This window comes from Pangasianodon hypophthalmus, chromosome 14 (genome assembly GCF_027358585.1).
Source record: "Pangasianodon hypophthalmus isolate fPanHyp1 chromosome 14, fPanHyp1.pri, whole genome shotgun sequence".
Taxonomy (NCBI): domain Eukaryota; kingdom Metazoa; phylum Chordata; class Actinopteri; order Siluriformes; family Pangasiidae; genus Pangasianodon; species Pangasianodon hypophthalmus.
This window is the reverse complement of record NC_069723.1, coordinates 5,788,950-5,933,128: the sequence shown is the minus strand read 5'-3', so window position 1 is coordinate 5,933,128 and position 144,179 is coordinate 5,788,950. Positions and strand designations below refer to the sequence as shown.

Below are 144,179 nucleotides of genomic sequence, written 5' to 3'. Positions count from 1 at the left end.
CTACTAATTTTGTCTCAGACTTCTGCGTTACTGAGTCAGTAAAAAAACTGATTTCCAAACATCACTTTTCCAACCAAAAAATGTTTCAGAAATGTTTGTATGCCAGTAAAGAAGGTAACATAGTGTGAAATAGACCATGTTTCAGGCAAGAATGAATGCTGAAAGTCTCCAGAAGAACTGTGGCAGATTCTCCAAGATGCTCAGTAAAACTTACAAGCTAGTTTCCTTATAAAACTGCACAAACTCTATCTGAGACTGCTGATGCATTTTAAAGACAAAGAGTTGTCACATCAAATATTGACTTTGTTGTTGTTTACTGCTCTTTATAGACTTTTGTAAGTGTAGAAAACGTTTAATTGCATTATTTTAAAAGGCATCTTTGCTTTACAGCATTTCTTTACATGTGCCTAAGATTGTTTGCACAGTTCTGTATGCGAGTCAGCTCTTAGGGCTTAGCTAAATGAGCCAGCTAAAAGAGCTGACTCCTTCCTGAATGACGCATCACTACCACGTAGAGAAGACATACAGAAGTTGCGGTAAGCAGTAATCTAATCTTGTATGAGAATTTGAACAGTTTCTGTAGTCATTTTTTCTGGTGTTGTGAGCAAGAAATCAGCAATATCTAATAGTTGATGTGATCGCCAAAGTCAAGCTCATCATCTAGAATCACATCAAGATTCTTAGCTGTGTTTACCAGATGGACTGTGAGGGCATCAGTGGTGATTGAGCGGTCCAACATAGAGGAGTTATACACCAGTAAGCAGATCAGATGATGGGCTTCCATCCTGGCAGATACTATGTCAAAACGGTGGATGGAGAAAAGATCTGATCTGAAAAGATCACTGAATCTATGGCAGTTTCCTTTTCATACCACAAGAGGATGATCTTGCACTGTGCAACACAACAAAGGTTTGACTACGTTGGAAAAAAACAGACAGACAACAGGAACAGGGCTGTTCTTTCATGAGGACTATAATTTCTAATCCTTCAAAGATGCGTTCGGTACAATGGGAAATTAAAGCAGACAAAAAGGTCTGCTGTCTGCTCCTCAAGCTGTAGGCAGTGAACTACCCTATAAAACATCAGGGATGACAGTGAGCTCTGGCTTGTTTCGATCAAGGATCCGCAAGCCCATCTGGACTGCAGAGATTTATTTGGGCAGACATTTACTCACAGCTACCACAAAGCATAACCTCATGGGTGCTCTCCTGATCCCCATAAAGATCAGACTTCCAACAGATTGAATCCAATAGCCCTTGCTTAAATTAAGAGCCACTTATTAAAGAGAGTCTCTTATTGGCTTAGATGTAAATTGGCTGGATTTGAATCCGCCACATCTTAGCCTTTTTACTTACTTGTCAAAATATACACTGGAAATATGTCTGCCCACCACAGTAAATTGGACCTTATATACATATGTCCACTCCTAGTTATAAAAAAACTAAGATAGTTTATTCAACTTATTTGAAACACAAAAATTCATTTCAAATACTTTTTGCTTGCTACAAATATTAGGATGAATATCACAAGGCATGGAGGATCAGTAGCTGATTCATTATTAGATGTTCTTTGTTACATGACAAAAGCAAGACTGTTTGGACCAATCAGGTGTTTCTATAAATTAAATTCATGATCTCACAATATTTTTTCCACAAAGAGGACCCAGAAAGGCTTATACCAGATGCTCTCTCTTTTCTTCCACAGCGCCCACACTGAGGTCCCAGCAGATGGGTATTGTTGCACTGGGGGGAGGGTGCTATAGAAAAGAGGTGGTGGAGCTGAAAGTGTGTAATGAGGTAATTGTGTGGCCCAAGCTCAATGTGGCACACTTTCTGCATTAAGCAGTTTATGGATCTTCCAGGCTTTGATCCTACCAAAAAAGGGCCTGAGGGGGGTTGCAGTGTCTTTCAGAGGCTCCCCAGGGTCAACATGCAGGGAGCGGGCGACAAGCTGGCGAGTCCTGAGGCAACATGGCCATTTGGATGCACACGTGTGCCTTCATGGCCGTTTTAAGTTGCCGCTTTTGTTGTAAATGTTACAACATGCAGCCTCTGCTCAGCGTGCAAATTTCATACATCACAGGGAATCATAATTCTGTGAAATATAGCAGGCAGTACTGTTTTGGATCAGATGAAGCAGGACATTGGATAGTATCAGAAAGTATCATTAAAACATTAAAACACTATATCATTGAAACACTTTGCCAGGGTGCATGGGACAAAATTCAAAGATGGTTTATGCGTATTATACAATCTGAACCATGTATGCCCTTGAAAATCTGCTCCATTAGACTCATGTGCTGTAGTGCTGCTAGATAAGCTCAGTCATGCCGTCTGATAATCACTCTGTACGTGCAGAACTAGGGAGCACAGGGGAAACTCATGGAAATGATCAGATTTCATCTTCCAGATTCCTGTAAAAATTATTGTGTTTTTCTTTTTAAAATTAACATCTAAGTTTCGCTGTACCTTTGCGGACCCTAAAAACAGTGGATATAAAAATTCTACACACCCCTGTTAAATTGGCAGGTTTTTGTGAAGTAAAAAATCATGTCAGAACTTTTACCACCCACAATTAAGTGAAAACAATCAGAAACATTTTAGGGAATAATAGGAAAAATAAAAAAACAATAACCTGGTTGCATAAGTATGCACACCCTTTTTATAATTGGGGATGTGGCTGTGTTCAGAATGAACCTATCACATGTTCAAAAGTAATTATCATACAGCTTGTCGAAAGATATCGGTCAGGACAGGGGTATAAAAGAATTTCCAAAACATTAGATGTACCATGTACATCATCAACAGTGACACTACCAAGAACAGGACCTCCCTCCAAAATTTACAAATTTACTTACCAGGGAGGCAGCCAAGAGACCTACGGAAACATTAAAGCAGCTGCAGGAATATCTGATAAGTAGTGATTACTGTCTGCATGTGACAACAATCGCTCATATTCTTCACATGTCTGGGTTATGGGGTAGGATGGCTAGATGGAAGCCTTTTCTCACAAAAAACATCCAAGCTCAACTAAATCACCCCAAACCATGTGGCAAAATGTGTTATGGTCTGATGAGACCAATTCCAACAGGTATAATAATTCCATAATTCCAAAAGATATGTTTGGTGCAAAAAAGCACATTTTTTTTAATTTAAGCTTTATTTAACCAAGAAGTCCCTTGAGATTAAATATCTTCTCCGAGGGAGACCTGGCCAAGAAGGCACACCATTACAGATTAAAACTTAAAAGTTGAACACACAAAAACAGACATAAAAATGCAGACAAAAAGAAAAATACAAAACACATAGTACAAAATCCTGCTTATGAATAGCAATTACACTCTTTTAGCAATTACACTCTCAGTTACACAGTTTTTATCAGAGCTTTAAACTCTCCCATTGTAACAAAGTGATTCAACTGTAATGTGTTCTGAAGATTATTTGATGACCAGGACACAAAATAAGCAGAAGCCTTTCTTCCGAGTTCACCAAAAGAACACCATACCGAAGGCGAAGCATGGTGGTGGCAGTATCATGCTTTAGAGCTGCTTTTCTTCAGCCAGAACTGCAGGTTTTATCAAGGTGGAGGGAATCATGAATAGCTACAAATTCCAGCCAATTGTAGTGCAAAACATTCAGGTGTCTGCTAGTAAGCTGGAGATGAAAAAGGAATTTCACTTTTCAGCACAATGATAACCCAAAGCATACATCCAAATCAACAAAGGAATGGCTTAACCAAAAGAAGATCAATGTTTCTGAATGGCCTTGCCAGAGCTCAGACCTGAACCCAACTGAAAATCTGTGGTGTGACCTGAAGCAGGCTGTGCACAGGAGACGCCCTCATGATTTGATGGATCTAGAATGTTTTTGCAAGAAAGAGTGGGAAAATATTGTCAAGTCAAGATGATGATAGACTCTTACCCAAAGACTGAGTGGTGTAATAAAATCAAAAGGTGCTTCAATGAAGTATTAATTTAGGGGCGTGCACACTTATGCAACTAGGTTACTGTAAGTTTTTATTTTTCTTTTTTTCCGTAAAAAAAAGTTTCTGATTGTTTTTCACTTTATTTGTTTACTTTGCAATTCCACATTAAAGGTGGGAAAATATCTGACATGATTTATCTTAGTGTCATGCTTTTACTTCACAAAAACCTGCCATTTTAACAGGGGTGTGTAGACTTTTTATATCCACTGTACACTGTTATATAGACTCTGTGATTACATTCTGAAATTTAAAGCAGATCACAAATTATACATGATAATATAAATCTTCTAGGCTGAATGAGAATTACACATGGAGTAAAAGTATTTATATTACATCATCACCTCTCTCCCATTCCTTTTTAATCTAAATGACCAAAATTGACCATTTTAGCAGTTATTGTAAAAGTGCTGAGTAAAAATGTCAAGGTGGTTTTGTCTGTCATTAAGGAAAATCACTGCCTTTAGCTGATCAAAAACACAGATTAAAGTCCAGATGTGCTAGTTGTGGAAGCTGTAGAGGTGTGAGTTCACCGAAGATGACAGTGGATTAGACCCCATCTACATCCAAATTGAAGTATTAGTCGTGGCAAAGCAGATCTCTGGAAAAGGTAACACTGAGTTCTGCAGTTCCATCAGAAACTTTTTACTGGTGTTTGTTCTGCCATGTCTGCAACTCCCATGATCCTCAGCCCACATGGCATCTGTTCAGGCATCTATCCCCATGTTCATAGTCACCTGATCATTAACTGAACTCACACTAATTTCTTTAAATAAGAAAATCTCTCAGTATTACTTTGTGAAATCTCACTTCAGCATTGTGCCCATGAAAATATATTTTCATATATTTGCACTTTTTCATCTTTGGTTACTTTTACAATTGCTTCTTTATATCTAATCTTCTACGCAATTCTCTGGTCCGTTTAGTATGTTACATGTCATCCATGTATGCACTTACCACAACAAATTTCTTGTATGTGTAACGTACTTGGCAAAAATAAAGACATTCTGAATCTGATTCTGATAAGTCCAAGCTTTTATCTGCCTGCCTTGATTAGTGATTTGACCATATCCTGCTTCCTGTCTACTGATTTAGTCTTGTTTAATTTATACCTGTTTGCGGATCACCTTACTATTTGCCTGCCTCATGTTTCTGAGTATTGCTTAGGCCTTTGGTTTGTCTGCCACATTTACTAAAACTATCTAATAAAACCAGAAAACGTGCTCTTGCATCCATCTGTCCTCTTCATGGCAGTATTCATTCTTCAACAGGTTGTGAATGAACAGAACTAGAAAAGAAGACACTTCTACAAGACAGTGTTTGAATGCGTAATCTCTTTTCCAGTACACAACACCAAATATTGCTCATATAACTTTCAAAGTATGATGAATCAATATTAAGCAGTGCAAAGAAGCAAAGAAGCAATTGCATCCCTTAGAAACAAAACAAATCTCCCAAAGCTTAATAAACTAACAGGGATCATTTACTAATGCTTTTAGTAAAGGCAATTAAATATCTGCACTATAACGAGTGTTTGGTTTTTTAAGAGAGGATTTGCAGTCGTGAACTTCACAAGGAAATATGTTCCCAAGGGAAACTAGGGAAAATGTAGCCATGTCATCATGCAGCTTTGAGTATGTAAATCATAGATGTATGTTTTGATTAAGAGACAGATACAGAGGCTCAAAACGTTGCTTAATGTGATGCAAGTTGTCATTTAAACAAAATTCCAAGCCCCTCCTATATTCATGTGTCTCTTGGTTTATTTATATCCACATCTAAAGATGTTTCCACTGAAAGTAAACAACACAATTGAATGTTAATATTTGTAAATGTCTGTCCTCTCCTGACCTTATGGAACACCCACACAATTCACAAGCATCGTGAGCTGGTGCCGTTAACGTGGACCAGAACATTAGTTCAACTCTCTGATGTATTCAGGAGGTCTGTTTTGTGTTGGAATTTCCTGTGTGTGTGTGTGTGTGTGTGTGTGAGAGACCTCTTCCTTCAGTGAAAATGCAGGCGTGAGGCATTAGCTTGCACACTCAGCTGAGGGGGTCAACAACAGGGTGTGGAACGCATACGTTTTCCTGTAGCACATACTGAGTACTCTCTCTCACAGCACAGGAGCTAAATGAGTAGGAGGAAGTTTGTGGATCAGTCTGACGGTCTGTGAGAGATGAGAAAAGCAGATCACCATTTTGAATAATGCTTGTTCAGTGCTTTAAATGAGCTGTTTGTAGGCGATCAAGAGAGCTCTGATTCCAGGTCGATGGGAAGGGAAGAACCAGTGAGGCACAGAAAGCACTCTGTGTATAGCTCAGTTACATAAGACTATGACACACACACACACACACACACACACAGAAACTGTGTGTGTGAAAAGAACTGTGAAAAGAACCTTAGATTATAGATTAGAGATAGATTATAGATTAAAATAAATTATTGTAGTTAAATTACCCACAATTGAAAATACGCAACTCAGATTTTGTATATATACTTCAAATGTGTTCTAGCTGGTTATAGCTGCTACTTGTGTAAAACATTTTAGGTCCACCCACTCTCAATGTATTCAAAATATGGGCGTGTCCACTTTAGATGGCACAGGGAAACCCACTCACTCACTCACTTTCAGTAACCGCTTTATCCTGGTTAGGGTCGCAGTGGACCCAGTGCCTATCCCGGGAAAATCCTGGGCATGATGCCTGAATACACCCTGGATGAGACACCGGCCATTGCAGGGCACCATGTACACACACATTCATACACTCATTCACACCTAGGGTCAATTTATCACCTACTGGCATGTTTTTGAGTGGTGGGGGGAAACCAGAAAGCCCAGAAAAAGCCCATGTGGACATGGGGAGGACAAAAATAGAAAATGTACCTGTGCAGTTTTATTTTCACATTTAGAGCACACAGGATCCTCAGCAAATCACATCATGTCACAAGCTCCGTTTCCCGTTCTTATCCTTAAAGAAATACAAGAAGTCCCCTGAAAAAGTCTCTCTCTCTCTCTCTCTATATATATATATATATATGCTGATTGTGGAAGTTGTCATTTGGGTAGCCTAATGATTGCACTTGCTAAAAACTTTGCCCAAGTCTCATTCATTGTACAGTGGACAATTTTACCTGGATATTACCTGGATACTTTAAGCTAAATCTCTACTGAAATCAGAAATGACCCTGATGCTTATCTAAATGTTAGTAGTGTGTGACCAGGCTTACCTAAACTATGTAATATGTCAATTATTGTCATCAGCCCTTTTTATTATTTGGACTAATTGTTTTTGTGTTTTTAGTGGCAAATGTTTGAATACTGCTCTAGAACCATCCACTTGGGTCACTTCAAGTATGTAATTGTTAGTTAAAGTAAGTGAGTAAGTAAGTGTTGAGTGTTAAGTAGTGAAATCTTGCAATTAAAATCAGGGACTTGTAATTGCGTGCTTTGCCAGTGTAATCGGTAATGTATAAATCTAACATGAAGTCATCCTGGACAGCACGAGGAGTATTGAGACTGTCTCAGCTGTAGTGTTGCAGGAATGCATTATCACATGCACAGACTATATGTATATGGAAGGTGATACATGAGTATATTATTTGATTATATTTTAACAGATAACAATTGAATTATACTGCTTTTACTGCACTATGACAGATCTAAATAAGGAGTGGCATAAGGAAAAAAGAAAAAGGGAGAGTATTTTTGGAAGCCACCTGCTTCTCAAAAATGAACAAGTCAGTTAAAGAGAAAGGAACAAGAGATATGAAACCTGGTGTGGGTCAAGGGAGCAATGTAACGTTATACTCTCTGTCCCTCTCACTCACACACACTATTTCCAAACTCCACCAGCTGTACGGAGTATGCCTCATTACTCATTCTCCTTCTACCAACACCATCAGACAAAGGCCCTGAACCTGCCCGACATTCTACCATACAGCAGACAGTGAGCCACTACTATTCTTTTAGTGGTTCTGTAATGATGATGAGCGCTATCTTAGCACAGTGAAGGTAAAATCTTAGCACAGTGAGGGTAAAATCTTAGCACAGTGAGGGTAAAATCTTAGCACAGTGAAGGTAGAATCTTAGCACAGTGAAGGTAGAATCTTAGCACAGTGAAGGTAAAATCTTAGCACAGTGAAGGTAAAATCTTAGCACAGTGAAGGTAGAATCTTAGCACAGTGAAGGTAGAATCTTAGCACAGTGAGGGTAAAATGGATGAGACAGCTTTCTTTTGGAGACTGAACTGATAGTATATTAGGCTGAAAAGAGTGCTATTAAGCCTCCTGCTCTGCTTACTATTTAGCAATGCAGTAGTAGTGTTTCACAGTCACAGACTGAATTCACACAATGATTTACAGCCATAAAGATCAGTGTATAAGAATTTAGAAGTTACATCAACACTGATATATAAAGAAAAAATATGATTAAAAACAAACACTGTACAGAGTAAATGAGTTACAAAAAGTCCAGAGTCTTATACTGTATGGTTGTTTACGGGGTGTAAATTTGGTGGCTGTTTCGTGTGGTGCATTAAGATATTTTGCTTAGAGATAGGGGAGAACTGGGAGGACCTCAGTGTGCAGGCATGGACTGTTGACTCAGGTCATGTTTTTGCTTTTATTTTGTAGCAATACAACTGCAACATTTATTTAAGGGTACATAAATGTTATGATGTCAGTTATTAGCAAGATAAGCGGTATTAAGTGCAAAGGTCACATGGAACTGCTAGATGGCTGGACACACAGATGCACGGGCTTCACTGGGATTGAATGGAGTGTGGGCAAGTGTGTTTTGTACAGAAGAAAGATCCCAGTGTTTATTGGACAGTGTGCTCTTTATTTGTCCCACTTCTGGATGCACGGCTTCTCTGTATGGTGACTGGTAGACCTCTCAAAGGGGCGGAACCTCGTAACCAGCTGCCAATCACTGAAATGGTAAAGAATATGACTGACATCTCAGAATTAAACATATCAGTGCCAGTCAGAATTGCTTGGAGCCTGCAGTAGTGGTCTAATCTGTAAATATTGTAAATAAACTGTAAGTATAACGTTCTGTTTGCATTCATTTCTGAATTAAGTCTGGCTAGCTAGATGTCACGCCCTTCTTCAGCTAGCAGCTTTTTTGGCATGAAATGGCAGACACTGCTAATGTTGACCTGATTTTAGAAAAGTCTTTTGATACTCATACTTATAAGAAGAGACTAAAAATTAAACAAAAAGGCAAACCAACACCCAAGATTTTAAGGGTAAAAAAGGTCCTTTTAGCTGTCTTGGTACAGTAAAATCTATTGGCTGTGTTTATTACAAAAAATATTAACAAAAGGTTCATATCAGGTTCACACACACACATACACACATTTTAATAACCGCCAGCTGCCACTGCTCAGTGTATATTTATACAGATGCTGTAATGGTATTAAAAAGGCATGGAGGCATGATGTGAAATGTTGAGATATGCATTAGCAGAGTCAATCACCTTATTTCATATGGAAATCAAAGTGCTGACTTTCACATTCTGGACAACATTTCCTGCAGGAACTAATTCAGCACATGTTTTTTGGTTCTGCAGAGTCAGTCACTTACAAGCTTAGCCGACTGAAGGAATATGAAATGTACAGAATTTTAAATATCTAAAAATATAACACAGATATAACAAACTTACACAGATATAACACAGATTGTTACAAACTTGTCCAGTAATGTAACCTGACATAAAGCTTTTTTTTTCCTATTGAGGATAGACATATAGCACACATGCCATCTTTTAATTTCTTAATAGAAATCCAGACCTTGGTCTTTCCATGGGACTGAAAATAAAATGGTCAAATTCAACAAAACTCAAAATCAGGACAGAATCTTTAAAAATGAGCTAAAACTTAATGAAAAGTAAATTCATTATGCTCTATGTGCAGTGAAGTGAGTGATTACAGTGCTCCATGCTTTTAGTGACCTTAGACTTGAAATGCTGGCGCAGAAGACTGGAGCTCCTGCCATACAATAAATTTGTTTAAAGTCAGGCAGGTAATACAGCTTTTTTTTGCCAAAGCCTAAGAGAACAAGAGGACAATCCAAAACTGCAATGCACTGTCCAATCCTCGGTTTTATAACATTTCTCTGACAACTTTATCATCTAAGAACTAATGTCACATTACTGAAGTCTTAAAAAGCTGAGCTACATTGAGAAAAATTATTAGATAAAAGAGGCTACCTATGTAGTGAGACAACTAATTCTAACAATAAAATGGCTTCTTAAAACATTTTAGTATCAGTGGCTGAACAGAAAATAGATGAATCTACAGAAGAACTGAAGCATTTGCAGTTTTTTTTTTTTTTTGGCTATTGCTAACATTCATTTGTCATGATTTCTATGCTCAACTGTAAACTTATGTTGCTTAAGTGTTTTGAAAAAGAATACAGTTTTGGATATCTTGTGGATAAATATCATATACAAAGAGCATATTGCTCTTTTAAGCAAGCTGGGCCTAATCCGTAGTTAAGAGGCTTCTGCCATGTGTGTCTCTTTAAATGTATGGGCTCATACAGATGTGCATGGTACAGATGTGACTGCATTAGATGATAAAACTTTTTGTGAGCCATTGTGTTTTGGGAAGCAGCTGGGTCAAGATTTAAGCAAGACATACCTTTTCCAGAAAGATGCTATAATTTGGCAGTAGCTACTCTGTAACCCGAATTACACTAATCACAGTCCTAATGAAATAGGATTGCTTAGCCTGACGCACGTGCATTTGTAGCTTTTTAGTCATTCAGAGCCATCAGAAACTACACTAGTGTTAATTTAAGAGAAACAAAAAAACACATGTGGCCTAGGAGTCATTTTACACAGGAGGAGTTCCTTTAGCAATATAATGCAATATTTTTTTACACACACATGGAAACACTGAGCCACTTCATTTAGAGCCACTGCAGCTGTGTGTGAAGAACAGATCTAACATTTGTCTCAGATATAATTACATCTTGATCCAGGGCCCCAAAAGGCAATGTGATACCACAGACAGACACATTTATATACAGCCTCAGCAAAGAAATCAGATTTAGAAACTCTGCCACATATACAGGGTATCTGACACAGACATGCATATTTATATCAAATACACATTAAAAAGTAAGACATGCCAGAACTAAAATGTAACTGGATAAATCTGATACAACAGCATGTGCTTTCAGTTCCTGAATTTCAATTCCATCTTTCAAAAGAATGGACAGCAATGATGGTATAAAAAACAAAACAAAACAAACAAACAAACAAAACCAACAAAAAAAAACCTAAACAAAAAAACACTCAAATAATCAGAGAAACTGTCTTTCCTCAAAAAAAAAAAAAAACTAAACTGCTGTTACTTGAAAAGAATGGCTCTTCACTGAAATGCAGTTAAATTGGTTCTAGTGATTGTCAAGTTTAAAAATCAACTATCAGACACCATCTCCAAATCCTCAATACAACAAAAATTTTGGACATGCCCAACAAAAATGGTGACAACGTACTGTATATGGATATGCGTCTGGTACCCGTTGTAAAATATGATGTTGAATCATTGATGCTTTGGGGCTGTTGCAGCTGGTGGTTCAGGGGCTCTTGTAAAGACAGGTGGCATCATGAGTTCTGCTAAGTACCAGGATATTTTGGCCCCAAACTAAAGATTAAGACTTGGTCATAGATAGACTTTTTTACCACCTACATTACTATGTATATATATCCATCAGCCCAGTTTGCAAATGTTTATTTGGAGTTTGCATATTAAATTTATAGCAGCTAGCTAAGTAAGCTATAGTATGCTGAACTAAATTAAAACTCTAAAAGGATCGGAGTTAATATTCTGGATGAGATCAGCCCAGTACAGAGCGTCGGATTTCATTTTCATGTAAAAAAACATGAAAGAAAACATGCAGATCATTTGCATGGGACAACAAGGCATTTCATTGTCCACATACTGATTTTCAGTCTACTCAGAAATGGAGCTACATTTTTCCCTTGATTATTTACTATTTACTTAACCTGAAGAAATTGGAAAGAATAGTTGTTTGTTTGTATGATTAAGTGTAGCTATAAGTTTAGCTATTAAAAGTTATTTTTTTCAGTTCTGATTAGAATTTTTGTTTTTGTGTCTAGCAATTTTGAGCTACATTCAAAAAAACTAAAGAAAAAAATGACATCATCAATATACATCACATAGTGCACATTATCATATGTCGTATCATACGATCATACGATTGCACTTTTGCAAGCAGTGGGATATGTGCGTGTGTGTGTGTGTGTGTGTGTGTGTGTGTGTGGTGGTGTACTTCTACATATTGGTGACAAAAGGAAAAACCTTTAAAGGGAAAACAGGCACCACTATGCTGTGGGGGTATTTTGCTGCCATGGTTTAGATCTACTTGTCTCCTTGACTGCAAAGTATCAGTCCCAAACCATGACCCTCCAGCAGAGCACCATTAAATCCATTATTAAAAATGGAAAGAATATGACACAATAGTGACTGTGCCTAGAGGAAGCCATCAATCAAAAGTAGGTGAGAGGTCCACAGCTCAGATGGGCGAATCTGTTCACAGGACTGTTATAGCCTGTTCACTCCACACAGTTGGGCTTTACAGAAGAATAATAAGCCCTAGGAAGTGTTTGGAGTTTGCCAAAAGTCATGTTGGAGACATGCAACAAACATGGAAAAAGGTTCTTTGGTCTGATGAGACCAAAATTTTGGCCTTTAGGGGAAACCTAACATGGCTCACCCTGAGAAAACCATCCCCACAGTGAAGCATGGTGGTGGTAGCATCATGTAGCGTGTTACCCTTGGCCTCTTGGATGCTCCTCTGTCTTATGCCCTCCTTACCAGGTCACTGACTTTTGGTGGAGTACCTGCTCTAGGCAGAGTTGTGGTTGTGCCATATTCTTTCTATGTTTTAATACTGGATTTAATGGTGTTCACAGTTTGGGATATTTTTATAACAAAACCCTGATTGAAACTCATGTAGACGTTTGTCTCAGACATTTGTTTTGATAGATCATTGGACATCATGATGCTGTTATTTTAGGTATGTTTCCTAACAATCTCTGGGGCCTTGCAGGAAGATATGTATTTATATTAAGATCATGTGACACCTTTGCACATAGTTGGACTCTACTTAACTAATTATGAGACTTCTGAAGGCAACTGGTTGCACCAGTGCCATGGACTGGTGGAGTGAATATGCCATCATCTTTTACATTTTTTATTTGTGAATAATTTTGTAAACTTTATTGATCTCTCTGCTTCAATATTATGGGTAATTTGGTGTAGATTCATGACTTACAGGATAATCCCAATTAAGGCTTTAACACAACAAAATGTAGAAAGGATCAAGCAGAGTAAACACGTCAGCTAATGTACCTTTTCTATTAGTTTCTCTGTATGATTCCTGATGAATGAGTAAAATTACCCACAATCAGATTCTATGTTTTGAATAACACAAAAACTCTGTGTTGTTTTGATTGTCTGAGCAAATCATCAATGTGATTAGAGGATCATTTTCCAAACCTTGTTTCATTTCATTACGTCTGCGTTGCCCTGATTCGACTGTTACTTGTGCATATGTTCCTATTCTTTCTCTACTTCTGGCAGTTGCCATTTGTCATTTGCCTTCTGTTTTTCATCATATGCAAGTTTATGGTTAATTTTGGGTTCCTGTTTCCCAGGAGCTACATTAAAACCTGTTTGAAGAGATACAATGATATTTTGCTATTTTATGTGGCTCTATGGTCAATTGAGTTCAGATCAGTTCACACACTAGATAAGCATGAGAAGGAAATTAGGACTATAATTCCTGCTTAATACATGCCACTAGTTGAAGAGTTAGCATGGTGGAACTACCCACTGATGCAGGAAACGTACATATCATCTTAGGCTAAAATTTACACGTCAGCGGCGTTACCCTCTTGAGGGACTCCCCACTGAGTTTAATTGAAACCATGAAGGTTTTTGTGAAAATGCCAGCACAGTGTGCAGCATTTAGAGTTGGGAATCATTGATATGTCAAAGCAAGAGAACAAAAAACTACAGGATAAACAGGTTAAAGCTCATAGAATGTGTTTTTATTTTATGATGGACTTTATGAAGTAGTTAAAGCAGGTTATTAAAATTGATGAAATAAACTTGAATATGGTGGGAAAAGTACTAAGAAATTATTCTTAAGTGAAAGTATAGATACTGTGTCAAAATCAGAAGCGGAAGTATCGAGCCAAAAAAAGTTGTTAAAATGTTTTTAACTGATGAAATTTAACAATGTCAATGTACATTAATGAAAACTGGGTATTTGCAACTGAAATGTAAATAAAATATGTGGAAGCTCATTCTGGTGAGGTATGATGTACAGTAACTGGCTAGATGAGACCTTTGATGTTTTAATGAACACTTTCTCCCCTTCTTTCTTTCAGCTGCTTCTGTTAGGAGTCGCCACAGCAGATCACTGGGCTGCATATTTGATTTGGCACAGTTTTTACCTGGATGCCCTTCCAGACACAACCCACCTTTATTAGGGTTTGGGACCAGCACTGAGAGTGCACTGTGCACTGTGGCTGGGGTTCCCTGGAGAGAGTACCGAGGCCCGACTGCTAGTCCTCCTGGGAGACAGTTTTAGTATTTTGAAGGTCTAAATAAGAATGTAAGCAGTAAAAAGTTTTTTTTTTTTCTCTGAAAATGTAATTAGGTAAATGTAATTAAATTATGTATTAAGTATGCAATTTCTAGAATACCCAAGTAAAGTATAAATATGCCAAAATAATATTTAAGTATAGTAATGAAGTACAATTACTCAATTATTTTCCACCTTGCTGTTTAATACTGTTTAGCCTCTAGCTAATGTAATTAATATTTGGTAGTTAGATGTGAAAGTTAGATTAGTTTTGTGAATGTCTTTGTAATTGGATTTTGGATTTTGGTGAAAATCAGAATATGAAGTGAGTTACAGCCACTTTAATCACGGTAGAGTTGTGTATCTCCATTGACTTGTACTAGTTACAAGTGATGTTCAAGTGATGGCTACTCCATCTTCTCTTTAAAAGAGAGTGCTAAAGAGAGCTAAATTTGTCTAGTCAGCGCTAAATAACAAAGAGTGTGTGCTAGAGTGAATGGGTGTATATTAACCCTTTATTCTGTCTCAGGTTACACTTCATCAATCACTCATTTCCTGCACTTAGTTTACACGGTGCCTGCCAAAACTTCCTGCACAACCCTCCCGATTTCAGGAAGCTACATTAGCTTCAATCAGCACACACAGATGCAATGTCCAGATATTCTCAGGTTCACATATATTCACATATCTCACACTGACCTGTCTGCCACACATCTTAGCTGCCATTCTAGTGTGCCATTATAATACTTATGGGATTATTGGGTCAGTAGGTTCACCTGTTCTGGGCTGAGGCATGTATAAGAGGAGGTACACACACATACGCTTACTTTATAATGAGGTGAAATATATACTTCCTCTGGCTGTGTTCAAACATAGACAAAATATCCATTTCTTCACTAAGCACTTAACTAAGCAAGCAATAAATCTACATGAAAACATTTGAATTATACTCTGTTTTCTTTGCTGTACTAACCCAACTCTAACAGGGTTTTAGCCTGATGATATTTTTAGAACCTTGCTAATTTGCATGTTTTTCGATACAGACCTCACAGCACTTCTCCAAGTCCCTCTGCATAAGGGTGTCTGCCAAATGCTGTAAATGTAAAATGGAAATGTTTGGTAATTTACGTTAAGTGTAACTGAGAATTCATGATGGAAAACACATTGAAAAGTAAAAAAGCAGGAAAGAACAGTGTCAGCACCATTAATGACTTTTATCAGGGTGAATTAAGGCTAGGAAAAGCCTTGAAGCAACAACTCATGGGGCCAGAAATGTATTTATTTTTTTTGGTAATGTAGAGATTTTATATAAATTGTATAAAAGATGGTTAATCTAATAAATCTAATCTAATAAATGTATGAATCAGATAAAATTCATACTACAATCATTCTATACATACAATATAATTTATTATAACATAATAGTAAATTATAATGATGATTGACAGATCAGTTAGGTGCAGTTATGAGGTTTGTGAAAAATCTAGTATGGATAAGCAAAACAGGTGGCATGATGGAGCAGTGGGTAATGTGTAGACCTCCAGGGTACCTGTCTCAATCTTGAGCCTGGGTTACTGTCTGTGTGGAGTTTCGCCTGTTCTCCTTGTGTCTCAAAAACACGCCTGTAGGTGGATTGGCTACTCTGAATTCCGTATTGGATGTTCATGTAGCCTTGGGATTGTCTGACGTCTCATTCAGGGTATTCCTGCCTCATGCCCAGTGTTTGCAGTATAGACTCAACAGCAATGCTAACCAGGATAAAGCAGTTACTGAAGATGAATGATTAAATAAAAGAGCTGGAAGGAATAGCATCAGCACCATTCATGACCTTCATGAAGGTGCATTAAGGAAAGGAGAAGGGAGTTGAAGCAACAGCTTATATTTGGTAGCACATAGAATATATTTAGATGGACAGAAGTCTTATTTGGGACTCCCAGACAGACTTGGCAAAGTCACAGAATTTGATATGAAATCACAGTTACCTGATGCTCCTCCAAATGCCTTTGCGGTAAGTAATACCTATTGTTATCGACCTACTCCACTCACTTGGGTTAGAGTTCAGTCACCTATAGTGCAGGTAAAAGGTACCTGTAAAGCAGTACCTGAAAGCAGTAGGTACAAATCTACAGCATGCAGGTGAGAGTATCCACTGACGCAGTAGCAAGACTTGGGCCTAAACTGTTTTTGGAAAGTGCAATATTTACCATCCACAACAGCAGAAGGTGAGTCACAAGTGAGATAAGCTCCAAGTAGAGCATCAGGATGAATCAGGCAGTCACAGAGAGGAGCCACAGCAGGAGAAGTGTGTCAGGATTAGGCACCAGCCTCACATCAGAAAACAAGAGTTTGCATTACTTACTATTATGTTTGTTAAGGTGTACTGAACATTATTAGGACATCCATCTAAGTTCATAATTACTGTATCTACACTGCTCTTAATATAGTATTTACTGAGGCCATGTAAGTATATTCTTGACCACTTTCTGCTGGCTCAGGAATTCAATAATTGTGCATAACCTTGAGGAAAAAAGAGCCTCAATTCTTTCAACTCATAAAAACATTACTGCTGGCATCATTCTCAGACAAAACCAAATCAAATCTGCCAGAAATTGCATGTATTATAGTTTCTACTTTAGGAAGCTTGCCGCAGACCACTTATCAACCTGTTCAAGATCGGCCTGTCTACAATTTATGATTTTAAGCAAGCTTAGACAACCTCATCACCATATAGTAAAAAGTAAATCAAGGTGAACATACATTTAGTTCCACTCCCTTGTATTATCTCTGAGATCATAGCTTTCTCTCCTCCTGGTTTCTCTGAGTGCTGAGGCATTCCAACACATTGTGTCTGGAGCTCAGCCAAGGTCTCTGAGTATCTGTCTGTCACACACATAAAGGCATAGGGAGTATAGGGAGGAAAGAAAAGGATAGAATGTGTGGAAAATAGCTGATATGTGGACATCTTGGAGAGTGCTGAGGCTGCAGTTTAGGTCAGGTGTTTTAAATGGAGTCCTAGTGTATGTGGCAAGTTTCAGAGTAATAGATACTGCAGATGTAGACACAACGCCAGCACAAAGAGCCAAACAAAGAGCTTTAAACACAGAACTGTTTTAATGCAGTACATATTTCTGGACTTTGTCAATACTGTTTGGTCAGTTCCCATGAAAGTTCAGTTACTGTGTTTTTCACTCAATGGAAAAATGTCGTGAGCACAGCACTTTCTGAAGTACAATGTAATGCAACTACACAGCAACACTGAAGCTTCATTTGTCTTGAAGTAACGAGGGAATGGATCGCACCTGGTCAGTTAACTTCTTGTCAGTCAATTGCTCAAACACCTTTGAGCCCCTGAAAATGGAAGTACTTTGCTTAAAATGGCTGTTTTAGCATGCCATATTTTTGTGGAACCTCTTAAAATAAAGCTGAAAGTCTACACTTCGATCATATCTTGATTGTATTATTTCAAATCCATTGTGGTGGTGAATAAAGGCAAAATCACAAAAACTCCGTCATTGTCCAAATACTTCCGGACCTGACTGTATAACACATACTGTATATGCTGTTTAAATTCCAGCACCCCCTGGGTGATCCTGGGTGTATTCCTGCCTCATGCCTAGCATTCCTAGGATAGGCTTTGAATCCACTGCAACCCTGACCAGGACAAAGCAGTTACTGAAAATAAATAATTAAATGAAATAAATAAAATTGAAGAAAAGAATTTCATGTTATTAAGCTGATAGTAAGTAATCTGTGATTACAGTGTAACCCATTTGCACATTTGAACTCAGATGTCATCAACACACCAGCAGAGAATTAATTAATGAAGCAGAAGAGAGGGTAAAACCATCCAATTCATATTATGTAGATTTAATCTGTACTCAACACTTTGAGTTAATACCAGGGACCTGATACTGGCTGCAGATCAGGCAATATTACACTCGGAGACTATCCTGGTAACTCTGGGCGGGAGATGGGAGAATTCACCCCTGACTGGACGCCAGTTCGTCGCAGGGCACCATTCACACATACATTCACACACTCATTCAAATGGGAAAATTAGCATAACTAATCCACTTGCCTGTATGCGTTTGGACAGTGGGAAGAAACCAGAAAACTCAGAGGAAACCCACACAAACACAGGGAGAACAGACAGTAACCTGAGTTCAAACCGGGGACCCAGGACCCATAGTTCTTCCACAGCAATTTGCCAGTGATTACAATTTTAATTCATTATTGGATGACATTGTGCTGTTTATATTTACATTTAACATTATGGGAACATAGTTCCTGTTATCGCCTACATTATAAACAGTTGTCCCTTCACCAACATCTCCTGTTTTCTCTCTCCTGACGTTGACTTATTAACTAATGTTAATAAGTTATTAACTAATGTTAATAAGTTAGTTAATAAGTTAATCTCTTGAACAAAAATGTAGCTTGTCATCTATCCACTGATAGATTACATTACTATGACATAATTTCAGTATGCCATTATGTCAGTTTATACCACTGCACTGCTGAATTCTGAATCTGATTGGTATTGATTCATTTTCTATAAGAGCAGCTCTGACTGTAGCACCAAAGGCAAATCACAGACTTGTTTTAATGCATTAACACAAGTATTCTAATAAGTCTTCTAATATGTATTCTAAAACATTTTTTATATAGTAACAACTCATTTACCAAAACTTGTATGGTGAATACTCCACATAATCTATACCTAATAATTAACAAATTAAAAAATGTCTTATTTCACAAGGAAAAATGAATAGTTGTTGATATGGTGAAACTTTCTGTATGGACATATTTATTTAACATTTTTGGAAGTTGTCTTTAGTGACAGCACTTTATAAGTTCTTCACCATGGTAGAGTCCTCAGGACAGAAGACTTGGTGCTTGGTGTTTCTCTGTAACATGACAAGTTGCCATTTTTGTTTTATTATGTTTAAAAGAGAGAAATAAAAGGCTGGTCTTTATATCTGCTGCAAAGTAATTGACAGGATCTATCTTATTTTATGGTCCAACATTAAATGTAACTATAAACAGATGTGTTGTTCCTGAATAAATAAAAAATTGTAATAATCATTTTCCTATATTTTCCTATATTTCTAATCATTTTTATTCCTTACATACAAATTGATAATGTTATTGTGTTTCATAAAAGCTCTAACATTCTTAACTGAAAGTTTTAACCAAAAAGCAACCAAAAATTGTTGCCTAAGTACAGCCTTGACACTGGTATTTATTTGTGATAACACTGTTTGTGATATAACTGATTGGTACATGTTGTTAGGGCAGTGTGACTGTGTGAGTGTGTGTAAGCAGCAGCAGAGCAGTAACAGCAGGAGGCCTCCCAGACTGGGGTGAAGGGTCATTGGTTCCTGTCAGAGTGGAAGACCTTTTATTGATGTAGAACCTCGTCCATCTGCAGGCTGAAACCAATCTACCTCAGAAGCAGCTCGAGTTTCAGTGGCTGTAGGTCTGTGTGTTCACTGTGAGAACTTTGTGTGTGGTAAGTTTTCCGGGCCACACTTTGCTCACTACTACATCACTAAAGAGAATGGTAAGTACGGAAGACAGAGTGTATATTGAAATCTTATTAGCAGGTTCTGTGAGATCATCTGAGTGTGTGGGAGTGTATATAAGGTGTTCATGTAAATGCAAATGGCACATCCAGTGCAACGTCGAAGTGACATGGTTCAGACGTCATATTAACACTTTCAACTGACTTCTGAATTTTTTCGTGCACTTTTATGGTAAAGACCAATCAACTTGCAAATGCAATATACAAACATGCAAATAGGTTACAAATAAAAAGCTGAAAGCTCAAGTACTCTGAAATAACAAGAGAAAATGTTTATTTACACGAGAATCTGTTTTGCCATGGCAGGACCATTTAAACTATTATTTTAACAGTTTATTTACACTGTAATCTTTTTAAACACGAATCAAGAATTTCATAAACCTAATCCTTTCCATCTTCAACAGAATCACATTTTCTTTATGTTTTTAAATAATCATCCCAACCTTAAGCTGGACTTTCGTATGAGTAAAACATAAAACATTCTGCAGATTATACGCTTATATCAGATTTAAATTCAACTGGCACCAAGCAGAAAATATGTACTGTTTCTTAGATAATCCTCAGTGGCTTGTCTGGATATACATTTATTTGTTTTGACCAGGCTGGGATCAGAACTAAAAGCACAATGGAAATGCTATGAGTTAAACATGACTGCTCTGAATTGGCAGCACTAATTCATATTTACAGCAGTTTGGCCTTGTTAACTAATAAGTTGTTATGGGCAGTACATGTCCATAGGAGGCAGTAAAACCGCACAGTGAGTCACCCAAGTAAGACAATGCCCAAGTTACTGTTCACTACAGTATCACTTTCAGCAGACAGAACTGTCTGCAAAATAATGACCTTAACAAATGTGTGAAAATCTGGCATGGAGACTTACTTTCCAACACAAACATATCCAAGCCTCATAGGTTTCCTTAGGCTGTGTTAAATCAGTGCCAGAAATTTAAAGATCCTGTTCAACATCTTCATTGTTCGGCAATCTACTGTTTCCAGCCTCAGAAAAGTGAGAATAGTATGATCTCATCCACAATGTGCTGCCCCACGCTGGTTTAATATCTAAAGGTACAGCACCAATGAAAGGTCAGTTGTTTTAGTCACACTACACACAAAGAGCTGCATTCAGCCACTTCACCTTCTTAGCTAGTACTGCTCTTCTAAGATAAGATTTATATCTTGAGAAGAGTCTAATAGTGAAATTAGAAAGCAGCCTAATAGGAAAACAGCCACATAGGAAAATGTGAAATTCACCAAGAATACACCACTTCCTAGTCTTTCCTATGTCTAAAGGTCTGAAAACCTAGAAGTCTAAAATTAGACACCTTTGCATATTTTGGTAACACTTTACATTAAGGTTCCTTTATGTAACATTGTTTACTACATTACTTTTTATATTATTCGTGGAATTTAAACCAGTTAACACATGTATTAATTGACGTTTATTTAAATGTTAACTAAATACAATTGCACTGACTAATGTTTATTCAAATCCAAATAAATTAGCACAAAGTAAATTACTGCATGTTCCTACATGTTGACAATTTACTGAATATTCATTTGTTCAACTTCATTTACCACTTCCTGGTCTCGGTCACCGAATCCTATCCTGAGAACACTGGGTGTGAGGTAGGAATACACCCTAGGTCAGACGCCATTCCGTCACAGGGCTTCACATATTCATTCACACCCAGGAGCAATTTATCTTAGCTAATCTTCCAGCATGTTTTGGGGAGATGGAGGAAACCAGAGAACCCAGAGAATAATGCAAAAACACTTCTGTTCTTCTCTATGTGGAGTTTGAGGCATGTTGATATCTCAATCATTTGTAAGGAGGGTTAAAGAACGCAAAAATCACACATTAATCTCTGTGTGTCAGTGGAAGCTTAGCGATCGAGGCTCTGTGCTAATCCCCAGAAGGGTTGGAGTTAAAATTCTAGGACTTAACTTTAGAGAACGCCCCTAATCACCAACTGATCAGTTAAATCTGCAATTCAATTTTATGTGTATAGCAGTTTAGCAATACATATTGACACAAAGAAGCTTTACAGAAATCTGGATGTAGGGAGCTTTTTGGTCTTAAGTGAATCATTGCATATCCTGTTATTGCTGATTTTGACCACAATTACACACTGACCAAAAGCATGAGCAGGAGTATAATCTTCAAAAAAAAAAAAGTTTTTTTAGTTTTGCAGTGTTCTATCACTCTCCCTGCTGTATTAAATGTAGCATCAGGATTTTTTTTTTGCCTTGCTGCATTCATTACTCTGTTTGTTCCCACAGGCTGTATGGCATCAAACTCACCACTGATTATAGCATGCAGCTGCACACCCAGAAATGCATTCTGCATTTCAAGCCATGGAAGAAGTGCAGTGAGTGTCTGCCCACACCCTCACACCTCCCACAGTGCTCAGGGCACAAGAACAGGTTCTATGCAGCCTGAAATAAAAGCGAAAACTGACTACATTATAGACTATGTGTATGTATTTCTGGGCCAAGAGATCACTAGGAGATTTAAACGACCTTCAGTGATTTCATTTTTCTCAGGATCATGATAGTTTAAACTTCCACTTTTGTTCCTTGAGTTAAGGTTTCTCCAGAACACAAATACTTGATATGAAATTGCATATGTGCACATAAACAACACAAGTAGTTTGCACTGCAATTATGTGGTGCATACACATTGTAATTATACAAGATGTATGTTTACAAAAAAGAAACTACATCAATGCTTAACCTTAAACTATACAAACACTACATGTGTGTAATTACTGTGTTAGTACAGATTCCTTTCTTTAAATGTCCCCCTCAGTAATTGCTTTACTAAGCATTTTAGGAGCATGGAGCTATCTTAAAAATTCCTCTGGAATTCCAAAGTACAGGCTTTCAAACCAGTTTGAACATATGCAAATTAGTTTAACTATCTCGTTTTAACCTTGGAAAAAAAATAAATTTTTTTGCTGTGACATTATAATGACATACCACCGCGCTGATGAAATCTCTAAACTATTTAGTCAGAAGGTGTTTACATTTCTATAAAAGCAGCTGTGACAGTAGTTTTGAGCTACAAGGCAAATCACATTTATACTAATGAATGTGTTCAAATAAATTATAGTTTCTATTACCTTACTCAGGGACTTGTATGGCAACCGATTCACATAAACAGATGTGAGTAAGCATTGATATGGTGACGTTTTCTGAGACATTTGTTTAACATTTTTTGGAAGGAGTCTCCAGTGTGAGTGAAATTTTTAGAAGGAAAGCTGTTCCTTTAAGTTTTCAGACACTGGGAAGTCTTCAGGACAGAGGTCCAGGGTGGAAAATAACAAACTACTGTACTGTACTCTCATTACAGTACCTGGGTCACTATAATGAAACTTTTTTGAGTATGATTAAATCATCATACTTTTACTTCAGTTGTTTAAAAATAAAATGTTCAACTTCATTACATTTATTTTGATCACTGTTACAGAGTAAAAAATGAATAATGCATTTAAGCCTTGAAGACTGTAAGACAATTAAAAGTGCGTAAAACAATTATGTGCATAAGACAATTATGTGCATTTTGAGATCTAATCAAATAAAGCAGTTTACTGCTGAAAGTCTACACAGGCGCCAAATGCTTCGTCAGCAGCAGCAATGTCTGAGACAGTGGAGACAATTTAACATCTCTGGCCCAATTTACCAGGAAACTTCAGTTTTAAATGCTTCAGAGGAAACAACGTGATTATGATCTGCAAATTATGGGAGCCAAAACCCAAGGAGAACCCAGAGGTGATTGCCTGTTGAGTTAAACATATATAAGTGCTGCTACATACAGTATAAATCACTAACTATGTAGCTAGAAACATGAGTGAATTAACATGAGCTAGCTAGCTGACAAACCTGACAAGCTTACCAGCAAACATTACCTTTATTTATACACTGTTGATAAAGGAGGTGGTGTTCATTACAATATACCTCATTTAGTTGATATGAGAGCAGAATAGGAACTAGAACATCTTCGGATAAGTTGTGTCAGTTGTAGACATATAAGAAATTAATTTTTAAAAAAATTCCTCAAGTAGTTTTTCACCACATGACTTTACTCTTGCTTGAGTAATTTTCTTGATCACTACTTTTACTTAAGTGGTTTATTACTACAGTAATAGTACTTTTACTCAAGTCAGAGTGTTTTGTTCTCTTTCCGCCACTGCAGAGGGCTTTGTGGACAATCTTTTCCCCTGATGTGGGAATGACTGTCTGTAGCTGCTATAACATAAGTGATAAGAGTAAGTAACTTGTTTTGCGGATATTCCATAACATTAAATGTGACCGTAATGGATAAAAGCTACAACATTCTTTAATAAATAGAACATTGTTAGCATTGAAACATTGCTATGATATAAGAGGAATAAAACACTTAACAGTAACTCCACTTCATGTCAATGTTCATCACACCTCCCCATCATTGATTATTGTCCCAGTTGTGTTGTATTCTTTCTCTATTACCCAATACTGAATTTTACACAACTGTTGCATAATATGACACTGAGCAAGTCATAAATCAGTGTTTTTCATTCTCAGTGGTGAGAAAGCTGATTTTTCAGGAAGGCTGCATGGTGGCAGTTCAGCAGTTCAGGGTCTGTGCTAGTGATTAGAAGGTTGTGAGTTGGTTGTCCAAAAGCACAAAATTAGCCAATAGCCAAAAACATGTCTAGCGTTTTTCTCAACATTTCTCAACATTAGTCTCATGGCTCAAATACAAGTCTAAATAACTATTTAGATTGTCTAGTTAATTACATTTAGGCTGTAGAGAAACCTTGTAAGTTTAATTTTCCATTTGAACACAGTGTTACAACCAACACCCAATGATGATGAAAAGAAAATATGTTTTAATTTTATTTTATTTTTCAGCGTGCCTAAAAGTATACACAGTGGAAATGGAAGACAGACAGAGGTGTGCCTGCAGACATCTTGAAAACAGTCAGACAGGGGAAATCAGACAGATCTGTGTCCAAGGCCCATTCTGTCTTCCATGTTACTTTTTTATTCTACATTTTTAGGTCATTTGCAGTGGAGTATACCCTTAAACTTGATTGGTCCTGACTGGTTCTCAGGCATCCCAACCTGGCCATGGGAAGCGAGGATGCACCAAGTCTGGAGCGAGCTGCAAGCTTTAACCATTTAAATGTGGAGAGATTTTTCAAGGGCCTTGGGGAGGTAATTGAGAGGCATAGCTGGTAGTGATATAAAGAAAATGAAGAGACTTACACAAACAACCAGTAAAATGATTTTTACTGATAAATATTATAATTAATAATATTATCGCCCTATGCATATACATAAAGAACATTGTTTATTATGGACTGTAGTTATTCACTTTTTTGTGTCAAACCTTTAAAGCACAAGGTTCATCTGCTAAGTAAATGTGTTTGTCTTTTGTGTTGGAGAGAAGAAGCAAATTGGCTTAGACTGATTTAAAAAAAAAAAAAAAAAGATCAAAGAGCACGTCAAGACAGTGAAGCCAAAGAGACCATTCGGCATGCATGCAGTGATTCTAAAGGCTTCTGCCCAGGCATCAATATTTGATGCATCGGAAGTGAGAAGTGATTTCATAGTCAAACACACACACACACACACACACATACACACACACATATATTGATTGACAGTCACAGTTGTTCTTTCATTTCATAACTTCTTTAAGGTTTTTCTAATGCAAACTGTATAGTGTGGGCTAAATTTTTGCTTCTTGTCCATTATTATCAGTGGAACTCCTTGTATCTGACATCAGTTCATGAAGACTGAGATATTATAACAGAGTTTGGAATGACTGCTATTTGTAGTAGACAAATGTGGGAGCTTTGTATCTAAATTTGAGAGAGCTAACACAAAAAGTGTTACAGGTGCTGAGACAAAACTTGTTACAATCATCCCCATTTTCCCCTATTTGTATATTTAAATAATGTTGCTATTAAATTGCAATTTTAATACATAACATACTTTTTTTCCCAGCAAATATTATAATAATTAATATTATTGTGGTGGCTTGTAGCATCACTGCTATAACACAAATAAACAGTCTTTAGTAGTAATATTAGTAACATAAGTAACATAGTAGTAACATAAATCTGTTGACTAAATTAATTGCATGTCATGGATAAAGCTTTGTCCTTTCCTGCCACACAAGCTACTGAATTTATTCCCTCTTTGCACAGAAAACAACACAAAGCCACTAAGACAAAAAAAAAAAAAGCTTGGTGGGACATTGAGTTTGGGTGTGTTTTTGTCAGTGTGGAGGATAATGTGCTCCATATGGTGAAACTTGACACTGTATACACCGAGCCCCAGCAGGAAGTGAGAGACATTCTGGTGATGGCTGAACCCCAGCCCCCAACCCAGCATGCATTGCTGAAGCTCCTATGCAGTGATAGTCAGCCAGTAAATGCTGGGAGCAGGGGATCAGCAGTAATTTAAAGCTCCTCATAGATGGGGCATTTCTGTTTTCTCATGACCCCTTTGTGCTGTGTTTATCCTGAGAGACTGTTTGAAAAGATATATTTGTTGTTCTTTTGCATTTTATTTCTTTGAAAATGGAAGATGTCTGAAAATCCTTTTCAGTGAGATCCTTAAACCTCAACTGCTTATTTAGAAGCTTGGATTGGATTCTTCCTCACTTGTATGTTGCTTTGGCTAAAACATTTGTCAAATTCGTATAAAATGTTTTGCCGACTTCCTTCTTGCCCCTACCACCTTTTTCTTGGTTTGCTTCTTTACGGGCTCTTATTCAAAGCCTCTTGGATTTCTGCTGGAAGCTGTTTCAGTTCCAGTCATCAGATTTATGTCAGATCAAAGCCGCCATTGACAGACCAAAAGTAACATCAGCTTCTTGTCTTTTGTCCCAAAATAGAAATCAGTGTCCAATTTTCTTGGCAGTAATTATTACTCTTCTCAAAATGGCACCTCGCCTGTACAGCAAATCAAATCTGTAATTATGGATCCAAAATTATTTGGGAAAGATTTGGGCTTGTCACTCAAAACAATGGTGTGAGCTTGGCTGTATTCAAAACACATGTTCATATAGCTATGAATGCAAGTTCAATTGAAACAGTCTAACTCGACTTGCTCCCAAACATGAGTTAAAATTGTGTAGAAAAGTTGTGAACAGTTCACATGTTCTTGGGACAGAAAAGAGATCGAGTTCACTTATTCCACAGAAAACCTCTACTATAGATCTGAAGGACTTACTTTGCAAAGGGCCTTTTCGTATTGTTGTATGCAACATGTGTTACTAATGTAGAAAGACTACAATGCTTTCTGATCATTTCCACTTGTTTATTGTAACCACATTGTTTATTGAAATATATGGACATGTTCCAAGGAGAATCTCCTAAACACAAGGTCTTTTATAGATAATGGGTAAAAGAGACTTAATAGACACACAGGCTACATTCTGGATTTAGTGCCACCAGACAACCTTATTCTTTGTGTGTGTGTGTGTGTGTGTGTGTGTGTGTGTGTGTGTGTGTGTGTGTGTGTGTAAGGGAATGACGCCTGTCTGTGCTCTGTGGCTACAGTTCCAGATGTGCTCTGTCTTTCAGTGAGATTTACACACACACACAAACACACACACACACACTGTGAGAAAGAGTCAAGGCTGGGATATGACCTGCTGTCCCTTCTCCACATTCACATCATCCACGTCTCCCAGGGAGAAACATGATTCCCACACATGAGCTATCCTAAATCGAACCATTCATATTATCTCATATTACTCTACCAAATACTTCAGTCTCTTTTTGTGTAGCGCTTTCATCACATTCAGGCCAAACAAGAAAACTTCATCAATAACTCAGTAGTCAAGAGTCTGTGTGTGTTCAAATGACATGGCTGCTCTGGATCAACAAGTACCGAAGAATCTACCCCATAGATTTTATTTACTGTATTCACAGGCAGCTTTCTGATTATGTAGAAACTATGGCTGGCCTTTCAGTTACACCATGTACACCAGTAAAATACCATATCAATACAACACCAGGAAGGCATTTAGACCTGAGCATTTATGCAGTTATCCAATCAACCAATCATGTGGCAGCAGCACAATGCATAAAATCTTGCAGATACAGGTCAAGAGCTTCAGTTAATATTCACATTAAACATCAGAATGGAGAAAAAGTGTGATTGCTGTGACTTTAACTGTGGCATGGTTGTTGGTGCCAGATGGGCTGGTTTGAGTATTTCAGAAACAGCTGATCTCCTGGGATTTTCACACACAACAGTCTCTAGAGTTTACACAGAATGGAACACAGAAAAAAACAAAAAACATTGAGTCAGCGACAGTTCTGTGGGTGGAAATGCCTTGTTGATCAGAGAGGTTAGAAGAAAATGATGTTTGATAAATGAGCAGGTGTACAGGTCTTCCTATTAAAGTGGACAGTGAGTGTACATTCTTTAATACCTAGTGCCTCCAAGTTCCTTAGTTGTTGTCTTAGGGTTCTTATAAAAGCACCTTTTGGACCAATGTTCGTTCATCCCTGGGAGTTCATTTGTGCCCCTTTCCTGAATGATGCGATGTCTGTGTGGTCCCAAGGTTTTTAAATTAGCATACAACTATTTATACAGATATTTGAGGAACCACACTAGTTGAAGTCCACATTTTTTCTGAGGTCTTGGCTGAGTTGCTAGGATTTTGCCATGGTATCAAGGGCAAAAAGGCATTGGCTCTAAAGGTAGGCCCTTTTCCAGGTGTACTCCAGTTAACTCCTAATTATGACAATCGGCCAATCAGAAGCCTCTAAAAGTAATTACCTCAATTTCTGGAATCTTCCAGACTGTTTAAAGAGACAGTCAACTTGGTGTATGTATGGTTTTGACCCAATAGAATTCTGATATAGTGAATTAAAGCTGAAAGAAATGTTTTAAAATGACCCAGATGTGAACAAAGTAAATGCCCTAATTGACTTGCCAAAAGAAATGTATGGTAACATGAAATGCTTTTAGCCTGGGGATATGTAAACTTTAGGCCTCAACTGTACATGTTGTAAAAGAATAAACAATCCAAACTAGCTGCAGGAGTGTTAACAACAGTGAGTATTATAATATGTGTAGAAGTTTTCACAAATTTTAACACCATTCCAGTACAGACTTGGCGACTGTGTCGATACGATCAAATTAAGTACAGACTCTCCTGCATTAATAGGACTTTCTCTTTCAATGAGCATGACATCAGGCCAGCAGATTAGCCTAATTGCAATCCTGTGATTGTGACATTAATTCTGCTGCCTAATTATAGTCTGTGACACTGTGGGTTTATGTGGGTTGTTAGCACTGTAATGGGAGGTTGTGTCTCCCCAGGACTGTTATTGTCGGGGCCTGGTAGCCTAATGCAATTAATATCCAGTGTCCTCCCTGCAACTCACATTCAATTACTCACAGACTGTATGTACTGTATCTGACACTTATGGAAGTTATACAGGGAACAACAAAGCTATCTAACATTATTGTATTGATGTATTATGTATTATGATATATTACTTTATTGAAAATAAAGTTTATATACAGTATACATATATACTGTATATATGTGTGTGTGTGTGTGTGTGTGTGTGCGTTTATGTATGTATGTATGTGTGTATATATATATATATATATATATATATATATATATATATATATATACACACACACATACATACATACATAAACTGGAAGTTATTTTGACTCATGACTACACCATTAAAAATATTATTTACCAGTGTAACAGCACCTGAAATAGCTAAAATCTGGAGACAAATTACAGAAAAGGTGAATTAGGTGTGAATTATTTTGGTGAAAGGAGAATGATTTGACATAAAAAACAACAAAAACAAAAAAGATATCCACACTGTACTCAGGCGATCATGGTCAACAAGCACATCACACAGAAACTTTTTTTTAAGTGTCTCAATGACTGTCTGTCAGAATTCTCTCACACCAATGTGCTCTTCTGCCTCTCGTGCACTTTGCCCACTCACGCACCAATGCACCAGTGGCAGCTGGTGATTATTAAAATAGAGGAAGCACAAACACATTTAACAAGAACAGTAGGTTTATATAAATGTGCTCGTTCTCACTTTATTGGTTTTACAGTAATTCACAGAGAGTTATATGGTGGATACTCTACATAATCTAAGACTAATAACAAACACATCCAATCGATTTTATTGTACCAAGACAGCTAAAAGGACAGCTTTTTCGCTCCCTGAGTTTTGAATTATAATATTGGTCTGCCTTTTTGTCAATTTTCCTCATAAGTATGAGCATCAAAAGACTTGTGTCTGCCATTTCATCCCAAGAAGTCGCTAAGCTGCTAGCTGAAGAAGGAAGTGACAGCTAGCTAGCCAGACTTATAAAAAAACTTTCAGAAATGAATGCAAATAATCAAACAGAACTTTATACTTACAGTTTATTTACAATATTTTCAGAATAGACCACTACTGCAGGCTCCAAGCAATTCTGACTGGGGCAGATATGTTTAAGTTTGAGATGTGAGTCATGTTCTTTACTGTTTCAGTGACTCGCAGTTGGTTACAGGGTCCTCCCCTCAGGATGTGCCCCTCTACCCTGCAGAGGATGCTATTAGGGCTCGCAGCTACGCTATAGGTGTCACTCCATCTCCCTGCTCCACTTCAGACATTACTCCGCCTCCTTGCTCCGCTGAGGACATTGCTCCGCTGAGGATGTCGCTCCCCCTCTGGCTTCACAGAGAACATTGCTCCCCCCTCTGGCTTCATGGAGAACGTCGCTCCCCCCCTCTGGCTTTGCGGAGGACGTCGCTCCCCCCTCTGGCTTTGCGGAGGACGTCGCTCCCCCCTCTGGCTTTGCGGAGGACGTCGCTCCCCCCTCTGGCTTCGCTCACCCCGCATGCTTTGTGGTGGCTGTTGCTCTGCTCTCAGTGGCTGTTGCTCTGCTCTGCATCCTCCTCACTGTTCAGCAGGGGACTTCACATCTGCTCCCTGCTCCACTAAGGGTAGTACTCCCTAAGGACCTCATCAGCCTAAGGGTCCCCACCAGCAGAAGGGACATTTCACCTGGTTGTCCAGGACCCCTCATGTTATGCGGTTCGGGAGCCAGATTTTAAGGGGGGGGGTTCTGTTATGGTGCCACCGAACTACACTATCTATGAGCCCCTGCATGTGGTGGTGGCTGAATAGGGCAGTGGTGGCTGAATGGTTACTGATCAGAAGGTCGGGGGTTCAAGCCCCAGCACTGTCAAGCTGCTGCTGTTGGGCACCTGAGCAAGGCCCTTAACCACATCTGCTCCGGGACGCCATATCACTGCTGACCCCGCGCTCTGACCCTAGCTTCCTAGCAAGCTGTGATATGCGAAAAATTGCATTTCATTGGCTCTATACTTGCACTCTGTACAATGAAAATAAAGTTGAATCTAATCTAGTCATCCCCTGCATGTCACATGATCTGGTCACATGTTATCTAATCACTCTCACCTGTCTTGTTATACGATGTTAAATAGTTACCACTATTTAAGTTCTAGTTTTTCTGTGTCTCACTGTTGTAGCTGTTGCTTGTTATTGAATGTGCCACGGTCTCACTTATAGTCTGTATGTTTCTCACCTTGTATCCATAGTTAATGTTAATGATTCTTGTTTTTGCTGTTTGGTTTGTTTTGGCTGAACTTTCCACAATAAATTATCTGCACTTGCATCCGCCTCCACTACTAGTTGCAGTAGCAAACAGAGCATATTTATAAGCCAGTTTTCATTATCCCAAAGAAAAACACACCAGTCTTTAAATATTCACATCCTCCTAAATGTGTTGTACGTTAAATCTTCCAGTAGCCTAATGCCAGTCGAGCCATTGCACAGACCAGCCCGTCCTCTTTCTATATTGCTGCATATGTTTTATATGGCTGCATTTAAATTTGTCTTAATTCATCGATTTGTCATGTTTTGTTTTCTTTAATTTTTTAAATTTTTTTTATTATTTAATCTTTCTTTAATTAATGCCATTAATAAGAAGTGACTGGGCTAAATAAGCTATTTAAATTTGCAACATAATCCATATTTAAAATTTAAAATTTTGTTGGGGCAGAACATGAATAATGACATATAAAGGGATATAGACTACTACCTAGTTGATTTTTTTACCCCATAATAGGCAGTTGAGAGTTGACAACATATAGTAATCCAGCATAGTCTATCAGCCCATTCTGAGCAGTTTTAGACATATCTTTTTTCAACTGTGTTCAACAGAGCAGGTGCGTTTCTGATGTTTGGACATCTACTCCATAATCCCCCTTTCCTTCTCCCAATCTTTGCAATGTACCATACATTAGAAATTATTCTGCACAATATGGACACACTATCTGCACATACATTTTGCTTTGTTTGCAGAAATGTAAGCTATGTAAAATTTAATTCTGATTATTTGCTATAAGACAAGATCTTGGCAGCTGCTGAGTTTTTTAAACATAAAAAGGTGTCCCTGGCAAACCTGTCACTAACTGTCCTATTTGCATGGCACAGCATGATTCATGTCCCAATGGGCCTCTATCAGAGCTTGTTGCAGTGCCCATTTTTGACCACTAGGTGCAACACTCTGGAAGTGATGTGGGGCAGTGTGTGTGCTGCCCCACCATTGCGCAGCATCTAGAAAGACAAGAAAATCAATGGAAAATTGTCGTGTATCTGTCAAATAGCAACTTTTTTTCAATCATTTTTACAAGAGGTAATTAACAGAATTTCAATTGTATCGCGTTCTGAACGAAGACATCATGAAGATTAAAAAAATTTTTTTAGAACAGCTGATATATATGGTGGGTTCTGCCCCATCTGCCCTTATGGAGGAGCAGCCACTGCTCTTTATATGTAAATTTACACAATCTCAGGAGCTCTTTTAGTATAAGAACATGTTTCTGAATACCAAATGTCTTGTGTAAATGCTCCTATGGGCAATTTATGAATAAATTAAATTGTATCCATCGTGTTAAGTGAGGCCAAATGTCGGTTTGTTTCTCAGAAACACAGCAGACCCAGGGTAAGATTGCATGTGAGCTTTTTATTTAGGCTTATGCCTGTGGCTCAGTAGACAGGCAGTAACATAAAACTTTTCAAAACAACTAACTTGACAGCTTTCCAGCTCACTCACCACTTTTTGCTTTTTGCTAAGGGGGAAAAAAGAAAAAAAGAGAAATCATCACATTTTAGATTTAGTAGACAAAAAGCTGATGTATTTGCCATTGTGTCTTAGAAATGTACCAGGCAAACGAGGTGGTACTATAACTGTCCACCCCTAACCCCTAACCCTGACTTTAACCTTAACCCTACATTCATTCATTCATCTTCAGTAACTGCTCTATCCTGGTCATGGGTGTGGTGGATCTGGAGCCTACCCACCTACACGCATAGTTTTCGGAAGGTGGGAGGAAACCAGAGAATCCAGCAGAAGCCCATGCAGACACGGGGGGAGCGTGTAACCTGACAGCACAGACAGTAACCTGACTCAAGATCAAGAGCCTTACATGCTGTATCAACTGCACTCTATATGATCCACAAATTTGAATACTAATAATTTCCTGGTTAGCTGTACAGTAGTTAGTGAACAATTCATGGTAGTTACTGAATTATAATGTTCATCTAAACAATAATAAGGACTCTTAAGGGTTTAAGACAGAGGAAGTGACACGTAAACCTACTTTATGATAGAACTGAAAACAGCCAAAACATGCATACAGCACAAATGCAAAGGTAAATGGGTTAAAATGTATTGGAGAAAAAAAGCTGTGGAAAAAAACTGTAGTGTGCAAAGTGATTTTTCACCTTTTTAAAAAGGTACTTTTTTTATAGGAGGGACATGAAATGGAAAGTCTTTCTGTAGCCTAACTTTTAAAAAAAATGAATCTTGTAAAATGCATTGTTTGTTGTAATTGAGTTAAACCCAGTACTAGTTATAGTCACTGAAGTAATTGTGTGGCATTAAACAGTCTTAAATCAAAGGAGTACTTTATTAATGTTTTACTTCTTAGAACCGAGTGGGTTTATAATGTGGCTTCCATCCAATAAAATATGCAGTCTATATTGACACACTTACTTCTATGTGGTTGTAGTGACGCATGTGAATAAGGCTATGTGCTTTTCATGAGCAGAAGGGCCTAAATTTAGATTTCATCATTTGGGTTTATTTCTTTGTTCTTTATGAATCTCAATCAAGCCTGAACCCTGTGTTTTTATACTGATCTGCTGCAGGCTAGAGACATTTATAGAGACACAGTTAAACAAGCACTAACAATAACACAAACTCTTTAAAGAAAAGCCTAAATATTCTTACTAATCCATATCAAAGCTAAACCAGGTCTATCAGAGGGATAAGAATAGCACACTCATATGCAGAATGGAGGCTCCAGAGCCTGTCTGATTTTTACCTACAGAGATAACTAGTGAACCCCCCTGCTTTTGCTTTTACTGAAGTCAGTCTCGTGACGCAACAGCTCGGTAACAAAACACTAATTGTTTTCAATTGGCGGAATTCCGTTCCCTCAGCGTGGAATCGACCAATCAGGGCCGAGCAAAATGGAACCGCGCGTCCTCATCCTAGCAACCGCTCCTACCCGCTTTTCCCTGTTGGCTAGTTTTCATGTCAGACCGCGCTGATTGGCTGAGCCGCGGGGCAGAAACTCTGTGACTCAGCACACCTGAAAGTCAAGGTGGGAACCGGGGCATGTTACCAAACCGCATACTAGCGCACTACATAGTCTGGTGTGCCACAGTGGGTGTGTTTAGTGCCTGTCTCCATTATAATGACCATCAATGGGCATAACCCATTATCTCAACCTACTGTTAGCAGTACTGGGTTGGAATAGTGTGTGTGTGTGTGTGTGTGTTTTCCTTTGATGTGATGAGGGGAATGAATTTCTCTCCTTACTTTGTTCTTTGTAATAAGCTTTACTTTTGTCACCCTTGACTTCCTAACTCCTTCCCCACAGGTGCTCCGGCACTGCTCACTGCACTGCTCACTGCACTGCTCACTGCACTGCTCACTGCACAGCACAGCAGCTGAGGATTATGCAAAGCTCTGGTGCCAGTGGCAGATGTTTGAGGAGGAAGAAGTGATATTTAAGCCTTTCTGCAGATGTGGGAAAACCAGACTGCACTGGCAGTGGGTGGTGCTGAGCATCCCCCACCACAAACACACACGCGCACACACACACACACACACACACACACACACTCACACATCTCTTCCCCTGACATAATTATTAATGTAGCTAATTAATGCTATGCCCAGACCTACATTTAATGCTAATCTCAGCTACAGGAATCAAATGGAAATCTTCTGGCACTTTTAGTCTCTTTTTTTTCCCTCATGGGGAATAGCCAAATGTTCCCACAAGGTCAAAACTGTCAGATATACTTTTCTTGTGGCAGAGCACACTTTACTCTTTACTCCATCTCCTTTGTTACCTGCCTCTTCCGCTTGCTAAAGTGTCACAGAGAAAAATTATGTATAAATTTAAATATGTAATATAACCAAATGACACTTGAGGAAATTCACTTAGGAGTTGCTTAAGTAAAAAAAAACAGCATGTGGCTTTCTGAGGGAGACAAATCTCATTACACATCACCCCCCATGTGTCTAGCAGACACACAACCTACTGATCTGCATTGCTTTACAGACTACCCGTATTTAAAAGCGTGCAAGATAGTTGCCTCTGATTTGCTCATTAGGGATAAATTTATAAATGAATAAGTTTAAAATTTATATCCTGAATTTACATATTTCTGTAAATCTGCTTTGTGACAAAGACTATTGTTAAAAGAACTAAACAAATAAAATTGAATTGAATTGAATAGTGGTATAATGCAACTCCACTATGTGAATCTGTTTAATGCTTCAAATATTCAGAATAAAATACTCTGTATTCGAATTTAAACTAAAAGTGAGCGTGGTCTAAGGGGGTTCTTTCTTTCTTTGTTTCTTTCCTCCCTTCGTGTCTTTTTTTTTTTTTTTTTTTTTTGATTGCCACGACTGTGCCCCCTGAAACACTGGAGGGCACTGGGGGAAAAATACAGAGGTAGAAACAGCAGCACTGTCAGCATGGGCTCTGACCGGAAAGATCATACGATTGTACAAGTAAAGACCACTGTAACTATTTTACTGAAATGGTATATACAGCAAGCTGTGAGAAATTCTCTCTCTGGTGCCCATGACATCAGTGTTAGTCCATAAAATCTAGTTATACAATGAGTATGGAAAAAAAGAGCCCGAGTGCTATTATTTAATCTAGACAGTTTAGATTAAATAACAGGTAACTGCCCATCAGTAATATGCAGCTTGATGCAATTTTCATGGTTGTCACATGGCAGTCAACTAGAGGGTTACGCATCTAGTTGGACTTTGGTGGAGTATGTCTCTGTGTCCTTGTGAAAGTTTCTGATGCATACCCCTTTTCACCTCATCACGACTGATTACAAGCCTCTCTGTCTCAGTAGCCATGCAGTCACTCCATAGCTGAAGCCAGAGCACTGGGAGTTAAAATATTAACTCCATAAATATGAACAATACAAGCCAACACTGGAGAATTAAGATTCAGTTGTGCTAAAAGGCGAGACCTCTAGGTTTTGTTATGAAACATAACTAAGGACCACCTACTTTCAGAAAAAAGAGGCCAAATGATTGACGTTGAAAATGACCAACCATGCTGATACTGATTAGTTTCCTGCTAACCATTTCAATCAAATCTCTTTAAAAACTTTTAAAGATTGGAACTTTTCCTTTTTTAAAACTATATTTTAAATATCTTAAAATAGATGTAAGTCTGTAAACATGGAAGTGTAAACATGGAAGATTGCAACCTTCAAAATCCTGAGAGCTGTGGCTAGAAAAGTGTACGAAAAAATACTGAAACTGAGACTAAGAGGCAGAACTAAAAGCTAACTACAGGACTACATTTAACAAATTCCTTCGTTATCAGTGTCAACCCTTTAAATTTAGACTTTTTATATGAAACTTTAATGTTTAATAAAAATATAACTACATTTATTATTTATTTATTTATACATTTATTAAGGCAGTTATTTTTTAATCATTATAATACATATACATTGCAATACCACTGCCTGTGTGCACGGCTGATTCATTTTATACAGCGCACAAAAGCTGGGACAAACCCAGCCACAAAAGCAAACAGGAATGTGATGTGAGCCATGGAGGCCAGCCACACTATTTCTGTTTACTCTGAATATAGCTCCATTTTTCATCTCTGCATTGGGCCATAATTCACTGCTCAAAGGGCAAAAACTGTCCTTGCTGACCTCACACGTGCACTGAGCCACACTTTCCTGGCTTGAGAAAAATGGCTTTCTGTTCAGTATGGAAAGGCACGTTCATCAGTGCTACAGCGACGCAAGAGTGAGAGTGCATTTTACAGGCAATAGCGTTCACTCAGTGGAGAGCACAGCAAGGTGGCTGCAGAAAAGCTGAACTAAATTATCTGGGACATCATATTATCTATAACTAGTGTTCCATCATTACAACGAAAGCATTACCTAAAAATATTTCCTGCTAACTTGATGTTATTGATGTTATAGTGGATACCTGGTGATTGTCTACTGCCTTGAAACAGTGGTGTTCTTGGTTTCTTGGTCTGATGTTTGGTGACTCATAAACTGGTGGGAACTCTCACAGGCATGCTAACTACAGGCTGTCCAAGCAAGTGAGTCAAAGAAGGGGAGGAGGAGGAATGTGGAAAATCATTCAGAAGACAGGTAGCTTTCCATCTCAGAATGCCAATGTACGTGGATCATTTTAAACTACTCTCAACATTAGCATCTTAGCATTCCATTTAAAACACCAGCACATAATACATCTTAAGTTAAGGTTATGTGTTAGTGATGTTAAGATTAGACTTGTATTAATAAAAACTTGGCTTGTGTTTATCCCAGGACTCTTACTCACAATATGCTTATACTCAACACACTGTACTTATCCTTTATCCTTTCCGCAAGTGTATACTGTAATGATTTTTAATCTGGGTGTCACCCAGAAGAGGATGAGTTCCTTTTTGAGTTAGGTTTCTTCCTCATGTCGTCTCAGGGAGTTTTTATTTGCCACTGTCACCTCTGGCTTTAGGGATCTAAATCTACATTCAGATTTCTAAGAAGCTGCGTTGTGACATTGTCTACTGTTAAAAGTGCTATACAAATAAAATTGAAATGAAGGTTTTAAGAAGGTGCATAATTTGCAAATCAATATGAGAGGAGTTCCAATGAGTAAGCAGGGAGGGAAATATATGTGGTTTGGAGCACAATGCTCCAAATGTCTCACATAATGCAAAAGTTCAGTGCTGTCACATAGACCTAAAGCTAGGGTCTATAGTTTTAGCATGATAACTGTGATACACTGTGAGACATTGCTGCAATAATGTATTACTAGCAGGGAGTGCTAATAAAAACAATCTGACCATTCATTATTGGTAAGAAAAGTCTTTAAAGAACATTTTATTAGTGCTGGACATTTGCCTTTGATAAGGTTTTCAGTAATCTGTGGGAGAGAAGAGCGAGTCAGCAGATCTCTCTCTGTCCCTGATCCCAGTGTATGCTTTGTTTAACTTCAGACGTGACCGACAGCAGCATGGCACCACTACAAATACACACAGCTTTTGAAGCGAGTATGAAGAAACAAAGTCCGCTGTGCTGGCTGTCCAACACACTTCCCTCAGATCCCTCAGATCGTTGGGAAAATTCCTATTTGCCAGGGTTTTCCTCACATACCCTTACCTATGAGGAACAAAGAGGGAGTGTGAGGGAGTGTTGGTGACTTACTGATTAAAATTAATTAATTAATGAACTACATAGAGTGTAGAAGCCCATATTTCATACCATATGTGATGAATGTACACAGGGAGTAGGGAGCTGCCTGGGTTCAGCCAATGAATGTAAGGCTGAAACAGGAGCCACATATGATTCCTCCACTCCCACTGGGAAACACATATGAGCTAATGTGTAATTAGAGGTTACTATTTTTTCTGCCGCAGAGGAGCACAAAGCCACCATGCCAGGAAACTTTGCTCTGTCTTTGGATTATAACACGTAGCTTTAAATAACCATGCAACTTTTTAAGGCTGCCTCTGCAAACTGAGACAGCTCAGGGAGAGGCTTACTAACATGAATGACTCTCAGAGTCATCATTCTCTTGTAAACATGAATTTGCAGTTAATTCATAGCTGTTTCTCAGAAGTTTCAGCATACTCTTCAAAGGCTGTGCTTTAGTTAAGCCCAAAAAGTCTGCTTTGGACACTTTAAGCAGAGCAACGGCTTTTCTCCTGGGGGGAAATCTGAGGAAGTATTTCCTCCCCCTTTTCTACAAACCCCCACGCTCATGGTGCCGAAAAAAAAAAACCACTGGAACAACATCAAAGTGGAACACGTGTCTGCCTCATTTCCTCTCCCTCCATCTCTCTGGGTTTTTAAAGCAGAGAAGGAGGGAAGTTTGGGGATGAAGAAATTGTAGCGCGTGGTGCTACTTTGCTAGTTATTGTTGTGAGGAAAAGCCATGCAGACTTGGCGTGCACACACTCATGAGTGCCTGGCACAGGTGGGTATGAAATAAAGTGAGAATGAGAAATCTCATGCAGGGGAACTGTGAAAACGCAGCCACTGCTGCAAAATGCTGACAAGCAGAATTTCAGTACAAGCAAAGAGTCAATACAACTGAATGGGCTTACTGTAGTTTTTATTTTTTTTAGTAAAACACAGTAAGGTCATTATGAATAGGATAGGAGACAAATGTTGCTTCAAGAAATTCCTTGTATTCAAAGTTATTGTGTTGTCCTCTGCTGCAGGTATGCACTCTGTGTTTACTGTGTAGCCGAAACCAAGTAGGAAGTGATGGATGTGAACAGTAAATATTTGTGATAGGCAGGCATATAAATAGTGGGCCATCAAATTCCCACGTGACAGAAACTTGTACAGCACCAACCACAGAAAAGTATTTTCTGTAAATTATTCCAAGGGCAGAGATCGCACAGTAACACACAAAGCAACCCAAGCAAACACAGTTGCTACAGTCATCATTTTATTTCAAGGGGAAAATGACAAGCAATCATTAATTAACATATAAAAACATCTGCACCAGTGTGCATATCGAGCCTATGCAATGGCTTAAAATAAATACTTTTTAAGAACTTTTAGTACAGACAGAATACACAACAAAAAAATCCAATGCAGACCAAAACAATGGAGCAAATTTCAGAGAGACTGAAACTAAGAAAGGGTCAAAAAATGTCCAAGAACAGCTCCCTTTTTGTCACTCCAAAAGTGTTGTATAAAATGTTTTGATATACATTGTAAAATACAGAATCTTGAAAAACTTTTCCCCACATTTTCGTAATGTTATTTTGACAACATTAGCTGGTATAACAGTGTGGTGTAATCAGGACTTTTCATGAAGAGTAGGAACATGAGAAAGCGAACGTACAAATATGCATCCGTATGTCTCTCATTAGTATTCACATATTATGGACTGAGCCTTCCTGGTCTGCAGTCTGAGAACTGGCTGCCATATTGCACAAAGCTCGTCTTCCTCAGACATTTGGAGATGCACTTCTTCAAATCTGCAAGCTGCAAAGGCAAAATGGAGCACCTGTCCATTTGAGGAACAACATACTTTGGAGTCCCTTGTAGTCTCTCTCAGTTGCCAGTGACCAGCAGAGTAAGACAAAGAGAAGGGTAGAAAGTCTGGAGGTCCCATCTCCAGGTTTAGAACACATACGCAACCAGGTTTTCCCCACATTTCATTCACACAAAGAATTTTGTTTCCACATGATAGTCTGCCCTCTGCAAAAACCACTCAATCAAAAGAGGTTTCGTAAGTGCAGGTTACAGTACATAGTATGTGGTATGCAATGTTAAGTATTCACTGCTAGCTTCTAGTACACGGCCCCCTCTTCCAACACTTATAGACCTATAGCATGTAAACAAGTTCTTCCATCACTGCATTGTCCTTACACTCAAGAAGACAGGGTGCTTATCACAATTCCAGAGCATTCTTTTAACAGTAAAATTCAACCTGACACTCTGGCACGATGTACTAAACTAAAAGCTGAGTCTGGAAAGACCTCAAATGACAGGAGGTGACTAAGTGAGGCATGTTCACTTCACAGCTGCTGTTAGTTAACTTCAAACTAAGCAAATGAGAAAAGTGTGTGCCACTGACCCTGCTGCTGAGTTTCTGTTGAAGGACCATCACTGGGAGAGAGTGTGTAAACAAAAGGCAAGCTCGAGTGTGTACACTGAATTCCTAGCCCAGACCCCACAAGTTTTGTCACCTGCTGTGTATTTAGAACAGTGGTGCCTTGTTCCCCACATAGCATTCAAACATTCTCAAAGTGCAAAGGCTACATATAACCTTTTACACCCCACTATAAGGTGTCTTAAATCACTTTTTTTTTTAAATGAAACTTTAACTGAAAATTTCTAGGCACTGTTGAAAGTTCAGAGGCTTGTGTTGCAAGGAAAAAGCACTGGAAAACCAAACCTATAAAAACAAACGTAACATGCTGGTTTTGTGGAGCAAAACATTAACTTTCCTATGCTTCACCATGGGCTAGCCAGCAGATCAGACAGATGAACTCTAAATCTTTTTTTCCTGGAGTTCCTGAAGGTTCTTCCTTCAGCATACTTCAGGTGGAGGAACAATGGATCTACACATGAAGTCAATAATGTGTTGGTCCAAGATTTCAAGCTTTCAAGCTCTCAAGCCATGATCTTTTGTGGGATCTCAATGGAGGCCTTGAGGAAGATAGCATTGTCACGGATGTAGTTCCTCTTGCGGATCTCCTCATGTGAGACAAACTTGGGGTAGCCAAAGCCTAGTGCGCTTTCGTCCAGTGAGCTGCGGCTGCTGCTGGGTTTTTGGAAGTTCTTCCAGTTTGGGTCTGGGTTGAATGTCTCAGTGATGTGCTGTGGTTTGGAGAGTGATGGATCACTCTGGTCCAGAATGGAGAAGGTAACCTTGTAGGAAAAGGGCCACTCAAGAAGGTTGTCATATTCACCAGGCAGCACACGGATGTATACGGAGAGATGCGAACCTTCGCCGCTACCATTGCCATTGAGGAAAGCGGATGCCTGCAGCTTGTAGCCATAGCGGTGTGTGTAGAAAGGTGGACTGAAGAACTCATGGTTGCTGTGCATTTTGGCTTCCTGTAACTTGCGTGAGTAGTCGCTCAGCTTCCAGATGAGTACACCATCATGGCTGACTGACAGCTCCTCTAGATCCCGCCGCAGCTCGGCGATCTCCTGCCGTTGGCGGCCTACCAGGTTGCACATCATGGTCAGGTGGGACTTGGTGGTTTCCTCCAGGTGTCGGCCAATCACCAGCTTTGGGCACTGCAAGTGAGACAGCATTCGTCAGTGGACAGGGGTAATAGAATATGAATAGTAAAAAGTATTGCACAGCACTTTTTTGGGCTATATTCAGAGCCAATGAGATAAGTGCAAGAGTTACTTTAATATGCAGGCACGAAAGGTATTCACACTCTGGTTACACCGATGCTTAATTCGATTTTCGAGGTGAACAATTCAGTTTATGCAAATAACCTGTATGTAGTCAAAAATGAAGTGCAAAGAGTGCATCTAGTATCCAAATAAAAAGCCACAGGTGCACTGGAAAGGGGAGAAAACCAAGCCAGCAAAAACAAGAAAGAATTGGCTCATCCCACTGTTGTCAGACTAAAGATTCCAAAACCAGGCACTCATGTGGACTGTTTGCAGTTAAAAAGCCTGAAAAAATGTAAAACGTTTTTTAGTGTCTAGAATAAACTGTATTTCTAGTGAGTTGACATTTAACTGTATGCACAAATGAATTTAATTCACTATTATGAGTTGTCAAATTAAGAAAATAATGCAACTGTTTTTATTAATTGAAAGTTTACTCTCTTTACTCTCCAGTAAAGAAAACATAGAACATCGTTACCACTTGATTTTTGACAATGGAGATATAATTTATAGTACATAAACACATAAAAAGTATTTGGATATAGTACTATAGTATGATCCAATTCGTAAAATTATTTCCCATAAATTGCCTTCATATATCACCCGTCTTACACTGGAATGCCAGTGCCTACAACGTCAGCACTTAATCATGCTCAGTGTATGTTAATGGTATGTTAAGGTTAATTCTGAGCAGGGAAATGCAGCCCTTACAGCCACGCATGGAATAAACTTCAGAGAGGTTTCCAACTACATTCTGAAATTGCACAGGGGCATTTTGAGTTTATAATAATGAACCTAGCTATGTATGACTTTAAATGTTTTACCTAAAGTAACTGCACCACTGCTTATTAAACACAAACACCACTGCTTGTCCTTAATAAGCTTTGTGGGATTTGATAAATGAAAATAAATAAATTAAATTTAGAATTAGAATTTGGACAGGATGGCATGGCAGTACAGCTGAACAGTACAGGTAGAGGGAAAATCTGGGCATGAACAGCATTATGAACAATTTAATGTGACTAGCTTCAGAACTAAGGATTACACTTTTGTGAACCATCTATATAAATCTGTGTACATTTGTGTATAATTGTCCTTGGGTGTTTTCCCTTCAGTGCTGGGAAGGTAATGCTGAGTCACTTTAACTGCATTGCTCTGTGTTCAGCCTTCTCAACTCATACTGTAAAAACTGAGTTGAGCTGTAAAGGTAAAGCCCTAATTCTTTCAGGGCCTTGTGGCTCTTTTTTCTTAACAAGATTTACATCCAGTTTAAAAATAGACCAAAATGTGCTGTCAGTTACAGAGCTAGGAGACAGCTCTCATAATTGTTGTTCTTCTGTTTTTTAATCATCTAGGCAAAATCCCAAAATGTTAATTGTAGTGTCCCAAGTGGACTAAAACTTAACTGTAGTGTAGTGGACTAAAAAGTTCATTAAGGGAAGTGAGACTCACTCGATGCTTGCATCCAGCTTCTTTAAAGGGACAGAGCACTAACGCACTGCCGCAGCTTTCCTTCACATGGGTTGCGAGATCTTCACGGGCGATGTTGGGGGCACCGCACTGGTTCGGGCATTGAACTGGGAAACGTGGGCAGTGGTACTGATGATTCTATGAAAAAGAAGGCACAGCACCTGACCTTTACATTGAGTCTCAATTTTAGCATTCATTAAGCAATAGTTCCCTTAAGCAAGGGTGTGGAAGTAAAACAAGCAAGGTTTCTTTAAAAGTTTAATAGTCACCGATATTCTGGAGTGTGACTTGCTAAACATGATGTTATTTACAACTTCACTCCTATATAGCAAATACAGAGGACAAAACTGATCCATGGATTTGAAGAAAAAGTATTAAATGGAAATCTGATCTAACTATTTATGCAAGGAATAAAACACAAAGAGTCTGAAGTGCTTTGTTCCTTTTATACCACAGCAAATTTCCAAAAATTACATTTTATTTATTAAAGAATGACATGTCATACTTTTAATCTATTTGTAGTCACACCTAATGTTGTGGAATGTCCGTGAAACAAGTTAGTTTCTATTATCACTTTACATTATAGCAGCTATAAACACTGACAGGTTTCTCCTTTTTTCACTCTCTTCAAATAAATAAGACAAAATCAGCTTGTCATGGAAAGCACAAAGTCCTCCTTCACGGAGATTTTCAGGTGTCAGAAATCTTACTGAATGGTACAAAAACACTAACACTGGAAACTCTTTCCATAAATGTTAAACAAAACTCTCCTTTCAGAATTATACATTATTATCTGTTAATGATATTTTAACCTTAAAATATGTGGATGGTCCTTCATACAAGTCACTGTGAATTAGATGTTACTATAGAAATGATCATTGAACAAGCGCACTGATATAAACCTGTGATTCACCTTGCAGCCTGAACAACTGTCAGAGCTGCTGTTATAGAAAAGTCTCAGAAAATCAACAGCTTCTGACCAATCTGAATGAAGAGTTCATCAGTGATATGGTATAATATAGATGAATGCACCAGAAAGCACCAGAAAGTTATTGCGTGAACCTCTGTGAGGGTAGTGTGTGTAAACAGAGGAATGTGTGTGATGCAGGTGTCAGGCATAGAGACTGGGCCAGCTCAAGCTGTGACTCACTGGCACCAAACTCAGCTCTACCATGAATGCCCCTGTTCATCCAGGCACAAGCCTCCTGCCATCCCACTCTTTGGAGCCTTTGCCCCTATTCATACACCACTGAGACACCACTGTTCCATTCCATTAACTAACACACAAACATATATACACCACTTACACTGCACCACCTCGCCATTGTAAACACCTGAGAATTGTCTTGTATGAGAGTATGACATGGCGGTATGGCTCACTGAAGGCAGCTACTCACAGAAATAAAAAGAAAAGTTATCTCAGATTAGAGACGTGACAATTTGGAGTGGTTCATGGTTGCAGCATGAAACTGACCTGAATGGTGTCATAGACAAACTCTTTGCCACAGTACTTGCATGGCTGTGTGCGTTTGGGACACTCGGCCATGGTGTGCTGGGCCAGGAGTCTCCTCATCATCCTCGCTCCACACTTGTTCTCACAGTACACACTCTCCTGGGGACAAATGCCCTGGTGATTCTGAAAGAGAAACACATAAAAGGCATGAGAAAGAGTCAAAAAGGGACAAAGTAAAAGAAAAAACCCTTCACAGATGCTTCATCTGGTTTTAATTGAAGCTTTGAACTATGAACCCAACCAGTGAAGGTTTTTCCTGAACTTGCCCTCCAGCCTGTTTACATTGAAACTTTGATTAATATAAAAGCACCTGAAAATAGGAGTGTAACCATGCATCGTGATGCAAAAATGTGACGACATGCATCGTGGAAATGTGCAATTCACATCATGGAAATCAGCATTCTATTAATTATGCATCAAATGCAATTGTGCTGTTTGAACCCATAGAGTTAAAATACATAGAGAGCACGCTGGTCACTTGATAGCATTCTTTCATAGAGAGCCTGCACCATTACCGGGAATCATCTGCACTTGTGAAGTGACTGATACCCCGATAGCTCCGGATCACAATGACTGACACGCATTATAGGTTATATGGTTACACAACTATGTTAAAACCGTTAAAAAAGAGCTCTTCAGTAGCTTCCAAAAGACACCAGCCCCATGCCTCTGCAATCTACAGTGCCTGACAACGAGGTCACAGGGCATTTTAGCCGACTTTGGAGCTCTATTTAAAATGACACCTCAGACACTGCTACGGAGCTCATTATGTTTCAATCATTCATTTTCCCCAGGTCAGAGACTTTTTATTCAATCAAATTTTTGCGTCAACTTATATATTTATTTACTTATTTTTAAAATATGGTGAACCTGTAGTACATTTTGTTTATAATATCAAACATCTGTTCATAGCAATTTTTAATTTATTTTGTTTTATACAGACATCAGTCATCATTTTTCTTCATTAAAATTTTGTTCAAAATATACTTTGAATCGAAACAAATTGAGAAGCCAGTATTGTAAATCAAATCAAATCGTGACTGGAGTGTATCCTTACACCCCATTTGTGAATTCCCACCTACTAGCTACCTTTCCCTTATCACATGGGAAGGGCGAAGGCTAGCACATGCTTCCTCTGAGACACATGAAGTGCTTATGTGTTGTGCTGGTCACACTGAGGGTTGTTTTCCTCTGCAGTTCATGCAGATGTATATTGAGAAGACAGAATACTTTAGTTGTTAAAGCAAGTACCCATAATTTAAGGTCAACAGTAATTTTCAACATGGAGCTATTTTAGAGTTATATTTTTGATCACTGGTATGATAAAATATCCATTAAAGTGTATTTCAGCAAATTGCACACGCATTAATGTGCTCTAGAAATAAACAATTTTGTTCTGTGGTGAGAAGAGGTCTTAACACAATGAGTCATATGCTGTCATATTTCTCATTCTCTTTGCTCATAGGTAGCAACAGATTCCATGCTCTGTTTGTCATTATAGTTGAAAAGATGAAAAGATGGTTGAAAAGCAAGCTTTACCACAGTGATACAGGTGCCCTTTCATGTCGTTTTGTTGTGGACCATTGTAAAACTGTGTAACCACCTGGATGAGTACCAAGACCCCCAGTGTTTTTCAGACCAGTTGGTTTAGTTTTTCTGTGAGCACCAGAGTACTGGTGGAGTGTGAAGAAAGGTGTCAAAACGGACCAAAACAAAGAACAATTTTCATCAGTCCACACTAAACAAGGTAAGGCAGATGTAAAGGCATCCTGAGAAAAAGGCTTAGTGGATTAAAAGGCCGAGTGATTAGTAAGCCAAATTGCCTGTCTTGACCCAAAAGGTAAGCACTACCACTGCACATTTCCCAAAGCCAAGACAACAGCAATCACTTTTTCTTAACTGTTCTAAAGTGAGTACCTCGAAGGCCTCGCCGGTGAACTCGCTGCCGCAGAACTCACACTTGACCTTGCGCTTGGGGCAGTCGTGCTGCAGGTGCTCGGGCAGGTCGCGACGTGTCAGCTTGACGTTGCAGCGGTTAGGGCATGGGATCACATTGAATGCACAGGTAGAAAAATGGCTCTGTGGGAGGAAGCAAAGCATAGGCAGGTTCAATACACATTACATTTGATCTACTTCAGTCTCATAAAACACTGGTGCTCATAGTTACTGTCAAATGGAGCACTATTACAGTTGCAAATGCAACTGAGAGACAAGTAGAGGTCAAGGAAGAACAGGAGCAGAAACAGACAGAAGAGGTCAACATAAATAATATTATTCAAGAATACATTAATGGAAGAACTATTACAATATTGCCGCAATTGTATTAGGTTTTTATAAATATAAAGTGAACTGAATCAACACAGTTCTTGGTAGTGGGCAAAAATTCATAGATAGCAGCATAGATCAAATCCCAGGAAAAAGGAAGAAAAGAAGGAAAAAAAACAAAAGAGGAATACACAAGAGTGATGATGTAAACTGACCTGCAGCTGCTTCATTTGGCCGGTCCAGCGGCAGCCTTCCTCACTGTGGATGCAGCGGATAGCTAGAGCCAGGATCTGCTGCTCCAGCTCGGGGTCAGGGTAGATCTGCAGAACACAACCAGAGTAAATGAAACAGAGAGAAAGATTAGAGCTCTGCACATGTACACTACTACTTACATGCGCGAGAACAACATGAAAAGTGAATTATACAGCAAAAGGCATGTGTGTTTGCATATACAGCGTATACAGAAGGAATAAATGAATTAGAGATTTGAGGGAAGAGTGATCAACTACTTCTATTTCCAACAGCTGCCTAGTTGTTTTTTTTTTTTAAATCATATTTTGTTTTTGTATCTGATAGTAAACTCCAGAATTATTGGCACCCTTTGCAAAAACATTCCATTTATATCTATATAATAAATATGCACATGGTTATTTTGAGATTAAACATATGGGGATGGTATTTTATATACTAGATTCTAAACAGCACTGCAGTTTCACTGCCTAACATGTATTCAATAGGGTTCAAGTCTTTAAATTTGTGACCTCATATACATGTAAGTGTGACAACCTCATGTCAGATCTGACCCAACAGCTGTGGCTTTAAATTTTTTTAAAGATATTATTTTAGGCTTTCCAGGGCGACTCACAGTAGTGTAAGAACATCATGTTTTAGCTACAGGCTGAATAATGCTACTTCTTTCATTTTTTTTTCTTTTTTTTTTTTTGCCAAAAACAGTTACATAAACAGTTACATAATATGACATTATAACAGTGCTATTATGTATTTTGTAAGGAATAAAGCACAACAGAGTGGTGTGATGTATTACCACCCTGAAGCTGATTGTTATATATAACAGCACATCCCAAAGTGTTTTATTTCTCTTATACCACAACAACTTGCTAACAATAACCCTTTTTTTAAGTAATTAAACAAAATCAGTTTTTAGTTCCATTTAATGTTGTGGAACATCAGGGAAACAAGTTCGTTCATGTTATCACTAAATTTCCTCACCAGCCTTACTCTCTCAAAATCTTCTTATTCTCTCAAAGTTATTAAGAGAAAAAATGGAAAATACAAAGCCCTCCATCCTGAAAAACTGGAAGCTAGTTGTTGCTGTGCTGTTACAGAAAATGAATCAACACTTTTGACTTTCACCCAATAAGAATTGAGAATCAAGAACAGTGCTGTGGTATGATTGATAAATTCACACATTTACAATTTATTTTGATTTAATTTAATCTGAATGTATTTATTTCTGTAAAGCTGCTTTGTGACAATGTCCATTGTTAAAAGCGCTATACAAATAAAACTGCATTGAATTGAATATTCACTACATAACATGTTATGCCCTTCTAAATAAGCTACAACGATCAGTAAGCTAAGACCAGTCCACTGAAGATGTCACAAAAAAGGAAGACCTGTGTGGGTAGACTGCAAAATAACAAGTCAAGTCTGAGTTTTTATTGTCATTCCTCTATATAGCTTGTATATACTGGAACAAAATGTCATTTCTTCAGGACCATGGTGAAACACAGAAGAGTATGCAAGACCACAAAGTGCAAATACAAAACAGTATCAGACGAGTGCAAGACAATAAATAAACAGAACAGGACAATAAATATACAGAACATGGACTGTAAACTGTAAACTATTGTGTGATGTAGCAGCACAAGTGTAGCAGCAAAAATGAGTTCCACAATATAAAAGTGTCTGATGCAGCTTTGTAAAGTGCGGTGTGCAGTGGTACTGAGTCATACTGGGTTAGGTGTTTGACTAGCCCAGGTGAGCTCTGGGAGGCAGCAGGGTGTTGAGTAATCTGACTGCTGTAGGGTCTCGTGGGAGGAGACTGTGCAGTTCCTGTACCACACGGTGAGACAGCTGGTCAGAACGCTCTCTATCATCCCTCTGTAGAAGGAGGTGAGGATAGGAGGGAGGAGTTTGGCTCTCTTCAGCCTCCTCAGGACGTGGAGGCGCTGCTGGGCCTTCTTGGCTACGCAGGTGGTGTTGAGAGTCCAGGAAAGGTCCTCCGTCATATCAACACCAAGAAACCTGGAGCTTTTGACTCTCTCCACAGTTGTTCCATTTGCAGTGGTGAGTGGTCCACTCCTCCTGAAGTTGACAATCATCTCTTTAGTCTTATCAACATTTAGAGATAGATTGTTGTCTCTACACCATTCTACGAGCTGGTTCACCTCCTCTCTGTATGCTGACTCATCATTGTTGCTGATGAGGCCCATGACTGTAGTGTCATCAGCAAACTTGATGATGTGATTAGAACTGAACTTTGCAGCACAGTCATGAGTCAGCAGTGTGGACAGCAGTGGACTGAGCACACAGCCCTGGGGAGCAGTGGTGTTCAGCGTGGTGGTGCTGGAGGTGAAGTTGCCGATCCTGACGGACTGTCAGAAAGTCCAGGATCCAGCAGAGGGAGGTGGTCAGACCCAGCAGGATCAGCTTCGTTATCAGTTGTTGTGGGATGACTGTGTTGAATGCTGAACTGAAGTCTATGAACAGTATCCTTACATAGTTGTCCTTTTTGTCCAGATGGGTCAGAGAAAGGTGGACAGTAGCAGATATGGCATCCTCTGTTGAGCGGTTGGGACAGTAGGTGTACTGAAATGGATCCAGTGTGGTGGGAACACTGCTCTGTATGTTTCATGACTAGCAGTTCGAAGCACTTCATAATGATAGGTGTGAGTGTAACAGGCTGGTAGACATTTAGGCAGGACACAGATGATTTCTTTGGCACAGGGATGATTAACATACATACATACGTACATTGTACATAACCTTGTGCTAACCTTGTAATAACCTTGTACAATGCAATGTTTCGATGATTACAAAGGCCTATCTATTAACTTTGTGTTTCGTTCTATTATTTATTATGGCAAACTTACATATAAATAATATTCACTTTTAAAACACTATTATAACTGTCATAGATACAACACTGTGCTGCAAGCAAAGTTCCACTTGTGCATAATTCATTAAATTTTTTTTTGTGGTGATGAGGTCTTTGGTGCCATAAAAGGTTATAGTTATTTATTTAACAGGCCAGTTATTTAAAGGACTGTGTTGAGTCCATATATCACTAAGAAGCATGTTAGACTGGTTTTGGGTGATCTTAAGCCTGCTTAATTATGCAGAGCTTAAGAGGGCTTACTTGAGACTGAAACATCCTTCAGACAAGATATCAGCTAGTCAAATATGCACATTTACAGCATTCCTAAACTGAATATTGTTTTAGAGTGTACTATCAAGACCGAGGTCAAGACTGTGTGTGTGTGTGTGTGTGTGTGTGCATGACTTGGTGTTTTTGCTATGCTCACTGCATTCTCTTCTTGTCTATTTTTAAGCATGAAGAAGGATGAGGAAATGCTCCATCCAATCAGCTCAAACCCCCAACCCCACAACTTAACATTACACAGAGTAGATGCCAATCCCAGCAAGCAATCTGCTATAAACTAATTTAAAAGTAGAGATGGGAGACTTTACACTGTTCACAGTGTGGGCTCCCATGTTGATTTTACGTCTTGGGGAAGGAACTGGTAGTTGAGAAGACTATTCCAAGTTGATGAGTTGAAATTCCAAGTTGAGGGGGCGTTTTCGGTGGCTTTTACTGGCTGGAGGCGGGGGATTATGAGTTGCAACTTCACCTCGAACGCTGCATAAGGCTTTAACTGAGAACGTGTCTGACATTGTGACATCAATTCTGAATATTGGTTTCTTGATTTGTTATATTAAATGGTGAAATAAAGTAACAAAAGAATAACTTGCATTTTAAATTTTAAGGGCCATTTGTTGTCCACAATGGTCCGGTCCGATTAAATGCTTAAAATGAAGGGCTATGAAACAAGCCAAAACTCTAATTAAAGACATCGGGGTGTAGTGCAAGATGATCCAGAAACGCAGGTTGTAATTTTCTCCCATAAATAGATTGGAGAAAGTATTACTTTTGGGAAACCTACTGTGAGGAAAGTCTTTAGATAAATCTCCCAGAAATAGCATGTGCTTTTTTTTCTTTTTTCTTTTTTCCTCTTACCACAATCATCTGCACAACCATATCTAGAGCTCATTAATGTTCTTGTCTTGACATCACGACCACGTTGAACAAACAAAGAGCTAGCTTTAAATCATCCTCGAAATTCAGACTTATTCATCTCGAGTGCCACGCAGTGACATTTGCCGTGCCATCCGGGAGACAGCGAGCTTTGTTTTAGCAGAGGCAAATCAGACTGGAGAATAACTGAGATGATTCATCCTGTATTCTCTCTCTAAACATCTCCACATCCTACATCTGCCCTCCTACTTCCACATCTGATATTCCCAGGTTAACTTGTGGGTTAGTATCATTTGCAGACATTTGCAGACTGTCTCTGAGACTGTCACTTCCTGAAATGACAAAATACAGCCTGCGTTTGCTGTGTCTACAAGCCTGTAGTGTTCCCTCTCTTACCTTGGGTCATAATCTGACTGGATCGGAGGAAGGGGCCACAATGTGGTCCTAGTTGGCTTTTCGTTCATCCTAAGAGAGCACAAGCTAGTGCTTCAGAATGGCATGAAAGTGTAGTGCAGAGTGGGGAAGGGTTTAATGGTTTACCTTGGCATAGTCCAGGGGGAGCTGGTCCTCTGGGCACTTGAACACCCCCTCACTACAAACAGAAGAAGAAATGCACACATTAATGTCTTCCTGACTGTGTGGCAGCACATGTATCATTTGTGCACAGACAACTACATCATCACTCTACAAAAAGACTGGGCTAAAATGTATTTATTGTTTGTTTTAAAACACAAATCTGTATGAAGGTTTGTCAAATCAACATGAAGGCTGAGTAATTTAATGAGCTGTGTAATGAAACAAATGGCCCTATTCCCAGCATGCCTCACTCATGACCATTCAGGCAACTACACAAACACATGTAGATTATATTCTCTAAACAGTTGACTTCAATAGTTGACTGCTATAATTTAATATTATACTTATCTATAATTTAATATTATATGTATTTATAACTTATCAGAGGCTCCACTCTCACTTACTATGGCTCTTATTCCTTTTTTCCCAAACAGAAATAGTGTTGTATCTGAAAAATACTGCAAGGCATCTCAGTCCTGCTGCTATGTGTTGCAAGCTGGAGTGTGTGCTTTGCGCCTTTCCTCCATAGGGAAATCATTACATGGGGAGGGTCAGGCTGGACTGGAAAGTGAATGTTTTCTTGCTGAAGCTCTTTTTTGACAGTGAGAGAGAGAGAGAGAGAGAGGTGTGTGTGAGATTTAAGGTCAGCTTAGATGTGTGGAACAGCTCATTAGTGAGGATCCTCTTGCAGTGTAGCCTGTTCAGGGCACGGAAATATGCACGATGGCAAATACTGGACGTGATAGCAGATTTAAGTAGTGGTAGAGGTGTGTGTATGTGTGTGTGCGTGCGTGCAGCATGTCAAAAACCTGTTCAGTCCTGTCAAATCCTAACTGCCTCTCTGTGGAATTGATTTATAATGTTTAAAACTTTTTCAAGTGACTAATATCTGACACTTACATTTCCCAAAGCATGAATAGCAGGCAGAAACTGCCAGCAAGAGCTGGGCAAAGCATGAAGCAGCAACAATATTTAACTATGATGAAAAGAGACAATCACTACATTGTGAGTACGTCTGAAAGGGGAAAGAGTGACAATGAACTAAGCTTTTCAGTGCAGGGAGTAAATGAGATTCTAATGGGCTGGAGGCTACATGTTTCAGGCTCACGAGTCTTCACAAGGAGGTGCTGTCTATGAACTGTCTGTGTCTAATGAATGGAATTTTCTGACATCCTTGCCACCCTTTAATGCCATAAATAGACAAAAAACAATGGAATCAGCAGCTTGAGATCTAACGAGCACGAAGAAGCCTACAATGCTCCCATTGAGTCTCAAGTGTCCTTAATCTGCTGCAACTGAAATGTCACCTGATGAGGGCTAACACAGACACACAACAAGCCTCCAGCTTCATTGGCCTGCTGGTGAAAGCTTACTGCATGCTGTCATCCTGCTCCATTAAGGTCACTGTGTCACAAGGGCACTGGGTGAACAATTAATACCCACAGTGGGGTCTACAAAATGACCAATCAGTGGTTTAGCTCACTTAATGGATGTGCTGCTGAATAAAGCAGTTTATTACTGGTTCACTGGACTCGCCTGTTCAGGCAGGTCTTGTTGAGGTTAGGCGTAATTTACAGCTGGGGCCAAGGCCCCTGCTGATGTGCACCCATACAGGAAGAGAGCCGACGATGTAGAAAAATGAGTGTCCCAACAGCTTAGAGCCAACACAAAAATAATCACAAGGAGGTTGTCTTGTCGCTGCTTTGTGACTTGCATTAAGATTAGGACAAAAAGGACAAAAATGAACAACAGCCCCTTACCATGCCCATGACGAGCTGTGTGATTCTAAAAGGTTAGAAACCCCTTGTAGGATGCAAAGTATAGATACTGTGTAAGTCTTACACAAGAGATCCTTGGTGAGCATCTACTACTCAAAGAGTAGACAAATTAGTAGCCTGGGTGCCTGGGACAAGAAGATTACATGTCTGGATTATTAGTTTTTTAATTCACAGTTGCCTGGTGAACAAGCAGGCTCACCAGTGGTTTTCTTTGTTTTTTCTTTCGTCTTTCTCTCTTTTTCAACAATCACTTGCTATTGATCTGCAAAGCAAAAGATTTTATTTGATTGTATGTTTAATAAAATTAGCTTCACAGTGCCGCAGTGCTCCTCACTGCTGTAAGTATAGCATGTACGACTCGATCTGAATCCCACCATCTGCTGCACTACATAAATTGATGGATTAATTAGCTTGTATTGATCACATACAGCCAGAAACATTAATCTGGAATTTGGAAACACTAACAAACCCAAGCAAAACAAGTTCATCATATATAACTCTCCCGCTACAAGACACATTCACCTTACAGTTAACCACATAGAGAAAAAAATACTGACGCTTACCAGATGCCAATAATATCTTTTACGTGCGATGAGAAGAGAAACACGCCGCTCATAGCCAAATGGTGGCCAACGACTTGCTCATTTTTTGCCAAGGACACAAACACAACCTCAGAACTGTACTTCTTTTTTTTTTTTTTTTACACAGTAATTTATATACTAGCTCACCATACTTTACTATATTATGTTAGCTGCCACTTTTTAGCCTATGCAATTAACCAAAACATGGGACTGGGTAAGCACACTGGAGCTTTTACTAGTCAATGGGCTAGCTAATGGATTTATGATTTGTACATCCCTGTGCTTCAGCTAAACCTGCAGATGCTTACATCTGGAGTGACAAAATCAAGTTTTTAGAAGAGTGTGGTACACCAGAAAAAGACAAGAATATTTTAACGCTCTTTAAGCAGTTACTCAGAACTGAAATAAGTAATGAGTAAGTTAAATGGATCTTTTTTCAGGGGGCGAACCTATGTGACTACTGTGGCTACATTAAATATTCAGATGTCATGCTGGTCTCCTCTAATACACAGGCAGACATGACAGCTGCTCTGATGCATCAGGGACCCGCAAAGGGACAGGACAGAGGAGGACACCTGCAGGGTAACGTCTCTCTCCCAGCACCCAACCCTTCTTAATGAATGATGAAAAATTACTGCAGATGGCTGCAACACTAACACCTAAGAGTATTTTATTCAAACAACAGGCATACGGATCAGAACAAACACAAGTGAGGTTTGTGGGCAGCCAAAGTAGCAAAAGTGTAGCGTCTTTAAGGGCACCTGTGCTGTGGACATAGTTTTTAAATATCTGCGTTTAATCCTCCCACCCCGTTGTGGTCTCTCTTATTGTGGTGCCTGAAATTCTCTGCTGTGCCCTGAAGCGGACATTAGAGAATCCTCCATTTCGCTGCTGCTATAGATGTGGACAGCCATCACAACACTGCACAAAGACTCATTACACTGCTTTTGACAGATGGGCTAACAGAGAAGTGGCCAATCATGACAAAGCATTCTCAATAAAAGAAAGCCTTGGCAAATGGTAAAGTAAATTCTTACTGAGTTCTTCAATTCTGTTTGCTCTTTTGCTGACACATTCTGGCTAATTACAATGCAAACGGAGTAATTCAAGGAAGTGGATCGTGAGTTAATTAAGGACACTGACTCATCCAAAATGCCAGTTCTTCCTGAACTGCACTATAGTGTGCATTTATTATGCGTGTATTTGCCAAGTGGTTTAATGATCATACCATCATCTTTTTGGAATCTGCAGGTTATATTTCACATACAAACAAAACCTTAAATAGCCACTGTTTATCCTGTTTCAGCCTATCTGGACACTGTATCTGAGTATATGTCTCTGTCAGTTTCATGAAAGAGAAAGGTTACAATTCTGCTGGAGATCTCTTAATACCTCAAACACAGCAGTATTCTGTACATGTAAGTGCATGTGTGTATTAATGAGAGAGATATGATCCTTCACCTTCTTGTTGTTAAATAAAATATTAAATATGACCTTTTTTTGTTTTAAATTGGCTGTTAATTATAAACACCGGTACTCCCAAAATTGTTTACCCTGGATGTACACAGACACTTCATGGTATTTAACTGAGACTCTAGTGAGGTGTTATTGACATGGGAAAGATGGAATCTCTAGTTTTCAGTAGTTTTGTGTATGTGTGTGTGTGTCTGTCGAACCTGAAGCAGACTGAAAAGACTGAAAAGCTCTCAGTATTGGGCATATTACATCATCTCACACTTCTATCTGTAGTGACAATAGCAAGAGTGGAGATTTTTAACTCCTGATTTAAAAGGAAGCGTGTGTCAGCAGAAACATGTGTTTGTACCATGTGTTCACACTAGCAAGTGACAAGTCGCTGATGTCGCTCCATGTTTGTCTCTTGTGGGCGTTCGCTGTCCAGTTCCAATAAAAAATGCTACAAGTCTGAATGTACACTGCCTGTTGTATGTTATTTTTGTTTAAAATGTTTTGAATGTTGTGATAAAAATATTTTTCCAATAAAAACTGACAAATTACATGCAAGCCCAGGAACTGATTTGGGACAGTATAAATTAGCGGGCCAACTCACTGTTAGATTGGTCCAAGAAATTCACTACAGACAATCATCTGGAGTTAACTCTTCACAGTTTCATAAATAACTGGCATTACCATTAAAGAAATCTCAATGTAAATGTTGTTTGTTGCTGTAACCGCAACTCTGCGTCAAGAACTGCCTGTCACTTTGTCCTTTAGTACCATGTGAACACATGCTTAGACAACATAAATCTTGCTTTTAGCCTGTATAGCGTCCACTCATTTGACATTTGTGGTAATTGCCACATTACATTTTGAGGCACAGATAATTAGAAGTATTTTTCCGTATGTGTAGTATCTGTCATTGACTCTATTTGACTTGGGGTCTGAGGCCTCTCAGTACGGCAAGTACTGCTGTCTTAAAACTATTTTAGGAACCCAAGACTTTTTTTAGGAAGGCAAAAAGTTTAGGTGTGTTTCCACCAAAGAAACTTCAACTGCTTTTAGTTCCTGTGCCATAGTTTCCAGGAACCTTTTTAATGTCTGCTCCAGAGTAGTTTCGGTACTGGTACTGAGGACCAGAAACAGTGGGAATTCAAAACAAGAACTTGTGGTTCTCCAGGAAGTTGTGGTTTCTCATTCAGGTTTCTAGTCTTTCAAATGGTAAATACTAGGATTTAATACTTCCTCTGGTCATTGTGTTAAGCTCAAATCTGGCAATTACTGCAATTTCCATCTAAGTACTGCTATTAAAAAGAAAAGGAACAGGAAATAAAAGGGCAGATGGAAACTATCAGCCAGGAAATAATATTAAACCATGTACCTGCATTGGAAACTGACCCGACATCAGACATCTAAATGGTAGCAACACATAAGCAACATGTATTTTATACTCTTTTGGCAGCACTTACCACACATGAGATTTTGGCTGCAGAAAATGGGGTTGTAGCTTGATAATGAGTAAAGATTTTAAGCGATACAGCATTTCGATTCTTCTGGTGAGAGAAGAAGAAGCTGATTACTCTCAGTGCAAGTTTCTGTCAAAACACTGTGACGCGTAATGCACTTGCCATTTGAAATTCAAAGGGAGCTCAATCACTCGCTTTGACACAAGTGACACCACAGGTCGCACAGGTTCACGCTTACGCCATAGCCCTCTGCTCCTTGCACTTCTCTGAGCACTCTCTGTGCTGACATTTGAGAGAGTAATCACCATCTGTGATCTAATTCACACCCGTCCATGCGAAAAGGTTAGCAAAATATCAACTTTTTCTTTTTCTTCAAATGTCAGTTTTCTTTAACATTAGTGATGTAGAATGTTTTTGAGATCGTTAAGGCTCAGATGTGGTGATGCACCTGGAAAACACACCACACCGACAGTGCTCCCATGACAATACAATACCATAATCATCCTACTGGGTAGTGTAAAAAAACCACACTGTTCAACACTGTTTAATGCATTAAACCTGAATTGTAAATTAAAATACTTTTCAGTATCACAGAACTGAGTGGAGTAGTCACTGAAACATTAAAGAAGGTGATATCAATCTTGCATTATGGACCCAAGTGCTGACATTGCACTGGATGACCATAACGCAACACCTTCAGCAATAAAACACTTCGAGCACTGCAACTCAACTTTTACGACCTGGGCAAGGCTAAAAGTGTGTCTGAGCTAAAGAGTAGGGGTGGACAATGTGAAATAAATATCATGTTGCAATAGTTTAAAACATTTCTACAATATATGATAAGTATCACAATATATCAATAATTTAGAACTATAAGAAATTAAAAGGAAAAATAAAATAAATAATAAAAAGTTACAAGTTTGTAATGGCTATTTAGAAAAAAAGATAGAAAAAACATCTCATGATACTTGCAATATCTAAGAAAAAGTCTATTTTGACATAAATTATCACACCCAAAATATTATATAGTGATGTTGCTCAGCCCTAGATCAGTTCAGTTATTTTCTTTTTCCTAGCGCAAAAGCCTAAAAGAATATTCAAATCACGGTTCAACGGAAAGCATGCACCTCAAACACTCAGCTTATTCTAGGTCAGGAACAATGGCAGTGTGCTGCATTGGAGAAGGAGAGAAATCAATTCCATCATTCATTTCATTAGTTCCTGCTGTATTTGCTGAACCAATCTTCCTGATGGAGCTGGAGCACTTCATGCATGGCTGAATACCTCAGTTCAGCCTTACTGCTGACCATCAACACCAGAATTACAGCCTGGGACAAAACAGGATTCCTTTCATGCAGTAAATCTTTGGGAAGATAGGAGGTAGAAAAGGCTTTTAGTTAAGGAGACATTTATGCTTTAGATGCTAGTCTCTTTGTAGGTGTGAAATGCTCCCACCAAGTGAAGACAAGCGTGAAACCTCACAGCTTCTACTTTCATGGCCACCTTCTCTCCCTTACTCCTTCCCTTTGACCCATGTCTTTTATCCCCCCACCGACCCCCTTCACATGTGACCTAACACACATACACAAGAAAACGTAGGGAAATGTTAAATAATTTGGTTTAGACAGGATCATTTTTTTCCTCATTTAATAGGGTTAGTAGAGAGGCCTCTGTAGAAAAGCGCTAAAGGTGTGAGGGCAAGCAGCGCATCAGTGATCCCGGAGAAGGCCAGCACACGGCTGAAGAGCTTACAGAAAACAAGACTGCCCATATGAACATGGCACTTCAAAGGTGTCAGTGATCCCTTCTTAAACAGCAACAAAAGGAGTCTCAGCCTTCAGGAGCCTAATTCAGACTGAGAGGCAGCACATGGGAGTCTCAGAAGGGATTTCAGAAAGATTTGAGCCCTAAATATAAGACTGCAGCTATTAAAGCCATTTCTAAGTGCTGTTTAGGTATTCAGAAGCAGGATGTCCTGTTTATCTCAAACACAGCACTGTTTATGGACAATTCTCCAGGACTGAAGAGACCAGAAGGGGTTATATTTGGGGTTATATTTGCACAGGGTAAATGCTGGTATGGTAAACTGGTGTCTTAGGTCACTGAAATGCATTTTGCTTATATAATTCAACATCAACAGAGATCTTTCATTTCCTGAAACGTTCAGAATTTCTGATATGCAAACATTTACATCTGCCATAAACGTAACAAAAAAAAAAAAACCTGTGGGAATTTTTCATGCAAATAAAATTCTATAAGTATGGCCATGGATGTTTGATAGTCCATGTGTAGCAGTTAGCGCAGTGCTGTTATTCTCTAGACAATTGCACGCACCTACACACATTCTACACTAAGTAGAAGCATTCAATTTGATTATGGATGGATAAAATAATTTCCCACTGCAATTTGTTTGATTAAAATATAATAGTGAACTGGTTATGTGAAAAGAGAAAAAAGTAGTGTAGTGCAACAAAAGCTACTTAGCTGTTACTGGGAAAGCTGCATTGCATTACATTTAAACACAGCGCAGTAACATCACTACATCTCTGATATGAGTATGATAATATGTTCTGTGTAAATTCATTCCATGCAGTGAAGTACATACTTTCAAAATGAGTAATATTGCTCACTGCTTCCCCAGCTCTTCCAGCAGTTTGTAAAACAATACTGATGTCTCGACTCTCAGTGAGAGCGCCATCGGAGAGCAAGAGGGCATTCAGATAATCCCTTTACCCATTACCAGAGTTTCTGGCACGCTTTTCACATACAGTCAGGTCCATAAATATCTGGTTGACAAAGCTTTTGTAAGTTTTGCTGTCTACCACAGTATATTGGATTTGAAATTGAATAAAGAATATAAACTCAAATAATAAGGGAATAACACACACCTTGTCATAACTTTCGGTCCCTCAAAAAAAAAAAAATTTAGGGGTGGGGGGGGAACAAGTATTAAAAGTATGGTGAACAGTGTAGGAATTACCACTACATACATATTTTTTATTTTTAATTATTTAAACGAACACACTGCTTCTGTATTTCAGCCGGTAAACAAGGTATAGTTGTGTTGTGCTCTTTCTCGCAAGGATCCAGTGAATCAGTGTTTTTCCTTTTTACAGCATGACCCAGCATGTGCTAGTTGGAATAAAAGACTGTTCCTAGGTCCTAACACATGCTTTCATGTTAAATACCTGTTCACTGAGGGCTTTATTTTCTAAAGCACTGTGAGAACTGAAAGAAGAAAGAAATGCCATCGCCCTAAAAGCATGAAATGAAAAAGTATAAAACTGTTTTAACACAGCCACAAGTCACTGGTTTAACTCCCAGAACGGCATGAAGTGGAGGTCCATTAGCATATCAAGGATGATGAATAACAGCATGTTATTGATGAATATAGGTAATAGGTGAATTTCCCTCTGCGATCAATAAAGTGATCTATCTATCTATCTATCTATCTATCGATCTTTGTTCAGGAGCATTTTATTCTTTTTATACCACGGTAAGTCGCCGAGGCTAACCATTTTTTTATTTATTAAAGAATGACACGTATGTCATATGCTTTATAGCCATGTTTAATGTTGTGCAATATTCACTAATCAAGTTAGTTCCTGTAATTACTTATGTTATAACAGCTATAAACAGTCATTCCCTCACCAGCTGCTCTTCTGATTTCTCTTGTATTAATAAGACAAACATGCAGCTTGTCACGTTACCAAGAGACCACAAAGCAGTCCACCCTGAAGACATTCTTGTGCCAGAAAACCTGAAAGTGTTCACACTGGAGACTCTATCCATAAATGCGAAATGAACGTCTCCTTAAAAAAAACGTAAAACTGCATAACAAACTGCATCAAGGAATGTTGTGGTATAAATTTGCTTATTTTTATCTCAATATTAGACTGATTTGTATAATGCTGCAATAGGCAAATAAGCCATCTAACTGTTTTAACCTTAACACTAACCCAGCATCCTCAGTGTTTCTGTTGGTGATTTAATACATCCAGACATTTACTTCAACCAGCAATAACCGTGCTGTTACCGTGAAGAGGATAATTGGAAATGTAATATAAAATCACAACATAACTGCAAATGTGAAATAAGGGCTCTGCGGCTCATTTTGTAAAGAACGGCTGTGAAGAACTGCTCATCCAGGTGCTTGGTGGAGGCTTTACTTAATCGCACTTGAGCAGTTATGGGAAAAAAAAAAAAAAAAAAAAAAAAAAAAAAATCAACCACACCCTTATAATGCTGCCTTCATGTCAAATTATTGTTTTGCATTTCCTCATCTGTTTAGAAAAAAAGAAAATTCAAATCACAGATCGAAGTGAGCGTGCTTTTGAACTGCCGAACTTTTGAACTGAAAAACTTTACTGTGAGTCAGTTAGTTAAAAGTTGTTCAAAAGTATAGAGCGTTTCAGAGGAAGTTAACGATTTTGCTCGTTATCTTCAGCTGAGTAACTGGTGGGCTGAGTCACAGGGTGCTGGTGGATGGCACAGGAACACTGCCACGCACATAATCTGTTATGAGTCATTTCCACCATCCTGAAACTCCCGCCCCAAAACTTTCCTCCTTTGCTACTGCTTCCTACTCTAGTAAACTGGTTTCTCAATTTATCAAACTACTTTCTTCAAAGCAGAAAGTGGACAAGTGCTGAATAATCTACATGCAAGTCTTGCTTCAGCTGCCAAGGCCATGGAGCCAGAGAGGAAGAGAAGAAAAATGACACGTTGATCATTTATCTGTTAATACACTCAGCCCAGCCGCTGAATGGCTGCAAGCGCAGCTTTAGTGGCCATGGTAACCAGGGAAGGTGAGGTCCTTTGTGTTAGAGAAAGAAGGGTGTACAAGTTTGTCTGCTTGCACAGACCTACCTCTGAAAAAATCATGACAAAGCTCCCACCTTTCCATCAGAGATACCCAAACAGGTAACAATTGCACAGAAGGGTGTGCTGAGCAAAACACCTTCCACCAAGCAATGGCTCAAAACCACCAATATGTACCAACTAAAAGTCATCATCCCATAGACAAAACTCAGATGTACATGCTTCTCTAACAGAAGTTTTGCCCATGCAGTGCAGTATGGCACGGTGTATTAACACATCCACAATCACATATTATATTGTTAAACCTATTGACAGAGGAAGTATCATCAGTGCTGAATTTGGTTTCTCAGGGACATACAGGTGGAGCTAGAAAGAGTGAACACCATTGACTCGGGCTAGAATGGTTTTTTTGGTATATTGGTATACTATGACATATATATATATTGGTATACTATGACAAAGTTTGCGTTAAATGTAGCTCTGTTGCTACTAAGATCGGACTAAGTATTGGATTGCTTCCTGACATTACAGCAAACCCTTTGTGTTTCATGGTTGAATATAGTTTATCCTGGGAGATAAACAAGCAGAAGCCTGATGCATTAAATAACATTAAATAAGTTATGTGCCTGTTTTTAAATTGATTTGCAAATTTTGACTCCAAAACTATAGGAGTGTACGTCTATCTTCAAAGGTATTGGGAAACAAGTCGTGTTGTCCAGTGAAAAAGTGCTGTGGCAATTTTGGCAATTACAGTTTTCAGAAGAGTGCCTGTAAATAGTGCACAGATTTGCTTTGGAAAATCACATAATGAAATGCCACTCTGAAGTTTTTCTTTGGCTGCAAAGTGTTCAATCAGGAAAGCAGGAAATTCATCAGCTAATGAATTAGCTGGAACAGTTTACTTGGGGAAGTAATTTTCTTCTTTGCTCTCAATGGCCTGGCTGTGTCACCTGAGGACAGGCGCTCAGACTGTCATTTTGACAAATCTGAAAGCTGGCAGTGAGACAGACGATTGCCATATACACACTGCTGTGCTTGACTGGGCTGCTAACAGGCCCACCTTGCTTAACAGAATAGATCCGTTGTGCTTGGATGGGAAGGAAGCCACCACAGATGCTCTTTTCTCTGAGGAACAGGAATGGAGGCGCTGACCTTAGCCGGACGTGCTGGCAATAATGGTGAATGAGTGCACGCTTTAACTGAGCTCCTCTGCCAGCACCTGTTGCAGCCTAAAAGAGGACCTTTCACAGAACAGGTGCCCCCTGAGCTGCAGATGCACCCGTTCCCACTCAGCGCTCCTCCAGCTGCTCCCTCTTCCTGAATCTGCACATAGATTCCTGTCATGCTTGTCATTCAACTATGCAACACAAGCCTTTTCACATCACTCATCACTCGGAGAGCGTAGTCTAGCCCCTCCCTTCCTCTTCAGTGCAAACCCACACTACTGCCTTCTGTCAAGATGTTTGTTAGCATGTAAAATATGACATGGGAAGGTAACTGCAAAGTGAAAATGCCACTAGAGCAGAATGGCTGGTACGGGTGTGGGAAGGTGGGCGTGGAGATCAGCTTGGAACAGCACACATGAGCCAGAGCCCTGACCTGTGCAGATGGACTGTGGGAGAAATGAGGGCAACAGCTCTGTGCAGGTGTGACAAAACAGAGGAGAACAATTCTGCTAGACCACCTGATCCCACGCACTGCCAGTGATCATATGAATAAACTTTACTTACTTGTCTGGCTGGGAGATATAATAAAATAATATAGATATTCTGATAAATCACATCCTAACAATCTATTTTTGCCATTGTTACTATTCATTAACTCCACTGTAGCAGGTTACTGATTGGACAGTAACATATCTAATTTTCCTCCTGGATATTTTTCTATGGTTTGTACACATTACATAATGTAAATGTTATGTTGATATTAAGCAAGCCATTTTAAGACATTTCAGAACATTTTCACAGTGCACAAAATACTGTATATCATGGTACATTTGCTAATAGAATGGCAGAATACTGTGTTTAAGGAACCTATGTAAAATCATGGGTTCCTTAAGCACAGTATTCTGCCATTCTATTAGCAAATGTACCATATTAATATCACTTAATATCAACTATCAGCTTAATATTGCTGATAATGCTTAATATCAGCTAAAAGACAAATCTATGCTTACATAAACTTACTATCTCACAATAACTGCTTCTTCAACCAAGTTCACTCACACAGAATCTGAGCATGGACAATGAATAAGATTTAGGCATCTACTAGTTTTATTTTTAGTGGGTAAAATATAATAGAACATTTTAAAAAATCCATCCACGTTTGACTGGCAGTGTACAGCAGGATAAGCTGTATAATAAATATAATCAAGCCTAATTGTCTGCTACGCATTTCTCCCTAACTGTTCTCAAATCCATTCAGGTTTCCCACAAACTGGAAAACACAGCTTTGTCCCACACTAAAAATTATAAGGCACCAAATCTGATATATTTCATTTAGACTGTGGTTCCATTTGCTTGCGTACTGATTGATAACACCACATGCTGAGTAGTGCAGGGGAAAGTTAGGGAGCTATCACCACAGAGACTTGGACCGTGGATTGTTGTACTAAGAACAATGTCCACTGACTGTTATGAACGTATTCATGCAGACAGCAGCAACAAAAACTGAGTTGCTTTTTAAACAAAAGAAATAGATCGCATCATTGTTGCTCTAGCTCCAAGTACTGACCTCCCTTTACCTGCATTCATGATAGTTTTTGTCTGTGATATTGTCCTCCTGCCTAAGTAGGATGTCCCAGCAAATCGGATTGGAGTTGAATGTCTGAGCACAGTCCTAGAGCATCCTTTCCTTTTATAGATGAGTGCTTCTTCTACTATAGTGCATGCACTCATAAGGATTAATAATAATGTGATGAAACAGATGTGCAATTCATGGTTAGAAGTACAATTCTAAACCACTCTAAACGTGAAGAACATGCTGCACTTGCCAGAGAAATTAGCACTAAATGCACACATAATCTTCCTAACAAGTCTGTCAATAGTTCAACATGCAAATCTGCACATGCACAGTTCAGTTAAACACCTGAAATAAACCCCTGTTCAACTGTTAAACACTCTGAGAGAGGGCTGGGTTAAAAGACATTCTGGTCCCATCATGCTCAATATGTAGAGTAAGGGTACTTTAGCGCATAGCTCAAATAACTCACTTTGTATTGCTCTCAGTAAGAGGGAGGAAGGTTTGTACCTCTGGGCCTGTTCCAAATCTCCACAAAGAGCTTCATATCTGTAAACCCCTTTAACAGCTGTTTATACAAAAACCCAGCAGTTGTGAGGGTGAAAACTGGTGGTCATTAATGAAAGGACGACAATGATAATGGCTTATGCTTGGCTAGAATTCACCGCGGTCTGATTTATAAGAATAATATGCTTGTAATTAACAGCACCACTTTAAGACGGGTAACACTTACAGACCTAGAAAACTGTGGACAATTTTCAAAACTTCCAAATGAAATATGTTTGCAATAACATTCTCACACTGCACATGGCTCTCTCGTTAGCTTGCAGCTGTGTGAAACAAATGTCCAACTTTCACAGCTGGACCTGGAGTTTCACTTTCCTTCCTCTACTCGTATGACTACTTTACTCAAGTGCTTATCCAATGACACTACCCTCTCAAATCCAAACAAAGGGAGTCTTTGGAGGAAACACAAGCACATGCGCAGGATGTTCTTTGCATTTTCTTGTGCACTTTGCTCTGGACAATAAAGCAGGCAGGGCCAGGCGAAGGTTTCTGCAGAGATATTGTAATGATTGATTGGGACTGTAGCAGATGTGAAACAGCTGGTTTAAACTCTAAGCACTACTGGGCTTTTGCATAGAAAGAGGCCAAAATTCCACAAATTCATAAATCAATTTCAAGAAATTCTTATATTTTAAAACAACATGGAATTTATTTAAATTTATTTGACAAGAGAGCTGATCTTTTACAGGTGTATTTCTCTGTGAACTGAACTGGAACCAGACTGACCTGTTCAAATATTTTTATGCTTCAAGGTTGTAAGGCATCTTGAGATCTATATGTTGAATCAGCATCAAAAGCTATATAAAACAGGGGTTTAACTCTGCTTATGAAATTGATTCTTATATCACTGCACTGTTAGATTCTTAATTCTGATTTTCGTACTGAAGGTGTTGTTTAATTTTCCGTGACAATAGCTGTGACAGTAGTTCAGCTGCAAATCACAGTAAATAAGTGAGTAAATTTGATTCAAAAAGAAGATTCAAAACAATGTCCGTTGACCAAAGTGCTGTACAAAAGTGCTATATAGATAAACAAGTATTTTACAACAGTTACTGCTCTCAGCTGCTTTAGACAATAACATATGCAGACATACATACACATATAAATATACATTTAACCCCAAAGGCTATGGAATAAAAGTAGGTTTTGATTTTGGTTTAAAACTGGACACAAAAGAAGCATGTGAGATGTCTACCAGTAGATTGTTCCAGAGCCTTGGTGCAGCGAAAGCAAATGCACGACCACCTTTCTCCTCTAGCCAAGATCAAAGAACAGGTTAATATTAATGCGCTGGTACAAATACGTTATTGTTTCTATAGTAACAAGTTTCACAGGGACTTCTACAGCAAAAATATATAAATGACATGGTGCAGGCTTTCTGTAAGGTAATGCTATTTAATTTAACATTTATGGCAGGAGTCTCACACATAAGACAAGCTGTGATTTTGTCTTACTAACTTCAAGAGAGAGAGAAAAAAAAACAGAGGCTGGTGAGGGAACAACTGTTTATAATGCAAGTGATAACAGGAACTATCTTGTTTCATGGATGCTCCATAATATTAAACGTAAACAGATAAAAAGCACACCGTACCTTTCATTATTAAATAAAAAAATTGTTAGTATTGCCAAACTGCTCTGGTATAAGAGGAATAAAACACCCCACCCTGCTGTCATTAAGGATTTTCTTCCACCCCATTGTCATTAAGTATTTTATATAAGGTTGAAGATGTCTATCAAAAATGTGCTCCATTCATCTAGACCTTGCATTATGAACATGCTAGCATTCACAAAATGCTGTACATGTAAACAGAGCCATTCAGGCTTTTCAGAGACTCCTGCAACGCTCGACGCCAGGTGGCCAAGTGGTGGCAGTGGAAGAAGTAGGACAGGATGCAGTCACCCTTTCAGCAGCCTCAGTCACACATTTCCTGATATGAGACATCCCAGCTGGCAAACCCCACTCATTTGGCTCAGCCAGGGCAAAAAGGGCACTTCCACAACCTATTCATTCCTCAACAGAGCCACTAGCCATCTGAGTGGAAGAGACCATTTTACTGCCCTCAGTAGAAAAGGTCTAAACAGACAGAGGTCAATTCATATGGAGTTTAATAGAGAGTGATGCTGTTCTTACAGATGGCCCTTCTTAAGGAAAGGAGAAAATTAAACCTTTCTTTTCCAGTTTGCTTGTCATCAATTATGCCTTTCTGTCCCGATTAAACTCATCCTTCCTCTATACTTGCTTTTGTGTGCACTTGCTACAAGTCATCATTTCTTTAAAAAGAAGGAAAAAAGGAGCAGATGGAATAAATAATCTGTGCCTAGCTTGACTTGTTGGTTTTGATATCCACTTGGATAACATGGCCCTTGGTTGCTTTGCCTTGATTGGTGACAAAACAGACATCTGATATACAGTAAGGGGTATTAAGTATTTGCACACTTTTCGTTTTTGATTTAACATACAGTCAGATCCATCAGTATTTGGACAGTGACACAATTTTCATAACTTTGCCTCTGTACACCACCACAAAGGATCTGAAATGTGTAGACGTTCAGATTTAATTCAAGTGGTTTAACAAAAATATTGCATTAACTGTGTAGGTATTACAGCCATTTTTTACAGAGTCCCTCCATTTTCACAGGCTCAAAAGTAATTGGACAATTGACTGATAAGCAGCTTAATGGCCAGGTGTGGCCTGTTTCCTTGTTATTTCATGACAAATTAAGAAGATAAAAGGTCTGGAGTTGATTCCAAATGTTGAATTTGCAACTGCAACTGTTAATGGGAACTCTCACTATGCAGTCCAAAGAGGTGTTGATGCAAATGAAGGAGGCCATCATGAAAAAACAAAACAGACCTATCAGAGAGATAGAAGAAACTGATGAAAGGAACACACTGACAAGCTCAGCAACACCAAAAGTACTGGAAGACCACGGAAAACAACTAAAGTGGATGAATGCAGAATTCTTTCCTTGTTAAAAAAAAAAAAAAAACTCAAACAAAAGAAAAAAAAACAGCATGTAGCCAAGTCAAGAACACTCTGGAGGAGGTAGGCATATAAACTCTTTAGGTGGAGGCAGTGTTATGGCGTGGCCATGTATGGCTGCCAATGGAACTGGGTCACTGGTGTATATTGATGATGTGACTGCTGATAGAAGTAGCAGGATGAATTCTGACGCGTATAGAGCTAAGCTTTCTGCTCAGATTCAGTCAAATGCTGCAAAACTGAGCTCTAGAGTAAGAAGTAATTATCTTTCTGCAGTGATCAATTTTGGACCATTCCTCTTGGCAAATCGTTTTCAATTCCCCAAGGTTAGAAGGATCCATTTAATGGAACTGCAACAGCAACTTCAAAATCCTCCATAAATTTTCAATGTGAATCAAGTCAGGAGTTGAGTTATTTTGGCTGTTTGGAGTTGTTGATGTGTTGTCATGTCCATCATCTCCCTAGGTTCAGTTTCTTGCCTGATGAGATTGAATTCTCCCCTAAACTGTCCTGGAACATAGCTCCATTCATGTTTCCTTCAAGGATGTAGTAACCCAGTACTGTTTGCAGAGAAGGAGCTCCATATCATGCTCCCACCTCCGTACTTCACTGTGATTATGATGTTCTTCAATCATACACACAACTCTTCTTTCTCCAAACATGACGAGCTGAAATATTGCCAGAGAGTTCTATTTTGGTCACGTCTGACCAGAGTATATTGTTCCAAAAGAGGTTTTTTTTCAGCGGAGCAGTTCTGTGTAAGGTGTAGGAATGGAGATTATTGTGGTGCAGTTCATTGCTTATTATTCTCTGTGTAACTGAGGTTCTTGTTCCTTTCAGGTCATCTTGCAAATCCTTTTGAATGACAGCTGGATTCTCTTTTAACTTATCATTAATGTGCGAGCATGATGTGAAATCTTGCGTGGCACACATGTCAGGGGACGATTAGTTGTGGTTCCATGAACTTTCTACCTGCATTTTATCGAGGCAGTTGTACTGACAGGGACATTTATGGTCTTTGCTATGGATCTGTAGCCTTTTTCATTCAAGTGTTGTTTAATAATGTTGTTCCTGAGAACTTTAGGAAGCTCCTTCATGTTCACCATGATTGCTACTTTTTATACTTGCTAACGTCTTTTATAATAAAACCATTTGCAACTTGCATGAGAACATTTTTGCAGCATTTATATCTAGAATGTGATTAATTTTTTTGTAACCTTTACACACACACACACACACACATTATATATATATATATATATATATATATATATATATATATATATATATGTATATATTCTGCATAGTATCTGAATATTTTTTTCACTAACAAGTTTGACTTTTAAACATATTTGTTTATGTTTATACATACATACTTTTTTGTTCATACATTATTTACAAAGTACAAAGTCAGAAGACATTGGGTGTGTGAAGATGAAGTGGATATATGCACCAGCAGCATATTAAACAACAACAAAAAAAATCCAAATATTAATTTCCCCTCACAGTAAACACAGGACCATGTAAAATTCTGAGATTTGGGGGTGACTATTTCACTATTTTGGACTTAGACCTAAATAATAAAATAAAAACATATTGGGGAATTTGACTTGTACTGTCAGAATATTACAGTGATTGTTCTTCTTTTAGTGAACACTCGTCTTGGCACCCTACACCTTCTTGTCAGTAAGATGAAGTGGGTTTGCTAGTTACACAGGACTAATAATTTGACTAATACTGTCAAATCTAAAATCACTAATCAGAGAATGCCACGACATCTTTTCCAAACCAGTCGGTTATTGAATGTTAACAAGTGCCACAAATCTACTTCACACAGACTGCGGAGCTGATTGACAAAAATCTGTACTCTAACAAATAAACAGGAAATAAACATGTGATGCTCCTATGCATCATATCATATATTGGTTGGACGGGGTCTAATGTTTGCTTGTAGTTTGTCCATTTTCTCTACTATGGGATGGTTGCATTTATAGCAGTGATTTAAACATCTGCAGTAAGTTTAAGCTGATGCAATTCAGCACACTGTTTACTGTGCTCCAAAATTGGGTAGGTTCAGCAATAGTGTTTTTTTTTTTTTTTTTTAAACATTTTCTGATGTTTAACATTTATAATCACACTATCTGGTATCACTAACAGAGAGTGGGCTCCATTTTGCGGTTTCTTCCCGAACGTCGTCTCAGGGAGGTTTTCCTTGCCACCATCTCCTCTGGCTTGCTCATTAGGGATCTCCTAAATCTATCTCCAAATTTCTCTAAAGCTGCTTTGTGACAGTGTCTGTTATTAAAATGATTTGAATCGATTTGAACATTAACACAACTGCAAACTTGCCTCAGGACCTTCGGGGATTCTTGATGTAAAATTATTCTTCTCTTGGCATGGGTGTGTCTTTAGGGATGACAAATGTTGCTCATCAAAGCACAGTAACAGTTAACAATTGCAACAGTACTAAATATACTAATAATGTAAATTAGTGAAAAAGTAAAGATGTAATCCGTTTAAGTTTTGTTAAAATGTCATTAAACATATAATATCTCACATTTTAAATGACAAATGATAAAACTTAAAATACTAATTACATTAAAAAAAAAAAAAAAAAGAATTAAAATCAGAATTCGGAAAACAGACTACATTGGATCTTACCTCCATCCACATACAATTCAGCAAATACCGGAAACTAAATCACAGAGAGCAGAAATGCAAAAGACTGAAGGACACAGGACACTACAGTATTCTACACTGAAAGTGCCTGTTATATATCTGTGAGTTCAGAATGATTAACCCTCATCATGAGGAATTCCTCTGTGATGAAGCTGTGGTTTAATTGCCTTTACTTCAGAGTTTACCCAATCAGCGAACATGGCGTGGGCATGTGACTGACTCATGGCTGATTGTAGGAGCGATAAACCAGGACCATGGGCCTCTCCTGCCTCTCCCAGGAATCACACAGCCTCCTGATATGCTGCTTTTATTTACACATTCCTTCTTCAATGGAAACATGGACCATTTACAACACCGCCAAACCAATGGCAGGCCGTGACGTATACTAGAACCTTGCATCAGCATTTCAAATCTGACAATGATCAGAATCTGAGCTATTCATAACAAGAGAGAAATGTGGGAACATGATGTGATAAGCAGCTCCAGAATTTTCTATTGTAAATTTTATACCTGAGTGACTCACACACAAGGTGTAACTTCTTTACATTTTTGTTGAGCATGAATATCATTCCTGGAGCAAAGGGCAAAACATTTCCTCAATGTAAGGCTAGGCTGACATGTCCAGACTGATAGCTGGCTGCCTGGAAGAATTATGGGTGGCTGCACACTGTCATTACTCACAAACAATATTTTAAAAAAAATATGATCCAAAACAACATTGGTAAAAAATTGTGACGTACAAGGAATGATCTGAATGTTTTTAAGTGAAGGCCAGAAGATTGACTAACATAGTAGTATCTCCTTTATATCAGTATCTAAAATGGTGTCAGCCTTGTTTCAAAAGAAATATGATTCATCATTTTCCCTCAAGGACACTCTCATGATTCACCTTCTGCTGATGGGCTTTATTCAAACAAGTCTCTAACTTTCATATTTCTTCTCTCAACAAATCAATATATTTACTCGCACCGTGGCATGAATCGCACCTGGACCACAGTAAGGCTACACGCTTAATGTGTGTGAGACAACATTCAAGCTGTAAATGACAATGTGAGGCAGAGATGTAGCACATTCCCGGAAAAAAGAAAAAAAACAACAAAAAAAATTGCACATTTTATGATACTATGCCTTTCATGGGAGCACAACTTTTCCAAGCTGCTAGCAAAGAGGTATCTGAGCAGACAGCCTGAACTGGAGGTCGACATCACACCTGTCACAGAACACCTAATATCTCTACAGCGAAACATTCACAGCAGCCGTGCTTTCCCTGTACAGCAGGCAGGAAAACAGGCCCCAGTCATTTGAATATGTGGGGAGAGCAAGATAAAGAGCTTCTATTTTTAAATTCCAAATAGTGCACTTCCTAGTTCTCTGGTGACACAATGTACAACACAGTAAACACACACTAACCCATTAAACATAAACATGATCTTTAGAATAACTGTTAAATGGTAAACATGCATGTAGGCTGACGTCTGAACTCCACAGTATGGCACTACCAGAAGGTACTGTGGAAATCTTCTATGATAGGTATGCACAGAGAAGTAGTGCATGCCTCTGTATGTGTACACATAATCACTGAAGCACAAATAAGTTGTGAGCGAAAGGTCCGTCAGTCTTTCAGCACACAGGATCCCTAAATCCAATAAAGAATCCCTCGCTAATCCCACGTCTGAGGCTGCTCGACTCTATTAACTCCTATCCGCCCCCATCCTCCCAGTGAACTGCCTCAGGGTACAATGACAGACAGGGCCAGAGCTTAGGCTATCCACTGCCTGATTACACACACGCACACACATATACAGTACATACATCCCACAAATCCATGCAAGCAAACAAAAGGGCCATGTTCGTTCATGCAAAGCTGGTATGATCTTTTGTTCCTGGCTGATTAATCAAATGTTGGTGACTTCAGTGACCAGAAATTAAAGCATTTACTGTAATAATTGAAACAACCTTTGCAGCCAAAGACTGAGATGAATAATCACACAAACACAGGCTACTGTGCCAGTGTTGGCAGACCTACCCTGACAGTACTGCACATTAAGAAATGGGAAACTGCATGCACAAAGGCTTTTGGGTGTCATTGCAGAGTCAGTGAAGCCCTGATGCTATTACAAAGCGTTTGGTGATGTAGTCAGCACACAGGCAGCTGGTAGGAACAGCTCTCAGCTCAGTGTCACACACTACAAGAGCTGGATGTGTACAGATGCTGAAGCCACACTGTGTGTCATGTGAAACCACTCTACATGACCTTTCATCCACCTTCATCTCCACATCTTCTGCAAAATGTCTGTGTACAGTGGTGTGAATTGTGTCCATAATAAGGCCTCGTACCTGAGGAACTCCTGGAGGCAGGTGTCGCAGAATCTGTGGCCGCAGGTGGAGACCTGCACCGGCTCCCTCATGGCTTTACTGCACAGCGGGCACTGAAAGCGCCTCTTCGGCTTCTCCAGGAACTTGTAGTCGTAGCCGGGCATGGCGACTTCGGACCAACCAAAGCGGATAAAGGGCGGAAAGCGGATCCTGCTTCTATTAACAAGGTGCGCTGACGGCTAACCTCCAGCCTGCAGCCACCCGACAGATTACCGCTATTGTCCTCTTGTCCAGATCGTCTCGTGTCTCTAGCAACAAGGTCGCGCCTCCACACGGCCGAGAGCTCCGGCTGGGAACCGTGTCAGCTCCCTCCAGTAAACACCTGCTACTGCTGCTGTGTCTTTAAGGTGAAAACAATGAGCTTGGCGAGCTAACAGGCGAGACGCGTCCACTTTCTGCCTCCGTGTACACTGACAGTCTTGTGTGGACAAAAGCTCCTGCTCCCGTCTGTTTAGGTCGGATAAGCCACGCCCACTGCCCCCAAATGGGCGGGGTCTGATTACGTCACCACCCTTCTCAAGTCACTCAGTGTCTGCCTGCTTTTTACTGTAATCTTATCGCACGCGCCCTACGAGGTTGTTTCTACATCTTTATATCCTATATAATCTGCCAGAGTATGCTTAAATGCATAAACAGACTAAACTTTATTTAGGATTTAAAATAATATAAGTGCATAACTGCAAAAAAAAAAAAAAAAATCCACTTAAATGTTTTAAAATATGTTCAAAAACAATAATTTTGTCTTTTATAAGAATTGTGTAGCTGTTCATTGCTCACAGATGCTGCACTTCAGTTTACAAGTAGCATTATGCTGAAAATCATCAAAAAGCTTTCTGTTAAGGAAAGATCTCCCTCTATTGGTGGATGTGCATCGTCAAAAATACACCAACAATGAGACAGTCCAGTGTAAGCAAGTTAAACACTATTAAAGAATATGTATTACCGAGCAATTAATAACCATTCAGTAAGTGTGGCTTCAGTAGGATGGAAACAAAAAGAAAAAAAAAACTCTTTTAGCTGATGTAGATGCCTCCAGTGTGGACAGAAACTCTTTTTTAGTCGTTGTATGTACTCAAAAGCATTTATTTAAAATCTCTGTACCTCAGAAGTCTTTTGGTGTAAAAAAGATTACAAAAAAAGATTATTCTTTTAGTCTTTTGGTGTATAAAATGATTATTATAAATCACAGAAAGCATGCTGCATTCTTTAAAGAAGGAACAAAGACAGTAACAACTTTCTAATTTTCTTTGGCAGCCAGCTGTGTTAAATGAGAGTTCTGTCATGCATTGTGTTATAATAATCCTACAGGACCTGTCTGACTTCCTGTGAGTGTCTTACATAATTACTTTGTGATTGTATAGCAGCAAAATGACAATCCTAGAGCTGAAGCATTCACAAACAGCATTCATAAAAGATATTGCCTTCAAGCAAAAACCATACTATACATTATGATTTCAGTTGGATACATAAATCTATAAACCTTCATAATCCATGTAATCGTACCTCAGACGTTATTGCACTTTAATTATCATAATGCACTGAAATTCTTCAGCAGTCCACTTCCTGCCAGGTCTTTAAAAGTCATAGTCATTAACTGCTCTGAATGTTTATGAAAGTTTTTCGGAGGAAGTTGTTTGTCTGTCCTCTCGCAGATACCGCTGAGATTTAAGGGTCACTTAGGGACAGGATCTTCAAAAAAAGCTGTAAAAGAGAGTGACATTATCAGTAAGAGTATCAGTGTATATGTGATTAAAAATATATATTCCACACTTTAAAAACATACTTAATATAACAGAATTCTAAAAGTGGAATTAAATCAGCAAAAATAGTTATATCTTTTATAAAGTACAAAATAATAAGTTATTCCTCCTGTTTACAATTTACACATTGTACATTTTAAAAGCCCCTGACTCCAGCAAGATAGTGAGCTAAACATGCTAAACTGTTTTCATTGTATTTCTGGGAACAAAGCACAACTGAAGTCAATTTGGTGCATTTAGTAAGAAGCCCTTGGCTACTGAAGCCTAAAGGGACCTAAACAAAGTGTGACTTGTGTTACGCTGCTACTATTGTGAACTGAGCACAACAGACAAAAAACCCTTTTAGCCCTGAATCAGTGATCATTAACAGTCTGAGGCCCTGATGCAAAGGTTCAGAACCTACAAACCATACACAAACTGCTAGTGCATTACTGCTCAGAGGTTTGGGATCCACAGCGTTTTCAATAATACACAACCAGCTGTGTTGCAGATACATATACAGAGTGACTCTTGGAAGTTGTGGTGCTAGTTCTATACAACTTCCAAGGTTATAATAATATGTAGGAAATAAATGTCTTTAGAAGGATTAACAGGGCTATAGATGATTTCAAAACAAACAACATAGGTTTCATAAAATATGCAGATATTTGCAAAGTATATGCCTCAACATAAAATTACTAACAAACAAGAAAATATATAATTATAGTATATTATTTATCATATCATCTGAAATAATGAATAAAACATAGACTTTTATTTATTTAAAAATATGTAAAATATATGTAATATACTTTGTTATCTGGTTTACATTATTTTAATCTGCTGCAGAAAAGTGAAAGATCCCACATTTCTGGAGCTGTACTGTATGGACTGATGTTATTCATAGGCCTGGATGATTCCACAGTTTTCTAATGGAATGTCAAAAGACATATTATGCTACATTACGTTTTACAGCCAAGAGTGTGTTGCCATGGCAACAAGCCACTGATGTAACTGTGAATGGGTGACTCTCATCAAGCTGCACTGCCTTCGGTATCCCAGAATCCTCTTCTTTCCTTCCAAGGCGCCCACGGGCTCCTTTCCCCCAGGTATACACCTCACCATCTAAAGGACAAAAAACACACCAATAAGACATCACATAGTACTAACAGCTTAGTAACTGATGTCTGTAACCGCAGTCTTGAGCTGGATACTAATAAACTGATAATACTACTTGTGTAAAGTATTATCTTCTTCTGCCTTTAAGAGGAAGACTATAATATGAGGCTGCTTAACGAACCTGACTAAATCATTAAGCACATTCAGAAAATGGATCTAATGCTGAAACTGGAATTTGTTAATGATTGTGATGTACCAAAAGAGCAAACAGAACTCTTTAATAAATAAATAAATAATAAAAAAGCCAACAGGGACATATGTCATATAAGCACTCTGTATTGATGCTTTGTAATGATATTAAGACACAAAAGACAAAACAATGTTTTCAGATACTTTAAGCCTGACACAACAGCCGCTGTTAAGCGATTATGATGGAGGTTTGATTTTAGTACCTGCACCAATAGCCAGAGTGAACGCGTCTCCGCACGCTACCATGGTGATGCCCTGCAGCCCTGGCACCCGGAAGGGCACTCTGCTGTTGCGGCGAGAGCTGCAGCCAAGCTGCCCATGCTGGTTACTGCCAAATGTGAAACACTGACCTTTCTCTGGGTTTTAGGGAACATTTTCAACAGAAACCTAGATGAAATATCTCATGCTGGATTTGTGATAACTGTACAAAAGGATAAAAAGATCAGTAGTCAGAAGGATCCTTGTCTCACCCGTGACTGAGGCAGAGTGGGCCGTTCCGATGTCAATGTACAGAATTTTCTCGATGTTCAGTGGGGACGACTGAACAGGTTGGAATGTGTGGACCTCTTCTACTTGACAACAGGAGGCGGGTTCCTCTGTCTTGCTGACTGTATCCAGGCCTAGCTTGTTAAACCTGTAAATGGATACATATCACTGTCCTTTGTAGAATAAAATGTCATTTTAAAATTTGATCTGCTCATATTGGTTAGAAGCAAACATGAGTCCCATTAATTAAACATACAATTATGGCTTTTTATGTATTTATTTGACAACATTGAATGTAATAATCGTCCATATGTACCAGTCAGTAAAGATGATGTGGCTAAATATGGCAGTCTAGGGCAAGGTAATTTCCCTGTGATCAGGCTTCTTTTGATGCATTTCACAGTGACACAGCAAACATAACAGCAATCAACAATCAGAACAAGTTGGTCAAGGAAATACTGCAAGATATGATACTGGGACACTGCCTCAGGTGTTTAAGCTCATGCATTGCAAAAAGGTTTTTGTCGTATGATGTTGCCAATGTGTGAATGGTCAAGATGGCTATCTTTTTTAGTATAATTAAGCTTAACTTAAAGGTTAATGAAGTTTCCCAATGGAAACTAAGTCTAATCTAAAGCTGTGTCTCAAATGGCATACTACTAAATTTATACTGAAAAATATACTGTGAAAATGTAATACCTAATATATGGTCAGCAATAACGTCTCAAATCAATCAATCACATCTTGCGCTAAATGGAAATGACAAGCTACTGTGCAGCAGCTCATGTCATTAAATCGCACCAAAACAGCCTCCACAGGAGCAGGGCAATTTTAAAACCCCAATTTTTTGCCTACGTTTTTGCTCGTCATTTGCACTTGCATTGTAGCAGCATTCTCACTCTGTGCAACAGCCTTTCAGTGGCTGGCTGCTTTATGTTCCAGGGCGCCTTCATGTCTGTGTTACCTTCTGGTTCTCCCGTTTAGTTTTGCTGACATAGCTAGTCTTGCTGGAGCCCCTGCTTGCACTCTGTGCACAATGTGCATCTTCTTAAACCATTACAGTGCAAGAGAATACCTAATAATCTCTGTTATTTCTCTCTCTCTCTCTGTTGAGCTTCTGTGGAGTTACTCCTGAGACACCAGTGATCTAGGCTTCCATCCTGTTGGACCTACTTCTGCTTCAAGCCTCGCTCACCTGGAAATCACTCACTGCTGCTGAAGATGGCCCCACATGGATAGCCTACAGATCACCATGGGTTTACTGTGGATGGTACCACACACACACCCTAAAGATGGCTGTGGATGTTCGTTCTTGGATAGCCTTAAGACAACAATTGCTAACAACAGTTTACAGTCAAATCTCCATCAGTGAACAGTTAATAAGTCTAATGCTTATAATCAAGTTCCTTTTAACACACTTAGCACTGCTTGACTTTACAGTATACAGTTATAGAAGTGGAATGATTTATAATCACACTGTCCGGTGTCACCCTCATGAGGTTCCCTTTTGAGTCTGGTTCCTCTCAAGGTTTCTTCCTCTTGTCGCCGCAGGGAATTTTTCCTTGCCACAGTCACCTCTGGCTTGCTCATTAGAGATCAATTTAAATTAAAAATCTTATATCCAGATTTCTGTAAAGCTGTTTTTTGACAATGTCCATTATTAAAAGCGGTATACAAATAAAACTGATTTGAATTGAAGCCTTTCAGCAAACTATAAACTGTAGCACCCTCTTGTGGCTCCGCACTTCACGCTACATACAGCATCCTGTGTCTACTTAGTGCAGAAAGTGTCCAACTGTCCACGCTTCAGTTTAGCAGGTTTTTCATACATCATCCAGTAATTAATAGTGCACTACACGTCAGTGAGTTGCCCAGTGTGAACACACTATTCGCATTAGTGCACCACTTGAGATGCAGCTTGATTGTTCATCACTTCTTTTATATTACAGTATATCAAGTCAAAATTATAGCTCTGTGAGAATGAACAAATAATTTTAAAAACATATAAAATATCTTCCTAAACCATATTAATAAAGGTGTTAATATTAATAAAGGTGCTGCTGAAGTGTCGTACCTGTTGCTGCCACACGCCAGGATCTGGTGTTGAGTGCTCATGATCATGGAGCAGTCGACCCCACACAACACTCGCTGGGCCTCGAAATCTACAGGGATATTCACCTGCTGCGGGGCATTGTGGGTATCCTGGGTGCCCAGTCCCAGCCGACCTGCCAAAGGGAGGAAAGGGGGGGGTTGGAGGGGAGGTTTAGAAAGATTTCTAAATATCGTACAAGATGCTTCTAAATAATAGACAGACTATACAAATATACAAACACTAGACAAAATGATTAGGCCAAGTCACTGCTCATGTTAATGTACCATTGTCTCCTCTTCCCCAGGAGAAGACCTCCCTCTCATTGGTCACAGCCAGCACATGGGAGGCACCACAGGACACCTGAACCAGCTCATAGCCCAGGAGAGCCTCCACTATTTTGGGCTACACAGAGACAAAGACAAGAGGAGAAGAAGCAACATGAAGATTTGATCTGTTCTATAAACGTGTGGAAAAAGAAAGTAAATCTCTCTGTATAAGGGTTCCAGAAACAGTGACTGAGAATAACCGTTAAAAGCTTCATCAGCAGAGCTTTAGGACATGACGTCTACTGTTAAACAAGAGCACTTACGTTAACATTTACAGTGTTTAGCAGATGCCCTTATTCAGAGCGACTTACAGAAGGGCTTTGTAGCCTCTATCAAAAACTTTGTTGAACTGACTTGTTTAACTCACTACAGTTAAACAGATTACTAAATGTTACAAGCCCACATTTGCAGTGCCAATACCCTAATATACAATACTTGTAAGAAAAAATATCTATTTAGGCATTCTGAAGCTAGAAAAATATATAAAACAGTCTTTGTGTTGTATTGCTTCCTCATTCTGCACATGCATTTCACAAAGTGTTGCCTTGCCTTCTTTACAGTTAAGTTACAATATTTTTGTGTATTTATCCATGCACAGTAGAGTCTGATAACACCCCTACTCATATTTCAGTCTTAATTATTCTAAGATTAAATCCAGATCCCTCAGCCAGTGTGTTAGGAGAATTTAAATGTAGCCATTTGGCAGACACCTTTATCCAAAGCAGATAAAGGAAACAGTCAATCAGCAAACAGTTCAGCATTTGAGGGCTAGAGGTCTTGTCCAGGGTTCCAGCGCTGGCTCTCTGGCAGTCCTTCGATTTAAACTCACACGCTTCTCAAATACTTACTCTGAAACTTAGCACTGACTATAAGTCATAGGAAACACTCACCTGTGTTATGTCGTTGTAATTTCCATGTCCAAGACACCCATTGCTTCCACTTCCAAATGTCATAATTATGCCTCTGTCTGTAAGCAAAAGGAGAAGACTAGAGAATTAACAGCTCCTGACAAAGAACTGGGATTAGGATTAAACGAAAACAGTATAATCCTAAGCAAGGCATTAAATATTAATCTGCCATCTGCAATAAAGTGTAAGGGAAAAGCAATGAACTGTGAAAGTGTTGTGTTGTGCTGCTGGATTAATGGTTTGTTATTTGTTTCAGTCTTTTAGCTACTCTTTAAAGGCTCAGCAAAAAAGATTTCACGTTGTAGTGAGGAAAAACAGTGCATCATCTATGAGCAGTAGGTCAAGGTGACCGGACTTGTGTTCTAATATCGAAGACATTTCCCAATTTAAACCAAGGGGTTTAATGTAATGGTGGGAAAATTCTTTCTTTAGCATTTTTACACTAAACCTTGCTTTTTGCTGTGTTTATGTGTACCTGTCAGGCAGGTTGTAAAGAGGTCTCCACAGGAGACAGATTTGATGGTGACACCAGACTGCCCCTCTAGGAACCGAGAGATAAACTGGGGCTGCATTTGCTCCAGAGCACCAGGTAGAGAAGCCTCGCCGCAGCCCACAGTGGGAGCCTGTCACAGTATCACATCAAACCATAAACAGGTCATTCTGTATCAGACCACCTCAAGAAAAGATATTTCAACAACAGACTTCATCAAAAGAGTTCGTTTTATTTTATTTTTTTAATGATTTTAAATGTTTACTGGATTTAAATATGTTGTGTAAGATGAACTGGTAGCTGAGTGTAAAGAGGAATACTGTTAGTGAGCAGGTTAGTGTTTAATACTTTTGGAAGGCATCAGCTACCCTCTGACGTGTTTTACACCCAGTGCTAACTGCAACTCCATCTAAAAACGTATTCGGCACAACACACTTAATGGACACACAACACACTTACACAATACAGACAATACACACAGTCCACTCAGTACACACAAAGAAAACTTGAATAGTTGAAATTTTATGAATTTTTTTTTAAAAACCTTTTGGAAACCTTTTATTTTCTACCAAATATTAATTAGTCCACTTATACTGAAAGAAATCAAGCATTCATCCAGTTGTTTTCTAAATCCTGCACATTGTGAACCTTCAAAATATATGCTTAATGATGCATTTTTAAGGATTTTAGGTCTGTCTGATCTGCATAAAGTCTGTTTGAAGGTTTTGGGATTCTGTGCACAGCCAGGAGTTAAATAAGAGATGGAGAGACGAGGACAAGGACTGTTAGACTTTCTTCCACATTAATTTCCATTTTTAACATTTCACCTGAACACTTTCACCTTCCAACTCTCAGATCACTCTAATAACTCTAGAGGGGTATCTATTCTGTTAATACTGGATTCAAAGCTGGGTTTTGACCAACTAACCTCCCAGGTGATGAGGCGTCCTGATTTGGTGACACCCATCTTTTGTGTGCGGCCCAACGAAACCTGCAGCACCTCGGTGTTGAGCATAGGCAGCCGGAGTGGCGTGGAGATGCCACTACCCCACGTATATACTGACGACAAGGGCAGAGAGTGCATCATCTTGGTTGAAATTAAGCTTGACAACCCACCTGAAAAAAAGTGCCACCGAAAATTACTCCTTATGTTCACGCTATTTTCAGCTATATTATAATTGGTGTTATTATTATTATTTTTATTATTATTATTATTACTACTACTACTACTACTACTAATAATAATAATAAAACAAGGACACAAGGTGCTTTACAGTGTTTAAAACTGAAAACATTAAAATAATCTAATACTTAAATATGTTTATATTCAGTAAAAGAGCAATGATATTTAGGTAAAATTCCAGTCTTTTTATTATCTGATAAAATTATGCTAAGTATTCCATAAATATCCTATCAAATATTACCCTATAAAATAATACCATGACTCCTAAACAATAGATGACGTGGACACATGAAATCTGACCCCTTGTTCTGGTTCCAGTCACACGGCTTCCTGGTCTGCCATGAGGACCTGTCTGCATGGTGGGCAGTGGCTTTTCAATTCTGTTGGAAACAGGTTATCTAGTAAACATATTTATCAAAAGTCAGATTTCAGTATGTTAATCAGCGGCTGTTATAGATCATCCAGGTGTCCAACCTGCGCATTCTGACATTGCCGATGTCAGTGTAGAGGTTCAGCAGGGGCCGGATGCAGATGGGATTGGCCATGATCTCATTGAGCTGTGGCCGCTTGGACGGGTCCAGGTTAAGCATGTTGAGGATGAGCTGTCGCAGTTCTGGGCTGTAGCGGTCGGAAATCGGGGCGAAAGTGCCACTCATGATTTTTAGGACTAAGGCCGGTAGGTTCTGAGAACAGAAAACAACTCCTCTCAGATTTTCACCATACAGGTTCAGGCAGAAGTGATCTGAGAAAAATCAAGTGAACATATTTCTTACAGCTGCCTCAAAGGCTCTTTTGAGGCTGGCGAGTTCATAGAGCACACAACCCAGAGCCCAGATATCACTCTTCTGATTGTACGGTTTTCCTTCACACAGTTCAGGAGAGATGTAACAAGGTGTCCCAACCACCTGCCATTACAAGCAAGAACATCTGATTACAGCACAAATATGCTTAATGGCTACGAGTGAAACTGGACTATATCACATGGCACTTACAGTGTAAGCTTTGCTCTTGCTAACTAGAATTTTGGAGATCCCAAAGTCACCTATTTTGACTATCATCTGGTGCTTGTCCAGTAGAATGTTTTGGGTTTTAAGGTCTCGATGAAGAATAAGTTTGTTGTGCACATGATAGAGGGCCAGTAAGATCTGCACAAAGAAATGCAGTATGGTGTCTTCATCCAGGAGGGAATTGCATCGCTTCTGGATGTAATCAGCAAGAGTTCCACCTAAAACATACACGACAGATAATGATGATGACAGATCACAAAACTCTGTTCTACTCTGAACAGCAATAAATAAAGGCATTTACAGGTATTTATAAAGGAATCTACAGGTATTTAAATCAGTGAATTTTGTGCAACATTTTGTACAACAGAAATTTTAATGAATGGGCCACATGTACATTTTGGCTTGCTGTCCTAAGCTGCAGATTTCTCGCTACTCAGTGGCTCTAATCTGGCTATGACAGAATAAACTTCATTTCATTTCTCTAAATAGTCATTTTCTCCAAAGGCCAAAGTTTCTCTACTTTTGAATGAGATGTAAAAGGTCTTATGTAATAAAAACTAGGAAATGTGCTACCTGGTGCATATTCCATTGCGATCATGAGCGCCTTGTCCTCCAGGAAATTTTCGTAATACTCGATTATGTTGGGGTGGTTGAGTAACTTGAGAACTTGGCACTCATTCTGCGCGGCAAGACGCTCGTCCCGGGTCATCTGCTCCACTGGGATTTCCTTTAGAATTACCAAAGCACCATCAGTTCTTCGACGGCAAAGGTGCACTATCCTGTCCCAAAGAAAAAGACAAGCTTATGGTCAAGGTGAAGACTAGAGTCTGATGTGTTTATCACTGGAATCAGATCACTGAACTATGTACTGCACTAAAGAGGTGGTGTCTCTAATACATTAGTCAAAAAAAATTCTTCAGAGACTATTATACACCTGTATATCCACCTTTCATGGGTTAGATGGCCTCTTTCTAAAGAAGTAAAGAAGCCACAGAGGCATGGATTATTCTGCACTGAGAGCTGAGCAGGATGGACTTACACAGTCCTCAAGCATGCGTGTGATAACCTGCATATTACCATCTAATAAATCAAACGTGATCAAACATAGGAATATGAGTATCAGGACAATTCTCTGAACAGCCAGTATTCCGCTTTGAGGTTGCAGTTGTTTTGTGGTGGAAAAACCGTTAACTACCCAAGAATAAGGCTCGCGCGCGAACAGTCAAACCTTCAGGCTAAAATAAAACAGTGCGTATAAAAACCTTTGCAAGCTGTCGATTGGACTTATTTGGAAAAGACAACATTTTTAACAGAGCGGTTTTAACGCGTTTATCTTTGCATTACCCGAATGCTCCTCTCCCGACCACTTTGATTTTCTCGTACTTCTCCATCTTGGTTGGATTCTGCCAAAGTGTAGCTAGTTACACCAGTGTCTGCGACGTCTCCCGTCTCTAAGCAACGCTTCCTGTATCCCTACGGAACGCAAGAAGGGACAAAGGAAAGGTGAACGTGGAAAATTCCCCGCGTTTGAGAAAAAAAGGCACTATGGAGCAAACATAGTTATTAAAGACAATTACGAACAAAGTAATTGCTTAAAATATAATGAATCATAGTCATGCTAAATGTTTGTGAAAAAGATAAGGCAGTACGCTTTTAATCGTTTTTGTTGGTTTAATAATTTAAAAAAAAAAAGAGACCAGCCTGGTTTGTTTTGAGGAATGCAAGATCACAGACGTAAATATGTATGAAAATAATAATAATAATAATAATAATAATAATAATAATAATAATAATAATAAAAGCACCACACACTCTTCATGCAAACATTCATTTATTTTCGAGACAAGACCCAACACCATCCCTACTGAAAAATTCAGCTGGTCTGAGCAGCTACCGCTTACCAAAACACAGGCCCAGCTGCTAACTTCTACCAAATGCTAGATCTTAGATAAGATATCACTCATTGACTTTCAAGAACTGCTTTATCCGCTTTTAGGATCCGAAGGCCTATCCCGGGAATGCTAGGTGTGAAGGAGGAAAACAGCGTGGATGGGATGCCAGGCCATCACAGGACACCATGCACACACACATTCACACCCAGGGCAGTTTATCTCAGCCAGTTCTCTTCCTGACAGAGGAAACCCATGTGGACACCAGGAGAACATGCTCAAGCACAGGATCAAACCTGGGTTAGGGTTAGAGTTAGGGTTAGGGATAATAACGTACCAGCTGGTACAGTGTTGTTTTGTTTTGTTTTTCAGACCATTATTCAGCAGGGATGTTATACTCAATGCAATCTAAGGCATTATAACCCTGCTGATGAGTCAGAGACTGATAATTGTTGATTGGATACAATCTATAGACTTGAGAGACTGTACAGAAAATGAGGCTTAATGGAAACATTTTTAATTTTGTGTTTATTGGGGTGAATAGTAGCAGTGTATAATAAGTTTGCAACAAAGATGGTCATATTTATAAGGGACGCATAAAACACGTAAACAGTAAGGACTGAGAGAGGTGAAGATTCAGATTAGAATGTCATTTCATAAGTGCTTTTGGTGAGCTGTTTCGGTGATACTGCTCCACTGCATGCTTTAGTTCACTGGAGTTCTCAGTTTCGGTAAGAACAACAGCTCTGTGCATTCCTTGCCAATGACTGAGGCATACAGCCACCACACAAGAGTGGAAATATGCAACCAGACCGTCTTAAGGTGTGAAAGGTCATCTCAAACTTTCACACAAAGAAATTCAAATTGGCAACAAATATTACTTCTTAATGCTCCTAATATTCTGAGACCTAATTCAGCTTATTACACAAATAATGTTTATTTGAATATTAATTAATATTGATTAATTGTTATTATTTGAATATACTAATCATTATTATTAAATATTCTGATTAGTAGTATTCTTTATACAGGATATAGATCAGTCATTCCTCATTGCATGTGATGGAAAATGCTTTGTGAACAAGCTCTGGGGGCATAGCACATTCCTCCTCTATGAGTTCATGACATTTTTGTGTGTAAAGAAAGAGTTTTTTATGATATTATGATCATGTTTATGTTTTATTGAGCTGAATTAATTATGGATGTTATGATTTATTATTAAGTACTGTAGGTCATTGCAAGGAGCCTGGTTCTGAAACATTACAGTGTGCTCCTACACACCACATGCTAAACACAGCAGATTTGCCCAGTCACAGATTTCCTAGTTTTAGCAGGATAATATTCATTTTTAATCTGCATTGTTTAGAGAGTCAAATCCTGACAACATCACAGAAATATCTGCACAGCTGTCGAGTGGTAGTTGCAGGCAATATCACTTTAACCAGTGAATCACAATTACACACACACACACACACACACACAAAGAACATGATTGCTTGAGGCATTAATGAATGTGTTCTAAATTTGTCAGATGTAACACGGAGAGGGAAAATCTATTATTCTATCCCACTTAATCAGATAATACGAACCATTATTTCACAGTATTTCATAGCACATTTCTGTAATTCATATTACAGAATATAATGGTTATAAATACACTAGTGTCCTTCTGAAAATGAATGTGTAAGACATTAATCAAAGTCTGGAGGATGTGAGTTTTCCCCCACACATTCCAGAGCACTGATCACACAATGTTTCCCTGCATTAAAATGAATGAAAACCAGCTCAGTGGCAGACATTCTCATGTACTGATGCTCACAATGACCGCAACTGATTAGTCCTCAGCAGCCTTGAGGTTATTCTAGGTTTTCTATGAAAGAGAGAGAGAGCGAGAGTCAATTCAACTACACAAGGCATAGAGACCAAAGTTTTTCTAAGATTAAGGAGTCACTACTGGGCCCTTGTATTTAATTTTGCCTCTTATCTGCCAGATAAATCATTTAAAAAAGTTCAAACAAGGCCACTCATACAGCTTTCCCTTGCCACACGTGCAAATCTCATCTGAAATATACCACAAGGAGCTCACAGATCAATCCTAATTTAATCAGATGAGTATGGAAAAAAAAAAAACCTTTTATGATTGGCTGGCTTTATGGCTAAGCTGAACTCAATTTTGCTTACTTTGGCTATAACAAATGTACTTTGCATTGAGGAAATGATTCAAACACACCTTGTTTACATACAGATGATTAATAACATTATAACATTAATAGTCTGATTACTGAAGAGAGCAATACATCCTCATGTGTGTTTGTGCTGCCCTCTTGTGTCCATTTTTATTCCAACTCATAATATTCATGTGCTCCAGACCATTGATTCATTGGATTTCCTGTAATTTATCCTCCTCTGATTTATTTTGATTACTTTAGGGAAGTATGAAAAATTCATAGTATGATAATGGCTACAATATTATGGTACAATATCATGGCTTTTTGTGGCATCTGCTTACAACTACACATTTTCATGAAGCACATTTCTTAAAACTGATTTAAATGTATGATTTCCCCCATTTCTCTCCAGTTTGGTCACCTGCCAAATCCCACCCACCAGACAGCTCTCCCCTATCATACCACAGCTGACAGCTACCAAACTGGGAGGTTGAAGGCTAACACGTGCTTCCTCTGAGACTTGTGAAGACATTTTTTTCAAACTGCTGCTCATGCTGCATCACAGGGCAGTGTGCACAGAGTTCCCAAATGGGAATTGTGTGCATTTGTGAAGTGCCCAGTAGCCTGATAGCTCCAGATCGCAATGACTGACACATGCCAGGAGCTCTTCAGTAGCTTTCAAAGAAGACCAAAGAAGACAAGAAGATCCCCCAGAAAGAGGCCACGGATTTCAGGCATTTGAATAGACTTTAGAGCTCTATTTCCAGCTAAAAAGATACCTCAGGCACTGCTACAGAGCTCATTATGTTTCAATTGATCATTTCAAAGTCCCCAGTTCATAGACTTAGATTTTCAAATTTTTGGATAGCGGGATTGCAGGGAGTCCAGCATGGTCTCGGCTGGCGTCTTGCTTCTCCTTCATTATAAACAAATGCTTGTGGACCAGTACTCAGCAGTAGCTACCAGTACTAGTGTTAATTCGAAGCTGTTAGAATGTATAAAATAGGACAAAAAAATACGGAGAAAAGCGCTATCAACCCTCTTCCACATACATGAGCTCACAGATCTCCACAACTAGCTAGTGTCTCTGTGATTGACAGGGAGAGAGTATGGTCTCTCACCCAGAGAGCATGGCCAAGTTTTACTCCCTTGGATGGCTGTGACATCACTGGGATTCAAACGGGCAACAACAGGGCAAACAGTTTTTCAGTAAAATACATTTTTACATATTTTATAATATTTTTTAAAGAACGCAATCTATCCTTTGATTTGATTTTTACAAAATCTTTTAGTGTATGTGAAGACAAAAGGCACTGTGATTTACTTTATTTAATTCTTTATTTTCCAAAATGTAATAAATGCATATTTTAGATAAATATAATTTTTTTGAGCTTTCTTTTTACAATTTTGTAAATGCAAATTTGCACTAATATGAAGGAGACTAATTTCAGTTCCATCCATTCATTTTCTGTACTGCTTATCCTACACAGGGTTGCGGGGAGCCTGGAGTGTATCCCAGGGTATTCGGAGCACAAGAAGGGGGACACCCTGGACGGGGTGCCAATCCATCACAGGGCACAATATCACACACACTCACACACCCATTCACTCACTATGGACAGTTTAGAGATGCCACTCAACCTACAGTGCATGTCTTTGGACTGGGGGAGGAAACCAGAGTACCCAGAGGAAACCCCCGAAGCACGGGGAGAACATGCAAACTCCACGCACACAGGGCAGAGACGGGATTCCAATCCCCAACCCTGGCGGTGCGAGGCAAATGTGCTAACCACTAAGCCACTGTGCCCCCCACTACTTTCAGTAATTCAATTCAATTCAATTTTATTTATATAGCACTTTTAACAATGGATATTGTCGCAAAGCTGCTTTACAGAAATCTGGATATAGGTGTGATTGCTGTCCCTGCTTGTTATACTTGACCATCTTAAATCTTAAATGTTAATAATAACAGCAACACCAGCTTTATTATTATTATTATTATTATTATTATTATTATTATTATTATTAAATTAATTAATTTGTTTCCTTATTTTTAATTTTACTTTTTTTTTAAGCTGGTTGTTCTTGCTCAGCCCGTGCTCAGTGTTTAGATACTGCTCGTTCATCATGCATGACGTATGACTATTCTCACCACCCTTCCCCCACTGAAAGGGAGTGGGGACTGGGGAGAAATAGTGGTTTCTCTCACACACACACATCCCACACATAGACACACTTGCTATATGTCTGTCTCTCTTTAATACGTGGGTGTTAGATTTAAGTGACAAAATGTACGTAGTGCTTGTTTAAGCTCATTTCTACAGCACTTCATTGGAATTCACCACTGACAGCAGCAAATAAATGGTGAACTGCGTGTCTCGTGACAATGCCTGCAATTTGTCCACAACAAACACATAAACAACACATTGTTGGGTGGGAACAATCAGCCATTTTGTCTTGCCGTTTCAGCGCTTTGAAAAATGTGATGGCTTCTGGCTCAGACATCCCTGTTATGATTTCATGAAATAATGCGACGTAGCTCCTCCTCAGTGCCTGGCCATTTTTGAGCTCACACCCCTCCCTTTTCTCCTCTCCTGTCTTCTCCTCGCTCTTCTCCACTCCCCCTCTTTTTCCATCACCCCTCTCACACCACTCAGCCTGCAGGAGCTGCAGCAGCACAAGTCTTCTCAGCACAAGGGAGGGGAATAATGCACAGAATTAAGACTCCCTCACTGCCTCAGGGAGCTGAGAAATGCAAGACAATGTGTGACGGCTAATAAAGAATACAAAGAGGGGCAAGAAAGACCAAACAGTGAAGGGATAGCCTTAGGAAGCCCAGAGCACACCACAGGGGACGTTACGAAGGAAGGCGGGAGAAGATGGATGGAATATTTTTAATGGTGGATCAGAACCCTGTTTTCTCTGTGTTGTTGTTCTCACTCGTGTTCAGGGTGGTCCATCACCTCCTGAGGAAGCTGCCCCTGCCTAAAGTAGTAGAGCATGATGAGCTTCGCTCCTGGAAGTGGAGAAACCTCAGTGTGTCTCTGGTCCATTCACTGCTCACCGGCCCATGGGCCATCACCTGGTAAGTGACAACGATTCTGCTTGTGTAGAATTCATTTAGATGATGGCGTGGAAAAGCTAGTGGGTGTGTGAAAATTTGAGATTGATAAGGTGTAGTTCCAGGTGAAGATGTTTTAGTGCTGATTTGGTTTCTTCATAAACTATGAGAAAAGTATTAAATGGCTTACAATAGCAAGCGTTTTATTTCAATGTTTGACAAGTATATGCTATATTCGCACGTATGCCCTCTTAGAAAAAAATGTTTTCAAATAGGTTCTTTGGACAGTTAAGATGTTCAGACTCCTAAATTGTTCTACTTGGAACCTAGGGCTCTCTGGTAGAGAAGCACTCTGTTCTAGGGTCCTACATCAAATCTTTAAGGGTCCTAGATTTTACGTATAATGTATGTATGAAACTGTTTGAGAATGAAGACATAGAAGTCTAAAGCTGAAGAATATCTCAGGGAAAGTTGGAAACCTAACATAAAGGTCAGCTTATGATAATCAAAGGTTTATCATCCTGATTTCGTGAATTTTTCAGTTAATAAAATAAAAATTTCAGTGTTTTAAGAACCATTACCTGGTGGAAATATTTTGCAACATTCTGCAAATTACCATGTAACATACTTACCAATATTTGTTATTGTATGCATGTTTTCCCCTATGTTCATTCATTCATTCATTCATTCATTCATCTATAGTAACTACTTTATCTTAGTCAATGTGAGTACACACACTCATACATTCATTTAAACCTAGGGCTAATTTGAAGCCAATCTGCCTACCAGCATGTTTTTTTTTTTTTTTTTTTTTGGGAAGTGGGAGATTCTTTCGGAAATATGAGAATCTGGAGGAAACATGCAAAACTCCACACAAGCAGTAACCTGAGCTCAGGATCTAATTTTCCCAGTGTACCTAATGACCATGGGGCATGTTGTTACAGGAAAACAATCAGTGCTGAAGTTGATTATTTTTAGTTTTCCAATAACAGCATGTCCTGAAGTGTGTTATTACTCTTACATCATGGCAATTTGCCAGTGTTAACTTAAACTGCAAAGTGCAAAGCCCTCCATCCTGAAGACTTTCCTGTGTCAGAAAACTTAAAGGACTGTTACAAAGCGCTGACACTGGAGAATCCTTCCATAAATGTTAAACAAATGTCTCCTTAAAGAGAACTTCAACATATAAACCATTACACACATTTTTAAAATCTGTTTATTTGGAGTGTCTGTTATACAAGTCCCTGTGTGAGTTGTTACTATAGCAACAATCACTTATTAGAAGAAGTGCATTAATGTAAACCTGTGATTTGCCTTGTAGCTGCTCTTACAGAAAATTAATGTATATATTATGACCAAATTATATTCAAGAATTCAACAGCGCCGTGGTATAAATACATATTAAATTAATAGAAAGATTGTCAAATATTCGTTTTGTGTAGTTCAGTGACATGTAGTTGAAGTGAAGAAATCATTTGTGTCCACTTGAAAGGAATTTATCTGTGATTTTCACTCTGCAGTGTGAGCCTATGGCCAGAGACGCTGAGGAACATGCACTCTTTCTCCACACCAGTCTGCTACCTGCTTGTGAGTGTTTCAGCAGGTCAGTAAAGATCCCATATCCACTTCAGCTTGGTTTATAAGACACAATATTATGCCACTGGTTTGTGAACTGATTACTCTCCATTAACAATGCCTTTCCCCCCATTACTATTAATGTGAGAACCAGCCTGAGGAAATATTGAGCAATGAAATTTGGATTTTTGTGTAAATTTTAAAAAGAAAATACTAGTTTTATCTAAAGATTACAAAGTAGTGCTATATGGAATACATGACAAATTTAAATTAATTTCAGCAATAGTGTCTAGTTTTGATTAACCTCCCATGGGTTATTTTAATGCTGTGGAAATATATCTGCAATAGTATAAATATTTTAAAATAAATAATAAATAATATATAAATGAATAAATATCACACCATATGTAGTTTATCCAGAATAGTCATTGTTATTTCTACCCACATTGGAACACTGTGATGCAAAACATAAACCTAACCTAATCCTGGGCCTTTGCTGTCACAGGTTACTTTGTGCAAGATGCCGGTGACATCATATTTTCAGGCCATGCCCTAGGATCATGGGAGTTCCTGCTCCATCACTTCTTGGTGAGTTGCATTTGTGAAACACAGAGCAATGAAAAACTCAATATGAGCGACGATGCCAATGCTCCGTCTGTAACTCCTTCACTAAAGGTCACAAAAGATCACACTGTGGGTGCAGTGTATAATCTACACAAACATTTCTGTGTCTTTTCCTAGCATTAGGAAACAACAGAACCTTTATGTAAACAGCAATAAGTACAGCAGTAGTAAGTTTAGCATTATATTATGTTATGGTGTACCACTGTCTGAGGGGGAAGCACCAGTGACTATACACTTCTATAAACCTACAGTTACTTCTTCATGTGAGTAAAGTATGGTTATAATTGTGAGTAAATAAATACGTTACATTGAAGCAGTGTATGAAACAAATGTGCACAGAGTCAAACAGTAAGTAACATTCACAGTGAGAATGACGGCTTGGATAAGATACTAGAGTTGCCAGGACAAGACAGTAAGTCTGGTTTATTTATGTAATGTGTGTGATTAGTGACAAATGAGTGCAATCAGAAGTCCAGTGATGCAGAGTGGGTGAATGAGTTAGGTCACCAAGTGTCAGTCATGTTGTTGGGACAAAATTGACTATGTCATAACAAGACGTGACAAATATTTAAATTGTATTTTAACTTGCTTGCTAAGAATAATGCACTTATTTTAGTTTATATCTCATTTATATAGTTTATATTTAAAAAACAAACAAGTAAAAACAGAAAGAACAATGTAATCTTTCAACTCTGTACAGGTCCAGACATACATTCCTCACTCTCCTAACTATACACATTTTTCTATTAGCTTCACTGTAGATCCTGAATAGCTGAATAATATGCTTAAAAATTAATAACTGATTAATAACCCAAAGCTTTGAGCTAACGTTGTGGTGACTAGACTCAAGCACACTAATGGAAGTAGAGCTCTTTATTAATCAATGTAACTTGCACTTATAGTAGTCTTTATAAAGACTGCTGAGCTGGCAGAACTCAACAAGACAATCTAACACAGACACACACACACACACACACACACACACCAACAGGATGAACTAAGAAATTTATATCAGTATCTGGTAATCCAGAATATGTAGTAACACAATAACCTGAGGCCGTAAAGCTAACACAATATCGAAAGCATTACAAAAAAAAAAAAAAAAACCCTCCATAATGCTCAACAACAAATCAAAAGCCACACCCCCCATGATTACAATGGCATTATCCCTACATAGGACAAAAACATTCTTCATTGCATCCTTGCATTCCTTCCTGTATCTGTAACCCACAGGTGTTGTGGTGCTTCCTGTACAATCTGTACACCCAGCGCTATGTGGCTGGAGCAGTGGTTGCCCTCCTGGTGGAGGTCAACAGCATGACCCTGCATGCACGGCTGCTGCTGAAACTGGCAGGAGCCCAGGGGTCACGGCTCTACCATGCCAACAAGTTCCTCAACCTTTTCACGTATGTCACCTTCCGTCTAGGTGCCCAGTTTTACATAACCTATTATATCATCATCAACTTCTCCTTGCTGCAACATGGCAGCTACTTCCTGCTCACCGTGCTCCTCATGGATACCATGATCCTCATCTACTTCTACCGATTGCTCAGGGCTGACTTTTGCCCCAGAGGGAAGGGCCACGTCATACAGAATGGCGCTCACCGCAGCAGCTCCTCTCAGCTCTTTGATGACTGATCAGACCTTGGAGGATGAACAAAAATCCGACTGTCTACTTCATTACCCTCAGTTTAAGACTGTGTTTTCACCTGGTCATTTCAGTGTCTTGTATCTGGGCCGTATCCTGATAAGAATCGTATGAATTTATACCTGTAGTAAAGGCGTCTTGACATGCATTAGCCAGGCTGAAATCTGATTTCAGTATTACACATACTATGAATTAATCAGCTCATTACATTCTACTTCCTGTAGTATTCCTTGTTTTTAGTTCTTTTATGCAAAAGAGGGTTACTGCATCAAAAATCAAGATGTGTGCATTCAAACATTTGGCTTGGGGAGATGAATACATTTACACTTATATAACAGGTAGCTAAAACATGTTTCATACATCCTTTTGATGTGGTTTGAGTAATTAGATATAAATCAATTTTAAAAGTGTCCTGAGTGCAATTACACATGCATTTTTTTGTGGATAATCTCCATCCAGATATAATCCTCATATTCAAGACGCATGAAACAACCAAGTGTAATAAAAGTCTTAATTTAATGGTTTTGTGTAGCCCAGTTCACTGGGACATGTGTTTACCCTGAAAATCTATGACTGCCTCTCTCTGCCTTCTCTCAAGAGCTCCTCAAGAATCTCACTGCCTCCTGTGTTTGTGCAATTGTGATTAATGTCTAATGGGGTGTGGGTAAGCTATATGGCCTTCACTGTCAGGCCTTGTGGACCAACTTCATGGTTGTAAACAAAACAAGCAATAATGTAGCATTGAATGGCAGACACTTTTAAAGAATCTTGTTATACCGTAGATAATGTTCACCTTTTTGAGATGGAAGTTTGTAATTCATATTTACAGTCATAATAGACATAACAGTACATGTCTGCTAATCTCCAGGCTGGAAATCTAAACTGTCTATGTGTCATTTGATTACTTTGGCTGTGCTTTAAAAATACACTTCACATAGAAAAAGTGACATTTTTATATGAAGCAGCCCCCATGTCCTAGCTTTTTGACAACTGATTGATTAAACTCCTCAAACACAATCAAATAACAAAGCGAATTAATTCAAACTGGTAAATAGTGGTGAATGAAAATTTCTTTTATGAGAGAAGCTGTGGCTTTGTTGATATAATTGAAGAGCTAGATACAGTTAGACAGCTAATAGCTAGACTGGACAACTAAAGTAGCTAGATATCCATGGGCCATTTGTGAGTGCTACCATTTTAAATAACACGCTGACGGTCCTCAAACAACAAAGCCTGTCCAAACAATGTTTTCTTATATTCAAGTATTAAAAGCACATAGGCTGTGTAGTCAGTAGAGCTGCAAAGTATTACAAACTGAAGGAATGATGCAGTGGTGTGCTGTGTTGCAGTGTTCTGGTTTTTTTGCATGTACAAAAGCACAAAAAGATGATTTTGAAAGATTACCATGTACATATACCTTACTCATTCCTTACCTTATTTATTGCAGCTTGTGGAAGTATTTCTTCCAGGCTATGGGGGTCTGTGAATTCATTAAGTCACCATTTGAAGATCTGCACTGAGAAGTTATTCTTTTTTTTTCTTCTTTACTGCAGATCGGAACTGTGACTTAAACATAAAGGGTTAGAGTCAAATGAGCCTTATGATGAGTGAAGACTTTGAACAGGCCTTTAGACTTCAGAGTGTGAACCTGACATTATTTATTGTGTTTGCATAAAATTATTGTGAATAAACTTGTGCTCAAATAATTTCAGACACATTTCTTTGCATACAAGTGGGGAAAACTGCATGTCACTCACAGATGACTAACTGTAACTGACACAGAACATGATACAGTATAACATACAGTATAAGAGCAATAAAAAAGATTCATTTCATGTTCATGTTCATACTGAAACCCAGATAGTTTTACAGTATGGCTATTATAAAATATATCTGCAAACAATAATTAACTCATGAAGTGTTATATATGGATGTTTTTCTATGAGTATTGCTATACATCGAGTGAAATGGAATGTATTTGTATAGCTGAATAGTTTTATTCCATTCTGTATACAAAAAATGGATGACTGAAATACTTAGTATCAAAAAAATCAGTGCTCACAGAAATCATTTTTACTTGCCACCTCTTGCTCTCTCTCTCTTTATATATATATATATATATATATATATATATATATATATATATATATATATATATATATATATATATACTAATGTGAACACCTACTCATTCATGCAGTCAACAAGTCAGTCAGTTCTTTGGGCAGAAATGTGTATGTGATGAAAAGCATTACACTTTTTTCACATGTGAGATGCAGCTGTGTGCTAAAAAATGTTTGAAAGTACAAAAGTACAAGTTTCAGAATATCCTAACCTTTTTCTTATCCCATACCCTCTGCCACAGGTTCCCAGCCCTGGTCCTGGAGAATCCCCTGTCCTACACATTTTAATGTCCCAGCTCTAACACTAACTCAGTTAATAATAATAGAAAGCACAGTTAATTAGCTGAGTAGTTGAATCAGTGTGCAGGGAAAACACTACAATATGCAGGACAGGAGGTTCTCCAGGACCAGGGCAGGGATCCTGGGCCCTGTGTGACCCCATGGCTGCGCCTGGTTTTTGCAAGAATAACGAGCACTAGAGGGCAGCAGAGAGCATCATCAGTCTGCTGCCGCTCTGGTTTTTTTTTTTTTTTTTTTGGGAAGACAGAGGGATGTTCTGGAAAAGCCGCTCGGAATGAATGTGCATGCCACTTCCGTAGCCTGGAGCTCACAAAAAAGTTTTCCTCTTAATGGTGCGACCAAACATAAGGACTAAATAGGACTAAAGTGAATTTAAAACACAACTGTTTGGCGATAGCGACGCTTTTAAAAAGAGCAAATCACATCTGTGCTGAGGTAAGTGCAGAAGACCGCGTCCCAAACCGCGAACACACTAACTAGCGCACTAAGCAGAGTGCTAAAGCTCGCCGCCGGCGGCCAGACAGCAGCGCGCGCACTGTGTAGTGCGCTAGTGTGCCTGAGGTCAGGAATTCTCCAGCTGTGTAAACTAGGGTCTGCTTTGTTCCCAGGTACTTTTATTTCCCTCTTTAGGACTGTATTAAGCTAGAGGAAAAGTTATACCTTGGCTGAAAGGCCACATATAGACTTTTACACTGTCCCAAGCCTTTTTTTAAACTCTGTACTGTATTTTGTCTGTATTTAAGAAGCACACTGTTGTGGTGTGATTAGCATGCTAAACGTTAAAATGAGGTCTGATTTGAGAAAAGGAGGAAACATATGGCGGTTTGGATGCACATTAGCTGGTTCAGTTGTCTTTGTCTTCAGATTTGCAGGATTAGCATGGCAGATTAGTCAGACATCATCATGGCCACATTCTTTACTGAATGGCTGCTTACAGATCAGCAGAGTCTGTAACGGGACCTGCAGCAGGCCTGGTGGAGGCGAGGCGACGGTATGAGCAGCGTTTAACTCGGTATCACTGTGTGCAGTGCAGCTCGGTATCTGCTCCTGACCTCCCATCCCCAAACAGATCAACCAGAGTGAAGGTGTGTTACATTAACCAGAAGCGGTGAGGGTGTGTTACATTAACCAGAAGCGGTGAAGGTGAGGGTGTGTTACATTAACCAGAAGCGGTGAAAGTGTGTTACATTAACCAGAAGCGGTGAAAGTGTGTTACATTAACCTGAAGCGGTGAAAGTGTGTTACATTAACCAGAAGCGGTGAAGGTGAGGGTGTGTTACATTAACCAGAAGCGGTGAAAGTGTGTTACATTAACCAGAAGCAGTGAAGGTGCGTTACATTAATCAGAAGCGGTGAAGGTGTGTTACATTAATCAGAAGCAGTGAAGGTGCGTTACATTAATCAGAAGCGGTGAAGGTGTGTTACATTAATCAGAAGCGGTGAAGGTGTGTTACATTAACCAGAAGCAGTGAAGGTGTGTTACATTAACCAGAAGCGGTAAAAGTACTGAATCTTAGTACTTGATTTTACTCAATCAAGATTACTATCTAATAAATACTTCAGTAAAAGTTGAAAGAAAACTAAAAGAACCAGTAAAAGAAACTCTTACAATTTATTTAAAGTATAAAAGGAAATTTAAAAAAAGATTCGCAAAGGAATAAGCGGTCTTCTCAGATCACACACTGACTTCAGTTAATGATGGAAAATTTGTGCCTCTTCACCAAGGAATGTGGAAAAGCTTTAGCTAAGGCTAACTGACAACAGCTTTATTCCTAATCTCTCAAATATTAGCTAGCATGATATATCATAACTCTGAGCATGCAAACTAGCTGAATGCTAATAGCTACCTGTCACAATACAAGCCATGATAAGTGTAGATAGCAACAGATAGACTACAGTGGTAGACTTATTCTGTTAAAGTTTAGATTGGTTAGGAATTTAGATCAACTCCTAGAGGCTGTCTGATGCTGTCTGATGGTTGTAGAGAATTATACAACAGTTACTTCTAGTCCACTAATCTGATTGGACGAATGTCTAATAGTGTCTCAATTCATTATTTAGTATAGATGTACTGATTTCTCTCATTTCGTTTTCAATTTAATAATTTAAAAAGTATGCTACCCAGCTTTAATTTGATTCCACTGTATAAACAAACAGCCAGAGACAGAGACATTATATTTATGCAAAGTCTGAAAGTTCATAAAGAACAGCAGTGATTATTCAGTGTACTTGCTCTGAGATGTGTTACCTGTTATACTGTGGGGTGTGATTCATACCCTTGTGTTTCTCCCACAGGGCCTTCATCATGAGCGTCCTACCTCCTGTGCGCAAGGACCGCGTCATTAGCCAGCTTCCTAAGGTAATACATCACTCATCGCAACAAACTCTGCCTGACTTCACATGGCTGAATCAATCAGCTATTTATTCACTGCATGTTATGGCTCAGTAACCACATCTTTAGTTTTGAAGGTAGGGGTTCGGGCAAAGGTTTCCTGGGAAAAAAACAATGTTTTAAAAGTGTTGTCAAAGTAAGTGCTAATATTTAGTGGAGGTTTTTAGTGTTTATTCTAGTTTGTAAGGTTTTAGTACACAATACAGTCTCTATTGAAAATATCAAGATCTAGAACTAGCTTGTGAAAATGGCAGAGAAGTACATGTTTCTTGAAAAACAGGACATTTTAGACAGAATTATTTCATCAGCTGTGCAAACAAAGTGAAGAAGCTGCATCATCTGTGCACAGTTTGAAGTTGTTACTGTACTGGGAACTGGGAAATTTCTCTCTGCCTATAATGTCAGTGTAGCTCTATAAAAATCAGTGTTAGTGGTTCTGGTAATATTTTTGTCTTATTTTTCTGCTGTAATTTCTCTCTTATTTAACATGACCAAGTATCCTTATCTCATTTGCTGTAGTGCTTCAGTAAAGGGGCCACTTTACACACAGAAGATGGATTTAATGCCAAGGTGAAGACAGCTTGCCAGGAGCAGAGAACTGGCACTGTGGGGTGAGTCTACAGCTTTAATGCCTTTTTAAAGGCTTCTCAATCCCAGTGCTTCTCAGTCCCAGTGCTTGTTTTTTCCTGCTCTAAGATACTTCGTCCACAACATCAGCCAAATATCAACTTCTTCCTTACACTGAAAACACAAACATTTACACTGTAATGCACTGTCTCAGGACTGAATTGAAACAAATTTTTCTTGATTTGCTATCACTGTTCTCTTAACCATCAGCTATTTTCTTAACTGAGTTAATATGCTGTATTTATAGTTATTTTAATGCATCAGAGGAAATCGTAAGCAAAACTTTCATCTATAACCCTGTCCTTCATTCTAATCTTTGTTTGATTGTGTAAATTACAATTTGTTACTAATTTACAACAGCATTTGCTAGTTAACAAAATCTTACTATTACTAATCTATTTACTATTTTACTGTTTCTCTCTCTCTCATTTTTACAACAGGTTTAAAATCTCCAAGGTTATTGTAGTTGGAGACTTGGCTGTAGGGAAAACCTGTCTGATTAATAGGTAAGCATTACTTTTCTTGGGTGAAAATGTGAAGAAGCCACTGTTTAAATGTAATATGTAAGAAAAGTTAATATGTAAAATACAGTGAAGTAAAATATTAAGGGTTATGGGTTAATTTAACAGTGTTTTAACTTTTTTCATCTGTTTTGAAAGATTTTGCAAAGATGTCTTTGACAAAAATTACAAAGCTACCATTGGTGTAGACTTTGAGATGGAGAGGTTTGAGGTGCTTGGGGTTCCATTCAGCCTCCAGCTGTAAGTACTGAGCATAGTTTAGCACATGTCCCTCAATCCTACAAACCACAGAATAGTTAATGGTTTGTTCTTTCTTGTAGGTGGGACACTGCAGGTCAGGAAAGGTTCAAATGCATCGCTTCCACATACTACAGAGGAGCTCAGGGTTAGTACATTTGTTCATATACAGAGTTACTGTGTATATGGTCAGAGCGGCCACCAGGAACCAAATGCCAATTTTGAAAGACCAACAGGATTTTATGGCCAACAGAGGAAAATGTTCATCACACATCGTAGATTTTGCACATATTTGGCCCATGTGGGAGGGTGGCAAGAAGAAAGCCATTTCTCAGAAAGAGCCATCTGGAATCCAGTTTGAAGCTTGCACAAAGACACCTTGAAGGATCCTGCAACAAACTGGCAGAATTTTTTGTGTTCATATGAAGCCAAAGTAGAACATTTTGGCATGAATACAACACAGCCCATTACCGAAACAATAAAACGAATTCACTGCATCCATATGGTATGCTGTGTTATTTTGATCAGGGAAAACAAGTACTACTCAAGTCCATGAAATTTACACCTTTACACTTATTTATTCATGCAATTATCACACACATCCTGATGCCCTACTTCTGGTTGGAGTTCTCATCACTTGGAAACCACTCGCAGCTGCTGAGGATGGCCCCATACGGACAGCCTAAAGATACATGAGATTACTGTGGATGGTACCACTTAGAAACCATGAAGATGGCTTTGGAATTGATATGAACAGTTTTGCTGTGATGGCTTAAGAATACAATTGCTTTGATAGCTTTAGGACTGCAATTCCCACGAACAGTTTTGCACTCAAGTCTCCATCATTGAACAGTTGATAACTTCAACAAAATAGATTCCATGTGTAAACTATAATGAACTTTGTGGTTACACAGTTGCACTTTTTGACCATATAGTATGCAGTTATGGAAGTGATTTATTTATTATTGCACTATCTGGTGTCACCCAGATGAGGATGGATTCTCTTTTGAGTCTTGTTCCTCTCAAGGTTTCTTCCTCATCGTCTCAGGGAGCTTTTCCTCTCCACTGTCACCTCTAGCCTGCTCATTAGGGATAAATTCATACATTTAAAATTTATATCCTGAATTTATATATTTCTGTAAAGCTCCTTTGTGACAATGTCCATCGTTAAAAGCGCTATACAAATAAAACTGAATTGAATAATCAGCCAATCATATGGCAGCAGTGCATTGCATAAAATCATGGAGATACAGGTTAAGAGCTTCAGGTAATATTCACATCAAACATCAGAATGGGGAAAATCTCTGATCTTAGTGACTGGCTGGTTTGAGTATTTCAGAAACTGATCTCCTGGGATTTTCGCAGAAAAGAGTTTTAGGCAGAATGGTGCCAAAAAATGGAAGTTCTGTGGGCAGAAATGAGAGAGGTCAGAGGAGAATGGACCCTGAGCCGCTGAAGATGAAAACACTCACGAAAGGGATACACCTGGGAGTGGGTTCCCATCGGAGACAGGTGGTCAACACGGACACCTCCCTCTTCAGATTGGGAGCAGTGTGCTTGTCACAGGGGGCATATGAACCATTGCTAGAATTGAGGGTGAACCGTCCGACCCTCAGGTTCTTCCTCTCTGCTGTCTGAAGCACTGGGTGCTTTACTTCACAATCTGCTGTTAGCTAAAGTCACTGAAGCTCAAATATTTTTGAATCTTCCGTTCTCCAATATACTGAGTAGATTCTCATATCTGCAGCTATGAACCTCCCAGTCATCACACTGATTTCTTAACTCTGGATGGAATCAGCTGGAAAAGGCTGCCTGTGTGTGTGCATTATTTGCACTCTAGCTTGTATTCTAGAGTATTACCTTGAAAACAGCATGCTCTAAGTGTGTATGACAATCTACTTTATTATTGTTGAATGTACTGTTCAAAATGCAGACATACCGAACAATTCTCACTTTCACTTTGCGAAAGCACCTGATTGCCTATCATCCGTTCACACTAATTAATGCACCTAATAAAAACCCTTCTACCATCCACGATCTATGCGCCTCAGATTCTAAATGAGAAGCTTGTGCTGTAGAGCTTCGAGGAGCATCACACCACCTTCAAGCATGTTAAGTTTGAAATGTAGTTACATGCCAGTTGAAATCTTTTGTTTGTTGAAAGTCAATAAACAGTACTGCTTTTCTGCCATTGTTATTGATCTATACACTTCATCTTTTTCAGCCATAATAATTGTTTTTGATTTGACTGATGTGGCCTCGCTACACCATACCAGGTAAAGTATATAATTTTTAACATTTGTAAAGAAAACTAACTTTTACAGAAGTAAAAATACACAATATACATCACACCCATATGTGGTTCTTCCCCAATCTGTTGCCACAACGTTGGAAACACACAATTTTTTAGATTATCTTTGTATGCTGTAGCATTACAATCTCCCTTCACTTGAACTAAGAGGCCTAAACGTGCTCCAGCATTACAATGCCCCTGTGCACTAAGCGAGCTCCATGAAGACATGGTTTGCCAAGGTTGATGTGGAAGAACTGGAGTGGCCTGCACAGAGCCCTGACCTCAACCCCACTGAACACCTTTGGGATGAACTGGAACATTGATTGCACCCCAGGCCTCGTCACCCAAAAATCAGCACCTGACCTCACTAATGCTCTTGTGGCTTAATGGCATTTGGCAGATGCCCTTATCCAGAGCAACTTACAGATAAGTCCGTATCTCTATCAATACATCCTATCAATAAATACATCCTGATATTGGTTCGCTAGGTCACGGACTACCACCAGTCTAAAACTAGGGAGGTAATATAGTAAGAGAAGCATACACACAACATAATTTTTTAAATGCTAATTTAAGTACTTCAGGAAGAAGTAGGTCTTTAGATGTCAGAAGACTGCCAGTGACTCAGCTGTTCGGACATCTAGGGGAAGTTCATTCCACCACCTAGGTGCCACAACAGAGAAGAGTCTTGAAATCCCCACAGCCACGCTCCAAAATCTAGTGGAAATCCTTACCAGAAGAGTGGAGGATTTTAAAGTAACAATGGGGGACTAACTCAGGAATGGGGAGATATGGGTGTGATTGGTCATGTGTCCCCATACTTTTGGCCACATAGTGTAGATTAAAAGTGCTTAGAAATGCATTTTAGACAACATATTGTCTCCTTTAAAAGGCAATGGCTGGAGGATGCTATGAAAGAGAACGACCCCACCAGTGTGTTACTCTTCTTGGTGGGCACAAAGAAAGATCTCATTGTAAGTGTTTCTTTTTTTTATTGTAAAGTTTAATGTATTTTTAAAACTGCTGCAACAAATTGTTTACCCCACTGTTGTGTTCCTGTAGTCCCCGGCACAGTATTCTTTTAATGAACAGGATGCCATTAAAGTGGCCCAAGAGATGAAAGCGGAGTACTGGGCTGTGTCTGCTTTGTCTGGTAAGACCTTGCCTCTGAATAGTAATAAAAAAAAAAAAAACCTAAACTTTAGTGAGGAGTGTGATGATGCTAAGTATGGTGGGATACTGTAAATAGCCAATCTAAATAATTACTCTAATCTGTTATTCTATACTAATATAGAGTTTTTCGTGACCTCACAAAAAAGTTAGGGTCAAGGTCAAAACAACCCTGACTAACAGTTTGGTCAAGGTTGGGAGCAATGTGTAGACTGGTGAGAGAAGGGAAAGGAAGCGCTTGTGTCTCGGTGCTCACAGAGCTGAAGTGCTCTCACACATGACAGTTTTCCTACATGCTTGCTTCACTGCTCCACACTCGTTATACTTTTATATATATTTTATACTCGTTATATATTTTTTGCATGCAATTGATGTGCCCTTAAACACGTATGGGGTAAGGGCTCATTAATGAAATTGGTGGAATAGCCCAGCAACTCTCACATGGATTGATGTACCGTGAAATGGATTAGGTACTAGTCATGTGGGCTGGAGGATCCAACGGTAATTTTGCCAAGGCTGCTTTGACAGTGTGTGTACTCATACTTCTCACTCTGATCTTCAGTCTGCTGCAAAACTTTGAGCTACCAGTACTCTCTGCCGAAATGGGCCTCAAGTCCAGAGAATGAAAAGCAGTCACTAAGCACATCAGGGTCTGTCTCTGTATGCGAGGTGCTTGTACTTTCCTTGAGCTCTGTACTTCACTGCGCTATTATAAGCGTGACATAGCAGGACCATTTATAGACTGCACATGTGAGGTTGCTATTAGTACCAAAAAAAAAAACCCTTCACTATTTGAGAAAGAAACTGCCAAGGTGTCTGGAAAAAGGAAATAGCTCTACATGTTTAGGGAAACAATTTCATTTTGATTGTACCAAAGCGCTGCCCTCCTTGAGCCATTTCATGGGTTTTGATGGGATTTAGATCTAGGTTCTGACTGGACCATTTCAAAATATTGATCATCTTCTGAAGCTATTCCTTTGTTGACCTGGATTTGGTTGCTATAATCGCATTAAAGGTGGGAAGATCTGACCTGATTTTATCTCAGTTTCATTTTTTTCACCATTTTTATATCCAGTGTACTTGAAAAATACAGATAGTCCAGTCCGATCAAACTTTTCACTTCACACTGATTATTCTGAATAATTAAATCACTTGTTCCTTCATGATGTTATACTTTTTAATATAAGTTATAAATAATTGTTTAAACAGATATTGTGCTGCTTTCAGGGGAAAATGTGAGGGAGTTTTTCTTCCGTCTGGCATCACTAACATTTGAGGCCAACGTGTTGGCAGAGCTGGAAAAAAGCAGCTCCAGGCGCATTGGGGATGTTATCAGTAAGTACAGAATGAATGACTAAATAACTAGATAGATAATACCTTCTACATATTATATGATTGCTACATTATGAACAAAATTGCTATACAGTTACTTCTGTCTTGGCCCAGTGTGAAATTTATTTTAAGCCTTCATGAAATTGCTACCTGCAACATTGGTGACATACTGACCTTCATAAATTTTATACTGAAATGTATGCTGAGTATGCAATTTCCCCATTGCGGGACAAATAAAAGAATATCTTACTCTTATCTTACCATGACATTTCATGATACCAGTTCTTAGCTCCACCGTTGAAATATACACTCACCGTCCACTTTAATAGGAACACCTGTACACCTGCTCGTTTATGCAGTTATCCAATCAGCCAATCATGTGGCAGAAACACAACTCATAAAATCATGCAGATACAGGTCAAGAGCTTCAGTTAATGTTCTGTGACATTAACTGTGGAATGGTTGTTGGTGCCAGATGGGCTGGTTTGATTATTTCAGAAACTGCTGATCTCCTGGGAATTTCACACACAAGTCTCTAGAGTTTACACAGAATTATGGGGAAGAAAAAAAAAATAAATAAAAATCAAGTGAGCGACAGTTGTGTGGGTGGAAATGCCTTGTTGATGAGAGAGGTCAAAGAAAATGGACAGATTGGTTCAAGCTGCCAGAAAGGATATATATGTATATATATAAATATATAAAACATCCTGTGATATGATTGTCCATAACAGTTTTTTAAGGCAACTTAGTATTTATGCAACATGTTCTGCTAATTTTTCTTTTTTCTTCACAGAAATCAGCAACACCACCAGTAACTTGTATGCAACGTCTAAAAAGAAACAGTCGAACTGCTGTCAGTAAAGGGATTGAACAATTTGAGAAATTTGCACTGAATTAAATGATGGTACCAAAGCAGAAACTATAGGTACAGATGAACAAGGGAGACTATAAAGTGTTTTAAAAAGATTTTTTTTTTTAAGAATATGTGGTTAGGACAGGCTGGAGTAAACATTCCTTGGTAGTATTTTTTCTCTTTTTCATTTCTGTGATTAAATTTTTTTTGGTCGTATCTATGCACAAAAATTGTGCTGCCTTCCTTTCTGTGTTTGATGTTTATGAATGATTTGGTACTATGGCATAAATCATAACAGTGTCAGGAAATTTATGAATTCTTAAGTTTACATTAAACAGTTTATTAAGGTCATACTGAATTGCACAATTAACTGACAGTTATTGTATTTTAATATTAAATGCAGTTGCAATAAAAAAAGTAGTATTAACTACACTAACAGAAATTTTATACACATTTAATACACACTTAAGACTTTTGTACTGTTTTACACAGTAACATGCTGAACAATTTATAGATTGTGTTTTTTGTGCTACATCATATTATACATTTTCTTGTTTAAATATTGTATACAATGTTGTTAAATTAGTTTAATTAAAATCTCCTGAAGTATTTTCCACGGCCTGTTGCTTAAGAATTTTTTTTAAAGCATGCTGTACAGCCTACTTTAACATGCCATCAAGTTTCCTGTTTAAAAAAATGTGAGCCACATACCATTTCAATAATCCTATATTATGAACTACTTCATGTTCTTAGGTTAAGTCAATAATAAAAGTCAGTGTTGTAAGTTAACTTTTGAGGAAGAAGAATAGATTAGATTAGTTTCACTTAGCATTTTCTCTTTCAGTCCATTGTGAGGATGCACTCATCTTCAGACAGACAAGAAAACAGCAGAACAATGTATATATGTGGCTTATGGTATATGGCAGAACAAAGCACAGAATTGTTTTCTTCTTCTAGTACCACTATCCTCATAGATACCTACTCTGTAACGTCTCTGTAACTGTTGAAGTTCTTGAAAGATTCCAGATACTGCCTGTCTATTTGAGACTGAAGTTTCTTAGGGATGCAGTGTGAGTGCTTGTAGTTTTCCTTTATCCACTTTCCACCCTCGCTGTTCTCAATGGCCACAGCAGCAACACCTACAAAGAGTGAAACATCAGAGACAGATGACAAATTAAAGGAATACCAACAGAAATTGTGTTAGGAAGGTGACAGGCCTGGTGCTGCAGCTATGGTGACTGTGAAGACCATAATATATGATTTACAAAATTTTCATATTCCTCAAACCATCCAGTGACCCTCATGCCCTGTGAATGGTGACATTCTCATTCTGAAAAAGGGTACTCGTAGGATAGAAATGTTTCATCATAGGGTAAAGCTGATCAGTCAGAATAACATTTGACCCTTCCCTCTAAGGGAATAAGTGCACCTAAACTACACTGACCACAGAGCATAACAAATCTATCCCCTGGTGTTGTGTGAGTGGGGATAAGAGCAAAAAAAAAAAAAAAAAAAAGAAGAAGAGTTGGGAAAAGAGCTTTTGGGGGTCCTGAAGACTGGTTTGAAAACCACTTTTTTTGATCTGCCTGTAGATGTAGAGCTGTATTTCAATCAATATTTCAGCATATTAAAGTTTTATTATGCTTATTCCCACTTTTCCTTGATCAACTACTGCCTTCAATTAAATGCATTTCAATTCTACATGCATTCATTTTGTTTGAAGACAGATGCAGGCTCACCTACAACAGACGCTCCCTGTTTTTCTACCAGTTTGATGGCAGCCTTCATTGTACCTCCAGTCTCAATCCACTGGTCAACTATGAGAACACGCAGACCTGAGAAAACGCATCATGATATAAAACACTACTGAATGGCCAGAAGAGAGGTCATAACTGCAACAGAATAAATGTATTATCAGAATATGATTAGCAAGTTAGTAAGAACTTGTTCAGGTTTTCCCACCTGTGTATTTACTCTGACATCATGTGACATGAGACTGACTACGCTATAAGGCAGAAGGCTTGAAAGGTATAGTGGTGTTCTGTAATTTAAGTTAGTGTTATTACAGCCCAGATCTAAAAGAGACATTAGGGTGCAGGATGCGCTGCACAATTTGTAGTGCAGAGAAGGAATACACTGATCTGTAGAAGAACTGATCCATTATCATCTACAGTAAGTGCTTTATGCTGGTCAGGATTGTAGTGGCTCCAAAGCTTATCCCGGGAACACATGCACATTCGCGCACACTCAAACCTACTGGAAAGTTTTGGGGAAGTGGGAAGAAACCAGAGACACTAGCCAATCATGGGCATCTGTGAGCTCGTGTGTGGAAGAGAGCAGAAAGCACTTTCCTCCAAGTGTGTTACTCTGCCCTATGACACAGCATGAGCCACAGTTTGAAAAAGTGCCTTTGGCTGGCTTCACATGTCTCTGAAGAAGCTTTCACCCTCCCCAGCTGGTAGCTTTCATACGATAGGGGAGAACTGGCTGGTGGGTGGGAACTGGAAAGTGAAAAAACTAGGGAGAAAAATTGGGGGAGGGGGAAAACCCTCAGAAGACAAGTTAGATTTATAATTTCATGGAACTGAGTTAAACAGATTCTTTAAGCAGAAATCAGGTGACTGAGTGAGAAACTTCGAAGCAGCAATCTGCAGTGGAGCACAAAAAAAAAATTTGTGGATCAATGTATTTAAATTAAGGGCAGAATTATTTCCACTTTCCACTAAAATATGTAGCTTTTACATATTGATATTATGTCCATGTTACTATAATAAATTAAGTTCATAATTGTACATAGTTGTATTTAATAAGTTTGACAAAATCTGCCATTTTTATACATTGATCCTTGAGGTATTTTTTCGGTGCATCTGCCTCCTGTTGAACTTCACAGTGCAGGACAACAAGATGTTCTGATTCACAGCACAGACAGGGTTATTACTGATCATTTACCAAGCACAATGAGTTACTCAGAGTGAAATGCCCAACACTGCAGGAGGTTAGGATGCCAGATCTTTGTTTTCCTCTATCAAGCCAAACAAAATTAGATACTAGGCTATGGAAGTTTCTAGCATGTCTGTTAGTGATAAACCTGTCTAAAACCTGTTGGTTTCGACTCAGTTGTGTGCTGGATTTCAGTACCTGGTTTTAACACATCAACTCGCACTTCCATTAGCTTGTCTCTGCCTGAGTAGTCGGTATATTCCTGCGTCTGAGTCTCTACACACAGGTGTCCTGCTTTTCGGATGGCCAGAAAGCCTTTTCCCAGAGTGGTGGCCACAGCTGAACCTGAAAGCATAGAATTTAAGTACTACTATATTTGAGTTATATTTACACAAACACCACAAAATGTATGCATCAATTATACAGTGAGGCAATAATGAAATTATTATGCAAGTACATTTTTGCATCTAGAAATATAAGTTTGAAAGCTCTGTCCATATGAAAATAGCATTACTGCAAAATATTGCTTTAGAAATAGGTGTAATATATACTGCAGAAGGTTGTACCATGTAGTCCAAAGAGAGAAATAATTTAATTTGAATCATGCTTTCTTCATTTAAATGCATAGAAGGGTATGGTAACTACACAGGAGACCCTACACATGCAGTTCTGTGGTTGGTGCACAGCCCAGTTTATATTTACAGCCCTACCAACATGTGGAATGAGCTATAAATAAAATGGGAGTCATCCCTGTCTTAGAGACACATTGCCTTCAGCAACATGACAAAGTGCAGAGTACCGAGGATAAAGCCCATTGCGTCTATTCCAGCCACCAGGTCAACCGAGTCACTTTGGAATGGTTTGAGAAGATCTGTCACACAGTCTGATAAGGCCTGATTGAGGAACAGATGAAAACACGAACAGGTGTCGAGAAAGAATGATAATAAGGAAAGCCTGCAGTCAAGCACATGATATATTCCAGGACAGTTTTATTAAGTGCACTTGCCATACCTGGGAGTTGCAGTAAAGTCTGGAGGGATCAAGCCATGCAAACTTTCGGCCCTTTGTGTTAGGTGCCATAAGTGACAGATACCAGCCTTCATCTCTCTTCTGAGGAACAGCCAACTCACTCATACTGCCGAGGAGCAGCTCTTCTCCTGGAACCTCACAAACTTCGCACAGCACAAACTTCGCCCTGGGGCTGAGAGTGGAGGAGCTCCCTGTTAGCACTGACGCTAGGGGGCGTGGGAGGACTGCAGGGTTGCCAGGTCGCTTCACTTCTTTCCAGTCCAACCATTCTGCAAAAAAAAGGCATTCGCTAAATTCCAGGGGTTTCATTACCACGACGTAAAATGGGCGTTTCTGGAGGTGTTGGGAAAACGCCCCCTTTCCAAAAAAAAGAGGTCACCGATCATGCGCAGAATACTGCTTTTCTCCGCGCGCATTTCCAATCCCAGGATCAGCTCAGATGGATAATGAAGGAGAAAACAGTCATACATGTGATTTATGTTTTATAATCTTACATTTAAACGATTTTCGAAAACAAACACCCAGAAGAAATGTGTAGTAACCGTCGATAGCGTAATTACGTTTCTCTGTAAGTTGTAGCCAGTCTCCTTACGAAAATTAACCATGGTTTTCAACAACAACAACAACAACAACAACACCCCAGGGTTTCTGTACTCTCATGGTAACCACAAAATAACAATGGTTGTGGTAAACACTGTGTTATTTGTAGTAAAACTGGTTATACAAATAGTAATCAATCCGGTTAAAACACACACACACACAAAAAAACCCCCAAACAAACATGGTTACCACACTTTTACTATAAACCATAGTTAATTTTAGTACTGACCCAATCTTAATTAATTAATTAATTGGTATATATTATTATTATTATTATTATTATTATTATTATTATTATTATTTTCTAATAAATATCTTTCCACAATTATACTGAGTGAATATAAAGAATAAAAAGATCATGTGGACGAAAGTATGAACCTCTTCAAATGAATATACTTTGTTTGTATCAGACTGGCTCCCATCAAATTTCAAAATATGTAAATCATCAAAAGAATACATCACAATATAAAAGGTATTTGACACGAAACCCCTGTGATCAGGACAGGTATCTGAAGTTACTGTGTATATAAAAGGTATTTGACACGAAACCCCTGTGATCAGGACAGGTATCTGAAGTTACTGTGTATATAAAAGGTATTTGACACGAAACCCCCGTGATCAGGACAGGTATCTGAAGTTACTGTGTATATAAAAGGTATTTGACACGAAACCCCTGTGATCAGGACAGGTATCTGAAGTTACTGTGTATATAAAAGGTATTTGACACGAAACCCCCGTGATCAGGACAGGTATCTGAAGTTACTGTGTATATAAAAGGTATTTGACACGAAACCCCCGTGATCAGGACAGGTATCTGAAGTTACTGTGTATATAAAAGGTATTTGACACGAAACCCCCGTGATCAGGACAGGTATCTGAAGTTACTGTGTATATAAAAGGTATTTGACACGAAACCCCTGTGATCAGGACAGGTATCTGAAGTTACTGTGTATATAAAAGGTATTTGACACGAAACCCCCGTGATCAGGACAGGTATCTGAAGTTACTGTGTATATAAAAGGTATTTGACACGAAACCCCTGTGATCAGGACAGGTATCTGAAGTTACTGTGTATATAAAAGGTATTTGACACGAAACCCCTGTGATCAGGACAGGTATCTGAAGTCAATGGCTTTTGATTTGAGTCCCTCTGACCTTTTTAAGTGTATTTTATCTATTGGGTCACCTAAATCTATTTTTAAAAGCTTTTCGTATTAATTGAAATGTTTTCTTTAATAAGGTTTGAAAACATGACATACATTTTATCTTTATATTAGTAATTATCTTGTTTACACCTATTTTAACACCTATTTAGTGTATCATGTCCCTCATGGCCTTCTATGAAAGTGTACTTGGGATATGAATAATTAAATTAGAAAAAAAGTCCATACATTTTGCCATTCTCATAAATATCTATATGCTTTTTTGCTGGTAATGATTTTTTTCTAAGTAAATTCATGATTATTCATTAAAATCATATTATATAGTTCTGTACCTCAGTAACCCCTCAGTAACCCCGTTACACAAATCATTCTCCCCAATAAAAATAATGAACTGATCCTTATGCGACATCATTAACAGGAAGTGACATCATATAAGTCTTCTGAACAACATTGTGAGCAGACACAGGCAAGTTACCACCTTCCTTTATAACTATAACTTAATATTGTGATATTATGGTTGTCAAGCTTAACGACTCAACCCCGTTGCATCAAATAAAGATAGAAAACTATTACTTGTGAAAATGCTCTTTGTTATTTTAACAATATACATGATTTCTTAATATCATACATGCCATGTGCTCTGCTGTTATTCACTACATTTAGAACAGTGGCCATTTTCAGCAAAAAATCACAACCCCGTCACACTCAAGCCCGTTACTTATTTGATCATAACAGGGTTGTGTTTTTAACACTTTAGTTCTAGTTTAGTTCTTATCCAGTAATTTAAATGAATTATTACATTTGATCAAGAGTCTTATACCACATGCATATGTTGAATGTAGTAATGTCCATGTTAAAGCACACGGGAGAACCTCACTGAGCTGTTCCACACCTACCTACAGTGGTTCAAACAGCATCACTTCAACATCAAGTAGCAGCATGCCTTCTGCCGCAAGCTGAAGAAGAACATGTCAGGGGAAGAGGCCTTGATACATATTGACTTTTCAGAAAATTACAGCTGCAAATACAGCTCCCAGATCCAAGCAGTCCACTTTGGGGCTTCACACCACCAGGCCACTCTGCATACAAGGGTGTTGTATGTTGGTGGAAAACCAGAGCCTGCATGCTTCAGCACCATCTCCCCCTGCAGACATAAAGGCCCTCCAGCAGTATGGCAACACCTCAGTCCAGTGCTGGATTACCTTCAGGCCACACATCCACAAGTGTCTTAGAAAACAGTGAAACTGTTCTTTGTGAAGAGTGAGGATATTGAGAGTGCAATGGAGAAAATGCCAAAGCAAATACCAGCAGTCCCGGGAACAATGAGAATCCACCAGGTGATTACTCTGGCTACAGGAGAACTGATACACCGTGATGTCAGCTGCATGTGCGCAACACAGCAGCAGTTTAACTGCAAGTGCTTCAACACACAGTGTTTCAGTTTTGGCCAGAAGGTACCAACTGCTGTGCCACAGCCAGCCAGTGAAGGGAATCCACAGCCAGCCAGTGAAGGGAATCCACAGCCAACCAGTGAAGGGAATCCACAGCCAGACAGTGAAGGAAATCCACAGCCAGCCAGTGAAGGGAATCCACAGCCAGCCAGTGAAGGGAATCCACAGCCAGCCAGTGAAGGGAATCCACAGCCAGCCAGTGAAGGGAATCCACAGCCAGCCAGTGAAGGGAATCCACAGCCAGCCAGTGAAGGGAATCCACAGCCAGCCAGTGAAGGGAATCCACAGCCAGCCAGTGAAGGGAATCCACAGCCAGCCAGTGAAGGGAATCCACAGCCAGCCAGTGAAGGGAATCCACAGCCAACCAGTGAAGGGAATCCACAGCCAACCAGTGAAGGGAATCCACAGCCAACCAGTGAAGGGAATCCAGTGGGGAAGTCCAGAGCTGGTTGGTCAGTGGTGCATGCTCAGATATGATCAAGAGCTGTATCCAGGCATCATCCTTAGCACAGATGAAACGCATGTGCAAGTGAAATGTATGCATCGTGTTGGGCCAAACCGATTCTTCTGGCCGGTTCGGGATGATATCCTCTGGTACCCGTTTGAGGATGTACTTGAAATCATTCCACCACCAAAGCCTGTGACAAAGCACCATGTTGAGATCTTGGAAGAGGTGTGGGCCAGATATCGAATGCCACGAAGCGGCCACACAAGTTATATGTTTTATTTTGATGACCTATTCATTCAGTTTATAATGTTCAAATGTATACTATGTTATTGTTGTTTTTCCTGCGGTCGGGTTAATAAAACTCAGTTCATTTGCAATTTATATCTGTTGTCTTTCTTGGTTACATAATGAAATACAGGGTTTATAGAAAATCTTAGAAAATCTTACAGTGAATTTGAGTAAAAAACAACTAATTATATTAAAAGCTGTATTTGTCTCTTCAACCCCGTTACCATCTTCAACCCCATTACCCTAGTCTCAACCCCGTCACACCTACATTTTTATTAATTATTTTTTTAAGTTTATGAAAAAGTAATTTTATGTTTGTTGGACTCAGTCTGAAATGTTCAAAGCAATCATAAGAATACTGATTTTAGTTCAAATTCTGAAGTTAAGCCACTTATTTGATCAAAAATGACGAGGTTGCTGTCACAAAAAGTTCCATTTCAGGCTTTAGTATAGCAAAAGTGTGAGATTTTATGTAACTTTTATATTTGCAAATACTGAATTAGTGTGAGGGACATCTGATTAATAGGAAAATGTTGTTTCATTACAAATACATTTTATAATCATATTCAGAGAGCTCCCATAGAGTCCATAACGGGGTTGAAGACTAATAGTGCCCATATCTTAAAATAATGACCAATAATAATAGGGATTTGATGCCTGAGGTGGGAAAATATGGTTTTCTGGAAGTTAAATATGTCATTAATATTGTGGGGTGTTCAGAAAAGTAATACATTTTGGTAAAAAATCTAAAAATGTGTAAGTCCATATCGTACCGGTTTCATGGAATGACTCTACCACATACAATCCAACAAATACCAGATAACGGGTTAAAACTCCCAATCTGGCAACACTCATTACTGTTCAGAAATCCCCGAAAGACAGTGTCATTAAGTGAGCTCGTACTGCCCCTGAAAAAAAGAGAAAAACCTCTTTTTCACGGAGAAGGCAACTGGGCAGTTCATATGCTTAGACTGTGTAGCTATTGAATATTAATCACACATGAACATGGTCGCAGTGAATGGAGCTACATTACACACCTAGCCTAGATATTTCTAGGACAGAAAGAAAAAACACAAAGATTTAAACTTCATGATGCTGAGAGAGAGAGAGAGAGGATTTATTTACATACTGTCCTATGTAAATAAATCCTTTATGGAAAATTATAAAAGATATGCTATTTATAATCTCTATTAAATTATACATACATATATACATATATACATATATACATACACTCACTGAGCACTTTATTAGGAACACCTGTACACCTACTCATTCATGCAATTAACTAATAGGCCAATCATGTGGCAACAGTGCAGTGCATAAAATCATGCAGATAATCAGGTAATGTTCACATCAACCATCAGAATGAAAAAAATGTGGTGATTCAGTGATTTTGACCGTGGCATGATTATTGGTGCCAGACGGGCTGGTATGAGTATTTCTATAACTGCTGATCTCCTGGGATTTTCATGCACAACAATCTCTAGAGTTTACACAGAATGATCCAGTTCTGAGGACTGAAACATCTTTTTGTTGAGAGAGATCAACGGAGAATGGCCAGACTGGTTCGAGCTGACAGAAAGGCTACAGGAACTCAGATAACCACTCTTTACAATTGTGGTGAACAGAAAAGCATCTCAGAATGCACAACACGTCGAAGCTTGAGGCAGATGGGCTACAACAGCAGAAGACCATGTCGAGTTCCACTTCTGTCATCCAAGATCAGAAAGCTGAGGCTGCAGTGGGCACAGGCTCACTACAACTGGACAGATGAAGACTGGAAAAATGTAAGCCTGGTCTGATGAATCTCGATTTCTGCTGAGGCTCACAGTAGATTGGGTCAGAATTTGGTGCCAAAAGCATGAATCCATGAATCCAAGCTGCCTTGTGTTAACAGTCCAGGCTGGTACAGGTGGTGTAATGGTGTGGTGACTGTTTTATTGCCACACTTTGGGCCCCTTAATACCATTCAATCATTGCCTGAATGCCACAGCCTATTTGAGTATCGTTTCTGACCATGTCCATCCCGTCATGGCCAAAATTTACCCATCTTCTAATGGCTACTTCCAGCATGATAATGCACCAGGTCACAAAGCAAAAGTCATCATCCAACTGGTTTTATGAACATGACAATGTGTTCAAAGTTCTTCAGTGGCCTTCTCAGTCACGGGACCTGAAACCAATAGAGCACCTTTGGGATGTGGTAGAATGGGAGATTCGCAGCATGAAAGAGCACCTGAAAAATCTGCAGGAATTGCGTGATGCAATCATGTCAACATGGACCAGGAATGTTTCCAACATGCCACGAAGAATTGTTTCGAATTCTATTTTGAGAGCAAAGGGAGGCCCTACCCAGTATTAGTATAGTGTTCCTAATAAAGTGCTCTGTGAGTGTACATATATACACAGAGTGAACTGGTATACTGGTATATACTGGTATAGGTATATTGGGACAGTTTATGCACAGGGTTGGCATCATCAGGTTTTACTGGCTAATGAAAGATGTTATATTGTAGACACACAAAAATGTCATAGGTCTGATGAACCAAAACCCATGACCTCAAACCTGGTTTTCAGTCAGTCTTGTCAAAGGGTAAGCCAAGTTTCTTTAGAATATGATATAAACATTTTCCTTCACTAGTCAACACCATGAGGATTTCAGCAATATGTCATGAACGCTTAGGCAATTCAAAAATTGTCCCAATATATCCAAATTCACCCAAAGTGCATAATTTACATTATCCCGCTAGTGCAGCAAACTTTAGCTTACAGATATCACAGTTGCTGTCCTATCTAAGTGCAGATTTTCTCTCTTTTGGTTTTCTTTTTTGGTATTAAATATTTTCAATTTGTTACAACAAGAGTAACAAGACAAACCAGATATTCTCAGAATTTTTGTTGCCATGGTCCCCGTTAACTGTAAAATAGCCCTGGACCCACTCAGTACAGATTTATTTAATGAACATTAATTAATTAATTAGATTTTGTCTATTAATTAGAGCCATCGAGCTTTTTATTCCAGAACTTTTCACTTACAAAACACATCAGGTCCAAGTTGGCATTATTTATAAGTCTGTCTCTTTTTGAGTTATTAAGGTTGGTATTAAACCCACTCAAAGAATGGGTTTATAAAGAACAGTCAAATAGGATAATAACTATATAATAAATATAAACATTTTGATAAGACAAGTAAAAGTACAAGTACATGCATTACCTAAGAAGAGGATTCTTAGTTAGAATTGCACAGATTTTTTTCTAAACCTGCAGAATAAAGCATGTGCCTTTATATGTTCTGAAAATTAAAGCTTCACAATGCACAGCATGCTTTTAGTGAATCTAATAGTTTTATTATAGGCATACAACTGGATTAACTTGCTTGGGTAGTAAGTCCAGCAGTTTCATATAAACGTATTAGCAAGCATTAAATAAGCCTATGATAATGCAGGGGGTTTGCCGAGAGTATGGCCTGTTTGCCTCTGCTGATATTTCATCATTTGTGTCTGCCTCCCAAATTCCATTGTGCACTAGCCAATTGCCCACAATGCGCCTTACACAAGTTCTTAGAGAGCAGAAAACACTGAGTCTGTCAGAGGCACTTATTTTACACTTTAATATGGATCTAGCTGTGGGAAATGCAAGAACAATTTGCATCAGACCACAGTATTTCTGCAAAGTTTAACATGCTGAATTGTAACTATCCAGCTAAATTTCATCTTATATGTCACAAGATTACTCAGATATTCTGGACCATATAATCTGACACTAGCTTCTGGTAGCACAGCATAATGGTCTTTTATGAACAGCTACTGTAGGCAGAGAAATTTTCAAAGTGGTCTTGGGGGTTGTGTAAAACACTTAGCAAAGTATAATATATTTCTATCAATTTCCAAAATTCTACATGACATTTAAACTATTGATATTTTGTAAAATAACAATCACATTATTTCATTTCTTGCTTTTTCTAAAGCAAATTCCAAGTGAGGCATAATTCAGTCCAAGCAGTTGGGGGTTAAGAGCCTCGCTTGAGGGCATTATACTGCAGAGGCTTAACCCTTCAGCTTCTACTGTCCTCATTTTTATTAATTTTTAAAATAAGCTATATGTAAATAAACTGCATGCCAGTTTTAAATTTCCTATTATGCTAAATGCAAAGAAATCCCATTCTTTCTTGACTTACAGTACTTGTAGTCATAGAGACTTACAGTGCCTTGCATTAAGCTTCAGCTCCTGAACTTTTCCACGTTATGTACTGTTACAACCTGGAACTGAAATGGACTTATCAGGGTCTATAGGTCTTGAATCTACACAAAATATCCCATATTGCAATGGCGGGGGATCAATATAATTTGCCTAATTATTTACAAATAAAAAATTCAAAAATTGGGAAAAAATACAAAAATTGGTGCAATCAGAAGTCACATAATTAGTTAAATGGTGTCTACCTGTGTGCAGTTAGTGTGTCACATATTCTCAACGTACATACACCTATAGAAACAGCATCATGATGACCAAAGATATCAGAACAATTCTGAGATAAAGTACTGGAAAAGTATCAATCGTGGTTTGGGTAAAAAAATATCCTGAACTTGATATTAAGAATTAATAGGAATAGGTGAAATTGGCACCTGTCAATGGTTGGGATAGAACAGTCAGTTCTGGAAGCTGATGTGTTGGAAGCAGGAAAAATGGGCAAGTGTAAGGATCTGAGTGACTTTGACAGGGGCCAAATTGTGATGGCTAGACGATGGCATTTTGGGATGTTCCCAGTATGTAGTGGTTAGTACCTACCAAAAGTGGTCCAAGGAAGGACAAGCGGTGAACCAGTGACAGGGTCATGGGCTCCCAAGGCTCACTGATGTGCTAGGGGAGCAAAGACTTTGTTCAGCTGGGAAACCTTGGGTCCTGGCATTCATGTGGATGTTACTTTGACACGTACCACCTACTTAAACATTGTTGCAGACCAAGTACACCTCTTCATGGCAACGGTATTCTCTAATGGCAGTGGCCTCTTTCAGCAGGATAATGCACCCTACTACACTGCAAAAATTGTTCAGGAATGGTTTGAGGAACACGACAAAGAGTTCAAGGTATTGACTTGGCCTCCAAATTCCCCAGATCTCAATCCGATGGAGCATCTGTGGGATGTGCTGGACAAACATGTCCGATCCATGGAGGCCCCACCATGTAACTTACAGGTCTTATAGGATCTGCTGCTAACGTCTTGGTGCCAGATGCCACAGCACACCTTCAGAGGTCTTGTGGAGTCCATGCCTCAACGAGTCAGAGTTGTATTGGCGGCACAAGGGGGACCTACACAATATTAGGCAGGTGGTTTTAATGTTATGGCTGATCAGTATATATGCAAATGTGAGAAATGCTCAAGTGAGTTTTCCTGCAGCCTTAGAAGCACTCTGCTTACACATTTGAAGAAGAACGTTTGTCCAAAATGTTTCACATATACACATTATTATGATTTTATGCATTGCACTGCTGCCACAGAATTGTCTGATTGGATAATCACATGAATAAGCAGGGCTACATGTGTTCCTTTTAAAGTGGCTGGTTAGGGGTGTGTGTGTGAATACTTATGCAAGGCTGCGATGCACTGTATAGTCATATAAAATGTACTCTATAGCCTACTAAATGTTTTGCAAGTGGATCACCTTTAATAACATATCTAGTATTAAAGATAGTTTATGGTTCTCCAGAGCCCCCTTATATCAAATTAAGGGTCTGGAGTATCTGTAGGCCAGAATATAGCCTACTGGACCATAAAAACAACTTCTACAGTTCAGCTGCTTGCTACATCCTAGACATAACAACAATTTGAATGCTGTGCACAGACTATTTGCATATGAACAAATGTACCTTCATCCTTGCAGTTGACCTTTCTGAGATTTAATTGCATTTTTCGTTGCATTAAAGTCCTAATGTTTAAAATGATGGTTAAAGGGATAGGAACACAAGTTTCCAGATTTGTTTGATGGTTTCTATTTAACCATTGTTCAAAGATATAAAACACCGACAAAAATAGGCCTATTATATGTCAAAAGAACAGCTGAAAGAGGGTGTGGCAGTGTGTATCACCTTTCATCAAAAAGGAATCAAATTTATTTCACTCAATGCTTGAATATATATATATATACTGCCATAGATGTCCACTCAAATCATGGCAAACCAGCTCAAATTTATTTTTTTTCAAAAAGTAAGTGTAAATTGATCTTACAGCACTACTTGATGGGCTAGAAAAAAATCATAAAAAATAAACAAGGAAAAAGAAAATGAGTACTTTGGAGTTTGTACATAAGTTTTAATGTTTTAATGAATGGCCCTGCACTCACAGAGCGGTATAAAATAATTGTCAGTAGGTATTGATGTAAGCAGAGCTTTGTGATGTGGGTTAAACCACTGGTTTACTCTGGTAGTTAGTCTGTGCCCATGTTTAGTCCCTCGAGTAAAAAAAAAGTCAGTGTGGCTCCAGTCCAAATCAGGTCACTGTTGCATTGTGGAGTGTGAAGCTCAATCTCGTTGGGCCCTAGGAATCACCCCATCTCTTGTTGCTGTGGAGACGGTGAAAGGCCCCGCCCCTCGCCGCGCCAACGGAGTAAATCTCGCGCTTGTGAAGAATGAGGGGTAACTTTCGGTCAGAGTGCTATTTCTCAGTTCATTCTCCGAGTGTGAACTCCCCCAGCCCTAGGAAACCACATGCCAGCCACATTAATTCATGCGTACATAACTTCATTAAAATATGACGCTGGTTTGCAAACGAATAGGCTACTCGTGCATTGATAATCTCCCAATCATAGGTGACAATATTATCTTCCTTAATGATATACCTGCAGACAGGCATTAGATTGGGCTCTGCTACAGCAACTAATTTTATTTTAATTAGGCGTTGTTGCACTGTGCTGCAAGCAGGATAGGCTAAATAACTTTACTGCATGCTCTGCTGTGATTTGCACAGATTTGCAGATTTGCAGATTTGCACAGGCTAAAGAGCTCGTCTCATGGTGGGAAGATGTTAATTAAGTGTGAGACCCCTCCCATGATCAGGAGTCTATTAAAACCCGCTCACTCGAGCAGGTCTGGTGCTGTCTCACGAGCCGTGGTGCTGAAAGTGCACAGCTGTCATGTGGTCCGTCTTTTTCCTGTTCCTGTCTTACTCAGACGGAGACTTTGCTAAAGGCGACCTTTCCGCTTTAGACGCGGAGAAAGAGAGCCAGGTTTCATACTTTCTGCTCAGTGCGACTTCGTGTGCGGACACTTCGGCGTGCCATGCGGGGCTGAGCCCTCAGAGAGCCGGCGACGGGGAACCAAAGCGTGGAAGACAAGAGGCTGCAGACAGGAAACCCGCTGCAGGCGACATCCTCCCTCTGCGCAGATCCAAGCGGGGCTTCACTTACCCCGGGACCCTGTGGTGCGGAGCAGGAAACATCGCCGACAGCTACGATCAGCTGGGTGACGATCATTATGCTGTTTGTTCGTTTGTTTTTGTTAAGTTTATCTTCTACCTAGATTTAGGTTTATTCATTTGGTCGAAACTTTTGAGACATGATGCAATTTGTATACAAGTGCATTGTGAAGTTATAGCTCTTAAACTTGTCCATCTATTAAAACCTAATCATTCAGTAAATCTTTCATCAGAAGTGTATATATATATATATATATATATATATATATATATATATATATATATATATATATACACATACTTCTGATGAAAGATACTGTGTCTATATATATATATGTACACACACAGTACTGTGCAAAAGTCTTAGGCGCATGCAAAGAAATGCTGTAGAGATAGAGCAGAGAGCAGAGATGCCTTCAAAAATAATGAAATTAAATGTTTCTACATTTAAATACTATAAAGAGCAGTAAACAGTAATAAATGAAATAAAGTCAATATTTGGTGTGATGATCCTTCACTTTAAAAAAAGTAGTAGTCTCAGGTGCAGTGTGTGCAGTTTTATAAGGAAATGAGCTGTAAGTGTTACTGAGCATCTTGCAGAAGCAGCCACAGTTCTTCTGGACACTTTGATTGTCACACTTGCTTCTTATTTTTGCAGCAAAACCCAGCAGCCTTCATTATGTTTTTTTTGTCTGAAAAGTGTCTCTTATGTAATCTGCTGCTTTTCTCTTTTCTTTTTTCTGACATACAAACATTTTTCTGTAACATTTAATTTTGTGCTGGAAAACTGATGTTTGGGAATCTAAAATGTTTTTGTACTGAATCAATAATGTAGAAGTCATAAAATAAAAATTTATAACAACGTTTGTACTAAAAATAAGGTGCCTAAGACTTTTGCACAGTACTATATATATATATATATTATACTTGTAAACACCTGGATTTTTTTGGATCTCATTTAAATTTTCTTTTTTTACCTTATTTGAATTGTTCATGTCTCCAGGAGAGTTTGCTGAGACTGATAAATGCTGCCGTACACATGACCACTGTCCCCATATCATTCACGCATTTTCTTCAAAATATGGCTTCACCAACTTTAAGTGGCATTCCATTTCACACTGTGACTGCGACAATGCGTGAGTAACCCAGTGCTCACCACATATAGTCCTGCAAGCCACCTTACAAACTTTCATGAGTCATATAATTAGATGATTATCAAGATTTTCATGAGTCAAATCAGATGTTTTAGAGTAGGGAAAAAGTCAAACCATTTAGAAGTAAATATTCTTCATTAGACTAAAGGATAAAAATGAAACTGATATAATGCTCATGTCCAAGAGTTTACAATCCTCTGCTTATTCCATACTATAATAATTACTGTAATAATTACAATAAGTTCTGTAATAATTAAATTTAGCCTTATTTGTTACAAATACCAAGTTTAAGTCACATTGGTTCTGTACTTGTGAAAAAATGACAAATCAAGAAAAATCTTGTCGTCCTGCAGAATGAAGCAGTGTCTGAGGGCGGTTAATGACACTTCATCACGGGTGGTTGGCCAGGCTTTCTTTAACGTGATTGAAGTTCCATGTTTTGAATTCTCACTTGAGGAGCAATGTGTTGAACGGCACTGGTATGGAGTGTAAGTAAAACATCCTATAGGTTTCACGTCAAACATGAATCAGATTCATGAGTCGGATCCACAGATACTATATGATGTATTTCTTTTATTATTTAGGTGTAAGAGATACGACAAAGTGCCTGTTGCTGTGATTAGAGAGTCAGTGCCCTATGATTTTGGGGGCATTGAAGTTATTGATGTGTTGACTCTAGCACCTCCTAAGAAAAAATTGTCTGAGATAGATGAAGGCAAGCAAGAAGAAATGCACAGGTCGGAAAGCACGACAGAGTCGAGCACCTCGAGATCCAAAAACCCTGCACCAGAAGAGCCTTCACTTACAAATGTTGTCACAGCAGCTGAGGACTTCATCAAAGTACTTGCTACAGTTTCCACTTCACAAAGCTCATCTACTGATGGTGGAAACACAGGTGAAACACAAACCTCAGACAAGAAGAGGAAGAAGAATGCAGGCAAAAAGAAAAAAAACTCAAAGAAGAGAAGAGGAGAGGGGAAGGGGAAAAAGAGAAAGCAGAACACAGACAGGGTTCCAAAAGCCAATGTCACTGGGGCTCCGTCTGCCAACAGAGCAGAGGATGTCATCAACAAGAACAATTTTGTGGAAGACTCTGGGAATTTTGACTGGGTCAGTAAGAATGACAACTTTATGAACAGCCAGTTCAGTTCTGTGGGAGACATTGTGCATTCCAATAAGATGATGAGGGATGAGCACCAGAGGACATCTGAGAGTGTAGTAGACACCACCACTGCACCAGATGCAAAGCAAGAGGCCGAAATGTTAGAGCCACAAAAGCAAATCAAGGATATGGAATTTGTGCAACTCTTCTACACAGTGCCATTGACTATCACCAGCAAACCTACAACTGCTACACCAAGACCACGAGTGGCAAAAAAGAAGAAGAGATATCCAACTCCAAATTTCATTCCTGTAAAAGGCACCCTAAACAATATGATGGCAGATAACACCGCAGTGAGAACAAATGAAGGCACCAGCTTAGCAGGTCTGACAACACACACTCCCATCAGTCTACCAGGGGAGGAGGCACCACACAACGTTGAGTCCCAGCGTGAAAAGGGATCTGCGTTTAATGCCACCGCACAGAATACACCCATTGTTGGAATCAAAAGGCTGAGGTCAAAGCAGAAAGGGGGGAGGAGGAAAAGTCGGAAGCTGTATAGCCCTTCCTCCCCCACAGACACTTTAACAACAGAAGAACCAAAAGTTCTCCAAACTGCCACAACTCAGGAGCTGACTGTTGGCCCACTTCCTGAACCACAGACTGCATCACAGAGACTGCTGTCTAATGGACCAAAGAATATGGTAGAAAAACCTACAACAGGTGTGTCTGGTGAAATTCGACTTAAACCATTAAAGGACACTGGGGTCAGAAAGAGAGCTCGACGACCCAAGTCCAATTCATCCATAATGGAAGACGCTATCAAGGCAAGGCAAGAAGCCACAGGGATCATGGTTACCAGTACCTCAATGGGTTCAGCTATAACTGATCTGGCTACTCAGGCAAAGGATGCTGAGGCAAGCACTGGGCAGCTTTTCTCTTCTAGACTACAGACTATCACTCCATCCATGCTGCCTCTCAAAACCAGAACATCCAAGAGAAGAAGATCAAAGGAGAGGATAACAAGAGTAGAAGAAAAAACAAAGGCACAAAAACCTAGGTTTAAATACCTGAAACAAAATCAGTAGAATGGTTTCTTAGTAGTTAGCCTGTGTCTTGATCAGAGTCATTAGTACAATAAGAAAGACATGATTTAAAGTATACTGTTTTGTAAAACTCAGTGATGGTAGACAGCATGGTTGCCTATATTCAACACTGTCACTAAATAAAGTAAGTTGAAAAATCACTTTGTCTATATAATGAAGTTACAATATCCTTTGAGTTTGAGCTTTGGTCTTCTCAGACCTTTGCCAGGAGAGTAAAAGGATTAAGTGGGAAAAGGTTACATTCTTTGCAAAATGATAATCTGAGTTTGGTGCCTTCTACCAGCCCTCCAACTCAGTGACTATGTGAGTAGCCAGCACAGCAAATCCAATCTCCTATCAGCTGACCCTCACATGTTCAAGGAAAAAACTAGACATATGTAGAGTGTAGAAAAATGCACATAAAATATAAACTACACTGGCTGGTTGAAAAAAAGAGTCAGAACTGTGTGTAGAAATTTAGGGATTTTGTATTTGTAAGGGATCCAAAGATCAAGCAAAATAGAACAAAAGAATGCTATGCATCCTCTTAAGTCCATATTAAAACACCTTTCTTTGCACAGACGGACGGGTAAGAAGTAGGGAATACCAGTCATACGATTATTCAAATTATGGTGTGATGTGAAAACTACACCCATTCCCACTCAAGACTCCTCCCTCAAAGCCATTGGGACTTTTCACTTTTTACGGTGGGAGCTATGAAACAATGTGCACCCTTATTCAGATAGTACCAAAAAAGCATAATAGCATATTGTAACTGTTTATACTACAAACCTGCATTGTATTATATAGAATAAAATTGGCCCAGTTGAAAAAAGGCAGAACTAGTTGGAAAGCTGAAGACTCTGCTGTGCAATTGTACATTAACCATGTTCTTGACCTTGTTCTTTTTCATATTCTAATACTAAGTTGCTTCAAAGGCAGAAACACAAAACCACTGACTAAACATGATCTGTATGAGAGAATAACAACCTCTTATAAAATTAGCAAAATAAAAAAAAAACATGTAATGAGAGAATGGCAGAAAAGTAGCAAATACAGTTTCACATGCTGGTAGATTAGGAACATACAAAGCAAGATCTTGTAGGATTTTGTGGCCTTTTCTGACCCTCATGGTTCTATCTGGCATGCAGCTAGAGTGAAACAATGAGCATTTCATTTTCTTCTCTCTGCTCTGACACATTAACAGTACATATTGTTCCACACATATAGATATGGATAAAACAACAGAAACAATTATACTGATAACGAATTGAATACTGGTACTTAAGTGGGGCATGCAGTGATTCATGTGATTCATGAACTATCCTGAGCTGTGTGTGATGGCATATTTTCATCCATTTTCATACTTTGAGGGATAAAGAAGGCAAACTATATATTTTGTGCTCCAAAACTTGAGGTAGATCCATTAGTTAAGGATGGAGGTGATTTCACTCTGGTGTTATTCAAGGATTCTTCATGGCACTGATCACATTTGTGGTACTTTTTGAGGCTGCTGTTTTGTGATGTTTATACATATTTATGTTCCATGATTAGTTATCCCTGTCTGCAAGCTTCAATCTAGGTCCACTGTTTCTGTTTGTTGAGGCAGTCTGCTAATTATCATCATTGTTAACAATATGTACCTCATTACTGTGACCCTCCCACCAGGAAATGTCAATACTTTCAAAGCAAGAATTTCAATCCCTTTTGGGATCTCCAAGCAGATATAAAGACATGATTTTGGACCTATAGTATTTATTTATATTTAGAAGACAGATTTTAAGAAGACTTAAAATCTGTTAATACACCATCACAATACAATATTAAATGCATAAGATTTTATACATATTGACTAATTCTTCATATATATTATACAGTTGCTCCAGATCTCCTCTTTCTTCTGATATTTGCTAATGGTAACACAAAAAATGAACACACCTGAAACTGATATGCCACATTTCCAGTATATATTCTATACCTGTACTACTCATTTATCTAAGATTTTCTTATTATACAATTTTTAATTTTTTGTTTGTTACAATGTCTATGTCAATATGAAGAACCGAAAAGTATATATGACTGCACCGTTAAGACTGAAAGGCTGAAAGATCAGGAGCAAATTATTTAAATGGTGAAACTCAAAATTGAAAGAATGAATAATAGCATTTACAGATTTTCCTGCTTTTATACTTTTATAAACAGATACAGCATTTCCTGGGCTGCCACTGCATAAGTGGAAAACTAATTCTGTTTAAATAACCCTTGGTGATGAAAACATATACCTTTCATGAGCTTTCAGAATAGTCATAATGTTTGTGAGTAATTTACAGCAAAGCTTTTCAGTTCACCCTAACAGTAACACTGCAAAAGTACTCATAAGGAAAATACAGTAAACTACTAGGTATATACAGTAATACTTATATAATTTGATGATTGAAAAGCAACTGCCAGCATAGCTTTCATTTAGCCATTACCATAATGCAAAAACTGATCTGGATTTTGTTCTAGTAATCACAAACTGAACCTGTTTGGACCATGTGATGTAATATCATAATCTTTTAAATAATTATTTTCCCTGATATCCAGGGCTGTTTCTGAGCATGTGGATGTCCTAAGCAACAGCCAACTTAAATTATGGTTACAGTAGAAAATGTCATATAAAGTGTCAGGTTGGATAAATCATCCTTAGTACCATTCCACTATTTTTCTTAAATTAAAATAGTTCATTTGACTAATTAGATGCTGAATTATATACTCACTATTAACTGTGTAGTGTTCACATAATGTGACATGTAGGGGACACTGGGATGGTTGTCACAGTTTTCAGTCTGGCTGTCCTATCTCTTTGATCAAATATTGGATAACTAATGAAAACCCACAATGCCCTGCACAAAATTAACGGACAAGGTGAAATTATTTGATTTGCATGATGAGATATTAAGTTTTGAATACTGATTGTGCATTTGTGACATCCAACACCATCATGTTACAAAGATGAGTGAGGTGAAACAATGATATAGCAAACCTAATATATAAAGCACATTTTGCAAATAAAAAAACAGTCTGTTGTCTGATGACAACTGAGCATTTTGTAACCAGTTTTGTGTGCTTTTTTGATGAAGCAAGCAAACTTCGAAGTAAGAAGTTTGCAAAAGAAAGAAAAGAAGAATTCAACTTGTTCTCCTGTAAATAATCAGAAGAAAGACAGCAATACACTTCAGCACGGCAGTGTGCACTTAATACTGTTCACAATAAATTCACAAGAAGAACACATTACATGTGTTTTAGCCACATGACTATAGGTTATGTATGCTGTATTCATTATCTACATAGACTCTGTTAGGCTTTGGGATGCATTTTGCTTTGGTTTGGGTTCACTAGTCCCTTTTGAAAGAAGCATCACTAGAATTCAATACAAGGTTATTCTGACTGATTACTTTTCTCCTATGATGAAACAATTCTATCCTGATGGGAATGGTCTCTATCAGGATGACCCTGCCCCTATCCACAGGGCCTGAGGGATCACTGAATGGTTTGATATGCTTTGCCTTGACAATCACCAGATCCCAACACAGTTAAAGGTCTATAGGAGATTTTGGAGCATGTTAGACAGGGTTCTCCACCACCATCATCAAAGCACCAGTTGAGAGAATATCTTTTGGAAGAATGGCATTCTTTCCGTCAATACAGTTCCAGAGAGTTCTGAGAATGCCACTAAAGGAGCTCTGGCGGCTTGTAGTGGCCCAACGCCTTACTATAACACATTATGTTGCTTTTTCCTTTTATGTGTCAGCTGTCTGTACACACTAGATCTGACTGCTCAGCTAATAATCAAACCCTTCATAAATACAATTTAAATGCGCAAAATCAGGTCTGACTGTGCTGCACAATGTAGCATCACACATTGAGAAAAAACAAAACAAAACTTATGCCTTATATAGCTCAGATAATGTTTTAGAATTAAGTCTTACTTCATAAAATCAACTAAAAAATTAAATCAATCAGGGTGTTTCATTTTTTTAATTAATTTTTTAAAAAATTATTATTTTAAATATTTCGCTTGGCCGCAGGCCCTGGTGTGGTCGCACCAGTTGCACCGCTCAAATGACAGGCCTGTATCTCAGACTGTATATCTTTGCAACCTATAGATATCTTTAGTGGTAACTGCCCATTTTTACTTAACATATGTCTCTTACTTCTCACAGATTGCAAGACCCTTTATGGTGCACAGTCTTTTTCTTTTAAAATTATTTTTCTCCTGATTTACGTTTCAGATCATTGTTTCATCACAGGACTCATGCACATTTTCAAACTTTTGGACAGTAAGATGTTCACTCTCAGATCTGTTGTTATTGAACTGCATTCATTCTACACTATAATGGCCAAAAGTATGTGAACACCTAGCCATTAAATTCATATGTGCTTATTGAAAATCCCATTCCAGATTTACTCCTCCTTTGCTGTTATAATAACCTCCATTCTTCTAGGAAGGCTTTCCACTAGATTCTGGAGTGTGGCTGTGGGGATTGGCTCATTCAACCACAAGAGCATTAGTGAGGTCAGGCACTGATGTTAGGTGAGGAGGCCTGGGGCGCAGTCAGCACCAAGTCATCAGAGGTGTACAAAGGGATTGAGGTCAGGGCTCTGTGCAGGTCATTCGAGTTCTTCCACTTTAACCCTGCTGGAACATGTTTGGGCCCTTTAGTTGCAGTGAAGAGAGTTGTAATGCTATAACATATACAGTAAATGCCTCTTATATGATTCTGTGACTCCAACTATGCGGCAATAGTTTGGGGAAGGAACTTATATGGGTGTGATGGTCAGGTGTCCACATACTTTTGGCCATATAGTGTACCTTCTATTTTCTGCTGAGCCCCAGTAGCTGATGAAAACAATTCCAAAACATCAGAGAGTTTTTTAACCATTTAAATAGTATTCTTCTCTTCTTAGACCATGTTCTTATTTTGTCCACATGGTTCTCATCAAAGCACACAACTTTTGTCTGATTAGACAAACCATCTTATTCTTTCACCTGTCAACCACGTTGCTCTGTGTTTAGAAGTTGCTAAACACAAAATCGGTGTTAATTGTTATTATTTTGTCTTCTGCGAATCATGTAAATATTTTATGTAGCTTCTGAAGGGCAGTACTATATAAAAATAAGATATTTACACAAAATAATAACAATTTACACCAATCATCCTGTTCAAAAGTTTACATCCCCCTGGTTCTTAATGTATCGTGTTGTGTTCATGAGCATCAGTGAATGTTTGCACCTTTTGGAATAGTTGTGTACAAGTCCCTCAGTTGTCCTCAGTGTGAAAGGATCTCACCGTCATATAGCCACTGTTGGAAAGGGGTCACATAGGCAGAAGATGCTGGAAAACCAAATAATGTGCAGGACCTGGAGGATTTTGCTGAAGAACAGTGGGCAATTTAACTGCTCGGGACAAACAAGGGACTCATGAACAACTATCACAAAATATAAAAACAGTCATTGATCATCAGGCTACAACACAAAGTATTAAGAATCAAGCATATGTAAACTTTTGAACTGGTTCATTTGTGTAAATTCAGTTATTATTGTGTCTGAGGACTATATGTAAACATCTGTTATGTGAAATAGATATTCAGTGCAGTACTAAATTAAAAACAAAATGAAATTTTTATGATTCCTCTTTTTTAAAAAATTATTTTAAATGTTTATTTTTACAATTTTTATCATTTTAATTTTTTAATTAACATTTTGCAGATTCTGCAAAGCATATATAAACTTATGACGCCATCTGTACTGTGCATGTCAAACATGAATTTGTTGTGTCTGGGTTTTTCAGATCAGTAATTTTTTTCTTATATTTTTAAGACAGGAAGAGACTTGTCATAGAACAATAAAGAACATTTTATTTCATACTCTTCTACTGGCTATAAGATACATATATATAGGTCATGCTAAACTCAAGCATTTTGCTATAGAACAACAGTGTTACAGAAAGATAAAAATGCTGACTAGTCTCTAGTTATAGTTTCTCTTTGTATATATAGATATGTGCTTTTTATCTCTATATTCTATCTCTATAACACTACAAAATTGTCGTAAACACATGCTAAAAACAATGCTACAAAAGCTCGAAAGAGGAACATCTGAATATTTTTTTACTGTAACAAAGACTAAGGTTGTTCAAATAAAAGCATTTAACGTACAAATTCTCCAGTCACTCACACTGATCACTGATAGACTTCATATCCCTTTTTTCCTAAAGAGTCAAAAAGGAAATGATTAAAGTACTAACAACTAGTACTGTGCTGACAGATGCAGTATTGCTTCCAGAGTAAAAGATGTCTCGACCATTGAGTGGCTGCACAGGGCGAAATGTTTCAGTCATGGCAATCCCGTTTTCAAACCAGAGATCAGAGAATGCAGACAGCTGTGGAATAAGGGACACCAGTCAGCTGGCTGGACACAATGCACTCAGAACTTCACATACTGACCGCAGATCAGTGATAATCAATCAGTTCCAGTCAGGGAATGGGAGACATAATTATTTGCTCATTTTTGTGTTTTCTTGGAGTAACACAACTGACTCACCTTGTGAAGATAAAGAAAAAGTGCAAAAATGGAAGAAATGGCACTCTCAGCATATTGAAAACTACTGGGCTTGGTTCTCAGTCCAGGCGCTGTTTACTTTTTTGTTTGTTTGTTTGATTGCCAAACTCAATAAGGTAAGGGCAATAAGGTTTCACAAGTACAAATTCAGAAGGTTTTGCATGAACCAAGATTGGCTAAGCTTAGGGTGAGTGGCATAAAATTCTATAAGCTGATATGTCTGGATATTTAGCGTTAATGTAAGAGGCAGGTTTTAGTTGCACTCACTTGTAGCAACTCATCAATTTTGTGTGAGACTGAGTTGGGTTAAAAACTTTGACCATAACTTACTTGCATCTTGCTGAGTTTAATAGTGTTTTCAAATACAGTCCAAATTACTGATTCTGCACAGTCAGGGGTAGTCAGAGAGCCCTTATAGCGGAAGTAGTGCATCAGCGTATCGTGGGAAGGAATAAGCATATCCAGACTCACAGGTCCTAGCGTGGATTTGTTGCCTGCAAATGAATTCATTCAATAAAATTATTCAGTCAGCCTCAGGACATGACAGTACCTGAGCTGGCACTAAAAACACACCTTTGAACTTTGAATTAGTTCTCTCTGGTATGCCATAAAGCATTATAAAGATATATGATCCTCAGAAAACAGCAAAAGAAATGTGATAATGGATGAAGCCATATAAATATGTGAGATTTACCAGGGAGTGTGATGTTAGGCAGAGCATTTATGATGGACTCATATTTCTTGTTTGCACTTTCTGATTCCTGTGAGATAAGAAAGGGCAACAACTGCTTTGACATTAAAAATTCCATCACAAATTGATTTAAATTTGATCATTTACAAGTAACCCATAAGCACCTTAAAGTATTCACTATATGGTTCACAAATAAGCATATATTTAATGTTTAACTAATGCTTACATAATGATGAATTAAGACATGCACTTCCTTAACGCATTAGGAAATAATTAAGCATATACACTAACAGCCAACTGTGTCATAAATCAATAGCCATTAATGAGGCTAAAAGTTAACTTTAACACCTCTGGCATGAAACAAGTTTATAATACAGTGTAAGAAAATCACCTCTTAAAACAGCTACAAGATAGGCCTTAATAATTACTCTTATCAGCATATGCCACTGTCCTTACCATGTATTTGAATAGACTTGATTTTGATCATGTTGTCTTGAAAAAAAAAAGTTGGCCTAAAGTTTGGTTTTAATCTACACTGTGTACAAAAAGTTAATAACATAAATGTTCGTTATTAATACTCCAAGTCATGGTATTAATTTGGAGAATGAGCTAACAAGATGTGAATATTTATCTGTAATCTATTGATATATGACTATATGATTCCTTATTTCCTGATGTGGTAAACATTAAGAGACTGAACTAATAAGATGTTAATACTTTAATAGTTATTATTATGGCTATATGACTATACACATCATTATTTCTTGATGTGGTAAAGATTTGGCATGACTTATCATTATGCATTATCATTAAGCATTTGTAAAAATAATAATATGCTCTGTGGACCTTACATTAAGGAGTTAAAATTTACAATTTCCTCTGTAATTTCATAATTGAATTTTATTTTTATTTATTTGTTTATTGTTTTATAATAATAAAAAAAAAAACAGACCTCGTACAAAAATCCAAGAACTGCTACACCAGATGAGTCATTAATAGCCTCTTGAACAGAACTGTACATTTGCTTTATATGAACGATATGCATCTGTGAAGACAAAGACACCCATCTATTAAAATAATACAATAATTAACTCACTATGTTAATAAATTTAACATAAACAAATTATTTGAAATCTGAATATATAGTTATAAACCCTGATTATATACAGTATTCATACATTTTATCAGGCATACTGATAAACAAGCTCTTAATTTTTCCATATTTCACTAAACCAATAAACATGCTTGATGTAATCAGTTTTTGTTTTTGTCTCAATAAAATCATTATGTGTCAACAGATTGTTGGTAATTTCCCTCTCAGTCATGCTGAATTCTGCAGAAAATCTACACAGCATTAACACTGTTAACGGACTGTGAGGACCCTTTGGCACTACGGCCAGCCTTTTGTAAAGTAGAGGAACGTACTCCCTTTGGTTTAGATAAGTGATGTGCACTTAAAATAATTATATAATAGTACAATATTTGCATTGATAAATGTATACAGGATGTATAGGCCTACAGTTTTCATAAAAAAAATTCAATAAGAACATGTGTCTATTGCCTCATCATAAAGATATATTTATATTGAGATGCAGACAATATATATTCACAATTTACATTTATATATTCAGAGTTACTGTATAACTTTATACTCAGGATTTATAACTATATATTCAGATTTCATACAATTATTTCCTATTTGGCCCTTCATACCCTTCATAATCAATGATGTAAATGTATATATATATATATATATACATTCATTCGTATATACAGTCAGGTCCGGAAGTGTTTGGACAATGACAGATTTTTTTGTGATTTTGCCTTTATTCACCACCACAATGGATTTGAAATAATACAATCAAGATATGATCGAAGTGTAGACTTTCAGCTTTATTTTAAGAGGTTCCACAAAAATATGGCATGCTAAAACAGCCATTTTAAGCAAAGTACTTCCATTTTCAGGGGCTCAAAGGTGTTTGGACAATTCACTGACAAGAAGTTAATTGACCAGGTGCGATCCATTCCCTCGTTACTTCAAGACAAATGAAGCAGATAAAAGGTCTGGAGTTGATATCAGGTATTGAGTTGGCATTTGGCAGTTGTTTGACTGGAGCTACCAATATGAAGTCCAAGGAGATCTCAATGCAAGTGAAGGAGGCTATCATTAGGCTGAAAAAACAACATAAATCTATAAGAAAGATAGCAAAAACCTTAGGTGTGGCCAAATCAACAGTTGGGTACATTCTTAAAAAGAAAGAAAGCACTGGTGAGCTCAACAACATCGAAAGGCCTGGAAGACCACAGAAGACAACTAAAGTGGATGATTGCAGAATCCTTTCCTTCGTGAAGAAAAACCCCTTCACAACATCAACAGAAGCCCAGAATACTCTGGAGAAGGTAAGTGTATCATTGTCAGAATCTACGATCAAGAGACACCTTCAATAATGTAAATACCGAGGGTTTACAACAAGGTGCAAACCACTGGTAACATTCAAGAACAGGAAAGCCAGATTAGACTTTGCCAGAAAACATCTAAAAAAGCCTCCCATGTTCTGGAATAAGATTCTTTGGACTGATGAAACCATGAAACCAACATTAACTTGTACCAGAATGATGGGAAGAGAAAAGTATGGCAAAAGAAAGGAACAGCTCATGATCCAAAGTATACCACATCATGTGTCAAACATGGTGGAGGCAGTGTTATGGCAAGGGCATGTTTGGCTGCCAATGGAACGGGCTCACTGGTGTTTATTGATGGTGTGACTGCTGAAAGAAGTAGCAAGATGAATTCTGAGGTGTATAGGGCTATACTCTCTGCTCACATTCAGCCAGTCACTGATAGGACACCACTTCACAGTGCAGGTGGATAATGACCCTAAACATACTGCGAAAGCAACTCGAGACTTTTTGAAGGCAAAGAAATGGAATATTCTTCAATGGCCAAGTCAGTCGCCTGATCTCAACCCCATAGAGCATGCTTTTCACTTACTGAAGACAAGACTGAAGGCAGAAAGACCCACAAACAAGCGGCAACTGAAGATGGCTGCAGTGAAGGCCTGGCAAAGCATCTCCAGGGAGGAAACTCAGAATTTGAGTTTTGAGAACATGGGCTCCAGACTTCAGGCAGTCATTGACTGCAAAGGATTTTCATCCAAGTATTAAAATTATGGTTATATTTACAATTATGTCACTTTGTCCAAATAACTTTGAGCCCCTGAAAATGGAGGTACTTTGTTGAAAATGGCTGTAATTCCTAAATGGTAAATGCCATATTTTTGTGGAACCTCTTAAAATAAAGCTGAAAGTCTACACTTCAATCACATCTTGATTGATATGTTTCAAATCCATTGTGTGTATAAAGGCAAAATCACAAAAACTCTGTCACTGTCCAAATACTTCCGGACCTGACTGTATATATGTATATATAGATGAAGAGAGAGAGAGACCTCCATAGGGTATTGCTCTCCATCAATAGTGTGCTCTGATCCTGGACCACCATTCTTGCCCCAATGAAAATGGACTTCCACTGCTTTGTAATTTTCGCTGAGCCCTGCACCATCAATCACAGCATCACCTGACAAGTTAACCTTGACTGGGGATAGAGAAATAGTGATTAGCTTTATAACCCAGTGATTCCTTTAAGCTACCCATTTTAAGTGTATCATCCAGATAGCCAGTCACAATAGACACTAAGCAAAGATGTAAAAACACTAATCACACAATTGGTAACATGGTAACAGTGTGATGCACCTGGTAACATAAATGATAACATAGTTTTGCCATTATGGGAAAAACCAAACACACATAGGGAATGGCATGGGTTTCTCATGGACATATTAAGAGTCGAATGTTTAAGTGGCGCATCACAAAACATATACTGTGTACAATAAGTGTTTTGGAATACAGATTTCAGTAAATATTCAGCATATATATTAGAAAATAACTTTTCTTCCATTAGGTCCTAATTCACTTAAAGGGTTGTTTTTTTTTTTCAAGAAGAAATATGTTAATGAATCACTCAATGGCTAATTCTGAAGAGTGTGAGGTTTTCCAATAAAGTGTAATTGTGATGACAGGGTCTCTTGTATATTTTCAGTCCAATCAGTTTACAATATGATCTCAGCTGCTCATTTGGATTTATTCTGATTAATGTCTCACCTGTGTGACCATTATTTGTGATAATGCTGTGGAAAGCATGTTGGTAACCTTGAAATCTGAAGGGGGTCAGGTTGTTAGTAACCACCCTTTTTGTTACAATGTTAACAGGTGACTGGTGTTCGCTGCCACAGGTTGATGCTATGTCCTTCCATTCATCTGGCCCTACAGAGTAACAACAGGGTGTGCTAAATTATTTTGTTAAGAAAACTATTTTTCCCAATTTTAAATGTAAGAAATGTTTTGTAAAGTAATGATCAGAACTCACCTTTGCATTTGTTTTCACAGGAGACCTGGGATTTATAGCACCAATCTGAAAGAGCAATTCAGGTTTATGACATGACAGACTTGCAGTTTTACTATTGCAGCTAAACTTGAGCCTAGTAATTTCAGCCAACTTTAAGTACCCTATTTGCACAATAGACTAATACTGAAATTCTATGCTTCAGTTCTCAGACAATGGATCTCAAGAATGATAAGTGAAAGTCAAAAACAACACCTCACAAATTAAGTAGGAAATTACAAATTTAAAAAAAAAAAGAAGAAGGAGAAGAAGAGGAAGGAAACTGATTTAGATAAGAATAAAGAAAAAATAATGATGAATCCCACTAATGAAATGCTCCAGTATGAATATATACTGGTCTGTGAAGTAGAGCACTTCAGTAATTTATGTTGCAATGTATTTCTTAACCTGCTGCAAGTTTGTGGGCCAGTGGTAACACATCATATGACAGTTCCCCCAAAAATGAGTAAATCGACCTATTGTGTGAAATTCTGTGAGCTGTGGTCCTTAAGCAGAATCAACACTGTACATCTCCCTACAAAAGATTTTCAGCTGACAACTGAACTGGAATCATAGCGGAAAAAATAAGTATATATAATTTTTTTACAGTATAATTTTTTTCTAGGTAATGTAGGAATACATTTTCTGTGATCTTTTTCTGGTATGTTTACTATAAAAAAGGCTACTGGTTTAAAGTTTGATAGCATATTTCACACCTCACATTAGACTCATTAGACTTTAAACTCAGATGTTTGGTGGGTTAATTTATTGTTGATAAAGAAGAATGTTACTGTAGAGCAAGGCTTGAAACCACCATTTTAGGGAAGTAGCAATTTTCATGAAAACTTACCACACATTATTCTCCCGGTTGCAAACATGAAAGAAAACCTCTAACTGAAAAGTTACTTCAACAGTTAAATCTATCAACATTCAGATAATGAATATACTTAGAATGGAAGACACCTAGACCAACTGAACCAACACCTGAACCAACTCTAAGCTACCTCTAAATTACAGTCAATACCTACACATTCTTTTCACTCAGAAGGCACAAATTTCAGAACAAATGTGTTATTCAATCTGGTGTCTTTTATATTATAAAATCTAAATTATATGTATAAAACTGAAATTCAAGGACATACCTGCACCCTCAGTCACCCCCAACATAGACACCAAAAGACACCAAAAGATTTGCATCTTGCGTTGTTTGCTCACTATGACTAAAAAACCCAACCAAGGTTATCACTACCTTAACAGTGATGCATAGTGGAGGAGCCTTTTATAGTTTATGACACTGTGTCTTACAACACATATCAGTAACTCCTCCTTCCTGATGTACCACCAAAGGCAGTGGTGTCCATTCCCTGACAGCATGAAAAATGTGTCTGCATATCAAGCATAATTTTAAAATACTATTCTGATTATATATTTTACAGCTGAGACAGTTTTATGTGTTTTGATTGAGGAAGAAACTACAAAAGCTGTAAAACTGTGTGATAAGTTTCGAGAACTCACTTCTTTATTATTCGTGGAAATTCCACATACAGGAAAAAGCAACAATGTTTTATAGGGTAGGATAAAAGTGATCAATCTGAATAAATTTGTAGTGATTTGCAGTGACTCTTCCATCTAAGAGGATAAAGTAGACCCCAACCATGCAAGCAAGTTCACCGGGTCAGTGCATGCACTCTCTTTAAGTGTTGCATGAACATGAAATGAAAGAAACCATCAGCAGCTACTGCATGTTCATAAAATCTGTAAGTTTGATAAAGATTGAATTTATAATCTTAAAACTGAATTGAAATGTGCAGAGTGCTGATCTTGATCTACTTTTTAAATGCTAAGGTTTAATTCATCTACTTGTTTCAGAAATTTTCTCTAGTGTATGGACATTGCTAAAAACAAGAAGCTTTTAGGATTTTATATACACATTCTAACCAAAGTCGTCACCAAAGTCGTCACCATTCCCAGTGATTTGGAATTATGTTCTACAGAAAAGTCCAAAACACAACATCGAGACTTACTGAAGTAAATGGAAACTTTGTTGATTTCTCTAAATATAATTCTACTAAATTATCATGGACATGCTCTACAGGATCATTTCTAGAACTGATTTGTTCATCACTACCTTTGCTAAAGAAATTAGCAACATAAAGTTAAAAAACCCCACCAAATTCCTTAATCTACCTGAGGAATTATACTCGGCAGAAGAATTAGCATTTTCACAGCAAGAACATATTATGGAAGTACAAAAGATATTAAGGAAGCAGAGACACAACTTTTAAAGATGGATTCACAACGGCATCACTCCACAGCTTCAGTCCTCCATTCAATCAATTGTTACAAATGCCATTTCAGTATCCCTGCTTTGGCACAGAAACTAATTGTGGATTTTCATAGCTGAAGCTGTTTCTATCTTCTCCCAAAATAAAACAATCCAGGACATCCCATTGTATCAGTTTGTTCTTGTACCATAGAAATAATATTCTGATTTCTGGAGTACATTTTCCAACCCATTGTTCAGTCTTTCCCAAAGGCCATTTGTAGGGTGTGGCAGTGAGACTTCTCTGCCATGGCTTCTCCACCATGAAATGTAAAACATCATGAAGGTCATGACCCTGTAGCTTTCAATAGGGTGCCAATAAAGGTCCAGCAGGCAGCAGCACACATCTGTACACTGCATGAAAAACTGTGGTAAACCAGTAACTACTATGAATAGAGCAGGAAGACTTCCAGGAAAGACTGGACATCAGTGGGAAAGGCTGCATTGGGAGCGGGAGGCTAGTCACCTATCCCACTAGTGTCTAAATAGGGATACCCATTAGAGACAACAAAAACAAACAAGCGGAGACAGTCGCAGATCAGCAAAGAATTGGGATGGCATATAATCCCAAATGGACAGACTACAGAGAAACGACTGCAATGAATATGGACAACGAATCTTGAGATGTGAATGCAGGTGGGAGAAGGTAACTACATTCAGAGGGCTATGAATCCACGAGGGTAAACTGAGGTGTAGCAGGAAAGACCATGAGTAACCTAACACTGCAGCAACAGGGCAGACAAGAGGAGCCCAAAGCCAGGTTGAAAATCTCAGGGCTGAAAGACCCCATGGTGCTGCAGGACAAGAACCTATTGGTGGTGAGCAATCTCCCAGTAGTACAGGTGGGGAGGCAGTACACTGCACAACCCCTCTGACAAGCAGATACAAAGAGTACTACTGAAGCAATTCACAGATGGCCTGGCAAGAATTGACCCAAGCAAACACTCAGAGAAGTACAAAGTGTGGCACTAACAGTTTACACTTTACCAGTGGGTGATATGGGCACTGAAAGTGTGTGAAATCCCTGTAACTCATTGCAACCCATCAGCCTTATGGTATGTGCAGCTGGTCCTTGAGCTGATAGAGTCTACTGATCCAATAGTTAGGTGCATAGATGCCCGTTGCACATTGGCCATAAGATCAGCAGTCTCCAGCACCAAGAAGTTGTCAGTAAGGTCCAGTCAGGGTACACCAGGCTGCACTGGAGAGAAGCCAATGCCAACAGAAAACAGAGGAAGGAGTTGGTCAAGGCAGAGGTGGCAAGGAGAAAAAGTGGTAAGATCAAGCCTGTGTCTCAAGGTTGCCAGGGGCAATGGACAAAGTGAGAGACCATAGTTAATAGCAGAGACAGGGCCCCAGACTAATGGAGTCCCAAAGGTAAAAGTTAAAATTGGCCGTGAGATGGTTTATTTTGTTGTTTGGGACAGGTGGTAAAATTGTAGCGATGGTAAAATGTGTACAATAAAACAAATAATAAAGTGAGTAGCCCACAAGTCATATTCACTTCTGCATTCGTGGGTCAAAGTGCAGTAATCACAATTTAAAGAGCATTTTGAGGATTTCCCATAGATTCACAGGTAACCACAGCCGTGCTGATATTCAGTACAACAGCATGATTGCAAATGAGATATTGCTTTTCAACAACAGTTCTATATAAAGAAATTAATATTGACTAACTGACATTTCAGACACAATATGGCCAAATATATAGTTTATTGTTGTTCCATCAATGAAAATAGTTCCCAAAGAAGCTGCTGTGCTGCACTGTGCTGCGCTGTGTATTGCTGACTGACAGCCCCTAGTAAGTGCAGTAAACTATTGCTAGAATTAGAATTTTGTGTATGTGGTGAACACAGACAAATGGAGTGATACAAACAGTGAAATATACCAGTGCTGTTACAGTAAATATCAACACTCTTGAAATGCTGCTTGTTCAATCAAATTAGTGGACCGGAACTAACAATTGTATAAATATATGTCATGTGTAAGGAATTACACACAACTGACTGTGCAGTTATACGAAAATAATCCACACCGGGGTGGTGTGATACAGCATGATGCGAAGTGTTACCACCATGAAGTACCATTACTGACATCTGATTTTTGGAGGATGAAATGGATGAAATGGATGAGGATGAAATAAAGGCCTATACTAATGAAAATATGTGTCCCAAATGTGTTTTCAGTCAGTCTTGACAAAAAGATAATCCATGCTTCTCTACAATATGACAATATGATTCTCTACAATATGACAATATGAAGGAAAAAACATTTTCCTTCACCCGTTCAGGATTTCTGAAATGTAGGTGTTGGGTATATATATTTATATATGTATATATACTGATCAGCCATAACATTTAAACCACTGACAGGTGAAATGAATAACATTATCCTGTTGTGGGATATATTAGGCAGCAAGTGAACAGTTAGTTCTTGAAGTTGACGTGTTTGAAGCAAGAAAAATGGGCAAATGTACGGATCTGAGCGACTTTAACAAGGGCCAAATTGTGATCGCTAGAGGACCGGGTCAGAGCATCTCCAAAGCAGCAGGTCTTGTGGGGTGTTCCCGGTATGCAGTGGTTAGTACCTACCGAAAGTGGTCCAAGGAAGGACAACTGGTGGACTGGTGACAGGGTCAAGGGCTCCCAAGGCTTACTGATGCACGTGGGGAGCAAAGGTTAGCCTGTCTGGTCCGATCCCACTGAAGAGCTACTGTAGCACAAATTGCTGAAAAAATAAAAATGGCTGGCTATGATAGAAAGGTGTGAGAACACACAGTGCATAGCAGCTTGCTGTGTATGGGGCTACAAGTGCCCATGGTGACCCCTGTCCACTGATGAACATGTCAGCATCAGAACTGGACCACGGAGCAATTGAAGGTGTCCTGGTCTGATGAAGCATGTTTTTTCTTTTACATCATGTGGATGGCCGGGTGCGTGTGTGTCACTTACCTGGGGAAGAGATGTATATGTCAGAATTTGAATTCAAATTCTGCTGAAAGAGGCCACTGAAATTAGGGAATACCAATTACATGAAGGGGTGTACTCGGTCTGCAACAATGTTTAGGTAGGTGGCACATGTCAAAGTAACATCCACATGAATGCCAGGAAACAAACTTTCCCAGGAGTACATTGCCCAGACCATTACACTTCCTCCGCACGCTTGCCTTCTTCCCGTAGTGTATCCTGGTGCCATCTCTTCCCCAGGTAAGCAACACACACGCACCCGGCCATCCAGATGATGTGGACAGGAGTCAGCATGGGCGCTCTGACTGGTCTGCGGCTACACAGCCCCATACGCAACAACCTGCGATGCACTGTGTGTTCTGACACCTTTCTATCATAGCCAGCATTAACTTTTTCAGCAATTTGTGCTACAGTAGCTCTTCTGTGGGATCGGACCAGCCGGCCAACCTACACTCCCCCCACATGAACCTGATGAACCTGCTGACCCAGTCATTTAGCCGTCACAATTTGGCCTTTGTCAAAGTCGATCAGATCTTTATGCTTGCCCATTTACCTGCTTCCAACACATACTGCACTGAATAAGCTATTTCACATAACAGATGTTTACATATAGTCCACAAGACAAAATAATAACTGAATTTACACAAAAGAACAAGTTCGAAAGTTTACATACACTTGATTCTTAATACTGTGTGTTGTTACCCGATGATCAATGACTGTTTTTATGTTTTGTGATTGTTGGTGATGAGTCCCTTGTTTGTTCTGAGCAGTTAAACTGATCACTGTTCTTCAGAAAAATCCTCCAGGTCCTGCACATTATTTGGTTTTCCAAACACAACTATTACAAATGCTGCAAACATTCACTGATTCTCAAGAAAGCAACACAATACATTAAGCCAGGGGGTGTAAAATTTTGAAAAGGATGATCAGTGTATATTGTTATTATTTTGTCTTCTGTGAAACATGTAAATATTTCATGTAGCTTCTGAAGGGCAGTAATAAATGAAAAAATAAGATATTTACACAAAATAATAACAATTTACACTGATCATCCTGTTCAATAGTTTACATCCTGCTGGCTCTTATTGTATCATGTTGCCTTCTTGAGAATCAGTGAATGTTTGCACCTTTTGTTATAGTTGTGTATGAGTCCTTCAATTGTCCTCAGTATGAAAAGATGGATCTCAACATCATAAGATATCTCAATATCATAAGATACATAAGAAGATGCTGGAAAAGCAAAGAATGTGCAGGACCTGGAGGATTTTTCTGAAGAACAAAATGCAATTTTTATGATCGCTCTTCTTTTTTTAAAATTATTAACATTTTTCAGATTCTGCAAGTTGTATGTAAATTTATGACTACAACTGTATTAATAGGGTTCTCTATACAACAAGCAGCACCATGGCAAATTAGGATTCCAGCCATCCCCAGCTGCAGTCCAGGAGGCACTATCAACACCATCAAGGCTAACACAGAGTGCCTATACTTTTCTCCTACAGGCCATCTGGATCCTAAATGATGACTCTGCTAAGGCCTCGGACTTTTGCTACTGAACAACAGGAACTAAATACAAAGCCAATTGTTCTTATTTGTTTAATTCTTGACACTAAGCGCTTGCATAAAGGTTTCAGTTGAACTGGGACACTCAGCAAAAACTATGTTGCGACTTAGTTGTAAATATGAAAATATGAAAAATAAAATTTTTATATCACCATACCCCATACACTTATTGTTTATCCTCTCCCCTGTTAACCACACTAACATATTGTCTTTGTGTTACTACTGCTTAGTTTTTTATTGCTAAACACTTTGCTATTGGTAAGCAAGCATGTCACTACCTTGTGTTCTGCTAT

General features: G+C 38.6%; 7 protein-coding genes across 11 annotated transcripts; 3 read left to right on the top strand and 4 right to left on the bottom strand.

The window, feature by feature from the left end:
* Positions 1-40,230: 40,230 nt before the first annotated feature.
* Positions 40,231-74,677, bottom strand: traf4a (tnf receptor-associated factor 4a). Its single transcript, XM_026924738.3, has 7 exons — positions 74,174-74,677; positions 52,731-52,782; positions 48,127-48,231; positions 47,564-47,725; positions 45,608-45,769; positions 44,116-44,271; positions 40,231-42,555 (listed from the first exon to the last, which is right to left on the bottom strand). Exons 1-7 carry the CDS (start codon positions 74,314-74,316, stop codon positions 41,923-41,925), a joined length of 1,413 nt encoding a protein of 470 aa, XP_026780539.1. The 5' UTR covers positions 74,317-74,677; the 3' UTR covers positions 40,231-41,922.
* Positions 74,678-74,971: 294 nt separating this feature from the next.
* Positions 74,972-85,277, bottom strand: nek8 (NIMA-related kinase 8). Its single transcript, XM_026923954.3, has 15 exons — positions 85,156-85,277; positions 84,385-84,590; positions 83,797-84,029; positions 83,578-83,709; positions 83,279-83,487; positions 83,105-83,184; positions 82,550-82,737; positions 81,607-81,754; positions 81,114-81,190; positions 80,182-80,299; positions 79,880-80,030; positions 77,790-77,953; positions 77,523-77,675; positions 76,918-77,076; positions 74,972-75,913 (listed from the first exon to the last, which is right to left on the bottom strand). The coding sequence occupies exons 1-15, from the start codon at positions 85,200-85,202 to the stop codon at positions 75,885-75,887; spliced, it is 2,094 nt and encodes a 697-aa protein (XP_026779755.1). The 5' UTR covers positions 85,203-85,277; the 3' UTR covers positions 74,972-75,884.
* A 4,695-nt stretch (positions 85,278-89,972) lies between these two features.
* LOC113532612 (TLC domain-containing protein 1) lies at positions 89,973-96,482 on the top strand. Its single transcript, XM_026924051.3, has 4 exons — positions 89,973-90,953; positions 92,450-92,532; positions 93,010-93,092; positions 94,362-96,482. Exons 1-4 carry the CDS (start codon positions 90,748-90,750, stop codon positions 94,764-94,766), a joined length of 777 nt encoding a protein of 258 aa, XP_026779852.3. The 5' UTR covers positions 89,973-90,747; the 3' UTR covers positions 94,767-96,482.
* A 942-nt stretch (positions 96,483-97,424) lies between these two features.
* Positions 97,425-106,982, top strand: rab34a (RAB34, member RAS oncogene family a). Of its 4 annotated transcripts, none has more exons than XM_026924577.3 (12): positions 97,658-97,807; positions 98,137-98,284; positions 99,495-99,558; positions 100,111-100,202; positions 100,659-100,724; positions 100,878-100,979; positions 101,060-101,124; positions 103,201-103,252; positions 104,162-104,243; positions 104,332-104,422; positions 105,667-105,774; positions 106,565-106,982. In XM_026924577.3, the coding sequence occupies exons 3-12, from the start codon at positions 99,505-99,507 to the stop codon at positions 106,630-106,632; spliced, it is 780 nt and encodes a 259-aa protein (XP_026780378.1). In that variant the 5' UTR covers positions 97,658-97,807; positions 98,137-98,284; positions 99,495-99,504; the 3' UTR covers positions 106,633-106,982. The 4 variants fall into 4 exon arrangements, with proteins under 4 accessions (XP_026780375.1, XP_026780378.1, XP_026780377.1 ...); XM_026924576.3 differs by having other exon boundaries at positions 98,064-98,284; XM_026924574.3 differs by lacking the exons at positions 97,658-97,807; positions 98,137-98,284 and adding an exon at positions 97,425-97,634.
* Positions 106,983-107,062: 80 nt separating this feature from the next.
* On the bottom strand, positions 107,063-110,979 carry zgc:174895 (uncharacterized protein LOC100126024 homolog). Of its 2 annotated transcripts, XM_026924572.3 has the most exons (5): positions 110,576-110,956; positions 110,364-110,457; positions 109,763-109,909; positions 108,364-108,459; positions 107,063-107,763 (listed from the first exon to the last, which is right to left on the bottom strand). In XM_026924572.3, the coding sequence occupies exons 1-5, from the start codon at positions 110,900-110,902 to the stop codon at positions 107,603-107,605; spliced, it is 825 nt and encodes a 274-aa protein (XP_026780373.1). In that variant the 5' UTR covers positions 110,903-110,956; the 3' UTR covers positions 107,063-107,602. The 2 variants fall into 2 exon arrangements, with proteins under 2 accessions (XP_026780373.1, XP_026780374.1); XM_026924573.3 differs by lacking the exon at positions 108,364-108,459 and having other exon boundaries at positions 110,576-110,979.
* A 10,244-nt stretch (positions 110,980-121,223) lies between these two features.
* proca1 (protein interacting with cyclin A1) lies at positions 121,224-125,459 on the top strand. The gene is made up of 4 exons (XM_034310516.2): positions 121,224-122,004; positions 122,961-123,093; positions 123,465-123,599; positions 123,696-125,459. The coding sequence occupies exons 1-4, from the start codon at positions 121,677-121,679 to the stop codon at positions 125,299-125,301; spliced, it is 2,202 nt and encodes a 733-aa protein (XP_034166407.2). The 5' UTR covers positions 121,224-121,676; the 3' UTR covers positions 125,302-125,459.
* Positions 125,460-131,179: 5,720 nt separating this feature from the next.
* Positions 131,180-138,316, bottom strand: ca4b (carbonic anhydrase IV b). The gene is made up of 8 exons (XM_026924056.3): positions 138,177-138,316; positions 137,020-137,064; positions 136,755-136,916; positions 136,043-136,188; positions 133,546-133,638; positions 132,597-132,663; positions 132,233-132,396; positions 131,180-131,723 (listed from the first exon to the last, which is right to left on the bottom strand). Exons 1-8 carry the CDS (start codon positions 138,229-138,231, stop codon positions 131,553-131,555), a joined length of 903 nt encoding a protein of 300 aa, XP_026779857.3. The 5' UTR covers positions 138,232-138,316; the 3' UTR covers positions 131,180-131,552.
* Between the last annotated feature and the right edge of the window lie 5,863 nt (positions 138,317-144,179).

Bases quoted from the DNA above. Each gene is read 5' to 3' on its own strand.
- traf4a (XM_026924738.3), bottom strand. From the start codon at position 74,316: ATGCCCGGCTACGACTACAAGTTCCTGGAGAAGCCGAAGAGGCGCTTT. The intron at 47,726-48,126 runs GTCAGTTTACAT...TTCCTCCCACAG, and splicing joins GCCAAATGAAGCAGCTGCAG to AGCCATTTTTCTACCTGTGC. The intron at 42,556-44,115 runs GTGAGTCTCACT...TCTCACTTGCAG, and splicing joins AAGCTGGATGCAAGCATCGA to TGCCCAAAGCTGGTGATTGG.
- nek8 (XM_026923954.3), bottom strand. From the start codon at position 85,202: ATGGAGAAGTACGAGAAAATCAAAGTGGTCGGGAGAGGAGCATTCGG. The intron at 83,185-83,278 runs GTTGGACACCTG...TGTTTCCAACAG, and splicing joins GGCAATGTCAGAATGCGCAG to AATTGAAAAGCCACTGCCCA. The intron at 81,755-82,549 runs GTTAGTTGGTCA...ATACTGTGACAG, and splicing joins GACGCCTCATCACCTGGGAG to GCTCCCACTGTGGGCTGCGG.
- LOC113532612 (XM_026924051.3), top strand. From the start codon at position 90,748: ATGGATGGAATATTTTTAATGGTGGATCAGAACCCTGTTTTCTCTGTG. The intron at 90,954-92,449 runs GTAAGTGACAAC...TTCACTCTGCAG, and splicing joins GGCCCATGGGCCATCACCTG to TGTGAGCCTATGGCCAGAGA. The intron at 92,533-93,009 runs GTCAGTAAAGAT...TTGCTGTCACAG, and splicing joins GCTTGTGAGTGTTTCAGCAG to GTTACTTTGTGCAAGATGCC.
- rab34a (XM_026924574.3), top strand. From the start codon at position 99,505: ATGAGCGTCCTACCTCCTGTGCGCAAGGACCGCGTCATTAGCCAGCTT. The intron at 99,559-100,110 runs GTAATACATCAC...CATTTGCTGTAG, and splicing joins TCATTAGCCAGCTTCCTAAG to TGCTTCAGTAAAGGGGCCAC. The intron at 103,253-104,161 runs GTAAAGTATATA...CTCCTTTAAAAG, and splicing joins GCCTCGCTACACCATACCAG to GCAATGGCTGGAGGATGCTA.
- zgc:174895 (XM_026924572.3), bottom strand. From the start codon at position 110,902: ATGAAACCCCTGGAATTTAGCGAATGCCTTTTTTTTGCAGAATGGTTG. The intron at 110,458-110,575 runs GTATGGCAAGTG...TTCCTCAATCAG, and splicing joins GACTTTACTGCAACTCCCAG to GCCTTATCAGACTGTGTGAC. The intron at 109,910-110,363 runs GTACTCTGCACT...CTATGCTTTCAG, and splicing joins CGCAATGGGCTTTATCCTCG to GTTCAGCTGTGGCCACCACT.
- proca1 (XM_034310516.2), top strand. From the start codon at position 121,677: ATGTGGTCCGTCTTTTTCCTGTTCCTGTCTTACTCAGACGGAGACTTT. The intron at 122,005-122,960 runs GTGACGATCATT...TCATGTCTCCAG, and splicing joins CGACAGCTACGATCAGCTGG to GAGAGTTTGCTGAGACTGAT. The intron at 123,600-123,695 runs GTAAGTAAAACA...TTTATTATTTAG, and splicing joins GAACGGCACTGGTATGGAGT to GTGTAAGAGATACGACAAAG.
- ca4b (XM_026924056.3), bottom strand. From the start codon at position 138,231: ATGCAAATCTTTTGGTGTCTTTTGGTGTCTATGTTGGGGGTGACTGAG. The intron at 136,189-136,754 runs GTGAGACATTAA...CTCTATCCCCAG, and splicing joins CACAAATAATGGTCACACAG to TCAAGGTTAACTTGTCAGGT. The intron at 132,664-133,545 runs GTCTGTTTTTTT...CTTATCTCACAG, and splicing joins TTCTTGGATTTTTGTACGAG to GAATCAGAAAGTGCAAACAA.